Source organism: Furipterus horrens, unplaced genomic scaffold (genome assembly GCF_987537825.1).
Source record: "Furipterus horrens unplaced genomic scaffold, mFurHor1.1.pri manual_scaffold_12, whole genome shotgun sequence".
NCBI classification, from domain to species: domain Eukaryota; kingdom Metazoa; phylum Chordata; class Mammalia; order Chiroptera; family Furipteridae; genus Furipterus; species Furipterus horrens.
This window is the reverse complement of record NW_028327182.1, coordinates 13,275,055-13,419,233: the sequence shown is the minus strand read 5'-3', so window position 1 is coordinate 13,419,233 and position 144,179 is coordinate 13,275,055.

Here is a 144,179-nt window from a genome sequence, read left to right as displayed (position 1 = left end):
GACATGCAATATATTTCACTTATGAATTTGGCTTTCTATCCTAAATGACATTCAATTTCTTCTTCATTTTATACTGAAACAGGACTCGCCTAATGTGAAAACATATCCTATTTAGTGTCTATAACGTCTTATTTTAAAAATCTCCTTCAGAAACTGTTTTCTGTAAATTTTTTCCAGTTACCATATATTGGATACAGAAATCAAGGTGTTTTAGTTTATATCTTTTAAGAAAAATAATCTACCATTCTCAGGAATATGCCTCTTAGCCAAAAATAAAAGCAATGAGGGAATCTACCTACTATTAATCTTTACCCTAACTTTAATGACTTGTGAAATCTTACAGTATCATTTGCTCCAAGTTTTGATTCATTGTTTTATTTTGTTTATTTTTTTTGCATTTCTGGGTTGGAAATATGTGCAATGAATACCAGAATTTTATTGTGAATATATCTCAAAATTAAATTAAAAATTTTATGCTATCAATTGTGCCACATATCACTGTAATACATTTGACCTGGTTTCTAAACAGAGTAAAATTTATTATAAGAAATTTCTAAGTGTGTCTATGACCAAATGGATTTTTGTAAAACATCTTATCATTAAAATTTCAAAAATTTAGCTTTTTATGTGGCATTTAAATCTCTCTATTCAAGATGCCAGAGCTAGTTTATTAATTCCAATTATCAGTAATGACATGATTTTGCCAGAAAGATTCATCCATCAAAAAATATATAGAGCAAGACTTATTGAATGATCCCTAGCAAAATAATTAGTATACTTATGGCTGCTACATAAGAGTGAAATATATTAATTACCATCTACCAGTAATTTAATTTAGATAAATATGTAGAAGTCCTACTATATATAGAACATCGGCATGTACCACTTTTTAAAGTATATTTTATTTACTGGGAGTGGCGGCAGATGACATTATCGAATCCAATTGGCCACGTCTCCGCGACGCCATATACAACTCCGCCATTATTGCTTACGGGAAGAAAGAGCGGAAGAACGCTGACTGGTACGAGGCTCACTGGGAAGAAATGGAACCTGTGATCGAGGCTAAGAGGAAGGCCCTACTGGCTTACAAGGTCACGCCCACTCCCAGTACACTTCAAGCTCTACGGGCTGCCAGGAACAAAGTCCAGAAGACCGCCCGCCACTGTGCCAACACCTATTGGCTAAACCTGTGCAGAAGCATTCAGGAAGCCGCCGATATAGGCAACGCACGAGGAATGTATGAGGGTATCAAGAAGGCAACAGGCCCAATCCCCTCCAAGATCGCCCCCCTTAAGTCCAAGACAGGTGAGGTCATCACTGACCAGGAACAGCAAATGCGGCGGTGGACCGAGCACTACCTCGAGCTGTACGCAACGAGGAACACCGTAACAGACACTGCTCTTAACGCCATCCCAGACCTACCAGTCATGGAGGAGCTAGACACCCCACCTACTGCGGCAGAGCTCGGCAAAGCCATCGACCGCCTCGCTTGCGGGAAAGCACCAGGAAGCGACGGAATCCCTCCAGAAATCCTAAAGAGCGGGAAACCAGTCCTGCTACAGCCGCTCCACCATCTACTCTGTCTCTGCTGGAAGGAGGGTTACATCCCCCAGGATATGAGAGACGCCAACATTATCACCATGTACAAGAACAAAGGAGACCGCAGCGACTGCAACAACTACCGGGGCATCTCTCTCCTCAGCGTCGTCGGCAAAGTATTCGCCCGGGTCGCTCTTGCCCGCCTGCAGACCCTTGCTTCCCGCGTCTACCCAGAGTCCCAGTGTGGCTTCAGAGCTGGCCGATCAACAGTGGACATGATCTTCTCCCTACGCCAGCTGCAGGAGAAGTGTCACGAGCAGCATAAACCACTCTACCTCGCCTTTATTGACCTCACGAAGGCGTTTGATCTGGTCAGTCGAAGCGGACTCTTCAGCTTGCTACGGAAGATTGGCTGTCCACCACATCTGCTTGCTGTGGTCATGTCCTTTCACGACAACATGCACAGCACGGTGTCCTACAACGGCGCAACCTCTGAGGCCTTCCCAGTCAGCAGCGGAGTAAAGCAGGGCTGCGTCCTCGCGCCTACGCTGTTCGGAATCTTCTTCTCCATGCTCCTCCAATACGCCTTTAAGGACTGCAGCGAGGGTGTCTTCATTCACACCAGATCCGATGGCAAGCTCTACAACCTGGCCCGTCTACGAGCCAAGACCAAAGTCAAAGAGGTGCTCATCCGTGAGATGCTCTTCGCTGACGACGCAGCTTTGACATCACACTCCGAAGAGGGACTCCAGCAGCTAGTCACTTGCCTTTCCCACGCATGCAAGGAGTTCGGACTAGCCATCAGCCTGACGAAGACGAATGTTATGGCTCAAGGCACGGGGACTCCCCCATGCATCACCATCGACGGATACACCCTGGAGGTTGTCAACGACTTCACTTACCTCGGGTCCACCATCTCGAGCTCTCTGTCAGTCGACTTGGAGGTCAACCAGAGAATCGCCAGGGCAGCCACAGTTATGGCCAGACTGAACCGGCGAGCGTGGAACAATTCCAGCCTCACTGAGAAAACCAGACTGCGCATCTACCAAGCCTGCGTACTCAGCACTCTCCTCTATGGCAGCGAGACGTTGACCACCTACGCAAGGCACGAAAGGAAACTCAACAGCTTCCACATGAGGTGCCTGCGACGCGTCCTGCATGTCGCCTGGCAGGATAAGGTCCCCAACACCGAGGTGCTGAAGCGAGCCAATATGAGCAGTTTGCATGCAGTTCTTAGCGAGAGACGCCTCAGGTGGCTCGGCCATGTCAAAAGAATGGATGCAGGCCGTATCCCCAAAGACCTCCTCTACGGCGAGCTAGCAGAAGGCAAGAGGATGACAGGGCGCCCAAAACTGCGGTTCAAAGACATCTGCAAAAAGGACATGACACAATGCTCCATCAATCTCAACACATGGGAAGTTCAAGCAGACGACCGCCTAGCCTGGAGGCTCGCGGTCAGGCAAGGTACGTCACGCGCGGAGGCTGCGCGCAACGAGGAGGCGGCCCAGAAAAGATCGAGGCGGAAGCAGCGTCAACAGCAGCAACAACGGCCATCTGCCTTCACCTGTACCAAGTGCGGCAGGGATTGTCACTCCCGAGTCGGACTGCACAGCCATTCTCGGCGGTGCAGATAGACTCTCAGGAAGCTACGCCATCGTCTCTCGAGACGGACGGCTGCCGATGACGACGATTTTATTTATTATGTTGTTACAGCTGTCCCAATTTTTTTTCTCTTTACTCCCATTCCCCCAGTGTACACTTTTCCTCCAGGAATCCACCCCCCTTAGTTCATGTCCATGGGTCATGCATGTAAGTTCATTGCTTTCACCCTTTCCTATACTATTTTTAACATCACCCTGTCTATTTTGTGCTTACCAATTATGTTTCTTAATCCCTACTCCATTTCTCCATTTCTCCCTCTCCAAGCTGATAACCTTCCAAAATGATCCCCATACCTATGATTCTTTTTTAGATTCTGTTGTTGATAGTTGTGAATTTGTTGTCATTTTAATGTTCATAGTTTTGATCTTTTCTTTCCCTTAACAAAGTCCCTTTAACATTTCATAAAATAATGGCTTGGTGATGATGAATTCCTTTTTTTACATTGTCTGGGAAGCACTTTATCTGTCCTTCCCTTCTAAATAATAGCTTTGCTGGATAGAGTAATCTAGGCTGTAGGTCCTTGCTTTTCATCATTTTGAATACTTCTTGCCAGTCACTTTTTAATCTGCGAAAACTTTTTTGAGAAATCAGCTGATAGTCTTAGAGACATCCCTCTGTAGGTAACTCTTTTCTTTTTTCTTTCTGATTTTAAGATTCTCTCTTCATCGTTAACCTTTGGCATTTTAATTATGATGTGTCTTGGTGTGGTCCTCTTTGGGTCTAGCTTGTTTAGGACTCTCTGGGCTTCCTGGACTTGCATGTCAGTTTTCCCACTGGAACCTTGATCCACCGCTCCCTTTTTGGGCCATACTTCTCTGTCTCCTTAACTTGACAGCCTTCTGTGTTTGCCCCTGTGTCTTAGGTAGAGCTGCTGCACCTGTCTGAATGAGCACTTCTTCTTTATTTCTTTGTTAGACTTCCCTTCAGTTTGATTTTCTAGAGCTTCTGATTTTTTTTTTTATATAGTTTTGAGGTAACTATATTCCTTCTTAATTGTGAAGGGACACACAGTGTGTCTACCTATACCTCCATCTTGGCTGGAAGTGGCATGTACTTTTTAATTACTCTTGCTATTTTAGATTTTAAAAGCCATTGCAGAAATAAACATGAAATCTCAAATATGTTTATTCCTGCCATTCCAGGTAATAGTTACTAGGCAAAAACAATTACAACTGCTCTTGAATATGTCTCTACTGAAACCTTAGGTAGTAAATACAAGGAAGTGGTTAAAATTATCCGCTTCTTTCAGGTAATTTCATTAAAAATAATTAATAATATTTGGACATTATAATAAAAATAAAAAATAATATTCATATAAGCATTATAACTTTAATGAGAGAAAGAATAGTGCACATTTAGAACCAGAGTAATGATATTGACTTTGTCCTGTTTCTATTAAATTGTATTAAAGTTATTACATTTCATTGTATTTTTAACTATACATCAACTATATATTAATAATAAATTTTGATATAATTAGTAGGAGTAGTTTTTATTTATTATAAAAATTAACTTTTAAAATCAAAATGTTCTATATACTAATTGTTAAATTCTCATTAGACAAGTATATAAAACAAAGTGATCCACTAAAATAAATGTTAAGGAAAACCCTATCAACTTACATGAGATCATAATAATGGTGCGAGAAAAAATATTTAAGTCAGGTTGCCACTGAAATTTCCCCTTTATGTTATTGATAGTAATATTCTTTGTTTGTATTTCAATTTGCTTTTCCTTCTATTGTGAGAAAAGAAATCTACCAACACATTTCCATAGTAAGAGGGCATCAGGGAACATCTGCAGCATTTGAACATTAATCTCAACACCACTTGGTCTTTCAATATTATCTATATCTTTGCATTTTAACTTTAGGAAAGTATTCAGAAGCTGTATTAGAAAAATCAAAACCCCTGTTAAGATAAGACTTGCACTTGCAAAAGAACAATAATGTTATATTTAGTAAATGAACAAATACTTTTTGAAAAGCATGATGGAAAGGTTGTAAGTGGATACGAGAAGTCAGCCATCCATTAAATCGCAGCTGGTATAGCTTTATCCTATCTCTTTGGTGATAGACACCATTGAGAATTGCCAGGTACAATAAATAAATCCAAAAAGACTCAGCAATTTTGGCACCATTTACCCTTAAGGCAAGAGTATGGAACACATGGAAAATATGTGTATTTGATGAGAGTTTAGGTAAGGACAAATCATTTTTCCTCCAGGCCTCATAGTCAGATAGATGTTTTTTGTTTGTTTGTTTTTGCCCAAGTAGAATATAGGGAGAGCCTGTTTTGGGAAAGGAAACAAAACAGGCATTATACCCAAGAGCACCAAATACAGAGATGCAGGTGAATGTCATAACAAAAAGAAGAGAAAATAAATGAAAATTTACATGCTGAATTATATTATACAAAGCCATTTTTCCTAGCATAGATTGTAAACTAATTTCATTTTTGTGACCTCCTATTAATAGAAATATTCTCCATAAATAAATTGTTTAAGAAGGATAAAAACATGAGCTCATGAAACCAAACTATCTGACATGATATTAAAACCATTGTCATGTTTGGTAGTCACGACCGTCATGAGGTGTGTATTGTACAACCTTTGAAAAGCACAGATAACACCCACTGCTTGATTTAATCCTCTATTGGTGCCATCTCGAAAGTCTCAATAATTTTATTTTTGATATTTTGTAAGATTCAAACTACATAACATTCTGGAAAAGGCAAACCTGCAGAGAAAACACAAAGATCGGTCATTGCCGGGAATTGAAATGTGGGGAAAAGCATGAATTAGTGGTGCACAGATAACTGTTAGGCGAGTGAAACAACTTTTTATGATACTATATGGTAGGATCATAACCTCATATATGTGTTCAAACTATGTAATATAAAATACGAAAAGTGAACCCTAATGTAAGCTATAAACTCTGGGTGACAGTGAAGGTCCATCAATTGTAACCGAAGTACCACTCTGGTGGAGGATGTTGATAATGAGGTAGGTTATATATGTGGAGGGCAGAAGGGATATGAAAAATCTCAGTGCCTTTTTGCTCAATTTGGTTGTAAACCTAAACCTGCTCTAATAAAAGTTCATTAAAAAAAAGCTTTCTCTAAAAAAATAAGGGCTCTGTATATTCATATAATACTGAATCCCACAAATTATTAGCTCCTACAAATCTATTCTTTCATTATTAGTTAAGGGTGACCTGAAACTACAGATGAATCTGAAATAGAGATCAACCATTCTAAATCAGAGCAGGAGTACGGTACATAATCATGTGTCCTTTTCCTCAATGAGAAAAAAACAGATCTATTATTTAGTGTCTTTGACTACATAGGGAACGTTGAGTTCTAACAGAAAACAGAGGACTGAAGAAATGACACTTATTTATAAAAAAGAAAAGAAGAAAGTGGTAATGTTAACTGTAGTCAAAACTTACGTAGTAAATGAAAGGTAACCATGATTCTTGATATTCCTTCTACCAGGCTAGTGAAAGACCCACACATAATACTGGCGTTATTTGAGATATTTTTAGAAGTCCAGTATCTCCAGTCCTACCAGAGATCCACTGAGTCAGAATCTTCAAAAGTGCACCAGAAAAATTTTACTAAAATTTAGATGATGATTCAAAAATCTATGGGTATAACCTATATATACTAATTAAACTAAAATGCTGCCATCTGAGGCTGATACTGTCATTCTGCTGTTAGTGTTGATTAACATTTATCAGCTGTTAACCAGATGTTCATACATAGACACAGAAATATACACTTGATCTTAGCCAAAAGGCCGAGAAGCGATAGACACAGAAATATAAACACCAATCGTTGACTTAAATAAACTCTGTGACAAAATTGGTAGGGTAAATAGAAGAAAAGTGCATGTTTGGGTGTGGTGTAAGAGAGCTAATATTTTGCACAGCAGGATATCAAATTATTTCTAAAATAGAAATAGTGTCTATTTATATTACAACTTAATAGTGCATGAAATGTTAACAAAGCCATTTTAAACGATTTAGTGAATTTCCATATAGATATTTAAAGAACAACTTCCTCTGCATTTTGTTATTAAACATTAATTAAACAGAGGATTCTATGAAAATGTATGGCATTAAAACCTATGAAGAATACAGATTTGGAAATATAGTTTGGTTGCATATTCTAGGTAGAAGTATAAATATTGTGATAGAAAAAGAGTCAGATTAAAAATGCAATGTTAATTTACATACTTTTATTAACCAATGCCACCTCAACAAATTCAATATTAAAAAAAGGGACTAGGCAAAGAATGCATAGGCATAATGCATAGAAACAGACAGCAGTGAGGTGATGGCCAGAAAGAAGGGGGACAAGGACTAGGTGGAGGAAGGGAAAGGGGGGAACTAAGACATCTATAATAGTGACAACAATAAAAATAAAGTTAAAAATAAAATAAAATGAAATTGTTTTGTCTATTCAATAAAACAATAAAAAAGCCTTAAAAATAGAGTCTGACTTTCGAAGCCAATGTATTTAGAAAACAACTATTTGACAATATATAGTTAATACTAACATTTGATTTAACCAAAATTAACAAATTAAAACAGATTTATCTGACAGCTAATTAAAACAAGATGTAAGTGGTTGGATTCATCTGTCATAATAATAGAAATAAGAACTATGGGTTAAAAAAACATCAGCTCTTTATTTTGAATACAATGAGATCACACTGGCTTTGTGGTTATGTTTATTATCAAAATATTTTATCATCTTCTCTTTTGTTATTTTTATAAAGGGACAAAAATAAAGTTATTTGCATAAAAGGTATTTTCCTTTTTATTTTCAGTTCTCTAGCTTCCCCGGGGATATCAGACCACGTGTGACTTCTTTTGTTCGGCAATAAAATAAGCAGAATTATAATGTTTTAAGACAAAGTTTTGTGTTGGTACAGAGCCAAATTTTGAAAAGGTTCCAGACATTTCAAAGTAAGCATTTTTTAAAAAACAACAACAAAAATAAAAATAATAACAAGAGCAATCAAAATCCATATGGTCCAGAATGAAACAATAAAACCTTTCCGTTCAGCTCTGTCTGCTTTTCACATCCATTAACTAAAATCTCTTACCACACAAGAAGCAAAAAGTCTTTTTTTTGTCCCTTCTCTTTGTACTAAGCAAGAAAGTAAAACTGAATGATACACAATTTTAACACTACATTCTTTCTTTGACATTTTCTGCATTAAGCTGAGATGAATATAAACAAAGACAGATGTCCATAATCATAATGTCTAGATGTGTTTTCATTAATTCTTCTCAAAGGAAAATCATGTTGCACATCATAATGTAGGGATGATGAAAATTATACATTCCTTGAACATATCCTATCAAACTTGATGGGTTCCAATATTTTTTGAAGTAAAGGCTTTTTTAGAAACATAACTTCATAAAGAGTTCTGACATTTAAAAATTTCAAAATAAATGATGAGATAATTTTATAAATAAAAAAAAATTGACCTAGCCATTGGCTCTGCAGATAAACTGATAACAATTTAGGAACTCAAAGATTTCTGGGTAAAGATCATGCATCTATATAAATACTTTGCTATAAAGGCATTTGTAACATTATAGTCATTCTGCATCCCCCATTAAATTCTAGAGACTTTTAGATATGTCACCCTATCTTTTGTCTTTGACTATGTCATAGGTTTCTATGTATAATATAAATCTGTAATTAAAAAAAGATACTTTGCAATTTTGTAGTCATTGCTGTTAATTGTAGTTTTATTTTTCAATAAAGCATTGAAAAATTGGAAACCTGTTTATTGAGTATTATTTACTATAGTCTCAACCTTGCTTATATTATTTTCTAAATTATTTTAATTAATTAATTGCTTAGTTAACTGTAAATACTACCAAGAATGACCCAGATATCCTAATATTCACACCAATAACTAATTATCAAGTTTTTAATTCCTACTTGTGTGCTACATAACCTCATGCAGCTTAGTTATTCTGGAATCTATGAAACAAGTACTGTTATATAATCCCAATTTTACCTCATCTTAGAGCTGCATCACTTCGTTGCCAGTACTCCCCATGACCTCACAGATTTACCAGATGGCATCAAACTTCACTTATATCACCACAATTTCATACCTGTATCAGGTGTGGAACAAGGTTCTCTGAAGCCATCACATATGGCCTTAAGCAGCAACGTTTATTCCAAGACCAGCAAATGAAAAAAATCTAGCAAATTTTATGAGATACTGGAAATATCATTGGGGGATTAAAATAAAACTGCAATCCAATTGTAAATTAATGGATTATACTATTCATTTACTATTTCGTGGAAGCATGACTTCAAGGTACAAAATGGAGATGTACATTTTAATTATGAAAATACCATTTGTTCACAATTTGCATGTTTGAGTTAATAAATTATTTTTATCATCTACATAGAGTTGTCTTACTCAAATTGTTTTTGGAAAACTGAAAAAAGTGTTTTAAATAATGTTTATAGATAATAATAAAGAATTGTTATTTCTTTTCTGGGCTATGTCTTCCACAGTCTTGTTTCCTCCCAAAGCTCAAAAAAGAAAAGAATAGAAATTTCTGAAATGTCTTTCAGAATCAAGTGACAATAAAGGCAAAAATAAAATTCCCCTTTGAAATTTTAAAATAATAATTTTATTTTCTACCTTGGGAAATATTGTATTTGTTTCTTAAAACAAGTATGCGATAATTTAATTAAGAAATATAGCACTATAATATTTCCTCACTTATTGTGGATATTACGTTCTAGACACCCCCCCAGGATAGGTGAAAATCAAGCGAAGTAGGAACCTTACAGTTGTTTTAGTATTTATATATATAAAGCTTTATAAACCCTTTCTACACACTTATAAACCATTCCCAGTCCCTTATTAACCTTTCCAATTCCCTTATTAACCTTTTCCACACTTCTATAAACACTACTTACATTCTTAAACATATTCTACACTCTTAAACTTACATACCTTTCACAACATACATATACAGTACTGCAAAATCCCATGATATAGTGAAAAACCCATGATAGATATTTAAATATAATATTTTTAAAAATCCTGTGATATAGTGAGGTCGCGATAAATGAACCGCGATATAGAGAGGGGCTACTGTATTAACCATCAATTTAAACACTCACTGTCTTTTGTTCATAAAAAAAGCATGAATCACCCTGGCTGGTGTGTTTCAATTGATTTAGCATTGACCTGTGAACCAAAGGGGTTGCTGGTTCCATTCCCAGTCAGGGCTCATGCCTGCATTGCAGGCTGGGTCCCCAGTTTGTGATACATGAAAGGTAACCGCACACAGATATTTCTCTCCCTCTATCTCCCTCCTCCCCCATCTCTATAAATAAATAAATAAAACATTTTTCAAAAGGTGTGAATAAAAAATGTCTATAAGCTTCATTTCCTAGCAGCTCTTAGTCTAGCATAGCGTTACCAGTGGCTGGTGACAATGATGACAATGATGGTGGTAATGGTGGCGTGACTGATGCATGCCGTCAGATACAGTAGAGTTCATTGCTCATGAAAGACCTCTTTTTTTTTTTCTTACATATTTCCAACTGCCAAATAGTTGTTTAAAATTTCATGAACTTTTAAAAAAGATTAACAGTAATACAAATGAACAAATCACCTCTCAATTTCTACTGTGTCAATAAATACACAGTAAATCAAATATTTTAGAAAATACTTGTGAATGAGGTATTCAGAAATATGAACATTTGGGTGGTATAGTGGTTAGAAGATTTTGTCTAAGATTAGAATATTTGGACTCAAAAACAATTGCACTACTTATATACTTTGTAAATCCAGAGAAAGACTTAACATCTACAAAGTTAAATCTCATCATCTCTAAAAAGTGAGTGATAATATCTGCAACATGGGTTATATGGTATACTTAGTTAGAATGGGCTATGTAGAATGATCTAACCCACTCTAATACATATTAATGCTCCACTAGATATTAGCATAAGTGTTAATAGTATTACTACTGTATCATTTATGATAATGATGATGACTGACTTCTTATGTTAATTATTTTTCATTAATGTTGAAAGCCCATGAGAATACATATTTCCTTTGGGGGAAAATTTCAATAGGTCTAAAAAAATTTAAAGATATTCAGTATCTACTAAAACACCAGCAAGGATGCCTAAATATATAAAAATTGAAAAATATTTGTTGTTGTTCAGATTGAGCATAGACTGTGGAAATAGCATTACTATATTAATTCAGTAAAATAATAGGGTAATGATATTAGACTGTGTTTCTGGCTGACAGTTATTTACAAAAGACAATATGAAAAAATTGTGGAGAAAACAAGCAATATAGTAAGTAATATATTCATGACAAGCTTAATAACAAAATATGTCATAAATATGTCATAAAATTTGTGAGATTTACATAGTGCAGAACAAGCTAATAGATTGAATTTCCTATAATAGAAATACTATGTGTTGAATAAAAAATATAAGAAGCTTTACAGAGGTGATCAAGTTAAGTCCATCTACTTATTTCAATTTATTTTTATTAGAGGATATGCCAATACGAAAAAAAATAGAGCAAGAGCTTAAATGTAAACATTTTTCTCATTTTATTTTTCTTTTCAAATTTCTTGGGTAAATCGAAATTACACATTTTATAATTGGAGAAATAATGCCCCTGCCAAGACTATATATATTAGCCAAATTAGATAAACATTTTATAATATAAACATAGCCACAGTATAATATAACACTTAAATAAAATTTCATGAAGAGCAGAGGCTATAGAAAGTACAATTACATGTCTATTGTTTGAAGTCAATTTTATTATATATTTAATGAATAATGCCAAATCTCTACAATCTCTTTCAGAATATTAAAACAGAAAGAACACTTCTTAATTCATTCTAGAATGTGAATATTAGCCTAATACCAAGACCAAATAAAGACATTGCAAGGAAGAACAACTACAGACTAATGCTTCTTAAGCATGGTTATAAAAATCTTCTGCAAAATATTATAAAATTGAGTCCGACAATGTATAAAAATAATTAACATCACTGCTTGGTAGGATTACAACTTTTCTGGAATTGGACTTGTTCACAACATCCATGAGGACATTTGGTCCACACCCAAATGTTTTAGAAATTTAGTTCTATTAAAAATGTCTGTGAGCATATTTGGTCCATATCAAATGGTCCATGCTATTTGGTCCTATCTAAAATGTCCACATTTAAAAAGCATCCAGATAACCAATAACAATTATATATACTTTGGTTTACAGAAATAATACATAAAATACTATTATATTTTAGTGTTTTAATAACTGTGTTGTGGCTGTGCTGCCAATAATGACACTTTTGTCTCGTTAGCTTAGCTGGTAATGACACGGGGATTTGGGTAGATGAGTTGATTTGACTCAAATATTAAGGAACTTTTGGAATAACACAAATGTCTCCAGGGATGTTTTGGACAGAATCATATGTCTACTAATTCATTCTATGTATACAATGCTGATTCTGCATTCAAGAATCAGCTAATGAAATCCATCACATCAGTAGTCTACTTGGGAAAAATCATATGGTCACATCTACATATATATATATATATATTGTGTGTGTGTGTGTGTGTGTGTGTGTGTATGTATGTATGTATGTATATGGTGTTTGACAAAATCCAACACGTATTCACAATAAAATTTTTCATTAAATTAGAATCAGAGGAGAACTTAGTGGCACTTGCCACTTCGTCAATTTGTTAATATCTACAAAAAATTCTATAGCTATCATCATATTTAAATGTGAGAAACTCAAAGCTTTCTAATGATCAAGAACTGATCTATGTTCTTACCAGTAGGTTTGTTTTTTTAGTATAATATTGGATATTCTAGTTCATGTCATTATACAAAAAAAAATTAAAAATAGAACTTACACAGATTGAGAAGAAAGAGATCTGTTTTTGTCCATAGATGTCATATTTGCCTACATAAGACATTTCAAAGGATAAATAACAATAAAGCCTCTGAAACTGATAAGGAGTTATAACAAGATCACAAGGTACAAGGCATATATTTAGAAAGTTAATTGCTCTTATAGCTTATCAATAAATTAGTTAAATTTAAAATTAAAAACATAATACCACTCACATTTCCACAATTAAATACTTCTGTATAAATTCAGCAAAATCTGTACAATATATGAAAAAATCTATAAGTTCTATAGAAATAAATTTTTGAAGGCTTACAAAAATTTTAAAATAAAATAAAACAAATAACCTGTATACTTACTTTTCATGGAATAAATATTACATGAGAAAATGAAATAAAAAATTATGTGTCCTTTCTAGTATTATGTTAGAAAGCAGAAAATTATTATTCAAAATAAGACATACGAAATGTACATTTTATTATCACTACAAGTTTTAATTCATGGCATTAAGATATTTTATTTTTATGATAGAAATTACCATTAGAAAATCACTTTTCTTTAATGACTAAATAATGCCCCAGGTAAAAAGAATTACATTTCCTGTGGTAAGAGTTCAATGGAGAAAAAATATGCTTCAAGTACTTTCAGCCTTTAATTCAGAATGATATTACAGTCAGAATAAGTAATTTTAAAACTTAAGTAAAAAGATGAATCGTCATTAAAATCAGCAAATCTAATTACTTGCTTTAGAACTATAATTATGGTTTTTATATAAAAATATGTATTTGAATATTCAATTTGTTTCTTTTTCTCGCAAGTGTTTATACACCCTCCAAACTTAAAAAGCAAATCCAGTGCAACAGCCAACCTTTAAAGACTATTGCTTCTGGCTATTGCCAATGTGGCCTAGTTGGATGAAGTGTCATCTTGTACACCAAGGGGTTTGAATGCTGGTCAGGGCACATCTGTGAGCTGCAGATTCAATCCCTGATCAGGAGTGTACGGGAGACAACCAAATAATGTTTCTCTCTCACACAGATGTTTTTCTCTCTCTCCCTAAAATCAATGATTTTCTGTTTTAAGACTATCGCTTCTGATTTTATTTATAGAGAAATAACTCAAAAGCTAATGGCTATAACTGATTTCTGTGGGACTTTGAGATACTGCAAAATGCACCTCCATGAAAATATTACGTTAGGCCAATTTCTAACAAGATTTTCCAAATAACCCCCTTATATAGCAAGAAGTGCTAATACTGAAAGGAACTTGACTTAGACACTATAACATGGTATTCAGCACACACTTATCACATACTAATGATTTATGTATTAAAAAATAAATTCTAAGTGAATTGGCTTAGGGGAGTAGTTGACTAGCTGGCTATTCAAATGTTGTTTTTCTGTAAACTAAAATTCTTTTACAAGACATCATGGGAACTACGAAAGCTATTTAGGCCATATACCACTGGGGAAGAAGAAGAGAAAAACTAAAATAATACTAATAATACTACTAATAATAGTAGTAATATTTTCCCTTAGTTTCTCTAGATAGTGCCTTTTTTTTCCCACTGAAGGGTTTCATAAGATCACATTACTTGATAATTTCACCTGCAGAAGGAACAGACACCGTTTTTCCTATAGCAATAAATTTGATTGATTATGTTCCAAACATGATGCTGAATGCTGGAGATACATGGGTACAGGCTGGTAACAAACTTTCTAGCATCTTAAGAACTAAAGTAAAGTATAAACCCAAACAGTAAAACGTGAGCTAGTGGAAGTAATATACTATATTGTTTTAGAGGACAGAATATAGCACCGAAGTTTCTGAATTAGAATTCTGACTCTGCCACTTAATAGCTATGTGTCTTTAGACAAGTTTATGACAATTCTAGACCTCAGCGTCCTTATCACAATAATAGGAATAATAACTCAGTTCATAGAGATGTGAATTAATGGATTAACATTGTACATATAAGTTCTAAGAATAGTTCAGGGAACATTAAGTGTTTACAATTTATGATGCTTTGGCCTGAATATAACAAATAAAAATCTATTAAGGCAAAAATAAAAAGAGAGAGGTAAGATGGGCTTTAGAATTGAATTAACTAATAATTCAATGATACATAATGTGAAAATTATTGCTTTTTTTCTCTTTTCTCTGCCCAAAGTGATTTAATCTTACTCACCCCAGAAGTAACAAAGGCAAGAAAGATGGGGATTTATAATTATCTGGAACTCAGAATTGCTTTCATGATACTCAATGGGGGCAGGAATTCTATGATGATGATGATGATGATGATGATGATGGTGATAATAGTAATAATAATAATAGACATCCAATCAAAACATTCATTGTAGGAGATAGTATAAAATGGCAAAATACACAAGAACGAGAGAGTATTGCACTAGTGGCTTAGAGAATAAATTGCCAAAGTTTTCACAAAATATAAAGTGAACTTAGAACAAAGGTCTAAATATTTCCAAAGGGTGGCTAGGGTAAAGACATTCTAGTTAGAAATTTTAAACTATGAAAAGCCATGTAGACTTGTAAAGCAAGTATATTTTATTTTTAGGTCAACCTGAGATACTTTAAATTCATAAAAACTTAAGTGCAAAGTTGTGACCAATAATTTCCTTTTATATCTTGTCCTAAATAACAGTTAGAATCTATTCGCCTTACCATTACATACTGTTAAAACTGCCAGATTATGCAATGTCAATTTTTTTCTCATTCTGTTCATTTTTATTGTATAGTTCAACTCCTCTGTTTACTTAAATAGACATAATCACATTTTCAAGGTAATAGTAGCTAGATAATGTCAGTCTTTAACCATCTAATGGAAAAGGTACAAATATGTTGTAATTTCTCCTTCTCTCCTAGATTCCTTACTACTCTAATGTTTTTATACCTTCAATTCTATAAAGTCACAAAAGAAAAACAATTGTAAACCAAATGCTATTCATGAAGCTAAAATGGTAGATCAGTTTTTTATTAAATTAATGCATTTTAATTTGTTAATTTAAACCAATTCTAAGTTAATGGTATCCACACTTAGGCATGGGTTTATTGATTTTTCCAAATAATTATATTTATAGAAAAGTGATTTATCATAAGTTTTTAATTTATTTAATTTTTAATTCTTGCTTAGCAATGTACAAGAACATTGAACAAATAATCTGAGCTTCCTGGGTTAATTTTGTAATATAGCAATACATAATAAAACTTCTTTCTAACTACCTTTCAGAATTAAAGTAAGAATCAAATGAATTGAACTATATTAAAATGATTTTTATTATATCAATAAAAATTATTCGAAGTAATTTAAGTAATCTAATTTTAAAAGTTTAAGACAAATGTGAATGTATATTTCTTTACCAAATGGAAAATAAGGAAATCACATATCTTCAAGAAAGTAAGTAGAAGAAAGTGCTGATTTGATGCCAGGGACGGACACAGATTTTTGTGGCCACAAAAAAGCTGGGCCATCTGTGTGTCCTGCAGTTTTGTTGCTCTGTGACAACTCCCTGCTGAATGCAACAGAGCTAAACTAGAGCAAATTGAACAAGTATGTATTTATTTTCAAGCACGCTAGTCATTTATTTTGCTGTCAAATAATGTTTTTATTTGTGGTTGTTGAGTTTCACATTTCCTAGTAATGCCATTGCATATCTAGGCTAGAAATCATTAGCAACTCTCCTATATAGTTCAGTGCTTTGATGAACAGGCTCAAACTTAGAAATTATATCATATTTTTAAGCTGTATATTCTAAACTATTCCTAACCAAAGATATTAAAATGAGGGTTCAGTCATACACAGAATTTGATGTGGATAATTGTTCTTCAACCTATATATGTGAAAATCATAGTTTTTTTCTTAACTCGTTTGATTCTTTAAATAAATACTCACTGTAATAAAGGAATCTCAAAATACATCAAGAATATTTATGTATTTAGATGATAACATAGTTACTTTCTTGTGTCAATTTGACTGACCTAAGGGAATCCCAGATAGCTGGTAAAGCATCATTTCTGGGTGTGTCTGTGAGAGTGATTAGCATTTGAAGCAGTAGACTGTAAAGTGATCCACCCCAAATAATGTGGAGGGCATCATCTAATCCATTGAAGTTCAAAATAGAACAAAAAGGTGGGGGAAGGGCAAGTTCTCTCTTTCTGATGAGGGACATCCATCCTCTTCAGACCACTGACTTTGTAGCTTATGGTTCTCAGGCTGTTGAACTCCTTTGTATTTTGGATTTATATTAGCACTCCACCCCCCCCCCGCCCCCCCCCAACTACCAAATTCTCAGTCCCTTGAATGTGGACTGGATTATACCACCAGTTCTCCTTGTTCTCCAGCTTGCAGGCATCACACAGTGGGACTTCTCAATTTCCATGATAACAAATATAAATTCCCATAAGACATCTTCTCTTATCACCTATAACTACATCTATTTCCTATTATTTGTTTCTCTGAAGAAACCTAACTAATACAGAAGAGGTTGTTCCCAGACACAAAATTTGCATACTTCCCTTAGATTCAAATACTTCTTGTATATAACAATAACAGAACAGATGTCCTGTTACAACCATTTTCCTAAACTTCAGCATTTTATTTTATGAGAATTTCCCCTCCTAGAGGTGTGCCCTTCATAATCCCCTTTCTCTAGTTTAAGCAGAGTAAGATTTCCCAATCTTTGGGGAGATAAAAGTTTCCTTTATCTAGGAATATTCATCAATTGATAAAACTACAGTATTTTATTTTTAATGATTTTATTATATTTTATTCATATAAGTTGTCCAAAATATTATACTTAAATCTTATTCTCATCCTGTTAAAACAGCTATCAAATGGAGAATTAGTTTTAAACTCTAAAGCATCCTTTATATTTCAAAATTTATATGTGGCCATATTTCTGCTGAAAACACATACGCAAAAAGGACCCTCTTTTACACACATAGCTAAATTTATTTTCTAATTTAAGTAAATTTATTAGTTTTTTTTTTTAATCTCAAGGAACATGACACATGTGAATCACTTCAAATTGTGGCGACTCATTGTAAAAAAACTAGGAGTAAAGGTAATTAATTTAGTAGCTAAATAATCTCAAAGAAAACATTCTCAAGAGCTCAGATGTGTACTCAAAATGAAGAAAATTTTATTATAATGTATTAAAAATTGAAATTGTGATTTTCTGTCTTTACAGTGGCCTTAATCCTCATTTCTTCCTTATCATAGTAAATGACACTACCATCTATAAAATCAGTCAGGCTAGAGTCATGGAAGTTATTCCTGAAGTCTTCATCTTCCAAACCCCTCATATTACTCGGCTTGTTCTTGTCGATTCTACTGAAAACTCAATCCCAGGCCTGGGACCAATAACTGTACAATTTATCATTCATAGAACCATTTATTATATAATGAACAAAAAAGAAAACATACTAACAAAAATAGAAACAGAATCCAGAGGGCTTTAAATAATAGACCTGTCGGGTTAGACCATTACATATTTATATATAAAGTGCTTAAATATTTGTAAAAGCATTTAAAAATTAGCAGAAAATCAGAAGGCAAAAATAGAGACTTGAAAAGAATGCCACAGGGAACTAACAGAAATGAAAATGTTATCTTGAGAATTAAAAGTTATGGATGATTTCAACAGAAAATTGAAAAGAGCTGGAAATTTATTTAAGAAAAAATTTCATTAAAAATTATTCAGAAGGCATGGAGCACAGTAAAGACATGAAATATATAAATATTTTCCTTAAAATGCTCATCTCTGCCTCTCAATTTGTTTATAGTCTGTCAATTCCTTAGCAATGCTTGTGATAGTCACCTGACATACCTTGTTTTCACTTCTGTTTGGAAGGACACCTTTGGTCTAGTAGTCTTCATCAACAGTAACGCTGATGACAGAAAAGGAAAGAAAACAAAATAGTAATAGGCATACCAACTTTCAATAACACTCTCACTAGCACCAAATAAACAATCATGTGTGCTGTGCTGCCTACAGAAACAAGTAAAATCGATCATCTCGAACCATGCTTCATTCAAATATGTACAGTAGTCCCTCTCTATATCATGGTTCACTTATCACAGCCTCACTGTATCGCAGGTTTTTAAAAAATATTATATTTAATTATTTATCGTGAACTTTTTGCTATATCATGGAATTTTGTGGTACTGTATATGTATGTTGCTAAAGTTATGTATGTTTACAAGTGTAGAATAAATGTAAGGTTCCTACTTTGCTGGGGGGTCTAGAATGTAATACCCACGATAAGTGAGGGAATACTGTATACTTTTTAAATTAGAATTGAAAATAAAATTTTAAGCTTCCTTAAGCTTATTCTGGTGATCCAGAATGAAAACTATTTTTTGAAAGATTCTAATTATGTATGAAAAAAGTAAACATCTCAAAATAAAAATAAGATACTTCTGGCTGAATCTTCAAATATTATTTGTTAGTATTTTTAAAAGTTTTGTGATGATTTCATAATATTCCCATTTAGTATCTAATTTTCTTAAAACTCCCTGTAAACTAAGTAGTACTATCAAAATGTTTTGTTGTGGTAGACATTTACTTAATCATTTATTAAAAAGTGAAAAATAAGTTAATTTTATATCTATTTTTTCTTCATCAAACACTGGAATTATAGAAGTAACATTTATTTAGAACTTTTAAAAAATTCTACCATATCATGTATTCATATATCAATCGAACATCAAAAGAATTATTAGAGAACTGTATATTTCTCACTTTGGCAAGAAATAATAATTTTATATTTTTGCTTAAATATTTTTTCAGAGAAACACATGTATACATAGAACTAAGGATAGGAAGTACTTTGTAATTTCTGACTCTCTTAGGCCTGCCAAAATGTATTAACCTTGTTCTATAATTGCCAACTAAATTCCTGATATAGAAGGGCTTTAGATTTGTCGTTATCAACAATATGTAAATTCCAAAAATATTACTGTTAATTTTTCTCTAGATGAAACGTATAAGTCATTGTCAACCATATCTTCCTGATAAAAACTCATGTGCTCCTTTGCATTACTGTTATCGCATGGCTTCTGCTTTGCTCTCCTTATTAGCAATCTGTATCTTGGTATTGCTTGGGAAATTTCCTTAAATTCATGTCCAATTGGTTAAGTCTTTGACATGAGGATATATTTAGTCAGATCCTTCCCAAGAAATTTATTTGCCAACTTTTTCCTTTCACCTTCTCATTTAGACCGCTGACTGGGCCTCAGCTGGAATTGTTTCCTGGAACCACATCAACAAAAGTCCATTTTTTGTGTTCCCAAAACTTAAATATATTTCCGTGTCCAACCACTTCAACTGAATCTCTCCGAATAATTTTCTAACTGGAAATTGAAAGCTCAAGTTGCTATTAAATCTTTGGACACAATATACTAAACTCCTGATACATTTTTGGAGCCAACTCTATAAAAGTATTTAGTCCCATTAATATCAACCATCCTAGCAACTATATATAATATTTGTACTGAACAATGAATAGATTGATGAAGAGTGCCCAAGTACTGAGAAGGATATAAAAAGTTAGGAAGAGATGGGAATGTTAAAATGAATGTATTATTTAAGAAGAGAAAACCTACCACCTGATTATATTATTTTAGTGTGTCCAAAGAACACTTTTATTACTTAAAGTAGTAAAGAATTCATTGATAAGAAGGATACCAACATCTTTGAGAATCTTGATGGTGACTGTTCTCTGCAAGGCGTTTGTGTCAGTAAGAGGATAATGCCATGAACTGCCTGATAATAACTATGGGGGGATAGTGAAATGGTAGAGGCCTGGTGGCAGCACTTCCCCTTCAGAGACAAGGAGGGAAGCCCTTATATAATGGGTAGCATGATCTGAGCCTCTGTCACAATAACTTCATCTTCAGAGCCCTGTGATGATGACTAAATCAATTACAATTTTCCTAGAAGACAGATAGACAACCAACTATGATATGTTTTGATTGGTACAATAAAAAAAAAAAAAAAAAAAAGCTCAACATCTGGTGAGCCACTATGCTAATGAAAGATAAAGGTGTCATCTTTCCACTAATTTCCAGATCTAATAGAGTTCATAAATCTAAATCTGTTCACAAATACATAACCCATCATTTGTACTTGTTGCCACATTCCCTTGAAGAAGAACCCTGTAATCCAAAGGACATGCAGCCATTTACTAGCATGATTAATATAGAAAAAGAAAAACACCAAAGTTTTCAAAGAAATGTTTGATTGCCATCGCTGAAACTGACCCCCAGAAACAAGAAGGCCATCTAAGTTCTTCAGTTAGAGTAGCAGCTTACAGAAGCTAGATGATAAAGATTTTACCTAAATGTTGTTTCACAACTGAGAAGTAGAAGGCGTTAACACAACTCCGGTTAATTCTCCTTTAGCAATATTTCGTCGTCGGCAGCCGTCCGTCTCGAGAGACGATGGTGTAGCTTCTTCAGAGTCTATCTGCACCGCCAAGAATGGCTGTGCAGTCCGACTCGGGAGTGACATGGTATCTGTCTCCTCCCGTGTTGAATCGACATCTTGCGATGACGCTGAAGCTACAGAGCCTGGGCAGGGTAATATGGAGGGTCTGCTGTTGCCCATGCAGCAGACCCCCCCTCTCTTCGCAGCTGAAGGGTCCAAGGGAAAGACGGAGTCGATACAGCTTGGGTTCAGGTGCGCCGCAGGAGTTGCCGGTGTTGACTACAACGTCAAACCGCCTTAGGGACTCCGGCTCCGGATTTTCTGTCGGGGTTTACTCCCTTAGCCTTTCCCCTGAAGAGGTATGCCGCAAGGCAGCGGAGGTTTTTTGGAGTCAGAGTTTTCCTTCTCTGAGCAATATTTAATACATTGGAATTAATATACTAGCAACTTCCAAAATTCTGTTGATTCCATGTCCTGTAAATTAAGACCTATTAGGGTAAGTAGATCCACATAAACATCAAGAAACTTCTCTGTCTACTTCACCAACATAGAAATTCAGCAGCACTAACACAGCCCATGAGAGCTGTTAGTGATTAGTAACTCAACAAAGACTTGAAGGAATCTCGTGTGGTTATATTCATTCTACTTCCCATTCAATTGCCTGTCTGGTCACTCCAAAAGCCAGATGCATGAAGGTGGATATCTCTAACCAAATACCATCTCCAATTGCAACTGCCATTCCAAGTATGGTATCTTTTAGTAGAGGAAGACAATAAAAATTTGGGCACTTAACATGTGAGCAGTGAATCGGTGATTAAGTTTTGATATTCATTAGTACAATGGTTTTAATGTATATAACATGTTCACTAACTCTAAATGTACCCCTTTGGGTAGGGTAGATGAAACCCTCATTTAAATAAGTAAATACCTAAATACATAAAATTGTAAGTACAATTAAGTGAAATAAAAGGACTGACGTTTCTTCATCTACATCTGTGTTACGTGTTCCATTTGTAGTGCATCCCCTCACTTTTTTTTGTAACTATTCATGTCCTGTATTGATGACTGTTTCACTACTCTGTCCTCGTCACCTCAATTTGTGTTTCCTCTCATCTGGCATGAAGAGTTCCAGAGGTTGCTAATGTTATATTTTTTATTTAATGGTGGCAGTTTGACTTAATGGACACCATCTTAAAGTAACACAATAACTTATTAAAAGCTTCCATCCTATATTATTATTACTTTTAATGTTAGCAAAGGAAAGAAAAGAGCTGAACAGAACAACTACCCTTTCTCTTTCTGTATGCTTCCACATTTCTCCTCTATTTCTCTTTGTGCCCCAGGAGGCCAGTTTTACAGGCTGTATCACTGACTTCCAGATCACTGGGTTAATGGAAGGTCACAGGAAGGACCAGAAGGAGGGAGGAGGGACAGCCGCAATCCATCCTCCTTGCTATGCGCAGCACTCCCTGGCTGCGGTTCTGTGCACCCTCCTTCCACAGCCATTCCTCCCCGGTTCTGACTCTCACAGGTCTTTAGTGGCATACTTTTCTATTGTGCATTTCTCTAGTGGAAGGCTGGCAAGGTCATCTCAGTATCTGGGTACCTCAACACCCCTCATTAGTTCCCTTAACCCTGCCCTTACGTCTGTAAGCATTTTCTTTGATAAAGTCACCTGAAACAAATCTGAGTGGAAATCTGTTCCCTGATGGGATCTTGGCTGGTTCTGCACCTACCATTTTCAATAAGGCTTTTTTTCCCTTTTTTTTTTTTTTTTTTGAATTGTATAGAAAAAGGAGAAGCTGACAAGAATATAGAGATTTGTATGTTCTCTGTTTTGTAACCTTAACCTTGACCATGGGAGAATTTCTCATCCTTTGAGCTTTTCAATAGAATATATATAAATTCAAGGCTTCTCCTTATAATTCTTGTTTTCTTTGAACTTGCTAAGTTTAAATCCCTGCAGCACTGCTAAGCAGGGGGTTCCAAACAGACCTTTGCTGTTTTAATAAAAGGAACAGAAAAAAGACAGAAAAATAATGAAGTAAAGGGCCCTGAGAAGTGACTCAATCGTAAGATTCTGGGATGTTTGCACAAAAAATTTTTTCTTTTAAATAGTAGTCACTAAAAGCTTAGATTTCATTGTAAAACTATTTATTTAGATGTCATCTTTATTTTATTCATAGAAAATAGAATTTTTAGATATATTTTAATTTGCTATTAAGAATTTATATCATAAATATCATAACAGGGGTAACACTGTGCTTTAAACTTACACAAAGACAACCATAAAATAAGAGTGTTCTAATCTCTGTTGGAGCTGAAATCACAAGAGCTGTAGGAGAATCGTATCATTATATAAAACCGCAGAAATCCTGGCCTTATTATTTTTCAAACTTTCATCCATCTAACAAAATAGGTTAATAAAATAAGGGACTCAGGGTGCATTTCTCTTCCAGTAAAAATTTTAAAAACAGAGTACAGTTGGACAATTCTGAACCATTATAAGATTAAAGAGCCATCTGCAGCCTAAAGAAAAGTTTTATCCACATAAAGACCCAACAGGGCAGTAATGAATGCCTGGCTTACCATGTTACTGACATTTCTTGAAAGAACAGACTATGATTAGAATATCTTGGTTGGATACTATTGGGTAAGTGCATTTTTGGATAGTTTTGTTCACAAGAGCAAAGCTAATGATTTCTCATTGAAATTAACCAATGTAAAGGGTCAAACCAGTGTTTCCCACAGAACATGTCTTCAAATGGGTATCCACATTACTTTGTGAGGACCTATACGTTAGATACCATTCCATCATAATGCTAGGAAAGGTCTACTTAAACCCAGACTGAAGAATTGGAATCATTCACGCAATATAATATTCTATCACAAACTTTAATTTCGACTTCTGGCTTTTCTATATTGTCCTGTATAATGAAAATGACAACTTTGGGAAATTAATTTTGCTACCTATTCATAAGTTCAGAAGCATCAGGAAGAAGTGCCATGTGATATTAGGTTAATGATAGAGCACTGGTCATCTAATATTGTGATTTCTGAAGGTAAAAGACATTGTTAATGCAATATTCCATTCCATTCCTGGCTTGCATTGTATTTTTATTTTTAAATTTTTACCTGACTTATGCTTTTTTTCTTATTTTTATCAATTTATATTTATACTTAAAGTTTTATAATAATAAAGTGATTGTTGTTGTTCCATTTAATTAACCTGAGGTTTATGGATTCTAGTGGATGTCATGTAACATATATGTGAGTCAATTTCCACTGTTCTACATTCATGTTGGTTTTGTAGGTCAGAAAGTTAGACACCCTTTTACTTCTTTACTATTTCCTGTGATGTCATTGTGCCAAGAATAAGCTTTCCCCTGAGGAATTAGGAGTAATTGGAATGGTAAATAGAATAATTCAGGATTAATTAGTCATTACCATGTATTTTTATAGATATTGAATAGTCTTTAATATATATATATATCACTTTAAAGTATTGGCCAAAAATTAAGATCAAATTGTATGTAATTTATTGATTCATTATTTATAGGTACATACCCATTTTAATTCAAATAAGATATTATTATTGTTTTCACTTCTTATATGAGAAATAAAAAAAAATTACTTCCAAGATTCTCTCGCTACAGATTCTCTCACTAACTTTATTTGGGAGTGGGGGAAAGCAGCTGTATTTTTTGTAACAAATGTTTTATTTTCATGTTAGTGTTGTGAGTCTACCTTTAGAGTCTGACATAATTCTGCAGAAAACAATGATCTTCACATTGTTAAGAATACAGAGGGAGAACATAAAATGGAGGACAGGTTACACTGAGTCAAATGTTCAGGCTAAGGATGCTGATTCCTCTGGATTTAGTAAAATTGTTTATTTACCTGATTTACCACAACTTCTCTTCACTGCCTATAAAGTCCCTGAGTTCTGATCTTGACCTCAGCTTTCCAGAAACCTTGCGTATGTCCTCCTCCTGATCCAACAGCAGTCCCCAGTCATTTGATTTACAATAGTTTGATGGCATCTCATTTTTTTATTTCAAAAAGTTGTAAGAGTATTCTCCTCTTTGAGCGTATAGAATTGTAACATAGGTCAGGTATAGCCACTAACATGTCTCGTTTGAATTCTGCCAGGTTTAACTTTGACAGATTTTGAAACTCCACTGTAAATCATTTACATACTTTCTTTAAAGAATATAATGAGCCATAATGATAGGGTTGTTTCACTTGAATAAATTTTAAAATTAAGACATTCAGTAAAATTCACAAAATGTTACATCACAACTTATAGGATATCATGCCTTCTGAATACTTGTGGAGATATGGCATATATAATATATACTATATTATATATAATAATAAATAAATTATTACAGTAACGAAAATAAACAATATCAAATTAATCAACTATTTCAAATATTATCCATAATAACAGAAAAACCCTCAAATCAGTACTTCATAGCAGAAATGTAAATCGCATCTGCATCCATGAAAAAAAGGCAAAGAGGGTGATCTAACACATGAATTATTACTTTTTTAATTTCACAGAAATATACTGGCATCCAACACAGTGCCTGGCAGTAGCGATATGTTTTGCTGCTGTTGTTACTATTGCCATTGTCGCTAATTTCATCACTTACCAAAAATAATTTTGCATTGGGATCCTGTTCTTTACATTTTGGAAAATGAGTATAAGACAAAAACTAAAATCTCTAGAATCCTGGTTTGGCTCAGTGGATTGAGCGTCGGCCTGCGAGCTAAGTGTCGCTGGTTCGATCTTCCAGTCAGGGCACATCAGAGAAGGAAAACTCTGACTCCAAAAAACCTCCGCTGCCTTGCGGCATACCTCTTCAGGGGAAAGGCTAAGGGAGTAAACCCCGACAGAAAATCCGGAGCCGGAGTCCCTAAGGCGGTTTGATGTTGTAGTCAACACCGGCAACTCCTGCGGCGCACCTGAAGCCAAGCTGTATCGACTCCGTCTTTCCCTTGGACCCTTCAGCTGCCAAGAGAGGGGGGGTCTGCTGCATGGGCAACAGCAGACCCTCCATATCACCCTGCCCAGGCTCTGTAGCTTCAGCTTCACTGGAGAGGACACTCCAGCGTCATCGCAAGATGTCGATTCAACACGGGAGGAGACAGATACCGTGTCACTCCCGAGTCGGACTGCACAGCCATTCTCGGTGGTGCAGATAGACTCTTAAGAAGCTACACCATCGTCTCTCGAGACGGATGGCTGCCGACGACTTGGTTTACAAACTCTATGTTCCTTCATTGATAATAACCAAAAAATGTGATAAAATAGGAGAAATTTTTACCTACTAAGGTTTAAGAACTATTTAGGTTATACTGCTGATATTCTTTATTTTTCTTTATTTTCCAAGACTATTCAGTCTATTCTTTGACAGGGTTTAACTAATCTTATCAATATTACTGCTGAAGGTAAAATGTCCCTAATTTATCTCCATTAATCTCATCTTCATTTGGTTCATTTTTATTCCTCTTGTTTCTTCTATCATCTTCACATTACCTATGCTACTGTTTCCATTTCATAAAGGTTGAATATTTACCTATAATGTTAGCCACCAGAAAATTGTTTGCCAGCATAAATATCAGTAGAGCATTTCTCTATATTCTCCCTTCTCTATCCTCACCTCCTCAAAAGAAATGGAAACAAGTCACTATGGTTCTTTGTTTTCTACCCTTCTCTGACTTCAGTGAACAGTAGGCCTTTCAACCTCAAATGCTATCTAACAAAAGCTAACTGTCAACTTTATGTCCTAACATTTTTAATTCTCATATATACAAATCTATCTATAATGAACATTTTGTAACAACAGCACTCACTAATTTGAAACCCCAGTGTTTGGAATGTATTACACTTTGAGCATATGTAATATTTCAACATTCACTCTGTCTCTCTGTGTTCTCTCTCTCCTTCCTCTTTCTTTCTTCTTTCCTACCTCCCTTTCTTTTATTATTCTCCCTTCCCTCCCTTTCTTCCTTCCTTCCTTCCTCCCTCTTGCATTCTTTCTCCCTCCTTTAACCTCTCACTCCCTTCCTTTCTTCCACTCTGTTCCTTCTTTTCCTGTATCCTTTGTCTTTGATATAAATATCCTTTAAAATATGATAGATTTTCATTTTATTTTTATTCTAGAAACACCTCCCTTCTCCCCTCTGTTTTATATTAAAGGGATATATCAAGGATAAAAGGAAGGAAGGAATTGAAGACTCAATCTACTTCCCATCTCTAAGAATCGGGGTTGTTGGAGTGAAAAGGAAATTGATTACTGCCCCCTTATTAAAATACTGATAACTGCCCTAATCTGAAACAGATATAATTTTTGTAAGATTTTCTTTGGTTTACTACAAAAGGAAGGTTTATATGTTCTTCCCAAGAATATTTTCAAAGGCAATGGATATCAATAATGAAAACACTTTTGTGTAAAGAAAATCATATTTTATTAAATGCTTTCACTGCTTTTCAATCTTATAATAAGCTCTGATTTTATGTTCTGGGATATTTTGTGACCTAAATAAACTCTAAAAGTCATAATATTCTGTAAACATATGAAAATAGTTACATTGGTAGCAATATTTTTTGCATTTGTACCACATGAGAATAAGTATCAAGCAAAACAATTTTTTAAATTTTCTAGATGATTATTGCAAACAGAAGTATATATTTTAAACTTTACTTTTACAAACTATATATATATATATATACACATATATATATATAAACTATTTAAAGTATATGACTATATCACATAATTGAGAAGTTTCCTTTGAGCTTTTGAAAGAAAATATTTTTTATTAACTCTATCTAAAATGCAGAATTCTAACAATTTTAATGACTATTTTTCATTTTTGCTGCGGACAGACACAAGTTTGTGAACCTTCTTTAATAATTCATACAAAATGTTGTGTTCTGTCTTCTTGAACAATATATCAAAATAATTGGACACATTTCTGTTTATATGGCTACAGTGCCATTTTCTTTAAATATCTTTCACAGATATGACTTAAATATTACCCCCCTATACCTCACAAACTATAACAATTCAAACCATTTTCAATTTCAATAAAAACCATATTAAAACTCAGCTGTATGTTGTAGAATTCTCTGGCCTGAGTTCCTCCCTTATCTATAGGTCCCGTTATTGTACAAAATAAATAAAAAATTCCTCCAGGTAAATAATTTTAGTTAAAAGAAGTAAATCCCCATTATTTTCTTAATAACATCTCTTTTTGTAGCTTACTTTATAGTAAAACAATGTATAATAAAAATAACATACAAAATATGTGTTCATTGACCATTTATGTTATTGGTAAGGCTGTCAGTAGTTAAGTTTTGAATAGTCAAAGCTATCTGTGAACTTTGACTGTACAGGGGTTAGTATCCTTAAACCCTTACATTGATCAAGGGTCAACTGTAATGAGTTTTGAAAATGTTTTGTTCTCTATCTGGGCTAGTCACATTCCCAATGTTTGTGGGAATATTAGAATTTACTCTTCAAATTTACCCATGGACTTCATGTCTTCTCTTCTCACAATCTTTTTTGACAAACTTTATTATTTTACCTTGTGCCTCTTCTATGAAATTACCATGTAATCTACCCCATGGGTTTATAACCATGCACTTAAGTACTCTTATAAATAACATGATAGATATGTTTTCTTGTACATTTTGATACCAATATATTTTCTCTAAATTCCCAACTTCTAGAAAAGTCCCTCAAACACGATGTATTTAACATATGCATGTTGAAAGATAGCAAATCTTTTGAAAAATTCTGCTTTGAAACAAAACGTATACAGAAATAAATAATGCTTTATGTCACCCCTTAATTTTTCTTGAACTAGCATAATGATAGAATGCTCATACATTTTTATACCATTAAAAATAATTCCATATACCCCACAAATATAATAATGTTCACATTATTTTATTTGTGGGAGTTTCCCACTCATTTTATAATGTCACACATCTTCTCTTCTTATCTTCATAACATTCTTTTTTTTGGGGGGTCCCCTTCACTATGCCATTATCATACACCCTTTTTCTGAAGTTGCCGTGAATGAAGATTTCTTCTTTTCTTTTCTCTGGCCAAATATCTTTGCAGCAAACAATTATGATCTCTTTCAGTTTCTTGTTAAATTAGATTTTACATAAGAACTGTAAGCTTCTATATAACATACAACATTTCTCAAATGCCTATCAAGAGCCAGCGGTACAAAGATGATGACTAACTAAGTATATACAGAGAGTATATACATTTTTTTTTCATTTTCTATCCTGTAGGTAACTTTTGGGAGATTGACAATAATTTTCAATATCGTTTCTGTTTCTATGCAACCATAGGTGAATCCACTCCTGCAGCAGAATTTTGTGAGAAAATTACATTTGCTGCAGTAGTAAAACAACTGTTTTCAAGTTTTCAGGTCTCCAGTTGAGTGATTCCATATTAGAATTAGAGTTCGTCTAATTCTGATGCTTAAAAGGACAATTCAATTGCACGTATCTTTATAATAAGTAATCTTCTTCTTCTTCTCCTTATTAAATAACCTCTTTCAATGTTTTACCATTCAGCTGAATAATAAAATATCCATTTTCCTCCCCTCAGATATATTGAAATTCCTGAATTAAATTTTTCATTTATCACAAAAGTTGGGTAACCCTAATGTAGAAGAAGATCATTTCTAAGGTCTGTATTGATGCTGTAGTAACTGACAAACTAAAAAACAGCATGCTATTAATTTTTAGGATCTACACCATCATACAAGGTCATAATTCCAGTGTCTGGCTACTTCTGTTACACTATAGGAAGAGCACTTTTATATGTATAATGCATCACAGAACAAGTTTGATCTGTCCCTGAGTTAATCAGTAATCTACTCAAGCTAAATCTTTTACTTTATTTTGCTCTATCAATAATGAGGGTACATAAATTTATCTGGGTATTTGATAGATATCTATACAACTTTATTCAATAATACAGACTGTATGAGTTATATTTGGATTATATACTTTTTTCTAATTTTAACATTAACTATATTATAATATTGATCACTAATTTTACAACATTGAAAGTCAAAGAAATGTACATCTGTGCCATAAAGGAATTATATAAATATCAACACTTCAATAATGGATATTTAATATATTTTCCACTTTGCATTTTAACTTTTAAAAAGAAAACAGAAAACAATGTTTTGGTATAATCATTCTATATAATTATAAAAATTATTTGTTTTGATTAATTAATAACTAAGTCAAGTATCATCCATATCAAATTCTATCTTTTTACGTATTGCCAAAATTGGCCCCTTGATAAGCTGATCTTGACCCTTCTATGTTGACATTTTTATCAGTGCCTCCCTATCATATTTTGAATTGATTATAAATTACTTGTTAATATATTGTGAGCTTCTGCATGATCCATACTATGCCCACAAAGAAAGGTTCTCTCCTTGAACGAACTTCAGTCAGGCTCCTCTGAGCACTTTTTTCTACTACGTCTTGGTCCTGCCCCCCCACCGCCCCACCGCCCCTCTCCTGACTTCTAGCTGCCTAATCCGGTCTTATTCATTGAGGTTAGTGAGAAGCTCCTCACCTTTGCTATATGATCCAGTTTCTCATCCACCATCCTTGATACATATGGCCTTGACTTTCTTTTTCGCCAGAATCTTCTGAAGCACATTTAGAAAAAAAATCTTCCTATTCTTCTTTTTTTCCTCTTAGTAATCTTCCTTTCACTAAACCATCCCCACCTCTGCCCTTTGGCTGCAAATTCCCACTTGTTTTTATTCTATTGGGTCTTGAGTCCCTTATTGCAACATCTTCCCTATTGCAAGAGACTTGAAAAAATCTTCTTTGCCATTTTTAAGAAAGGTCAAGATTATTATTTTTCTTTAATACCATTTGCCCATTCAATGCTTATTCTACTTTTCTTTTTATTCACTATATTCTATCTAGAGGTCTACATGTAAGTTTTGGTAACATACAAAAGTGTTGCCACCTGAGATATATGCACATTTTTATTCTTTTTGTGTTGCTTTCTAACCACTCTTCAAGTGACTAGGTTGTTCTTGGTGTCCATCTGTCACCTTCGATCTCTGTTTCTTAAAGAGTCATTACTGACAACCTTTCACAAACTCCCCTTCCAGCCTATTCACCCCACCCTTACCTATGGTCTTATTTTCTTCTCAGATTTTTGTGTATTTTATTCATAACTTTAATAATAACATTTCATTAATGGGTATTTTCCTACTCACCATACTGTACTGTAATACCCATAATATATTTTCTTTGGTATATAGTATATTTAATATTACATATTAAGTGCTTCATAGGCATTGCCAAGAATTGTGATAGGTCCGATTTTCTTTTTCTGTTTAAAACATAACATGTTAATTTGCCATTGTTTCAAAGATGTTGTCTGAAGACAGAAACTGCTGAGGTAGAAACAAAAAGCTTATTACAGCCCAGCTAGTAGCACAAATTCATATTCACATCTGTTTCCCTTGTCATCCAAGTCCCACGGAGGAAACATAGACTTTTGAGAACTGATATTTTCTAGCATAAACATTTTTCCTATGTACTTGGATAAACTATTTTAAAAATAGATTTCATGTTTACATTTTTTTCCATGTCTGATATTTTAGCAAGAAAAATATGTTATTTTAGAAAAAAGTCATCTATAAAAATGTATCTATGTGAAGAAACAATCTGAATTTCTCTCTCTTTTATTTTTTTAATCTTAAGCTACTGGATACACAATGAGGTGAAATCAGAAACCAAGTCTATCGGCCAAGATCTATAAATATGGAGACCTTAAAGAAAGAATTAAGCTATCACACTACTTGAAATAAATGTACATTTTCAAACTCTGAATTGATTATCTTGAAGTATTTGAATCATAATCAAAGTTCCCTTGAAAAATAAAAGATCCATGTCCTTAACATTTTCCTACCTCTATTATATGGATGTCATCATGGGCATGCCTATGTTGGCATTCAATTACTGAACCTCCTTACATTCTTTTTTAAAAAGCACATTTTATTTCAGTCATTAACTATTTTAAAATGTGATTAGTTTTTGTCTTTAATTTTAGTAAAATATTATGAAATACATTTTAAAATAGTGGCTATGGGTTTGAAATATTGATGGCAGTTGGTAATTTATTGTGTTAAGAATATGTTCTAGGGAGGAAAAAACATGATAAAAAAACATGTTTTCTCATGGGGCTTTACTTTTCTTCATTTTTAATAAAATAAAACCCAAAAGAGGTTTTTCTGCAAAAGAAATGTTTTAATCATATTGAGACAAAGATAGCAAGAACTAGCAAAGTTTTGTTTTTTCTTGGTTTTAAGGCTATAAAATGCATAAAATCCACTTATAATGGAAACACTGTTGCTGCAATTTTATAAACACATATATCCAAGATTTTGATTTATATAATTAAAAAATATATTTATAGAATAAAAAACATCAGCAACTATAAAAATGACAACAATAACAGGAGCAACTAAATTTTAAAAATGAGCATCTTTCTCCTTTACTTTGAGGTCAATCTGACAAACAACATTTAGAGATTTGAGAGAGAAGAAAATAACTGGGAAAAATATAAGGTTAACTAAAATATCTTAAAAGAGAAAGTATGCTCAAGATGAGTACACTGTAAGTATGGTATGCCTCATGCCATCATCCCCCTTTAAAAATTTGGTTCTAAGAAAATGAGTCTGAAAGGATTGGAAAGATGTGTAATTTCATTGTCTTAGAGGTCAAATTCAGCAACTTTTAAAAGAAGACACTTAAGACTTCTTGCAATGTATCATCCTTCTTATACATCATAAATTACATAATTACTAGACATTCATAGGAGAAAAATATATTTTAAAAAATAAGTGGGAAAAACTTCAGTATAAGCCAAATTAGGTAACAGCAGACAAGATCATCAAACTGTATATTGTAAATATATTAATGGCCTTAGGCAAAAGGTTGATCTATAGTGAATATATATAAATTCATAATAGAGAAGTAGAAACTATGTGTAAGTTGTAGAGCTCAACATATAATACTTGATATAAAATTTTCATTAAGAAAACAATAACATAAATTGGAGATTCCATAAGAAATATTCAATATATTTGAACAGAAAACAAGATAAATTATGTACACTAAAGAAAAGAGAATGGATAAAGAAAGCAGCTTAAAAACAAAAATAAATAAATGAGCAGATTAATACTAGAAAAGAAACTATCAAGAGGTATAACATGTGTAACTGGAGTGTAAAAAGAGAGAAGAGAGAAAATAGTGCATGTGAGTGTAATTTGTGTTCATATTATACATATAAAATTTATAAATATTCATATATTATTGAGAGCTCACAAACTTAATGAAAATAACATCCTATTAATATATAAATTCAAGTAGGTCAGAAAAATTTAAGCAAATTCATATAAATAATGTCATTATTGTCAAAACAATTGAAAGTAACATACAAAGAGTAAAAGTCTAGATACAATCAGGATTAAAAAAATGAATTACTTGGAAAGATGTAGTACAATAGATGGCTGACTTGTAATCAGAAACAGCAGATATCAGAAGAAAGTAAAATGACATTTTAAAAATGCTGATACTATATCATGTCATCATCATTACTATTTTAAATGAGTGATTATCTATGAAGTGAAAATACATTCCAATAATTGGTAAAATAAGATTTTTTTGAAATAAGCACATGCTGAAAAATGTGTTACCAGTAGAACTGTACTATAAAAAAAAAAAAAAAAGTACTAAAGAGACATCTTTAGGCTGAAGGGAAATCACCAGCAAGAAACCAAGTTCACATGATGGATAAAAGAGAAACAGATATATACATATTATATTAAATAGTAATTTTGCAGTGTGGAGCAAATATTTTGGATAATAAAATGTAACCTTATTGCTATGTAAATTTAAATATATGATAACAATTACACAAAAAACAGTTAAGTGCTAAAATGTACTTTAGTATTGTAACTTTCTTAAATTTTATAAGTGGTATAATAATAACCCTACTCTGATAATTAAAATATGTGTATCATAACCCATAAAATAATCACTATTTTAAAACGTGACTGAGTTGTAGCAAAAAATAAAAAAGTGAAAAATTGCATGTGAGAATTTTATCATATGTAGATAATAATATTTTTCAGAAACAATCATTTGAGGACAATATTTTCTTATTTGACTTAATTTACAATCTCTCAGATTATTTGTCTTTGAACCAATGTTTAACTATAAACAGAAATATTCTTCTCACCCAAAGAAATGTCACACATCAATAAGTAGGTGAAGGGGTTGAAAGAGACTTAGTAGATAAAACACACTAATTTTATGACATTGCTGAATTCTATCATGTAGATAATGATTTGTTTTGCCAAAGCATACAGAAATTTTTAAAAACACATAAAACAGGTCATGGATTAGGATGAACTGATCTTGGAGCTGTGGTAGCAAAGAGAAGAAAAGTTAAAATATAATCTCTTCAATTTGACAAATGAATATAATTTAAACAAATAAGCAATTCTCTCCCTCTCTCCTTTTATTTATTTATTTTTTTTCTTAACAGTACAGAGGTCTTTTACTTTTTTACTTATCATTCCAGAATTCATAGGGAATAGGTTTCAGTAACTCAGGCTCCTTTCCATTGCTTCTCATAAATGTGCTTCTCTGGCTGGAGCACTGTGACTCAAGTACATTTCTCCTTTTCTCCTTTTTCCTTTTTTTTTTTTTTTTGTTCTTCTCATTTTCATTTACACTTGTTAAGAAGCTATATTGGCTCTTTGAGTGCTTAATATTTAAATATGTACATTAATCGTCTTAGCAAGAATATTTCCCTTAACTTGTTTGTATACCACAATGCCCACTCATGCTGGGCGACATTGTAGACTCTTCCAGTTTTGCCATGGGAACATTTGTGGGGCATTCCATTTGAAGAGTTCCCGTTCCCCTGGTATCTACAATATCACCTTTCTCGTAGATTCACATGCATGTGGCCAAAGGCGCAACTCTGCTTTCTAAAAGGCCTAAAGAATATATGGTGGTTGTCTCTCCTATTTCTCATTGTGTTGGTCATTTTGGCAAATTAGTGGAAGATGACTGCGCTGGCCACAACGCCAAATAAGTCATTCTTATTCTCATGCCACCCAGTTACTTGTGCTGTTTTCCTCTGTAATCTGGAAGCCAGCCTGTACTGGGTTCTTATTTATTTCGTTTCTGCAGTGTAAGTGTTTGTCTATGAGGTGTTCAGAATTACTTCTCTTGTGTTCATTGAAGCTCAGATGGTGAATTAGAATTCTCATTTGGATAAACCATTTTGAAAGAAAAATAATGAGTGGAAAACTCTAACTCTAAAGGCTTGTTATACTTACAATTTCCTAAAGTAGATAAACTTCTGAAACTGAAATTTTCAGGTATCATGAAAATGGTCTACAGAATTCAAAAATTTCACATTCATATATATATATATATATATATATATATATATATATACACACACACACACACACACACATGTATGTGAATATATATATGAATATACTCTGTACTATACAAATATGAGGATGAAATAATGAGAAATGAACTGATGAGCAAATTAGAAACCAAGGCATTGATACATGGAACAGACTGACAGCTGTTGGGGGTCGGGGAATGGATGAAAATAAGTGAAAGGATTCACCAGAGATATATATGCAAAGCCCGTCGACGCAGACAACAGTGTGACCAGAGGGAAGGGAGGCGGCGAGGGTAGGGGGCCATGAGCAAAGCAGGCAGAGGGCAATAGAGACATCGGTAGTAGTGTCACCAATAAAAATAAAGTAAAAAAAATAATGTTTACACAGAAGTTGAGAACAATCTGAATAAGAATTTTAACTACAAAACAATTTTTTTAAAAAAGAGAGACAATTAATTATATAATTCAGTAAAAATGTTTTAAACTTGATTTTTCTAAGTAACTTACCCAATTCTCTATTCACTGAGAATCTATAAACAAATTCCTGGAGATAAGAAAGCAGTTAGATATACAAGGTCATAGATTTGAGAGATTTATTTTTTTAACAAATACGAACCATTTGGTATTTAATTTCATGTGCAAGCGAAGTATAACTCCCTGGTTTTAATAAAATGACTATAAAGAGGGTCAAAATTTCTGTGGACATCAAATAGCCCTTAAAACACAGTATTTAATGAGCTGAGTGTAAATGAATCAAAACCATGTGGCAATCATTTCCTTTAAATGAAATGCACATGGTGAAAACACAGAGAAGAAAGTCCTGGGCAGAACTTACGTAAATGGAGCCTCTGGATTTCTGAAGTTAATGTCTTTTCCTGGTACTAGGAAATTATGGACCAACATGAAGGGCTGCTGCTATTCTTCCTAAGTTTAAGATCATCTTGCTTAAGATTGGCAAAGCAATGGGTGTCTTTTTCATTATTTCCATTTTATCAAAGCACTTTTCTTTATAGATTGTGTCTCTATAAAACAAGGGTTTCCAGCCATTGTCTTTCTGTATAGTGTAGCCATAATTGGGACATGAAAAGAAGTACGTGGTGTGAGCATGATTGGGAGTGAGTAAGACATTTAGAGTAGGAAATACCATCGATACTACAAGGAACAAAATTTAGAAGAAAATGCTATCTTAAAATTCTTCCTGTGGTAAGAAATTTTCCACTTTGCAAGCCCCTACACATACCTCCTCACTTATTTATTGCTAAAATGAATGTTTTTGAAAGTGTTATTGTAAAATCAAAAATATGCATAAGTTTTTGAGACTTTCTACGTGAAGTTCTTTCCCAAAGACATGGTAACCATTGATACATATTGTGTTCAAATTAACATATGAATGATGAAACAAAAATGATTAGTGATTAATAGTTTATAATTTCCATCAACATTATTTTCTTGAAAGGTGATTTAAAATGAACTGTCCTTTTAAGGCTGTCCTAGAAATTGTTGCTTTACCAAATTAGTGCTGTAGTCCCTTGGTATCCAAGGGGCATTGATGCTAGGACCCCCACAGACACCAAACATTGAGAATGTTCAAACCCTTTATATCAATGGTGCATCTGCAAATGCCCAACCATGGATTGAAAACACTGGTTTGGATCTGAGGTTGATTTAACCTGCTGACATAAACCTCAGCTATGGAGGAGTGACTGTATTTTAAACTACACATTTGAGAAGAAAGGAAGCAGGACTGATTATATAATTCGACAAAGTCATTGCAAGATGAAAATGTAGGCCTCATTTAAAAAGTTATCACCACTTCAAAGTGGGGACTACAGAGTATTATGACAAATGTGGCACCCCTAAAAAATGTGGAGTCCTGTGTAACAGGTTGGGTGCCCATGAAGCCAGAGAAATCAGAAAGAAGAGCAAGAGACTGATTTGAGGGAGAATTTCTTTAAGTTATCTGCATTATCCTTTGTAGTTTTATATATATTTTTTATTATAAAGGTGTTAGGAACTATAAAGAAGATTTTACTATCAATATATGATATGGGATTTTTACATAAAATATAATATTTTTATCTTTTATTTTTTCATATGGTAGCTAGAATGGGATCCTTGACCCAAAACATGTCTCTAGAACTGAAGAAGATAACACTTCATATTTTACAGCCACAATATCTTCTAAAGAAAATTCAGTACGTAGTGAATTTAATGCCAGAACATTCTCATATTGATCATGGCTTCATTTTACATTTAGTTGTGAAATGTTAAATTCAAATAAAACAAATATATAGTGAGGGATCTTTCTTCCCTCTCAGTTAAGTACGGAGCACATGGACCTTTAACTGTGATATAGTTTAAAGTTTAAACCCTGTTCACGTCCTTTATTTTGGGCGCCTTCAAGTATGCTTTTTCATGTTTACATCCTTTGCATCTTCTCACACTTGATACTCTTAAGGTAAAACTCTATTCGTGACTTCGTGACTTGAAAGCTGAATATACCCCATGTCATAAAAATTTCAACTTACTTTTGATTATTTTACATTTTATTTTTTGTGAATACTAGTTATTTAAAATCACGTGAGTTGTTACTTCACTCATATCTCAAAAAAAAAAAAAAAAGTAAATAAATTAAAGCCAGAAACATGAATAGTTTCTTCACCAAAGGAAGCCAGAATAAAATACAAACTTAAGAAGACAGAGCCACTTCTCTGGGTAACCATGAGTTTGTTCCTATTTTATTATTTTGTTCAGAGACACAGAATAGACGGGCAGCTATCAGAGGGGAGGGCACTGCAGAGCTGGGTGAAAAGATTAAGACACACAGAGAGAGAGAGACAAGGTATGGAGATTACCAGAAGGAAGGGGGAGAGGGAGAAGCAGGAGAGGGTAAAGGAGGGATGGATGGTGGTGGAAGGAGACTTGACATGAGATGGTGGACATACAAAACAATATACAGATGATGTATTATAGAATTGTACAACTAAAATCTATATAATTGTATTAAACAATGTCACCCTAATAAATTCAATAAAGAGGAAAAAGAATACAGAGACAAGGAGAGCAAGGATAAGAATTAGAGAGAGTGTGGAGAGGCTGGAGAAGATAGATGATAGATAACAGCGAACACCCCAGCTAATTATACTAGCTGATTATTTGTGGGTGATTATTGTATATAATTCTGAAACTACAGATATTCGAAGTTTCATAATGAAATGCAATGAAACTATTTTGAAAACACCATATTTCATGAAGTTACCATGGTATCCCATTTTCTATTATAAGTACTGTTTTTGCAACAAAATAGAGTTAGAAGGCCTAGAATAATTAGCTAAATATACAGCTAACTTCTGGAATTAAATCACTTGCTCTAGTGCTTTGTAAAATTCAGGCTCAGTTGATATTTGCTGCTAAGTACATTTCCAATAGTTGTGTTTTTTTTTTTTTTTTACATTTATTATTTTATTTATTTCTACTTACAACACAGAACTACCAGTAACCAAATTGTAATAGATTATAACCCTGAGGATCTTATAGGTTAAATGATAAAATTTACAGATTAAAGTCAATGGAAAACCAGGACTGAAACCCTGGTATTATTATTCTAAAACCAAAGTTTATTTAGGGCTGGCACCTTATAAAACATGCAAGGCAGTTTGTAGAGAAAAATTTAACTTTTTCGCTCTTTGAATTTTATTAAGTAAAATTTTCTTCATCAGATATTTAATTTTTTTGTAAATAATGTTTGTTTCAAAACACTAAAAATATAGTCCCGAAAACGTGTTAACCACAGACAACCAAACTAACTGTTTTAAATAAAAATGAAATACTAACACATTTTGAAAGTAAAATGTATAAACATTGGAAAAAAAACTTATTTTTAAAATGTATGTTAATGTGAGAAAGGAAAGGGAAGAGAGAGAAACATTGAAAGGTTGTTCTATTCAGTTGTCATTCACTGGTTTATTCTTGTATGTTCCCTGAGGGGGATGGAACCCACAACTTTGGCATAAGGATGATGCTCTAAGCAACTGAATTACCCAGCAAGGGCCAAAAAGACTTCTACTCCTAATGCCATTTTAAGTAACCTTGGAGAAAAAAATTCATAGGCTATTTTTTTTCCTCCTGAGGTCATGTTTTGCAAACCTTCTCCTTTTATTTTCTTATTCCACTTATCACACTTTGAAACTTATATTCATGGATAATTAGTTGTGGCTTAAAAATTGGGGACAGGAAAAATTTCTTGCAAGACAATCACATTTTAGAATCGGTTTTATGCAACAGAATTTTCTTTATATATCTAGTTATGTCTTTGTTTAAAGTATATTAGCTAGACATATGTTGAAGCATTCTTAATTAGTAAATTTAAAGTTATTTGCCTTTTCAAGCTGGTTTTGTTGGAATATTTTGTGTGTATCAATCATTTTATATCTGAATACTTCCTGTACTGCAAATTCCTTGTTAGAGAGCGGGCCTATAAATACATGATTTTACACTGAACAAAAATGGAACATGGTGCTCATGGTAGGAAATAAAATGTGAGTAAATAGAAAACATAAAAATAATACATTCCATAATAAGTGACAAATAAATGGACAAAAACAAAGTAACCCAAGAATTTCAAAAGGAGACAACTGTGTGCCAGCATTACCAGTAGAGCTCCATCGAGGTTTTGGGCCTAACACTAGTGGAGAGAAGGGCAACTAATGCTCCAGAGAGAAGAAACAATGTGATTGAAACTGAAGAACAGAGGACATGGGATTTCTGGGCATGGATGGGTGAATAACCCATATGTATTTAAAAGAGAATGCTATTCAGAAATAATGGGGAACTCATCTGGCACATATAAAAGACTTCTGTCAGACTAATTACTACAACATCTATTTTGTCGAGAAGACGAAGCCTTCAAATATGGTAAGATTATTATAGTTGTATTACTCACAAGTGGTGTTTATTTAAAAGTAATACCATGGAGGTAAGGGTGTAGAAGAAAAATTATGGTGGAAAAACTAGACACTGTGGCTCTTTCTTCTAGGAAGAATGGCTAAAGATGTTAAAAACTTAGATTGAGCTGTTGAGTATGATCAATAATGGGAAGAAAAGATACCAAAGGAAAAAAAAAAAAGACAATGATTAACAGAATTTTATTAGCCAGAAGTTTGATGAATATATTACCTTAATGATTAGAAAATTATGATAAAATTGACTGAACAAGAATACTCAGAATGACAAATTACACTTCATTCTCAATCTCATCTCTAATATCCAGAACATATTTTAAATTTAAAGTGATAATACTATAAATAACAAGGAGAATTCTCCAACAAACATTTGGAGAGGCAGAAAAAAGGATGAGCATGGGGAATGCTGAATGTAGAATCACTCCTGAATAAATTACACTGGAAGTAAAAGCAGGTGCACATTATGGTATAAGCTTACCTTTAATAAATGGGAACAGAAATCTGTGCTATGGTCCCAGAGCAGTGAAGCATGTCTAGCAAACCAAAAGAGTAAGAAAAACATATATAGAGGTTATGAGGCAGCCTTTGGTGGATTGTTGACTGGTTCCCAATACAAACTCCACCACCTCTTAGTATACGGCCTTGTAAACACTACTCAATATTTCAGTTTCATCCTCTGTAAAATGGGGAGAATATTAGTAACTGTATCATAAAGCTAAGATTGGATTTAAATGCTTAAATACATACATAGCACTCAGAATGGTGTCAAGCTCATGGAAATAAGGAATTTTCATTATATGGAAAAAGTAATTTCAAAAGGCAAGGTGTTGGCATCTAGGAAAAACATACATTATTGCATACTTGTGTGTATCTCTTCAGTCTTTTTTTCTAAATTAAGCTTCAAATTTCAGCCACACTTTTTACTTCTTTTTTGAAAAAGAAGCAAGAGGAACCAACCTAATTGGCAATGGCAAATAATGATAGGCTGGCAGGGTTGGATAGTAGTTTCATATTATGACGTAATAATGAACAGCATTTACAACAATCATTTTCTGTTTATTCCCATAACACTGTTTTCTCAACCACCTTCTGTTTAACACAATATAATCTAATTGTCTCTTTAGTTTGGTGCTTTCTTGAATATCGCCCCCCAAAATTTCCTGGTTTCAAGTTAGTGGACCTATTGCTCTGGCAAGATATACTTGATCCAGTAAAGATATTTGAACTTCTGAATATAAGGAATGAATATAAGACATTCTGTGTTTCTTCTCCTCCTGTTTATGACAATTGATTCATATAATAAAATTCATTGATCATCTTTCTCACAAAAATATCTAACAAATCAACATTACTTGCATAAACAGCATACATGGGACATTGAACTATTGCTATAAAAAGACATAGAATTTTGTATTTAATCACTGCCAAGAATGTATATTTCTGTGGGGAAGATAAAATAAACCATATACATATGAAATAACCATAAATATTTAGTTAAGAGCCTGACAATAATAAATCATCTCAAACATATACACAATTTACAAAGGAATTGTTAAATAATGGGGAAAAAAAGAAGAAAACATATCATGTTTTTGAAGTGTTTTTAATATAATTTTGACAGAGCAGATGGGTCTTAGTTTGGCATGAGAAGTAAGATTAGATTTTATTGGACAGTCAGTAGAAAAGGAAATGGTCCTAGTGATACTATAACATAAATACTATTGTTAGTCATGTATTTCTCAAAGAAAGATTTTGCCAAAACTCATATTATTTTATTAAAAATTTCACATGCACTTTGAAATTAGGATTCCACCCACTCTTCATCAAAATAAGAACATTTCATGTTTTTCACTAATCTACAATTATTATTATATTAAAATCAGGTACCTGTTTGGAAAACAATAACAAACAGATGCACACTTGTTTTTCTGCAAAATGTCAAAAAGTTAAAATAAAATAGGTTTCAGTATGTTGATTATTTAAACCCATTCATAGCCAAATCTCCACTTCTTGTGATCCTGACAAATCCTGGTTGTTGTCACCACCTTACTCTGGAGATTTTCATAGTGGCCGCAATAATGGAGTTTTCCTGACAAGTTTTCATAGACAAGTAAAATGAGTGAGTTGTGTTCATATCGTATTTGAACTTGCTATAAACCAGCGCTGGAAAAAAATGTTTCTATGGTAATTTAAACCTAATTAAAGATAAACTCACGTAGTCTTCTCAAAGTCTCATTATTTGCCTTGTTGGTGAAAAACCTGGTGATTACCGCTGAATATATTTGTATATTTTAATTGCTTTTTATCTCAAAAGTTATAACTGTGTATAGAAACAAAAGGAAGCAATTAAAATATCAGCAGAGGTTGCCAGAGCAGAGCAGATAGCTATTGTCAGCAACAAACTATCAAACACAATTAGTAATAAGAAAATGCACCATGGTCCAGTAATCATGTGACAAAGATATTAATAATAACTTTTCTCATTAACTAAGGTTGCAAAAAACTTCCAATACTGTTTTTTCAGTTTGTCTCGTATGCAACATGCATGTGTATGTAAATGTGCATTTGTACACATACATTCATATTTTAACTATGGCCCCTTAATATTTGTTGGTAGCTCATTTGAGATATTCATTTTTAATAGGAAACTTGTGCAAATTACAGAAACATATGAATAACTCCTTTTTTCTCTGCATACCTTCTCTAAAAGGCTATGTAATGTAACAATAGACAGTAATTGGAAGTCTGTCTCCAAGAAAAGAGCATCTCTTGATTTTTGACTTACATCGAGTAATTTATATATTGATTTATATTTCCAGAGCAAAGATTTGTAAGTGCCTTGGGGAACCAAAATCATTTTGATAATTTAATTTACTCCTCGTAGACCTCATCCTCCTATAAATATCTTACTTACTAGCAACTGTCAGGGACACATGGGAAGTTATGCTAAAAAAGTAATGGAACTTTGGCAGTTTCCCAGAAAACACTAGTGGATCTGAAAATATTGGGTTGGCCAAAATGTCTGTTTAGTTTTTTCTGTAAAATAAAAGGCATGTTTTTACATTTTTACCAATAACTTTATTGACTTGGATATTTTGAGTATGTTGGCTCTCTCCCATGTGGTGTAACATTGATTTTTCTCAAGTAATGTTTCAATTTGATCACTATCGACTTCAACTGCTCTGACCATGGAGCATTGTCCAGTGAGAAATCTCCAATAAGACTCTTTGCAAACCACTTTTGACACATTCAGGTGGTCACAGCACCTTCTCTATACACTGCACAAATCTTTCTTTTTCATTTCAGCTGCATTTTTACCTGTCTTGAAGTAATAAAGCATAATACGCTGATAATGGTACATACTTTCTTCCATCTTCAATATTAAAATGACTACAGAAAAATACACCAATTTTGATAAACAGACTTGTTGACCAACCTAATAGATTATTTTTCTTAAGGGAAACACCATTATGGATGGCCACCTTCCTTCATGCCACAAAGTTTAAGGTCGGTTAATGAAAAATTCTACCTGAATGTCTTGTGTGGTTTCATGGTTAGCCTGGTGGCCGGGGGATGCCAAGTATCTGCATATCTGTGATAACAAGATAAAGTGCAAATGTATTATAAAAATAATAATCTAGACTATAATGTCAATCTGTTTTCACATTAGCACTGTTTGCTCTGTACCTATTCAATTTTTGTGGTTTCTAGAGCACTTACTAGTTTTCGTTTAGAATTTTTATGCATGTTATAAACTATTGTGGCTTAAACTTTAAGGAGTAGATCAAAAAATCAGAATTAAGAAGATCGTTAAAGCTGATCTCTCCCATGACTTCTCCCATTTCTTGTGTTCTGTTTATCTGTTGTACTTGGGTAGTATTTTCAATTATTATTAGAATGACATTGGGTCCTGTGGCATGACAGGAAATATTAAACTGTTAAAACCACATACAATGATAAGGTCAGAGAAGGAGAATTATTTAAATCAAATGGATAAAACATTTCTAAATTCAGATTCCAGCTATAACACAGTGGTTATAGAATTAAGAAATCCTTCCTTATGGCAACACAGTAATGCTTATCAGTCGCCTCTAGAAACAGCTCAGAACATTTTACACGAATGCATATGTAACCACTGATGAATAAAATGAAAAATAAATAGGTGAGGAGACCGAGACTGAAGAATAACAGTAGAAAGAATGATTCAACCAGGTCAAGTCTAAAAATAAAAATGCATGTTGTAGCAAAAGTGAGGCACATTTTTTGTTGCAACTGTTACTTTATGCAAAATTATTACAGTGAGATATCACAAATGAATTTCTGATTTAAACATAATTTTGAATGGTGTTGAGAACAAATTCATATGCTTGTTTATTCATTAATTCATTCATTAAACAAAGATATGTTGAGAACCAAAGATAATTCTGTCACTGTAGGGGCAAAACAATGTATGACAAGAATATAACACAATATAATATTGGAAACAATATTAGAAAATTATTTTTAGTTTCAAATTAATAACTAGTTTTATAAAGTCTTCTATATAACTTTCATTAGTATAGAAAATAGTGATGCAGATATGGTTATGTACACACCAGTCCAGTGATCTTGTTAATTGCAGGCTTTAAATTGCCCATAAAAATGAATACTAGGATATTGGACCTCAGGGGCCAGAAACAATGAATGCTAATAATGGAGGGACATAATATGGTGGCTAATTGGGGACACAGAAATATCAAAACAAAATTTATACTCTATAATTATCACCATTGTTAGAGAAAGTAAAAATATCTTTATTATATTTTCTGTTATGCTTTATTTACTGACATTCTTTTTAATGCCATGCCCCTCCTTATTACACTTTCTAAATTTTATTGTGAATAATCTGTATTTAATTATGAAATCAGATTTTTCTTCTCATATGTAATTTTATGTAAATGTACTCTACATTTTTAACTTTTTTTACAAACACTGTGTTAAGATATTACCTATTTTTCTCTAAGAAAAAAATAATAACCTTAATGGATTTACTTCATTTTAATATGTTTACTTTAAAGAAAACACTTTAAAAAAAAATTTGCCTTGAATCAGTGGACACATTTTAATATATTAGCTCTGATTCATGTATGGTTGCTTAAAAAATATTGATTTTAAAATTAATTACTACATATCATTTAGTTCATTTTCCATAAATACATTTATCTTAGGTAAAGTTTAATCATTATTGACCAGACACAAATTTAAGAGTTGATAGCACTTGAAAAGAAACTGGAACCAACTAATTATGTTCCAAGGTTAGTATATCCATATAAAAAATAAAATAAAAGTCACTCAGCATTATCTTTAAAAGCTAAGAAGTTTATCAAGAAAAAATTTTTAGAGGTCACTGACCACTGCATAAATGTGGATTGTGATAACATCACAAGCAGAACTCAGATTAAGCTTGTAAAGTGATTTTGGATTCACTCTAGGACATATACTGTAAGATGAACAAAGCCCCAGACATATATATATATATAATATAATATAGTATACCTTAAAACATTTTTTAATTCAGACGTAATCCAACTCCTCTCATTCATTAAAAGAAAAATCTCAAATAATAGGAAAAAAACTAGGTAAAGTGCAATTGAACATTAAGCCTTGACCAATGTAACTAGCTGGTGTACAAATTCAAAAATAAGGAGATTGCAAAATGTACAGTTATATAACTGAAGAATTAACTATGATTTAAATGGTGGAAAAATCTTTAAATGGAGGCTTATCTAAGGATGTTTACAATGAGATACTTCCTTTTGATCTAGAATTGGTCTGACATTGGAATGTTAGGTAAGCGCCCCTCTTGCAAATATCTCAACTGCCAAATCTTTAGAGTGCTGGTGTTTATTTTAAGTTTTTCCTCCAGGCTTAAAGTCTGCAAAACACATGTTACACAGGCATATTGTGTTATTTGACCCAGGCATCTTTTTCTTCAGAAATTTAATTAGTCATGAAGAAAACTGCAAGTACTCAAACTGAATCTTCATAAAGAAAACCAAATCTGAATTAAAATTGAAAATGCAATCAAGTCCATTTCAACACAACTCCAAACAAAAGGCAATACATGGACATTACTGTTTTGCAACTGTAGGCACCTGGACTGACTGCCCACTATTGGGTGAATCATACTTTATAGCCTGAAGCTTGTCTAGGTACCTGTCTACTTGCATAATAGGCTTTCCATGCATAGTGTGTCTCAAAACAGAAGTACTTAACTCTAAACTTTAGTGAGTAATGGTGGTGCTTGCAGACATTCATGCAAGGATTATTGACAGATGTTCCTGTGATCAAAGCTTGCTACATCTACCACTGCTGTTAAAACTTGGTACTCTATCTAAGTGACCAGTTTCTATTATCTGAATCTTCATTCTTCTCTCTCCTGATTGCTTCGCATGGTATTATTCACCTACCTTATCTGTTTTCATTTTGTCTCTCCTTTGAAAGATGTGTAAATTGAGAAGTTATCCTAATATCTCCTTACATGCATATGACTTTTATATTTATGTTAACTGCCTTTTTTACATATTCTCTTATTTTTCTATAAACAAGATTTCTAAATAGTTGCAATTTTATCTGTTAAAGGTACATTTAATGTCTAATTTCACGTGTTAAAGACTATACAGACCTATACAAAAACAGGAAAGATTGAATTGCAATAGCTAACTTCTGCACATTTCTTTCTTTTCTTTTTTGGTTTTTCAATTACAGTTGTTCCATTTTTCCCCCATTGCTCCACCCCACCCAGCCCACTGCACACTTCTTATAAAAATTATTTTACCCTTTAATTCTGTGGGGACATCACATAAACACACACACACACACACACACACACACACACACACACACACCTATTCACTTATTACCAGTGATTCCATGGGAATGTTTATATCAGATGATTACATGCTTTAATCTTATGCCAGATTTACAAATGTAGACATGTTTGTTCTCTGAGGTAATAAACTTATTTGTGTATTAGTTAAACTATTGTGACTTGGATGGCAGTGCAGGTTAAAAAGCACATTAAGAAATGTTAACATAATTCCTTTTTTTGGGGGGGAGGGATTGATGTGTCAGGTATTTTGGTTTAATGTTGAATCATTGATGAATTCTCCATATGACTTGCATAGAGAAGATATCTTGGATTTCATAACTATATAGGTAGAATTTCTTGGATTTTATGATCTAGTTTCTCTCTGAGTATATATTGATGACAGTGTTGGTGTAACTATTATAGCCAGCCATTTTGAAGAAGTTTTTTTTCTTTTTTCTGTATATCTATTATTTGAAGAATGTATGTGTGCAATTCTTGAAAATATGAACATTCTGATGCACATATAAAAAATAAAAATTTAAAAGAATTAAAAATAAAAATATAAATTTGACTGTTTTCCTTCCACACCCTAGTGGATGTTCTTGCATATCACTTGGAGTGCCTGACGTCCACTTTGGAGATACTTGGCTTGGATGGTCATGACTACATTCATATATGACAAAAGGGGTGAACCTTGGAAGATGTTAGGATTCATGTGCTTGCCATTATGCATATCCAGACCTAAACTAACCTCTGTGTATATTTACATATTGAAGACTGTCTTCTTAACATTTCAGAATTTTTACTAATTTCCAGTTCTCTGCCATTTGGAAGGCCATATTGCACTGTCTGCTAGAATCTAGGACAGAGGGGGCAGCCTATGTTTGCAGATAGGTTTTGTTGGCTCATTATTCAAAGAAAAATAATTTTGAATGAGTGCCAAGGCTTGAAGGTTGGGGGGAATTTTGCACAAGATACTGAATTTTTAACTTGTCTTTAAAAAAAAAAAAGGGAGAAGTTACAAAACTTAGTTCTGCATTCTTCTTAGGGAGACAATTGTCTGGAGATAACTCCTTTAGAGAGGTATTTCCTCTGTGTCCTTACTAACTCCCATCCCCCCACTTCTCATTGTCTCACACCCAGCATGCTTCACCCTTCTGAGGAACTTAAGCTGTTTCCTTTGATCTAAATTCTGCAAATGATTAATGTTTAAAAAGATTTCTTGAAATTATATAGTATGCAGAAAACCTATTCAAGCCTTATTCTGTAAGGAATGCTGTTTGCCTGGTTTTTTCACTCAAGGCCCCAGAGTCTAGATTATGTAGGCGGGTTGGAGTTGGTTTATAGTCTAGTGGTTACAGCACAGCCTCTGGACCAAGATTGCCAGGGTTTAGATTCTGTCCGCAGTTTCCTAACTGGGACCTCAGGCATGTTACATAACCACTTCCTGCCTCAGTTTCCTCATCTGCAAAATGGAGATAATAACAAATGGATAGATGTAAAAATAACTGTCAAATAACACTGCTTAGCATGTAGCAAGCAAGTGTTGGCTGTTATATTATCTTTAATTTATCAATTTCTTTAATATGGTATTTAATGATGGTTATTTCACAATCTCTAACTGGTTAAGAAGAAACTAAACCCACAATGTGGAATGATATATATGCAGTATATTGAACATAAATATGTCTGCAATAGAGTCCCAATAGCATTTTGGTGTGTCTGATATTAAATCCAATACGTTTCCAATAAGGGATTAGCAAATTCCTTAGTGTGCAGCAGGCATGGGCTTTGTCTTTGTCCTGGTTCATCTGGATACTTCTCAACTCACCTGCTGACCATCTTCTTCGTGTCTGACTGGCCCACACCCTAAAGCTGATCGGAGTTCAAAGGGGCGCTTTTTCATCCCAAAAGTAGATATGCTCCTTAATGCAGTCATGCATTGATATTTTAAATAAAATTCTACAAAATCTTAATATTTTGAAATAGCATTTTTCATGTCCAATATGAAAATTCTGTCAAACATTTAGTTAGGGTACCTGTTCAAAACCTTTAAGCTTCTGTGGGAGCACATAATATGCTATAAACTAATTCACAATTAAGGATAAAGGCAAGCAATGAAAGTGCATAGTAAGCTTTGATTACACAGAATATTTTTCAAACAAATAAGTTAATGAAAACATATTTAATTGCTAATTTTTCTTCATAAAGAAATCGTTTTCCTTTAAGTTTTGCATCTATAGCTCTCTTATTTATCTATCCACACACATATTAGCCATTATTTGATTCCTCTTGCCCTCACCTAGAAAAGAATGTAAAACTTATTTACCTAAAACTTTTCATCTAAAAAGCCCTGGCTTAGTGGTTCAGTTGATTGGAGCATAGCCCCTAACACCAAAAAGTTGTGGGTTCAATTCCAAGTAGGGGAACGTATCTAAGTTTTGGGTTTGATCCTTGCTCAGGGCACACCAATCAGTGTCTCGCTCGAGGCAATCAGCCAGTGTTTCTCACTCACATAGGTGTCCCTCTCTCTCAGAGGTGTCTCTCTCTCTTCTCCTTCCGCTCTCTCTCAAGTAAATAAACATAAACCCAGGTGAGGATTCTTTTTTTTTTTTTTTTTTAATTTCAGCTAAAAAAAAAATGTAACTGATGCCAATTTATGCCCACATACTATTTTAGATGTTATTGTACCAAAGCCAGTATGGTAATTATATTTAATGAAATCAGATGTATGGCTGAATTTGCCCATGGGGAAAAGATTAATCCAGTGCTAAGGTTTTGGGATCTGAAAAAGGATCACTTTTCCATGAAATACATGAGCTCTACCATCTGTCTATCTACTGATAACTGATGTCATTTTACCAGGAGATAAAATCGTGATGGACATAATAAGTAGATTTCAAGTCATACTGGGGTAAAATTTATTAAAAAATGGACCTTTTCCTTGGAGCAAGTTTAACTTTGAGGAAGTAATATATCACATCATAGTATGGCTGCATGGTTCCAACAAAACAGAACAAAGGGATAAAGTAAGTCCCTTAAAAAAACAAAAACAAATTTAAAATCTGCTTCTATTAATTATTATCTAATATTTTGATTTATTTCAGATATAGAAGACATATCTATTTTCTCTCCTGGTTGACAACTTTTAGAATTTCCAAGACATTGATAGAAGCTATGTATTATTGGTAAAGAATTCCAAATAATGTCAAAGAATGTTGCTGTTAAAGATTTTTTCTCTTTCAATTTTTATTGCACACAGCCAACTTATAATGGGTAGAGATTTTTATGATAGATCAGCCTTTTATATTCTGCCCATATTTTTCTCATTAGCTTTTATAACCAGTTTTGTAGAGGAAAGCATTTTGTAAGATTTAATTTGTATTTCCTAAAGTTATATAATTTCTTCTTATATTTAATAATTGCTATGGATGTTTGCATCCTCTGGTAATTAAATGCCCCTAAGACACTAATTAAAGAATTGACAAATCATAAGCTTGCCCTTAAAAATAAGAAAGAAAAACACCAATTTCAGAACTTTTAATTTATTTGTGTTGGTAAACACGATGTATTATTGAAAACTTCATTTGATCTTATGCATTTTTTATTAAAGACTTTCACATTTAAAATAAGTCTCCCAGATCTCATTCTCCTGAAACCATATTTTATATCTGAGTTACAAAGTAACTGGAAATTTTATGTAAAACATCACAAAACATTTTTATATGATTATATGTCCAACTTAATCACTGACACAGCCAGTTTTATAAATGGCTTAATTACTGTCCTAGCTATAATAGCCAAGTTTGACACAGAATATCTAATAATAGATAAATGTTAATTAATTGTAATCCACATTATATCATTTTAATTATTTTTCTTTTTTTTTTTCATCATCCAACAACTTCTCATGATAAAATTCTGAGCATATCAGAAGAGCAAGAAACTTCTTCAATTCATAGAATAATTTATGAAAAATCTATGGCTACTATAATGTTTAATGACCTCTGAAATCGGAAATACATTAGTTTTCAAAAATATTGGAGCCTTTAAAAATATAATATGTGAAAAAATCTACAACTGAAGTTTTTACTTAGGTAGGTTGATTAAATATATAAACACAGGGGTAGGTGTTCGTGATTCTAGAGCTAAATGTAAAGAACTATAGAAATAGGCTTAGCTACGCTAATATTATGTTATTTCAAATGTATGAAAATGAGTGGAACTTCACCAGGTTTGACTTCATTTTCTTAAGATTTGATATCCAGGAGCCAAAGTACAGAAAGCATTTAAAAGAGTCTCAATTTCTGGATGACACACATTGGTGGTAGAGTTTGAAAGATCCTGCTAGAGGAACCAGGCAGTTTCTTAACCCTGGTTGTCCATTCGAATCATCTGAAAGCTTTTAACATCTATTAGGATCTGGCCTTAACGGAAATAAATTAATACAGAACATTGGGGCATGGGGCCAGGGCAAAGGTAGTTCTCAAAGCTCCCTGAATGATTCTAATTTTCAGTTAAGTTTAAACTATTAACTAATGCTGGATTGTAACTTTCTACTTTAACCTATGAACTTTCAACAGACTCAGAACTGACAGTATTAGAACAAAAATTCTAACAACTGATATGTCAGACCAAACCATAGGCAACTTCTAAAGCGAAAGCATCCTTAATGCCCCCACGGGAAGGGGTAAAGATGAAAAGAGCAAAGATATGGTACATCTGGGATGCGGACGTTCCTTCCAGCAGCGCCCTAACAGCTGGCTGCCATGTTCAAAACAGCAGAGGCAGAAGGCGACTGGAGCCAGAGGAAGCTTACTGTGGTGTGAGTCTTACTCACCTTTTCCTGCTGTCCCCAACTCAGCGATCCTTCGCTGTCCTGTTACTGTTTCCCAGCCTTGCAGAATGAAGATAAAATCGTGTCAGATATCATATATGGTCACTCTATATTTCCCTGAATTCCTGGCTAACTAGTGCCCACCAAGACTGAAAATAGCCTGGTGTATTATCCCCCAACAATTAGCCTGAGAGCCAGTGAAAAGGAGCATGGCTTCTCTCAGGTAAACAATACACGTGTAATTTAGTGAGTCTGTGATCCAACAAGGAGAAAAATGTCTGAAATAGACAAATATTTTAAGAGAGAATAATTGGTCTTATTAAGACTCCGAGCGACTGCGACAGAAACCCTGTATCTTAGCCCCCAATTTCTCCTAATCACTTATAATGCTTTTCTAACATCTAAGCGTCAGACCGTTCCGCCAGCACCATTTTATTTGAGGTGTTTTGTATAAATTGACATTATTAATAAGATATTATTAAATTTAGCATCCTCATTTTTCCCACTCCAGGAAAAACATTGACAATAAACAGCTAAATATATACTTAATTTAATGTAAGCTAAGGAACCGGATTTTATCCTCCTTAAATATAAAATACACAGCTAAATTGCTCCCGTGTTTCTTAGTCTAACATAGCAATGTTCTCAAGGTGCAAACAAAGAGAGGGAAATAGCCTCTGCTGAAGGTCTGCTCTAGCAAAATAAAGCAGTATGTCCCAGGGATACGACTAGGATAAAGGGAATAAAGAATTCAGTGCTAAACTTAACGAAGGGGCAGTGGTGGTGCACACGGCCTCATTAGAGACTAGTGGCTGGAAGAAACTCCATTTGAGATAAATAATTTTACCCAATTAATGACCATGGTTTTTAAAACGTACTTCCAAATATTGAGTCCGCAAGACTCTTGGGAAATGTAATGGATTTTGATGGTAGGAAGTCCATCATCCAACTCATTTCATCTCTCCACAAATGTGCTGTGGCTTTGAGGTTCTTAACTATGAAATGAAGATATAATATTAATTGCTTGATAGGAATTTTGAGAGTTTTACACAGGCAATGAATGAAGCTCATCTCGATATTTGGCATATACTAAAAACTCAATAGTGACTACTCTTTACGTTCACATTTTACTACCTAACTTAAGTACATTTTGTTTTCTCTGATGCTAAAACCCAGTTTAAACCAGCAAACATTATTTCACCAAACTATTTTCCAAGCCTACTAAAATTGTTCCTTATATTCCCCAAACACATAATCATTTTCACCCTATACTTTAGAGGGAGAACGTTTATTTTGAATTTGGAAATCCGGTCCTCTCACTTCTCTGTTTAAAATCTATACACACTGGACAGCATTTACCTGAGCACCTGAAGACATCACCAGAGACACTCGAACTGCAGACAAGGAGGATCTATCAGACTGTTGCCACTAGCTTTCATTTTATCAAAAGAAACTTAGTGTCTTACATCTAAAAATCTTCTCTACTGACAGACTTATTGACTCAGAAACTGGTTTATAATTTGTTCTGCTCATTAGCCTTTGTTTTTTACTTCTTCTGTTTTCATAGGCATACCTGATTATTGAATATCTGATTGCTTGTTGACACAATATAGGCCTCAGTTTGGCAGCCTGTCTGCATCACTTTCGCCTGTAATGAGACTCAGCAATTGAACTGAACTAACTTTTTTCAGGACTAAATGAGTGGTTCAGTGAAATATGGAGCAATCTATCAACTTCACTTCTGGAATATAAAACTTTATTATTTAAAAGGCAGGACTGTAGGGACCAAAGTTATACCACTGTGAAACCACTCTTTGGGATATTGATTTTAAGGTGTTCCTTAGGAAACAAAAGAATTGTTGGGGGAAAGCTTTGACCCTCCCCTTTGCCTTCCCAAGAGATTCAGACAGAAAAAAGAAAAACAAAACAAACAAACAAACCAAAAACTTCAGGAATGAGATCTTTGTACCCTTAGTCTACTTTGAATCAAGTATGGGAAACAGGAGGGCTTTAGGCCGCTGACACACCTTTGCCCAGAGAAGCCCCTCCTTCAACTTAACCTGAGACACTGTAATGTCAGCCCCTCTATCACCTGATTTTTACCTCTCATCAGACCCTCAGTTGGTATAATTCCCTTTCTTATTTTTGGACCATGCCTTTTTAACCTTGTCAAATGTGTCACCTCTAGGATACAGCAATTCCATATCAGAATGTTCAGGGATTCTGACCCACTCCTATTTTACAAGAATCAGTTAATGATCTCTCTGTTCCAGACTTTGATCTGATTCCCTTGTCGTTAGATTAGGCAGAAATGACTTCCCTTCCCTCTATAGGCAGGTACCGTGGCACTGATCAACTGGAAGCAGTTACTGAAGACAGATTTCACTCCCTCATCACCCCTAAAAGATTTCAGGAATGGAGGTCTCTCAGGGGGAAATGAGGCAAGATGGTAAGAAGCTAGGAAAATTCTTTGGCAAATAGAGTGAGAGACACTGACACCAAGTTATTAAACAAGGATGAGCAATTAACAGCCTGCTAATAAATTGGAAGCTCTTATTTTCCCTAACCAAGTATATTTTGGAGCAGATGGTTTATACCTCTCCTCCCCAGGCAGAACGTGAGTAGCTTAAATCACCCTAGTCAAGAAGACAAATAACAGAGACCCATTATTGCCAGCCAACCCCCAAAATGAATAAGGGGAATAAATAACAAAAACCCTTGTAAGCTAACAAGGGCCCAGAAAACTTGAGGGGGGATGTTAGGGTAGGCAGTTAGTTACATAATAACAAAAGAGGAGAGAAAACTGAAACAGGTATCTGATTAAGCCTGACTGACGAAGAAAAAAACAGCTTTTCAGTCACTTTAGGAATTATCTGACATCGGTCTACCAAACAGAACAAAAAAGTGTCCACTAAGCAGGAAGAATAGCTTTTCAGTCACCCCTGAGGAGTCCACCTGACTAACTTGGGTGGAGGAGGGAAAAACAGCACAGAGGGATCCATTTCACTAAGAAAGCACATGCTCAGTAGAGGCCAAATGATGAAGCAAAACTATGAGGCATGGGGCGTAGAAGCCAAAACGGCAGCCATAAAAGGGGAGCCATTAGCCTGGGAAAAACTGGGGATATGATTGGATTCAGGGGAGGCACAAGCCCTGGAAGAGCCACAGAGAGATTAGACAGAGGGGAAGGGGGCACAAGCACAAGCTTGGGGAAAATCCAGAAAGAGATTGGATAGTTTGAGAGAAAGCTGGCTCTTTCCCAAACCCAAGGGAAATGTAAGAAAGCTTAACAAAGACCTCAGGGCAGCCGCTGCCCATTCTCTTCCTCTCTGAGAGTGTGCTGTCACTTGTCACTTTAATAAAACTTACCATCATTGCTTAAAACTCCACCTACGTGAGTGTCCCTGAAATTATTTTCCCATGACATTGCAGACGGACCTATTTCCTCTGCTAACACAAGCTGAACAGGGGCAGGTTATTAATAAATGAATGTTTATTGTGGTATGCCAATGAGTTATTGTGTGTTTTGGTGTGCAAAAATTATATAGGAGGTCTGTCCAGAAGGTATCCAGCCATGCAATATGAAAAATAGAGACAATTATTAAAGAAGATATAAGATATAAGAAACACTGCACACAGGATGACGATGCCTGTCTCCTTCCAAGTAGGCACCTTGGAACCTCACACAGTTTTCCCAGCCACCATCAGCTACCCCCATTGTATTTTCCTGAATCTCATCCCTGGCCTTGACTCTCTTCTTTTTCAAAGGTGATTTTAGTTTTGAGAAAAGCCAGAAGTCTCAGGTGGCAAATGTGGGCTGTAGGGGAGCTGAGTCACCTGGGTGATTTGATGTTTCCAAAAAACCTCTGCAAGAGACGTGATGCATGAGCGGGCAGGTTGTCATTATGAAGCTGCCAATCACCAGTTGCCCACAGCTGCGGCCGTCTGAATCATCTGAATACTTTTTGCGGAGGGATGTTCAAGCTTAACACAAAATTTGATGCAGATTTGTTGCTCTTCTCGCTCAGTCATTTTGAATGTGATGATCAGACAGTACATGTGCTCACTCAAGTGCATCTACTGCCCCCAGTGACTAGTACAGTAAAGTTGCCATTGTTCATGCATATACATTCTAGTGCACTCTCCTTGGCTGCCAGGTTACACTGATGTTATGAAAACCATTCTCATTACATTAACAATGGCTGGACTTTTTCCAGATAAATCTCATATGTGAAGCGATGGCACTATGGATACAATAGCAAGCAAGAGTAGAATGGTCCTTGTGATTATGAAGCTTATATTCCTATGGAGAGAAATAAGCAACAGAGAAAAAAAAAAAACCAATGAAATAACTTCAGAGAAAAATTAATTCTGTAAAGAAAAACAAAACTGGGTTAGAGAGTAACTAGGTGGGGTAGTTTGTTAAGTAATAATCATCTGAAGTGTATCAGTTGTAATAAAATGGGGACGTGCACCAAGGTATCTCTAGAGGGGTGAATACTTTCCAAATAGTCATTCCAGATGCCGAGAAAAGATGACTCACCCCTGACTTCTTCTTTTAATTCTCAATTCACCTCTAGTAACTGAATTAATTTGAAACAGCTTTAAAAATTACTTGCTATTAATATAGGCAGTAGAAACTTTCTTGTAAATGATATTGAGCACTCCAGTCTTTGGGATTTTCACTTTGCATATAGCTCCTACCCTGTTTCAGCAACTGATCCAAATGTTGGATTAATAATGGTTAGACTTCTTCCGGACAAATCTTATGTGTGTGTGTGTGTGTGTGTGTGTGTGTATGAGTATACACAGGTGCATATATATGTATTTATGCATATATGTACATATTGGTGTGTATACATGTAAATGTATGTATGTCATTTAAAATAGTACAACTAAATTGTATCGATGACAACTAAGATTGAAAATATATTTAATTTGATAGGAAAGTCTCCAAAGGAAATCATATATCCTGAGAAAACTTATTTTGTAAAAACTATGTGAACTCGACTATGCCTGGTAGCTAGTGTCTTAGTTATGCAAATGACTTTGGTTCTTCCAAAGCCCCAGGGATAGAGAGGGGTTTTGACCAAAGAGTGGTTGGGAAAGAGCATATAGGGCCTGCTCAAGGTGCTGCAAATGGTCAGAATTGGTTACCACGCCCACTGAGTCACAGGCCATGGCCAGGGATTTAAAAATAAGGCGGCAGCCATATGCAGGGAGAGAACCATGTGGTTTTGAAAGGGAAAAGGAGCACCATGCAGTTTTGAAAGGCTGTGGAGCCATGCAATCCAAAAGAAGGAAAGGGAGGCCGTGTGCCTGGGCTCGTAAGAGAGTCAGCCTGCTGCTGCTGCATTAATTGTGCTGACCTCAGCGAACTCCAAAGCCTGGACTTCTGGACTCTTGGAAATCGGGACAGGCAGAAAGGACTCCGTTAAAACCTGGACTTCACTGTGATCCAGTGCAACATGGCACATGTTTTCTTGGACTGTTATATGGAGGTTGATGACATTGTACCCAAGATCCAGAAGGAGAAAGCTGACAGATAAGGGCTGGGGAACTACTGGGCTTGGCTTTGGTTTATAGCCTTTTGGGGAGCAAGAGAAGTGCTGGGTCCCGTGGGAGAACAAGGGTCTGAGTTGAAGTGCTCACGGTCCTCCCCAGGTTGGAATCTGTAAATAAAGGCCTGTTTTCTTCAACACCAGTTGTCGAGTTTTACACCAAAGCGCCATGTGAAAGAACCCCCTTTTCACTCGATAACACTAATATGCTTGTTTCCCCAGCCCAACCTCAGAATTTAGAATTAAAGATAAAATGACCAAGACAGCAGTGCTGGCAGTGTAGTTACAATTCTAGTCCTATTAGAGTTGGGATGCTGTCTGGATCTTCTTAAATCTTGGTAAACTTAGTACTGTCTGGACTTCTTCCTTTGTTGCAGATTTATTCATGATGTGATTTTATACAACAAAGACCAGGGATACGATTTTCCATCTTCATTAAAACAAGACTGGCATTGATCCAAGTGAAAGAACTAACCGTTATAAAACACCTATTTCAGATAAAGAATTTTAGTTTATATTACCTCGATAGTTCCATAATAGTCCCAAGTCTTCATGTGTTATTATTTAATGTATTAAGCCCAATCTCCCACTTACTATACCCAAGTGGACTTATTTTTGATGCTTACCTTTTTCTTGGTGAGAGCTGGGCCCATGGGCTAAGTATATAAAGTTTTTTCAAGTGAACATTGCATTGCTCTATTTATCTCATTATTTTAGACAGGTTTATCCTCTGTGATGTCTGTGTGTGCAGGGGTCAGGGGGATTGTCTTAATACAGATTCTATCACACATTTTTTTCTAACTTTAAATGTTCCAATATTTCATATAAATATTTGATCAGCATGAAACCAACGGTCCTTATTAGAGTCTTTCAGAAAACACTGGACTGGATAAATCTAAACATGAAGCCCTTCAATGCATATCAGCAGCTTAGGAATTATTAGATATTATTAGGTTTAAACTGATTAGATAATTAATTGCACATTTACTTCTACTTTCCTGCAGTAGTCTATGGGCCGAGCTTGAGTGTTTAGAGATATTTGCCAGTGTATATTTTTATGCGATCAGTCTACATACAATGAAAAAACTGAGAATCCAATTTGCATTATAATACAAATGAAATGGATAATTTCCAGAAGATTCATAGTGTAGATTATGTCATTTAGTCCTTGATCATCAAGCTAAAGTCTAAAAGACCTGCAAATTTAATAATAGATACTGGTTTCTCACAGTTTAGTTTATTGCTACACATTTCATAAAAGTACTCTGTTTAAATATATATTCTCTGTGAAAATGAAAAGACAATGCTTCTCACATTAATTACAAGTATTTTAGGAAGAAGCCAAGAAATATACCATGGTACAGCAACTACCAGTAAACGTGAAACATAACGCAAATAAAAACATCTTGTACTCTATACAAATGTGACAGACTTGTGGATTGGGAAACTTTTTATGTTCATAGATTGTTTCTCCAGTTTCTGTTTAAATAAAGCTGTTACTGACATCAAGGAATTGGTTTAAATTTTAATGGAACTTACAAGACATATGTGAAATTCTTTAACATTTATTTCATAAGGCAAAGAGAATTAAAGGATACCAAGAAACAAGGTGGTGGTCTTGGAAAGAAAGGTTGCACACCGGGAACTTAGATTCCTGCAACACATAGTGGTGAGCTAGCTAGATCCACTTAAAGCGAGGCTATGAATACAAATTAACTCAGCCTCAAAGGAACAGCATGCTCTATGGAATTATAGTTAAAAAAAAAAAAAAAAAAACAGAAAAATTAGAAAATACGTAAATTATTAAGATATATATAAAAATAAATAATTTGAGTAGTTTAAAATATAATTTATTTTTAAATCATTGTTTGTGATTAGTAATCAAGTTCTAATTCCTCATAAGTTATTTGAAATATTTAACGCATCAAAAATGCAAATGTATGACAGGATGCTGAGCAGTGTGACAGTTGATTAAAATGTGATGGCATTGTAGAAAGTCACACACAGTTAGTTCTCTAAAGAGTATATACACCAATAAGTAAATAAATACGTAAGAAAATAAAACAGAAAATTTTACACTTGCATTAGAAAACCAATGCCCCTGTAAGGGTTATAGCATGCTAAGAAAAATAAATTTTCATAAAAGCCTATATTCTGGGGGAGATTAGTAATGTCACAGTACAGCAACCCTGACAGTATTGCCTTCATTTTCTTCATTTGTGTCCCACTTAAATGCATTAAAATGGATATGTGTATGATTAAATCTTTGCATAGAATGTATCACATGTCTTTTATTAAACTAATTTTCACTAAAATGCCAACTGGAAACAATAAACTGCCAAGAAAGCATATATAAAAAACAATTTTCAGGCTATTTCCCACAGCAAGGGAATGGTAGAGGTTGTATTTATTTCCTATTCCTAATACAAGATTTTTTTAAATACAAGATTTTTGCCAATGAAAATCCAAAGGAACCAGAATTTGCCACCCCGAAATACACCTTTGGGATATTGATTATTTTAACTTGACTATTTAAAGTGGGGGGGGGGGGGCTCAAAAAGAAACTTTAATCCTCCCCCTTTACCTGCCTAAGGAATTCAGATAGAAAAACCTGCTCAGAACAAGAATCTCAGCATATTCACCTTAGCTATACGAATTAAGTATGGAGGACAAGAACCATCCAAGAAAGTCTGTTTGTTAGATTCCCCTTTCTGTTGCATTGTTTCTGGGTGGCCTGACATGAATTCTTTACCACATGTTTGCTCTTTCCCATCTATCTCTGAATTACTTTCTTTCTTTTTGAAATCCCAGACCCCCCTGCCTTCCTTTCCTTAGTCCAAATGACATAGAAACCTCAACATTTCAATGTATCCTTGAGGGTCTCATATTCATATGGAACCTCTGTATATACCCACATAATAAATTTGGTTATTTTTCCTGTTAATCTGTTTCATGTTAATTTGATTATCGGTTCAGCCATAAGAATTTAGAAGCGTTGGAGGAAAGTCATTTTTCCACACTCACTCTAACAATGTTAGCCATTTATATAATGTTATATAGAATATTTCAGAAAAAATATAAATATTAACAATAAATGATGCTTCATTGTACATTTTGCATTGAGAATTTGAATTGGAAGAAAATTAAGACATATATAATTATATAACTTTAACAGGACTTATGCAAAGCACTAAAAGCAAAAACTATATTTTCTAATAATTAAAAAATCTTGCAACATACAATTGTTTATAAAATTTCACTAAACTTATGCTACATGGTTATAAGACATCATTTAGTGTTCTCAGTTAATTTAGAAAGTACAAAATACACACATTTTTGAGACATAATTGTTATTTTGATTATGATAATGAAGGGAAGTAGAGTTCTGCACACCAAAATATGAATTTTGGGGACATTGATTATATTAATCTTGACATATTTGAAAAATACTCACAAAGAACTATTGACCCTCCCCCTTACCTAAATAAGCTCAGATAGAAAAACCTGTATCAAGGAACAGAGCTCTCACCTTAGCATAATGTACACTAGGTGTGGCAGACAGAAAGGAACCTAGCAAAATCTGTTAGACTTTCCTCTGTATCCCATTGTTTACCCGTGGTTCAGCAAGAAGTTGTTTACCAATTTTTTGTTCCTCCTCATTTATATGCAAATTGCAATATCCCTTTTGAAGTCCAGAGTGCTACTGTCTTTTCTCCTTTGCTCAAGATGACTTATAAGCTTCAACAGCCCTATTTTTCCAGTAAGGCATAGTCTCAGGGAACCCCCATTTATACATACAGTATAAATTTAGTTATTTTTTTTATTGTTAATCTGTCTCTTGTCCATTTTATTTTAGGCAAAATAGAAAATTTTCTATAAACATACAAACTTCTAAAACTGAATCAAGAAAGCCTGAATAGACTAATAACAACTAGGGAAATTATAGCAGTAATAAAAAAAAAAAAAAAACTCCCAGCACAGAAAAGCCTTTGACAAGATGGCTTTACAGGTGACATTTACCAAATATTTACGGAAGAGCTAACTCCTATGATTCTCAAACTATTCCAAAAAATTCAAGAAGCAGTAAGACTCCCAAAGTTTTTATGAGGCCAGTATTATCCTAAATCCAAAAGCAGGGGGGGATGTGGCTCTGTGGTGAAATGTATCAATTATGTAAAACTAAAGGTGTTCCCTTCCTGATTTCCCAGTGTCCCATATCTATCCATCCCGCCATGGAAAAGGTACAATTTTATCTTCAGCAAAACCAAGACAAAAGCCAGTGTCCAGAGTTTCTGCTCAATATTAAAGTACAGTATAGTTCAGCATTATCAGGGCCTGGGGCAGAGAGAGAGAGAGACAGAGAGACAGAGGAGAGAGAGACAGAGAGAGACAGAGAGGATCTTTGTGTGCCTGGGATTATGTTAGTTTAGGTTTGGGATGGACCAAGTACTTTTCCAAAATGACCAATAAACTTCCAAAACTTTGGATGGCTTTGGATAAGGTCCATCCCTCAGTTAAACTGGCAGGCCTCCATGGTACTGGAGGCTGGCAGGGAGGAGTGCCAAGCCCCTCGACAGAGCACAGTGCTGTGGGCCCCTGGAGTGTGAAGAGCTGTAGCATCCTGGTGAAACAGACAGGCTCATGCTTCCCAGTGTATTAAGCCCAAAGTCTAAGTCCTTTTTGCCCCCTTTCTCAATATCTAGCTACTCACCATGGTAACAAATACAATTATATAATGTGTAACCTTTTGAGTCTGAATTATTTTCATGCAGCACAAGTCATTTAAGATTCACCCATGCTGGTAGAAGTATCAGTAATTTTTCCTTCGTATGGCTGGATATCATTCCATTGTATATAGGTATCAGGGTTTGTTTAACCATTTCCCAGTTGAGGGACATTCAATTATTTTCACTTTGAGGTGATTATAAATAATCCACCATTAATATTTCTTTTCAAAATTTTGTGTAAATACAGAATTTTTATTTCACTTGGCTAAATTCCAAGCAGTGGGATTACTGAGTGTATGCCATCCTGTTTCTAAAAGTTGCTGTCTTATTTGATATTTGTATCAACAGTGAAAGAAAAAAGTTCCAGTTTTTGTACATCTTCTATAATATTTGGTACAATTATTTCTTTTAGATGTCCTAATAGATGATAGGTGTATAGTAATATCTTCTTTTTTAATTTACATTAGTGACTAAGAACATTGAATGATTTTTCCTGCATTTATTTGCCATCTCTGGATCACATTTGGTAAAGTGTCTCTTCTACTTATTTGCCCATTTTTACAATTAGGTTGTTTTGTTTCTTATTATTTAGTTTTGAAAGTTTTTTTTTTTTTTTTAAGTATAGTCTGGATATAAGTTCTTTATCAGAATCATGATTTGCAAATCATTTCTCTGAGTCCCTGGCTTCTCCTTGAATTCTCTTAACAGATTTCACAAAGCAAACATTTCTAATCTGGATGAAATGCAATTTATTATTTATGAGCTATGCTTTTAATGTCCCATCTAAAGGTTTTGTCTGACTCAAGACCACAGATTCCTCCAATGCTTAATTCAGGAAAATTTATAGTTTTAAGTTTTAGACTTTGGTCAATGATCTAGTTTGAGTTAATTTTTGTATGTGGTAAAAAGTTTAGATTGAGTATCACTTTTTTGTATGTGGAAATCTCATTGTTCCAGCCCCATGTGTTAGCACCATCTATAATTTATCCTCACGGTTGCTCTTGCAGTCTTTCCAAATATTAGTTAAATATATTGGGTTTGTTTCTAGACTAAAGTTTGAACCATTCCTCTGTAAGTCTATCCTTTCTTCATGGTGACGGTGTCATTATTACAGTAGCTATATTATACACACAAATGCACACAACAGAATATTATTCATCAATAAAAAAAATCTTACCATATGCCACAATGTACATAGATCTAGAAGGTATTATGCTAAGCAAAATAAGTTAGAGCAAGACAAATACCATATGATTTCACTTATATGTGGATTGGAAAAATCAAAACAAGTGAAAAAACAAAATAAAATTCAAACAGATTCATAGCAACAAAGAACAAAAATTGATGGTTGACATAAGGCAGAGGGTGGAGGGAGCATGAAGGAGAGTATAACCAATCGGTGATAATTTTGCACAGTGACAGATGGTTATTAGACTTCGTGTAATGAGTACATTGTAAGATATATAAATGTCAAATAACAATGTTGTACACCTGAGATTAATATACGATTGTATGCTTACTATACTTTAATAGAAAAAAAAACTTTCTAGACCAAGGTACATTCCTGAGCATATCAATGAGGCATCTGTGCCATCTTTGTCCATCTTTCCAAACAGGACTCTATCTTTTAAGAATAAACTATCATATGGTAATTATTATTTGCAATCATGAAATTTATATCTAGAGTAGATAAATTTGTCTGTGCCTTTCCTTTTGAAGCCTCGAGTAAAGGCAGACCAGTAAAAGAAAATATACTAAGTGGGGCAAAAGTAGGTTTACAGTTGTTCATATAAAAAATAATACAATTGATAAATAATATAAGAGTAAACTGTGTTTCATGTACCCACAACTGTAAACCTACTTTTGACCCACATTGTATATTGATTGTGTCTTTTTTTGCCTTATTATTCAGAAATTTGTGTTTTTATTTTGGGATTTTTCATCTATAACTTAGTTGATTATGAATGTGTGTATAATATGCACAATATGTAAGTTAAGTGTTAAAAAAAAAAACACTCATTTCCAAAAATGTGTTGTTTTGCCTCTGGACATTAGCAAACTATATTGTGTATTAGTAAATCTCATAACTTGATTTAGTCAATAAATCACAAGCAGAATAGATGGGAGAACATTGTTGATAAGTAGCTGTCTAATCTGTTTCTAAGTAATTGGCACTCTGTCAACCTTTCTGTTATAAAAAGCGTTAGAAGTAAAATCACATTAGTATAAAACTGTTTTATTTCTATTGTTAGGAAAAAAAAAAAAGCAAAAACCTTGTTTTCTTGGGGCAACAATGAAATGAACAAATCTGTGTCCTTCTCAGGATTCAACACAAGGCTGGTCCTTAAATATAATTTATAGTACCAGAAAGAGGTGTTTGGAAGCATGTACTAGCATTAATCTTTAATATGTCATGTTTATTCATTTTCTTAATTTTAAAAGTTTTTCTTAAAAGTATTGGGCTGACATTGGTTAATAAAATTATATGTTTTAGGTGTGTGTTCACCACCCAAACTCTTATATTTAAATATAAATGGTTTTATTTATTTTAAAAGGTCTGAGGTTTTTGAGAGTTGAAGATAAGATTTCTTGTCTCTACTAAGCTCAGGATGTGTGTATCTTATTGAATCTTAAACCTTCATGAGACTTTAGATTTTAAGATACAGAACTAGCAGTCCATATTAAATTTGATTTAAAAATTAGTTACATAAATTCCCATGATTTTTCCTGGGAAGTTAAGAGGTTCAGTGATATTTTACTCTTGCCCTCTTTTTTGATATCCTCTTGTTACAAGTAAGGAAGGAACTTTTTTCTTATATGTTATATGATAATTTCAGACTGCTAAAATTTTAAAATTCTATAGTTCATGTAAAATTAAGTGGTTATTAATAAAATTAGCATTTATGGAAAAGAAAAACTGAGTATTAAGATTTGGCTAAACAACCTATATTGTACTCTCTGATTATAAAATAATGACTAATTCTGTTCTGGGGCCTTACACACCACAGCTCACTTAATTTGTCTCATTGTTTCATGGGACAGAGTCAGTAGCATGCCCTTTGGAATGTCGTGCCCAGATCTACAGGCCGAGGAGGACGAAGGAAGAAATGGTCAGGTGGTAACAAACCAGGTGCTCCCCCATTTACAATCTGAATATGTTGATGTGCAAAGCTAACAATTTTACTTTTTAAATTCAAGGTAAATCCTATTTAGTAAAACTGAAGTTGTAAGCAGCCTTCTAAACTAATTATCCAGTTTTTTAATAGTTTTTTTCTCCATAATAAAAGTAGAGGAGCTATCCAAATTTACTGAATACTTTTCATGGCCTAAATTAAGTCATGATTTTAACTAGAGATGAGTAAGCAATAATTTAATTTATTTTTATATTCTTTCATAAACCCAATTATTGTTGTTGGGATAAGGGCCACATAACTTCCTCAATAAAAGGCAACTCTTAAGTTTTATAATTGCCTACTGTAAATTCTTTCTATTAAAAAGAAAATTTTATTCAAAAGCTTTAAAACCAAAAATTAAAGAGTTATAATATTGTTTAAGACTGTATAATATCAAGATAATTTAATTTCAATCCAAAAGTCACTTAATGTGTCTAATTAAATTAAATTCCTTAGCAAATTATATTTTAATGGTCTTTAATTTAAATGTGATTACATACTTTATTTCTACTGCAATGGTGAAGTTAATACAGAGCAAAATGTGTATTATTAGATATAACACAAATACTGAAATGAATAAAGCTTTTAAAAATGTCATGTATTTATTCTGTAGACCAAGTAAGTGGTTACTTAAGCACATACTTGGGAGAAAGGTAAATATGTTTTCATATCCAAATTATTATAATTAAAATAATGAATATATTATAAATGAGTTCTTGCAAAACTAAGCTAATACTAAAAATTATGTGCTTGTGTTACTGAACAAAAAAGAACAAGTTTTAGGTGTCTGCGGCCACTAAAGCCACTCTTGTGAGACAGATGCTGATGTGAAAGCAAAGAGGTTTTATTCAGGTGCTGCATGATCTGGGACAGTGGCGGATTCTTGTCCCAAAGCCCATCTCCTTAGCAAGGCCAACACAAAAGCCAGTGCCCAGAGTTCCCACTCCAATTCCGAGTACAGCCCTTTGGAGACCCAATGCAACTACTGAGCAGTCATGGTACACATCCAGGTAGCTAACTTGTCCCTGGCCTCTGTACATTCCAGTCTCCGTCCTAGATTCTATGCGTGGATCCCATGCAGTCATGGGCCATGAGGCTGCGAGGGCCTCAAGGTTGCATGCCCCTGTGAGAGAGTGCACAAGTTCACCAGCAAATGCATCACCACGTCTGAGAAAGAGAGAGAGAGAGGATCCCTCCCGGAGGCTCTGGGCCAAGGTTACTTGGTCCATGGAGAGAACAGGCGAGTCTACCATGTGAGTCCAGATCACAAGCCAGACAAGTAAGAGAGAGAGAGAGACAGAGAGAGAGACACACACACAGAGAGACACACACAGAGAGAAAACTTTGTTCCCCATGGATTATATTAGCTCGAGTGTGGGAAAATCTATGGGTTTTCTCAAGATGATCAATCTCCTTCCTAAATTTTCATGTATTTTGGTTAAATCCACCTCTCAATCACTCTCTCTTTGCCTCTGCTAGATGGACAGGCCTCTTTGATCCTGTAACTCCCCCTGGGCCATTTTGACTTCTATGGTGCATGTGCCTGTCTTCTCCTGGTCTCACCCCCAATTTGATAATAGGGGAGGGTTTTATCCTCTATCTTATTTTCCTGCTAGCTTTTTGGTGCTCTGTATAAGAACCCCTGCACCACCATCTCAGCCAGTGGGGGAGGAAGACTCCTAGATTGTCTACCTTTAACACTTTTACATTGTTCTATTGAAACGATTAAACATCTGGATCTTTCTTTAGAATACTTTAGTTACCTCTTCAAGCTAAAACGCCCATATATTCCCATGAGAGTATACTTTTGTGACTCAAGCTACATACTACAAAGAAATTTTAAGATATAGGCAAACAAGCTCAGATATATATTCCAACTTTATAGATAGTTATTTTACACACACATTTGCTGGGTTCTTCTTTTAACTGTCATCAAACTTCTAGGGATGAAGTAAGAACTTTTTAAATCTCCCATTCTCAATATTTCTGTGATCCTACTATCTGGACTATTTAAGGTCTATAGACTTCGTCATTTTCAAGTTTCAAGATCTATTGTGGCTTTAGTTAGAATGAGATATAAGCTATTTTATGCTATGATTTATTTTCATATATATATATATATATATATAGTCAATGTATTCTCAAAGATGATATGGAAGGTTTATAAAAAAATAACTAAAAATTAGCAACAAACAAAGGAGCATTCGAACATAAATAATGTCAAATATAAAACAATAGATAACATTTGCTTATTAAAAATCAAAATTAGCTATGCAATTATTTGAAGAAAAAAGAACATAAACATATGGATGTTGTGGGTAAGGGTAATTTGTGTTTTTTAGATTTTCTTCATTTTTCATAAAACATTAGTCTTTGTTTTTTTGTTTGTTGTTTCTTTTGCTGAGCCAGACGATTTCCATACCAGAAAGCATGGAACAGCAAAACTTTACTTATAAAACATTTTAAGAGCAGATGTTACTAGATACTTAATCATAAAAATATGGGACCTCCTGAACCTTTGATGAGGATTCATATTTTGGTTACTTACTGAGTTGCATTTTATATTTCATAATTCCACAAATATAAATAATTTTGGTTAATAATATGCAAAATTGTAAACTCATAAGTTGGAACAGTTAAGTCCAGTTGTTTATTGGAATATATAGTAAAATTGTGAAAATATATGCATAATTATATATTATTAGATCTTTTCATATAAGATTTACATAAAATGCTATCTCAGTAGTGCCTTATAAATTTGGTTGGCCTTTTTGAGGATATCTAAGGAAACAAACTGCTTAAAAATAAATGGAAAAGTAGGCATTGAGGGCCACAATATAAGGTCAATAGAAGTTGTTTCTTTCCTGGCATGCCATTTGAAAAGAAAGAAATCATCTTTCCCCCACATGAAACTCAAATAGAGATCTAGAGATTATTTCTATTTTATATTAGAGAGGTCATCACTCTTTATCACTTTTGAAGTTCTTAATTATTCTTATGAGTTTAGAAACCTATTCACTCAACCTAAATCAGCATAATTTGGAAGTAAAACTAATCCCTTGTAAAATATATAGACAGACAGATATTACACACAGATAAATAATTAGATACCCAATTTTTGTGAATCACTATTTAAAAATAAAAAGTAAATTTCTTCAGCATGTGGTTACCAGGAGGTAAGGAAGTTAGAAAAATAAATTTAAAAAGTAAATTGAATCAACTATATGGTGATGGAAGGAGACTAGACTTTGGGTGTTGAGTACAAATACAATATACAGATGATTATATAATCATGCACCTGAATCTTATATAAAGTATTTACATTTTTAAAAATTTGTTTTAATTTAGGTATCTTGGTAATATATAGCTCTAAGATATTTGAAGGAAAAGCAAGTAGGGGGTTGGTTATATTCATTAGTACACACCCATTCAGAGCTACCAGAAATTTATCTCTGAGAAAAATAATAGATTTTACAAGTAATATTTCTTCTAATTCTAGTTACCAAATGTTAACTGAAATAATGGATTTTTAAATACAGTTTATCAAGTTATAATATCTGTAAATTAACTAACATGAAATACAGCTATTGCAGTGATAATAAAATGTAAAAGATAGCAAAGCGTCTTTAGGAAGCATTGGTCTAAACTTTGAGTTCAGTGTGCTGGATGTGGGAGGGGGCACCATTCCTAGGATGTTTCAGAGAGAGTTGGTTGGGTGCTGTTTGCATTGCCTGAGGTCCTGATTTAAGCTGAGATAGATATCTCTGTCATAAATTATATAACTGAGAGGCAGAAGGCAAATTTGAGTCCTTCAGTGAAAGTCAGCAGAGGCCTCAGCCAAACCAGCATGTACAAATTAATAAGTGATATGAGCACGGCATGACAAAAATAGGAATAAAAACAATGGAAATTAAAAATTATATACATTTTTAAAACTTTTTTTTTATTGTATTTACTTTCCATTACCATTTAGTTCCCTTATACCCCCTCCCCTGCCTCTGCAATCACCACACGGTTGTCCATGTCCATGAGTCCTTTTTCTTTTTTGCTCAATTGCAAAAATATAAATAAATAAAAAAGAAAATAATTGTTTCTTTATGTCCATTTGAGCTAGAGCCTTGTTCTTTTATAATAAGTTTCAACACATAGTGATGGAATGTGTTAAAAAGCAGTGGAGTTAAGAAGAAAAAATAAGGTGAACCAAGAGCATATATAATAATGCTGTAATTTCAGTTACTGTTTGACAATGGTTTTATAACTCTGCCTTGAGTTAAATTAATCATATTCCAGTCTTTCAAAAGCAAGTTGGTTCTGTAACAGGTTTCAGTGCCCTAAAAATTTCAGAATAATATCTACATCTACAACTATATCTACTTCTAAATTTTATGTATTTATAGCAATATGTATCTCCCAATGTATATGTATATAAAACTTCTACGAATGCAAAAATGCATCTTTTTTTTCAGAAATAAACAACTTATTAACAAGTGTAAAACCAGCATAATTATTCATACTTTTTGATATGGGAAAAAATCAATGCATTGTTTTACTAAAACTATATTTTAATTCTTTGCTCTTACAATCCCTATTATACTTTAGTCTACTTCAAATAGCTTTTGTTATTTGAGAAAAAATGAATATATTTAACATGAATCCTTCTAAATTTTAAAAAATATTTCACTGTGGTTGCATCCAGGGAATTTGAGTTACACTATAGAGCATACAATTTGGCAATTACTTTTGATGAATGGATAAAAGTAATTGCATAATGTCACATGACAGGCAAACTAGCAGGTTGCCCCCCCATCATTCCTGTCTCTTGTTATTCAAACCTTTATATAATCCCCCTACTTTAATATGGGTTGGGTCTGCAACTTGCTTCTAACCAATAGACTCTGTCAAAGATAATGTGATGTCATTTTTATCATGATATGACATTGTATAACACTTCATTTGCTGGTGACCTTGCCTTGGTGACTCTTTTTAATGGCTTAATCAACTATGTGTCCATGTTAAGAATGCCATGAATTAAAGAACTGAGACTATCCTCTAAAAACAAAGGATAGCATCCCACAAGAAGTCTGGAAATTTATTCTGTCCCACAGTAGCAAGGGAATAAATTCTGCCAAGCACCTGAATGATCATTGCAGCAACCGTCCAGATGAGAGCACGGTCCAGCCCACTCTTTGATTATATCCTTGTAAAACCTTAAATACACAACCCAGTGGAACCATGCCTATACTTCTAAGCTACAGAAACTTTGAAATAATAAATGTGTGTTGTTTTAAACTACTAAGTTCGTGATAATTCTATAGCAATATAAAACACATGTATGTCTCAATGAAGACATTTTCAAATTTAGTCATTGAACAAACATGCTTTATACATCTAATCTATGGCAATGCAACATTAATGAATAAATATAACCCCTAACCTTGAAGAGCTCCAATCACTGAGAACAGAATATATAAATAAATAAATCATATGCTAAGTGTTAAGTGCTGTAAAAAAATAAAATAATAGGGATAATATAAGTATAGAAGTAAGGTTTCATAGGAAGGTTTTAGTCAACACTGTATTTGTTTATTGTTCTCTTAAATTTATTCTAATCAAAAGAATAATCCCCTCACTTTTTTATAAATATCATTGCTTGTTTGAAAAAACTGGTTGGTTTTGCTATGTGTCTGTTCACTTACTTATTCATTATACTATTTAATTTGTTCCTTTATCTTCTGTATTTCCTACAAATTAGATTTATCTCTAAAATCTTGATTAAAGTCCTTTTTTGTTTGTTTTTGTAAAAACACAGCTTTAGTGGTGCTGTGCACAAGGGGGGTCACAGAACATGGAATTATCTTCTGGAGCATGGGCCCCTTGTAGTGCAGGCTTTCCCTGCAAGGCTGCATGTTCTAGGAACCCACATGTATCAGGTACCAGCTGGTGTTGTTGTGAGAGGCTGAGTTCGGCTTCAGTGAATTTTTTTTGAAGATTCTTTCAACATGTTTGCCCATTTCATGACGGGTGATTTACAAGTTCACCTGCCCACACCACTCTGAATATTGAACGGTTTCTGACCAAAAACAACATGACCCCTGTGCTCCACCCTCCTTATTCAGCCAATCTTACCCTGAGCAACTTTCTTTTGTTTCCCTCATGAAAAATATCCTCAAAGAGAAACAGTTTGCCAATGTGGAAGGGGTGAAACAAAAAAAAAGCAGAAGCACTAAAAGGCATCGAAATTGACAAGTTCAAAACCTTTTTGGAGCAGTGGAAAAAATGTCTTGATAGGTGTAATTGGATCAAATGGAAAGTACTTTGAAAGTGACTGACATTTAAACATGTAAGAATGAATGCACAACTTTTTATAAGTAAATTCTGTTGGTTTTGAGTTCACTCTCATAGTTCATGTACATCATATCAAAAAACAGGTAATGTCTGGTTGTCTTCTACAAGGTCTGCGTGAATTAGTTGGTAAAAAACTCTTCCTTTTGTAGTAAAATTTCTCTTAAGACTGCCGTCTTTTTAAATCTATTGATAACATTGCCTTATTTATTTCATCAGTGGTTGTAGATGATGAATCTAAAATTGTCATTTTCCTTCCACATTTATTAGTTGAATTCCTTTTTGTAAAGCAAACTTTCAACAGCTAAAGTTGTTTAATTGCCTTGAGCTAAAATGTATCCAAGAAAAGTAGAATAAATGCTTTATTTTTCCCTATAGTTGCTGAATTTTAGAATAAGTAGTTAATGCTTAAATCATCATTTTTGTTTGTGTCATCTTTTTCTTTTTTTATAATATTATAAGTGTTATGGATTATATATATATTCACACATTCAGTTTGTTTCAGTAACTGTTCCATTATTTTTAATTAATTTAATTTTTTCCCTTTAAGGCCAACTGTATACTATATGTTAATGCCTTTCTTTTTCAACATGCTTCTTAACTCTGTCAGCTTCATTCCTTTTGACAGAAGTTGTCCTAGGTTCACCATTCTTTCTTAAGAGCACTATCTCTTTTTGAGGATATCATAGTTAGAGTCCACAGATGGGGCTCTTGTGATTGATGTTATTGAAAGGTAATTGCCTCTTGTCCAAGTAGGCAGGGGTAAGAAATACACATTTTCAAAAAAAAAATTATATTGATTTTAGTTTTGACATTTCAGGGCTTTTATTTATTTATTTTTATTTATTCTTAAAAGCAAAACTTTGTTCATAAATCTCTGTTAAAAGATAAACTGAGGCATATAAAATTTTAAGCATTTACTTGAACAGAAACTTATTAGAATCGGGCAGCACCAGACTGAAGGTGGTTAGGAGCCCTCTGCTAACTGTAATCAGGGGAAAAACTTATCTAGAGAAAGTATGAACGCAAAGTAAGAAACGTATATGATTAGCTACAGCTTCAAATCAATTTGGCTGTTTGTGACTGGTTGTCCATAGTGTTTTGTTCTTTGAAAATATTCACTATAAATGTACAATCAAAATAGTCTGTTATTATATCAATTAAAATATTTTCTCTATTTGATTGTATTACCAATTTAAAACACTGGTTTATTCATTTCAGAAAGTTTTTTTTTCATAATGTTTTTGTTTTAATTTTTGACTATACAAAATATTTCTCTGGTTGCAAAACCCAACTAAACAATAAACTACAGTCCGGGATGGCTCATTTGCATTCCTGCCTCTTCAGCCTGATTTCCGTCATTCACAGCTGATCCTGATCCCAATAAATACATTTACTGATGGGTTGTCCCCAGCTCTCACATGCCACAAGGCTTCATCTCTTTTTGACATACATAAACAAAGAAATAGTTTCACTTATAAACATTGTTGATGTCATATTTTTTAATGTTTTAATTATTTTTTATTACTATATTCTGTATATGTTCTCTGTTTAGGATTTTTGGGTTGTTATAAGGAATTCTTTTTCATGATTCTGAACATCCATAATACTTAAGATAAATATTAAGGATACTAGTTTTATATAATCTTTTTATTAAAGATAATTATTGAAAAGCAGTGAAATCTCTGTTTGAAATGCCCTTTTTTCATATAATTTGACAAGTCTCTCTTTCTGATTTGACCACCATAATAACTAACAGAGGTCCAATATCAAGAAATTAGTCAAATTGTGATATCAGAGATCAATAAAAGTGAAGAAACTTGGTGTTTATTAGTTGACTCAAGAAAATCACAAGAGAAAATATTTTAAGGGCATATTGCCATTAATGGGTAAAATGTACTGACTATTTTGGAATTATATCATAGAAATAGCAATTTTTCTTTTGATAAACCAAAAAGCAAAATGCTTAAGGCAAATTAATCAGTTCTAGCAGTAATATATAAGGGAGAAAATTAGTAAGTCTAGAAAAACATAAGGCATAAAATATTTGAAAAATAATACTCATTTTGGGGAATTAGACAATGCCTAAATAGATATAATGATACATTCATGGTTTTATTTTTAATCAAAATCATTGGAGTGACCTTTATTAATAAGATTATATGGGTTCAGGCACACAATTCTATAATGCATCCTTTGTATATTGAACTGTGTGTTTACCACTTCAAGTCTTCTTCCATCGCTATTTATTCCCCCTTTTCTACCTGTCTCACTCCCCCCTTTCCCTCTAGTAATCACCATACTGTTGTCTGAAACTATGAGATTTCTTTTTGTTTGTTTGCTTTATCCCTTCACCTTTTGCCATCCAGTCCCTCAACCTCTTTCCCCTCTGACAGCTGTCAGTGTGTTTTCTGTACCTATGAGTCTGTCTCTGTTTTGTTTGTTAGTCTATTTTGTTCATTAGATTTCATATCATCGTCGGCAGCCGTCCGTCTCGAGAGACGATGGTGTAGCTTCTTAAGAGTCTATCTGCACCACCGAGAATGGCTGTGCAGTCCGACTCGGGAGTGACTCGGTATCTGTCTCCTCCCGTGTTGAATCGACATCTTGCGATGACGCTGGAGTGTCCTCTCCAGTGAAGCTGAAGCTACAGAGCCTGGGCAGGGTAATATGGAGGGTCTGCTGTTGCCCATGCAGCAGACCCCCCTCTCTTCGCAGCTGAAGGGTCCAAGGGAAAGACGGAGTCAATACAGCTTGGCTTCAGGTGCGCCGCAGGAGTTGCCGGTGTTGACTACAACGTCAAACCGCCTTAGGGACTCCGGCTCCGGATTTTCTGTCGGGGTTTACTCCCTTAGCCTTTCCCCTGAAGAGGTATGCCGCAAGGCAGCAGAGGTTTTTTGGAGTCAGAGTTTTCCTTCTCTGATGTGCCCTGACTGGAAGATTGAACCAGCGACACTTAGCTCGCAGGACGACGCTCAATCCACTGAGCCAAACCAGCCAGGGTCCTTAGATTTCATATATAAGTAAAATAATACGGCACTTTTTTCTCACTGGCTTATTTCACTTAGCATAATTTAAAAATGCTGTCAGTATGTTTTCTTCTTATTAGGAGTCATAATTATTAATTTGGAAGTAACCAAGACATGGAGGAACTCTAAATGCATATTACTAAGTGAAAGAAGCCAACCTGAAAAGGTTATATGCTATATGATTCCAAATATGTGACATTGTAGAAAAAGCAAAACTCGGAGACAACAGAAAGATCAGTGATGGTGGGGAACAGGAGAAAGATGAATAGGCAGGACGCAGAGGATTTTTAGGATAATGAAAATACTATAATGATGAATACATGTCATTATACATTAATCTAATCCCATAGAATGTACAACACCAGGAGTGAACCTTAAGGTAAACAATGGACTTTGTGTGATTATGAGACATCAATGTAGGTTCATCCATAGTAAAATATGTACCATTCTGGTGAGTGGTGTTGTTAATGGGGGAAGCTATGCATGTGTGGGAGCAGGGGTGTATGGGAAATCTTTGTACATTTCATTCCATTTTACTATGGACCAAAGAGTGCTTGAAAAGTAAAGTTTATTAATTAGAAATAATTAAATTCATAAAAAACTTTAAAATTAATACTTTTAAAACTAAGCAAATACAAAATAGTATTTATACAAATAGGAAGGGCATAAAAATCATGATACAACAAATACCTTATACTTACCAACAAGTCTGAAATACAGAATATTTTCATTATTTTAAAACCTTGTATATTTCTACTTATTTTATTGTATTTCTTCTTTTTTCAGATTTTCTCAGACTGTTTTTTATTTTATTTTATTGTATAGATTTTTATCAATAAAACTGTTTTTTAATTTTAAATGTTTTCAAATACTGAATAAAAAAATCAAAGTATACATGTCTTTTTCTCATTTTGCCTCTGATAGAAACAATACAATACCTGGTGCATCATATACATATATATATTAAATATGCGAGTGAAACATAGCCCTTTTTTATATGCTTGTATTATAAGACAATCATAACAAGTCCATTATTGGACATGTTTCAGTGCTAATGTTCTTCCCATTTTAATTTGAATGGGAGTGAAGTTTGCCTTCATTTAGAATGAGAGCGAGAGAATGATTCCTTTTCTTTACTGAAATTCAAGGTAGATTGTTGCCTCTAAGAATAAATATCCTGAGTTCTCTCTTCTCTGTAATGTTAGACTGTGAAAAAAACTGACACCATCCTGCCTAGGGAAGGGCTCAAAAATTAATGTATGCCTAAGTTGTTTTATTTTTTTAAATACAAATTTAACCAGAAATGTTAAGATACCTACCATGGCCTTTCTGTGGAACACACGGCTACCTCTGTTTTCAGAGGAATATACTTCCGTGGCATGCCGATCTGTGTCTATTAAGCACGGCAGAGCAGATCCTGAAAAAAAAGCAACACTTAAAAATGATTTAATAACTTAATTGTTACCAAACAACTTTCATATAACAAGCATCTTTTAAAATTCTTCATTCAAAAGGAAAACAAAAAGTGGTCTAATGTTTTGTTTTAGTGATGTTTAGATTGCAAGTGACAAATCATTCACTTCCAACTGACATAGATAAAATAGGCAATGTTTCATCACTAGGTCAATCCTTTAACCCACACATATTTATTACTGCAAACCCCTAAAATATTTTCCCAAAAGACAGCCTACTGGATTTAAAATTCTCCACTGCACTTATGTCGTTGGAATCAGAGAAATAATTTCTAAAAGAAGAGGAATTTCTTCTGGATTGTTGGATTGTCCTGGTTTAGAGACTCAGGATTGAGGCTGTTACTTTCATTAAGATTAAACAGCTGTCCCTGTCCTATAACATGACTCCATGATGGACAATATTCACCCACGGCAGGTAAGGAATGTGAGCCATTGTATCTGAATCTTACCAATTTATATAGTTTTGCTTTGTAAGTTTGGTTCTGGCCGTCTCTAACAACATCCTTTGTTAGAATCTATTTCCAGTTCGAGGTGCTCTGGGCATCTCTGTAATGTGAGGCCAGTACTAGGCTCTTTCTGGTCTTCTCACACCCTTATCCTTTCTGTTACTCGTCACCCTGGAATATTATCCCATGGATTCTCTATGCTGAAGTTATTATTGGTCAAAGCCCATTCCTAGATGCCACATAAAAACAATGGGATTAACCTGAGCAGTGTAATGTTAAGAAAACTCAATTTTAAACTGACCTTCTCAAACCCTTTAAGTCAATGCGATGGAGAACTCTTAGTTCCTAAGTCCCAGTGCACGGCAGATAAACATACCACGGGCAGGAGTCAGAGCTCTTTTCCCATTTGAAAGTGAATATATTAGTACCTGTCTCTCTTTTCTTACCTACAGAATATTGTCTGGAGATACATAGAAATACACTCACAATGATGCAGCCTTAATAAAATGAGAAAGAGTCTCATAAACAAGTGGTTCAATGCTGACTGCTTGTTGTTAATTAGCTTGGGGAAATGGGCTATGTTGACATTGTTGTTACTGACCTTTTAAAATAGTTTTGTGGTCACTGGCTTGTTTAACTAAAAGTATTTTTTACCGACTTGGTGCCTGACCTTCCCAGACTATTAATAATTATGTCATATATATGATTTAGGTCTAACATCTTTATACAAGTTAACTGCTTAATGTTTAGCAATTAAAATTTTTCATCACTTTTTAGTATCGTCTTTAACTTTTATTTGCAGACTTCATTAGACTTTATTATAGTCTTTAGTAGAATTGTCGCAATGTTCTCTATATTCTTCAGAAAAATATTAGAATGGAACATTTCAGGAAGAACTCAGATAGGACAAAATATTGTGGGTCTCTCTCTGTGTCTCTGCACACACACACACACACACACACACACACACACACACAAAGATTTCAAAATATACATCCCATTCGTGAAGGAAACTCTCAACAGCTCAGAATTTTCAATATAAAGAATATAGACTTAGGTATAAAAGGTTTTCCCTTTCCAGTAGTTAGTGGCTTTAGGCTTATTTTTATACCACTCTTAAAGCATTTTTGTTTCTCTGTTCTAAAGTCATGAGCTAGTCAAGTTTATTTCCTTATTGTTCAGTATTCTCTAAAAAGTACTCAGAAATTTTGCCAGTTATCCTTTCAATGTGAAGCCTAAATTTTGTGGACACAATGATGACGTGTTCACATTTTATATAACCTAGTTTCCATTACTCTAATAAAAACAAATGCACTCACATGCAAGCTTTTAATTACCAGTTACTGTCAGTTCTTTTTCTTGAAAGGATAGACTCACCTTATCCATTACTGAGAAACTTGAAAATACCCAAGTTAGGTAAGTCACATCTTAACTGTCAGTTGCTGGTTCAAGTAAAATTGATGTTTCATGAAAACTCTGTGGTTTAGCTCACAATTTAAACAATCATACAAGTTTTTTTTTTTTCTTCTTTGTAATAGAACTGCTTCGTACAGACTTCTCATTTCTTTCAGAGGCTATTAAAATAATGTGTACTAAGGACAAGGAATAAATGAAATTAAATAAATGTTAATAGTTCATAAATTTTATGCTTAATACATTTTCACCCAGACCATTTTTAGGTGAAACTGGCATATTCCCCCGGGAACTCCTTAGGAGGAAGAATACAGTGGCTACTATAACTGTTGGGTTTCACTGCTTTAATACCTGCTAAGCTGCCAGGAATTTTACCCACCACTATTGATGCATCACCAGTTAAAATGTCAACAGGGAAAACAAAACTATTGTCTTACTAATATGAGGAAAAAGTTTTGACCTTGCAGCCCCTAAAAGTACCCACTTGACATTTGGTGATTTGCATACCACATGTTACGACTAACTAGTCTAGGGAACTTGGCTCTGTCCCTTGTTCTGCAGACCCACAATACTGAATGTTGAGCAGCTTTTGTCCCTGAAGTGTTCTTTCCTTTCGAGCATCTCAGCATAATAAAACAGAAGTTTATTCTTTCTAAATCCAAGTCTCATGCGATAGGGGAGAGACTCCAGAGGAGTCCTGCTCTATTTGGCAGCAATTCTGGCTGCTTTGTTTATGTTGTATCTCCTCCCAATACAGACTTTCAAGTTTGTGGGGACAAGGGAAAAAGAGTACAGAGCAATAGCAGTTCAAAGTCTTGGCCCAGAAACAACGCACATTATTTATTCTAATTACCCATTGGCTAGAATTGATCATATGACCCAAGAGAACTTCAAAGTCATTGGAAATGTAATGTTCTCAGTTCCCAGACATCATGGAGAATCAGATAAGAGCACTAAACAGCTCTATTACACTTCACCATTGTTAAATGTTTTTGGAATTCCAGTCTGTAGCAGGAACTTTCCTGGACATTTTTGATAAGAGATTTAAAGAGGCAATTGTTGCTTTCCTCCAGGGAAATGGAGAGAAATAAATGATCAAATGTGATAAATGCTCTAATAAGGTAGAATATGCAGGACTTCACATGCTATTGAGAAGTGATGTGAGAGGAGCACAGAGAGACCCATTGACTTTGACTACCTGGTGAGGCTGTTAACAGCAGAAGCAATTTCTGAGGACACATGGTGATTACATGGGATTCCAGTAAAATTTTTTTAAAAAGAGAGAGAGTGCACATGAGAGACAAATTTCTAAACAGGACATATTCATAGATATATTTAAAACGAATATACAGGATAATTTGACAAATTGCCTCAAAGACAATGTTGCACCAATGATAAAGCCACTGTGTTTGGGAAAGTCATGAGAGAGAAAGAACGACAGAAAGTAATTAACGTGGGCCCAAATAAAGCCTGCTTTTTACATTCTTGGACACTACAGTTTGTGGTGAAATGTCAATTTCCAGAGTCTAATCAAATTATTTCTTTAGAATTCTTTTTTTTTTTTTTATTTCAATGTCTGCTATAGATGCTAAACATGAACTTGAATGTCAAATCCCTGCTTTACTTTGATCATGAATGGGGCAAAGAGGCTTGAAGTTTAAACTCTCAACAGAGGCTTTCTGCTGAAAGAGGAGATGTATGCACTCCATCAGGCTAACAACAGAGGGGGTTTTGTGCAAGGCCACATAAGCATAAAAATGGCAGATCCCCTCACTTTCAGCAGCTTTAAGTGATCCGTTGGAACAAAGTGCTCATCATCAGGCATACAGTGAAGACTTCTAGATGTCAAAGGAAGAGATGGTTGGATGATTAGAGTGCCATTTCCCCAAACAATAGACTAGTTTCATTCACTTGCAGTGTAATTGTCCTTTTTTCTTAAATTTCCTGACACTATCTCTATCTGCACTTTCAACAAGACAAAGAACAAAGCTTTTGATTGTAAGCACTATTTTTAATCAGTGTCCAAACAGGAAAAAAATAAATTAATGATTAGTTAAGGAAAATGATATCAATAAATTGTTTGCTTTGCTACTCAAGTGAATTTTTTTAAAAAGAGCATTATTATTTTTATAAGAAATATGTGTAAACATTTTAAATATGAAGTTGCCTTTTGTTATCATGGTTTATTTCTCTGTGACTTTGAAAAATATGTTAAAACTTAAAATAAAGCATAAAACTGCAATGATTACATTATAATGTCATGATACCTGAACTCAGTAAGAATGAGACATTTATTTTCATGTGTATATATGTTTGTGTGTTTCAGTGTTTACAGATTTTTATTTATATTGAGGGATAATTTCTGTATTTCTATTTTCTTGATGAATCATCTGCTAAATCAAATTATTAGAGAGACTAAAATTTTACTGTTTCAGGAAAATAATAATAATGACTGGTGATTTTAAAATTTACATTTTATATCAACTCACACTCAACTCATTCTTTATTCCAATATTTTTTATCTTGAACTCTTACATATTTATCTAATAATCTGTTTTCTGTTGACAGTGAAAAATGTTTTTTTAACACCTGATGAATCGAAGTATGTCAATATGTCTGTGTGCAATTTTTAAGAGAAAATACCAAAAAATAAAGTAAAATAAAAGTTAATTTAGTCATTGCTTACAGAACGTATCCCTCTGGCACTATACGATTACCATTGGTGTTGTTTTCAGTAATTCCAACATATGGCAAAGACTGAGAATTTTGGAATCAGATAGATTTGTATTTATATTCTCAATCCTATATTTACTAAAGCTTTAAACTTGAATAAGTTATCTCTGATACATATGTGTGTATATATGTTTGTGTGTGTGTGTGTATAAATGATATCCAGCCATGTAATACGGAAAATAGAGATATTTATTGAAGATGATAGAATAGAAGAAACATTGTACATTGGACAATGATGCCTTAGTCTCCTTCAAAATAAGCACCGTGGATCTCACACAGTTCTCCCAGTAGCCATCAGCTACCCCGTTGTATTTTCCTGAATCTCATTGATGTTCTGAAATCTCTTGCCTTTCAAAGGTGATTTTAGTTTTTGGAAAAGCCAGAAGTTGCAGGGCACCAAATCCTGGCTGTAGGGGGACTGAGTCACCTGGGTGATTTGCCATTTCACCAAAACACTCTGCACAAGATATAATGCATGAACAGGTGTGTTGTGATGAAGCTGCCAATCACCAATTGCCATAGCTGCAGCCTTCTGAATCATCCAAATAGTTTCTGTGGAGAAACATTCAAACATAACACAAAATACGATGCAGGTTCATTGTTCCACTAGCTCAAACATTTTGAATGTGATGGCCACACACTACACATGCTCACTCAGTGGCATCCACTGCCCCCACCTAATAGTACAGTGAAGTCATCATTGTTCACACATGCACATACCAGTCCACTCCCCTTTGTTATCAGGTTACATTGATGTCACACAAACCATTCTCATTATATTAATAATGGCTGGACTTTTATGAATATATATATATATATATATATATACATATATATATATATATATATATATATATATATATATATATAATCATCATCATCATCATCGGCAGCCGTCCGTCTCGAGAGACGATGGCGTAGCTTCTTGAGAGTCTATCTGCACCGCCGAGAATGGCTGTGCAGTCCGACTCGGGAGTGACAATCCCTGCCGCACTTGTTACAGGTGAAGGCAGATGGCTGTTGTTGCTGCTGTTGACGCTGCTTCTGCCTCGATCTTTTCTGGGCCGCCTCCTCGTTGCACGCAGCCTCCGCGCGTGACGTACCTTGCCTGACCGCGAGCCTCCAGGCTAGGCGGTCGTCTGCTTGAACTTCCCATGTGTTGAGATTGATGGAGCATTGTGTCATGTCCTTTTTGCAGATGTGTTTGAACCGCAGTTTTGGGCGCCCTGTCATCCTCTGGCCTTCTGCCAGCTCGCCGTAGAGGAGGTCTTTGGGGATACGGCCTGCATCCATTCTTTTGACATGGCCAAGCCACCTGAGGCGTCTCTCGCTAAGAACTGCATGCAAACTGCTCATATTGGCTCGCTTCAGCACCTCGGTGTTGGGGACCTTATCCTGCCAGGCGACATGCAGGACGCGTCGCAGGCACCTCATGTGGAAGCTGTTGAGTTTCCTTTCGTGCCTTGCGTAGGTGGTCCACGTCTCGCTGCCATAGAGGAGAGTGCTGAGTACGCAGGCTTGGTAGATGCGCAGTCTGGTTTTCTCAGTGAGGCTGGAATTGTTCCACACTCGCCGGTTCAGTTTGGCCATAACTGTGGCTGCCCTGGCGATTCTCCGGTTGACCTCCAAGTCAACTGACAGAGAGCTCGAGATGGTGGACCCGAGGTAAGTGAAGTCGTTGACAACCTCCAGGGTGTATCCGTCGATGGTGATGCATGGGGGAGTCCCCGTGCCTTGAGCCATAACGTTCGTCTTCGTCAGGCTGATGGCTAGTCCGAACTCCGTGCATGCGTGGGAAAGGCAAGTGACTAGCTGCTGGAGTCCCTCTTCGGAGTGTGATGTCAAGGCTGCGTCGTCGGCGAAGAGCATCTCACGGATGAGCACCTCTTTGACTTTGGTCTTGGCTCGTAGACGGGCCAGGTTGTAGAGCTTGCCATCGGATCTGGTGTGAATGAAGACACCCTCGCTGCAGTCCTTAAAGGCGTATTGGAGGAGCATGGAGAAGAAGATTCCGAACAGCGTAGGCGCGAGGACGCAGCTCTGCTTTGCTCCACTGCTGACTGGGAAGGCCTCAGAGGTTGCGCCGTTGTAGGACACCGTGCTGTGCATGTTGTCGTGAAAGGACATGACCACAGCAAGCAGATGTGGTGGACAGCCAATCTTCTGTAGCAAGCTGAAGAGTCCGCTTCGACTGACCAGATCAAACGCCTTCGTGAGGTCAATAAAGGCGAGGTAGAGTGGTCTATGCTGCTCGTGACACTTCTCCTGCAGCTGGTGTAGGGAGAAGATCATGTCCACTGTTGATCGGCCAGCTCTGAAGCCACACTGGGACTCTGGGTAGACGCGGGAAGCAAGGGTCTGCAGGCGGGCAAGAGCGACCCGGGCGAATACTATATATATATATATATATATATATATATATATATATATATATATATATATATTATATATATATATATATATAACAAAATGTCTTCCTGGATAGAAACAGATTACTTAATGTATTGAATGCAAAATATTTCAAAAAGCACAGCCATGCATTAAGCAGTCAGTAAATCATAGTTATTATTATCATCTTTAAAACTTGGAGAATAGTTGTACCTAGGATAACACCATGAGAGTTTAAAGATATATAAAAGGAATGCTTTGAAAATTTAAAATTAAAATATATTTGCTTGAATGTGATCATTTATCATGTTTCTTTCTGAAGTATTTTTAACAAGTTAGGGAAATAATAATAATGATATATATTATAATATATCATGCAAACTCATATAAGAAAGAGGATAAAAATAATTAACAACAGAGAGACACAGTGAGTGTTCTGATAAAGAAGATAAAAATGCCTTGAGCAGTTTGGCTCAGTTGGTTGGGGATTGTCCCTCAAAGCCAAGGGTTATCAGTTTGATTCCTGGTCAGGGCATATGCCTGGAGTTAGTAGGAGAGGTAACTGTCAATGCTTATTCTTTCACATCAGTGTTTCTGTCCCACTCTTTCTCCCCTCTGTTTTCTCTCTCAAAATAAATAAATAAAAATTTTTAAAAAATATAAAAATGAAAGCTAGGTGCTTGCACAGAACAACAATAAAACAAGACAATTTTGCAAAAACCTCACAATGCCTTGAAAACATGATATATTGAAAATTATAAAGATTGAGGTAAATTTGATTGAAATTATTCATGTGGAGAAGTTAATCTTCTAAATTAAGTCCTTAATCAATTCAGCTATTTCACTCTTCTCAAATCCACAGATTAGATATTCAATCTGTAGAACACGTAAACCTTTGAGAAACTAGGTTATGTACATGTAATTGAAATGGTGAGTTGATGTGCTAAACTGAAACCCGCTCCACCACAGTGAGAAGCATAGCTGTCTTCCCAAATTCCAACCAGAACACTGACAATAAATTTTATAAATCCAAAGATATGACATTTTTTTCTAAAACCTGATATTTCCCAGATAAATAAATGAATATGGATATTTAGAGATCTCAAAATGGGGAAACAAATTTATCCTACTTCCTCTAAAGCACATGCCTGAAATATATAACTAAGAATAAATTGTTAAATTATTTTAAAACCATAATCAGAAAACCAAAGCTTGCTAAACTTTCAGGAAATGCTTCCAAAGTAAAGACAGACACTAAACATAAACAAAAAAATAAAAATACTGAAAGGTAGCAGAGACAATGTAGAGTATAACTAAATTTAAACTAACAGAAATAAATCCTCAGTGCGATAATAAACTATTGAATTTGAATCATTTAGGAGAGAATAAATCACATGGTGGAAGGAAAAAAAAAAAAAAAACCTCAGTGGCTTAAGAAAGTAAACATACCCTTGTATATTTATTACATATTATTATCATTATTTAGTATTGCTGTGGTGTTGGTAGTAGTACTGAGTAAATGTTCACTCTGGGTACAGATGACTCAGAGAAACACAATATCCCAAATGGTAGAGGTTCCAGCATACTACAAGTGTACCACCTGTACACACATGTTTTCTTTTTTTTTTTTCCATCAACTGGGTGGAGAATGACATTACTAAGAAATATTGGTATCAGTATTTAAATGCTCAGAAAGAAAGGGAAAACCCATTAGTGTTCACCAAGCCCATTGAACAGAACTGGTCACATGATGTCATCCATCTTCAAAGGGAATAAGAAAGTAGAATCCTCCTATTGACTTGGAAAGTAAGCATTTAAGTTTTTAACTTAGAATTTTAAATATAAATATGATGTTAGCAACTAAGATATCAAAAATACAAGATATAGTTCTTACATATTGTAATTGTGACAAAAAACTGTGAAAATAAGATGTAAAAGTGTAGAGGACTCCAAGATTGCAGAAAAATACTAAAGAGATTACTTTAACATAAGATAAATAGGAAATTAGAAGTTTCAGGAAAAAATAGCAAAAAGAGTAGATGGATTTATCAAAGAAGAACTGATGGACACAGACCGCGGTGTGGTGGTTGCGGTGGGGACGGTGATGGATGGAGGTGGGTGAGGGTACAGGGAGATAATTGGTAATGTAAAAAATACAATAAACGTAATACATGGAAATAGTATCTGTGAATTGTAGAGGCTCATTCTCCATTAATGAATGATGACTAGAAAGACACACTCTAAAATATTTCATTGTAAAATGTTAGAACAGTTACTTCTATAGATGAAAATATTATTTTCAAAATAATTGAAAACAAAATGTCATCAGAATTCTCAAATGTTCCATTGGATTGCAGAAGATAATTGATTAATTTCTTTAAATTTCTGAGAAAGTACTGATTTTGAAATTATATACTATTATTACTCTCCTTTGAAAAGATAATTAAGACATTTATAGAATGATGACAAAGAAGTGAAAATTGTTCACCTATCTCCTTTCCTAGGAAGCCACCAGATCTTGAACTTTAATGGAGCAGGAAATTAATTTTTGTAAAGAAGGAGATATATGAACTAGAAAGAAAAAAACCTATAGGGTATAAAGGAATTCTCACAGTCAGATTCTATGTGCAAAGTAATGAAAAACCAGTCTGGCTGGGAACAGGCAACTGTTGTGGTGAAGAAGGAAAGACCCATCAAAAACAACAATAACAACAGAAAAGAACAGCAACAAAAATAATTCGGGGAAAAACACAGGGAAATTGATATTGAATATTTAAAACTGTTTTGATCATGGAGGAAAAAAACAAGTATAGAAAACATATGAATATACTTTATATAATAATATAAGCATCAAATATTTATTTTACTAAAGTTGTTTTAAACATAGATATAGAGAAGTTAAGCTAGTTAAGAAGTTAAAACATCAAAAAAAGATAAATTGGTAAGGTCAGTATAAATATATTATTCAGATATGTTGAAGTGAAATAACAGAAATAGCTAAAAGAGTTCAATCTAAGCTGTAGAAATGTGGGGCAGGATATTGCTATGTTTCATTATAATATTTGAATTGTGGTTAGATGGCTTAACAGTTTGGAAAGAAATAACATTATTTAAAAAGGCAAAAGAATATAAACTTAACACCTATTTTTTGGCAATTGCCTTCAATGTTTCATAAAAATATAAGCTGCTTTCTTTTTATATATCTACATGGTAAATCTTAAACAAAATGGGGATGATGTACCAAATTAAAAGGCACTTTGGGGTGGTATTCTGGAAAGGATAATGAATATGGTAATTGATTATGCTAAATCTTGGGTAACTAAGTAAACTGCAAAGAACATTCAGAGAGACCAATAATTGTGTTTTATTAAAAAATACGTTATGCTTAACTTTCTGCGGTGTTTTTTTTTTTTTTTTTTTTTTTTTTTTTAATGAGCATGGAATAAATTGAGAGGAAGAGGATATAATTATCAATTGAAACAAATTTAACTTAGTAACTAAAATCCATGATGTATTATTTCTTAATCAGTATCTTCATACAGGAGTTGGTTAAATACTGCTACAAGCCAAATCTGTCTCTTATTCTTCATAATAAAGCTTTGCTGGAACTGAGCCAGTTATTATGTATTGTCTATGGCTGCTTTCATGTTACACATAACAAGTTGATTACTTCATACAGAGAATGTATGACTGACAGAACATAAAGTATTTACTATCCTGTGCTTAACAGAAAAGTTTACCAATTCCTAAACTGGTTTATTGATGATTACTTTTGTTCTATTTTGTATATTTTGCTGAATATTCAGATAAATAAAAAATAAACGTATCTTGAAGAAGAGATTGCCATAATTATACTAACATTTCAATTCAAGAGCACAGTTTACTTGAATTTGTATATGATGACTGGAACTACTATTTCTTACTAAACTCTCAAAATCACAGTTGTAAAGTATTTTCTTTGTTTTTGTTTTTGACAAGAACGTGTTAGAGTTTTGTTTGTTTGTTCGTTTTTACCTTGACCTTATTTCTTCAGGAGCAGAATAATAAAATGTTAACACGTTAAACTTGAAAGAAGAAAATCAGCACTACTTTATTTCAAGTTTAATTATCTAAATGCTTTCAAGTAAATTAAAAAGATGGTAATGCAAAGAGAAGAAAATATATAGTGACTATCTACTCATTAGTAAGCATGAATTCTAATTCTATACAAAGTGTTTACAGTGGCATTTTCTTGAAAATATTCTAGTTCTATATACTTGTCCAGCAGGCATGCATTCAGAATTACAAATTATGAATATAATTACCACCTCTAAATTATTTATGATGTACATTTGTTGAACATCTATTTTTTTTCCATCTATAGGTAACCAAGTTGAAATGTTTCTGAACACTCATAGCATCAAAGTTATTCCTATTCTGCTTTGAACAACAAAATTGATGAGCTTGGCGGGGGGGATTATCGATTTTAACTGGTTGACTGTGTGCATGGCTAGTCACTCTCCAGTTTCTCAAGTGCAGTTAAAAATGGCCCAACTGATTCTGTGTTATCAAGAAGCAAAATCTAAGATCTACTTATTCTTAGTAAAAATGACAAGCATTGCAATGATTAGCAAAACCAGTCCTCAAACTGCATTAAAAAATTACAATATTTTAGAAAATTCTGTGCGTACTGGATCTCTTCTCTTAGTGTGGAAACATAATAGACTTGAATGGGTTTCTAGGAGAAATGACATAATGATATTTCCTGGGTAGAGATCCACCATGACTAATATGGGAGGGGCCACAGTTAGCCTTGGCATTGCTAAAATACACTCACCCTGTGTGCTATAGAGCCCTGGAAATAAGGCATTCCTTGTTAGCTTTATTGTTGTTTTTTTTTAATTAGCATGCTATTGCCTTCCACTCTGTGTACTCATGAATTAAGATTTTAAAAATGTTTTAATCATACCAGATATATATGTCTTTTACTTACCCAAGAAAGCTGTTACTTATGACTGAAAAACTTGTTGGGATGAACTGTTGCTTATTTTATAGAAGTCATTTCTCTAATATTTTACTATGGGAAGGATGTTAAATTGTTAGCAAAGCAAATAAGTTAAGAAAAATGGAGTGTTTTATTTTAAATATACACGATTGGTAAAGCATGAAAAGGGCATATAAATACACAATTTGATATGCAAAACTGGTGTTTTGATTTTATTCCAGAAGAACATATTATGAAAAATAAAAAAGTGCAAAATAGTGAAATGTTTCACTTCAAATTTATAATTCAATATGATATAAATTATCTAATAAAATAAATTAAAGATCATGTACTATATAAGAAAATAAGTTAATTATTCCCTAATATACTATAAATATTTGCATGATGTCCAAAGAGTAATTGTTGTTTTATTAGATTTTAAGATAAACTCAAAACATTTAGCTTAAATTCTACAAATAAATTATGAATTTTTTTTGAAAAATATAGTTTGAGAAGAAATGTGTATTACTTTCATTATTTTTGCTAAAAATGTAACCTGTATGTATCTCTTGAAAGAAGATACATTTTTTTTCAAATTTAAATGTGGTTAGTCTATTAAAAAATGAAAGAAATGTTTACCTAGGGAAGGAATACAATTCTCCTACTTTTTGGAAATGTTACTGCACTTTTAATATATTTAGTTTGCATTTAATTGGCTGATTTTTCTTAACTGTGTTGTAATTTTTTTGGAAATGTTATTGCGCATTTAAAGTAGTCTAAATGTTTAAAGGTATTATTTGCATTGTAATCATAATTATTTATAAAAGATATATAAGTGCTATTTTAAAATAAAAACAAACTGTTTTTCATATTATGAAAAATAATAATACAATACTTAATAAACAATAATACAAGAATAAAAATAAAAACAAATTATTGTTTATTTAAAACTTCTAAGAGAATTTGCATTCCTATAAATGACAAACTTTCATAGTCTTTGAACAAAACTGATCTTAAATTTATATTCATTTTAGAATGTATTCATTACATACTAGAAAGGGTATTTTTGACCTGTATTCTTCTTAGTTCAATTCTTCATGGCATCATTTTACAGAAATAAAATACATTTTTTTCAGTAAGTGTTTATGGCATTGATATTTATACCAAAACGTACTTTCTTAATTTTCTTTTCCTGTTACAACTCAGACTTGTTTTGACAAAAAGCTGTGATCAAATGCTAAGACTATAATAATATCATATTATCTGAGTTATCAGGAAGGAAAAAATTCTTTCAGAAATGTAATGAATTAGAATTTCAGATCTTACCTGGATCCATTTTTGGAGAAAATTATCCCACTGTATTTTTCAATGTAAAGCCTTGTGATGTAACATTTATCACTAAACTCCTTCAGTCTATAAAATATTCTTTCATCTAAGGCCTTAGCATCTCTAGAAATGTGAATAGTTAAAAGCTATAGCTCTTGATTTTAAATCATAAGATTCCATTTTTTTAAACTAACATTTCAACAATGCTGATAAATACAAGTAGGCAGAATGTGAGTACTATGTGTAAATTTAAAGACATGCAAAATAATTCTTAAAAAGACCTGATCTACTAACTATTTCAAGCATACAGGATATATTTAAATCTTCTATATAATGGATACTAATATCAGGATGTAGGATGTCATAAATAATCTTAATATAAATAGTCTTGGTACTGCTAATCCATTAGTAGCTTTCACTAGGTTGAGGTAACACATTGCCATGAGGTTACGGTCCTACTGAAAGTATGTTGTAGAATAGAACATCATCTGCCTGACCCTGTATCATTTTAAATTTATTACAATAGCCATCCTGTTGCACTTGATGTTTGGAACTGGTTTTGTCTACAATTGATGCAGAGCACAATAAGCAGGTTATAATCATAATATATAAAGAAAACAGAATGGACCACTGTTGTCATAGAACAGGGTGCTTCTCAATGCAAAAAGTATCTATTTTAATAAATACAAATTTGAAATAATTGCTTTTTATTGGCACAGGATAGCCCAAAACAAAATTGAGTTTTTTGGTTAACATTTTCAACTGTATATGTATCTGAGGCTTAGAGGAGAGAAATAAATTCAAATAGTATTTGACTGTAGAATTCAATGTCAAGTTAAAGATGCTCTTTGACGTATGTGATACTTTACTTGATATTTTGAACAGAGTCTCTCATGACTCCATCTTCCAGTTCAGAGTAAGCCAGCATTTCCTATAATTCTAATTGCAGTGACTGCTTTTCCTCATTTATTTTTATTTGAACCCATTTTAAAAGGAATTAAAAGTTATTATTGGTAATTAGCAATTGCATTAGAGTAAAAATAGATCTTCTCAAGTCATTATTTCAAGTTACATCCACAAATTTTCCATTACATTCAGAACTAATTTGATCTCATATGTGAATGATTATTCTCTTTTCATTTTTAAACCCGAACATAAGAGCTTAAATTAGGTACAACTCTAAAACAACCAAATTTTACTACCATCTACCAGACCAAGCTTCCAACAAAAATCTGGCTATTACCAATATTAATTTTTAAGAATTTTATTGAGTCTAAGCAATTTTTAGTTACTTCCAAAAAGTTATCACTTGAAATAAAAAATATATAATAGAGGATAACATCAGTATTTTTAAAGAATATAAAAATATTTCATACTTTTTGTCCTTTCTCTTTTTGTAGTTCTGTTTTTGTAACAAGATGTGTTTATCCATCTACTGTATAACAATTTAATTTACTTGTGAATGCAAATATGTATAATAATTTTCAAAAGAAAGTTACAGAAAATATATATAATGTATTTCATATATATGAAATATGCACTGTAAAACATCTTTTATGTTTCTGTATATGGATTTATATGTATATTATCAGACATAAAATGGATTGATAGGAGTTATTGGCCTTAAAGTTCAGATTACTTCTGAATGAAAAACGTAATTTTTTAAAATTATTAAGATAATTTACTCTGTTCATTATTGATTGAAAATTTTCAGAATATGAACAAAATAAACCTAATGAACAAAACAAATGAGCAAAATAGAACCACAGGCATGAAAACATTGAACAGACTGACACTGACCAGAGGGTAGGGGAGGATAATGGTGGAAAGAAAAGGAAGGGACTAGACAAAGAACATGTATGAATGACCCATGGACATGGGCAACAGGATGGGAATTGATGTGAGAGCAAGGGTGGGATGGGTGGAGGAAGGCAAAGGGGGAAATACTGGGATTACTATAAAAGAATAATAATAAAACTCATTTAAAAAACATTATGAGAATAACTCATACAATTTTAAACCAAACAGTACAATTAAAAAACTATAGATAGATAGATAGATAGATAGATAGATAGATAGATAGATAGAAAGAAGACCTATATAGATACTTTTCCAAAAACCCATACAAATGGCTATCAGATAAATGAAAAGATGTTAACCTCACTAGCTATTAGAGAAATACAAATCAAAACTATAGTGAGATACCACCTCACACCTGTTAGCATGCCTATTACCACAAGACAAGTGATGAGAAGTGTGGGAGAGGTTGTGAGGAAAAAGAACCCCATTCACTGCTGGTGGGAATGGAAACTGTGCAGACACTGTGGAAAAAAGTATGAAGGTTCATCAAAAAATTAACCAATGACACCCTAATAAATTTAATGAAAAAATAATATATCCATGTTTTCAATTTAATGTGTTTAAAAAATTAAATATAATTTATCCTAATGATTTGTTATTAAAAATAAATTAATTCTTGATATATATACACAGATTTTATAGTTTATAATATTTTAATGCATTCATGTTATGGATAGACATGTAGAACTATTTATATTGTAACTCAACAACTCTCTCTGATAATCGTCCAACCCAATATGGTTCTGTGGGCTTCATTCATTGAAGCCAATTTTATTTCAAGATATCCCCAAGACTGTTTCTATTAAATTCCAAGACATTATTGTGCTAAAATTAAATTAATCACTTGTTACATTAATCCTAAAGTCCCACTGTGTGTCAAATGAGATCACACAATCCTTTTGGGATAACTGCATTTACCCCAAAATAATGAATATGAAAGTTCACATCAGTTCAGAATCAATTATTCATTGTTTTCAATGATGAGAACACTTTTTGAATAATATATAGCTCATTGTTAATTGTGAGAAATTGCTCACTAATTTTTTTAATACTTGGCTTATTATCAAAGAATAAAATATAGAGTTTAAAATAATAAATATAATTTATCTGCCATTTGATTATATTATTTATTCTATTTTATTGAATGTGACAAGTATATTTTCTTAAAAATTATCTTACTCTAAAATTAAATATTCCCAGGAACAAAAAATAAGATAGGTTTTATATATATATATATATATATATATATATATAATTTTATTTATATATATATATATAAATTTATTCATATAAATATATAAATATATATATATATATATTATATACACATTTATCTTTGTGTTCTATAGTCTAAGTACCTATGCATGTGTTTTCTTTTTTAACTACTGTAAGCTTTAAATGTGGTCTTTTAAGCATGTTTATTATAATGGCTAAATTTAAAAGTATTTTTCTTTTCTGATACAGTTATTGCATGAACACCTGGTAATACAATTAAGTGTCCCTGGCCTGTAAAGAAAATATACTAAAGACTAATTTTGAGTTGAATTATTCAATCACCAAAGACATGCATTTGCCTGTAGTAATGAAAAGAATATGTCACGACAGTGAAATTACAGGCGAAAAAGAGACCAAAAATATCTAAATTAGATACTTGCACAATCTTCAGCTGCACCATCCTCCTTATTTTGTGACATTTGAGAGAAATGAGGAGAGAGGTTTGTTGATTAGCTACAGATGCAAAATGTGGTGAAAAACATGAAGTTGTAAATTAATACTGAACTTTTAAACAGTGAAATCTATTAATCAATGGCATGAGATTCTCTGTTAGCAATAACTGAACTTCTCTGGGAATATACAACCAGAGCTCTAGATAAAGGTGAAATGAATGTGAGGAGCGCCTTCTTGCATGAGGCAAATATTTGTCATAGGTGACCTCAAATACCCCTCTAGCACAAATGACATTGTATCTGGAGTACAGTTGAAGAAGCTCTATCATCAAGAAAAGTTGAACTAAGAAATTTTAAAGTTCACTTGGATGTCATAGACACCCCACCCATTACACGTGTTCCAGAAAGAAGGTTTTCCAAAAAAATTGCTGGATGGAATGTTAGTCCATTTGCCATTTAGAAGATTTTAAATTATGCCAGGATAAGCTTTGCAGGACTTGCTTTTCTTCAACTAACTATGTTAATATCTTAAAGATTTTATTTTTATTTATTTTAGAGTGAGGAGAAAGGAGTAATAAAGAAAAGGAGAGAAACATCAATGTATGGTTGCCTCTCACGTGCCCACAACTGGGGACCTGGCCTGCAACCCAGGCCTGTGCCTTGACTGGGAGTTGAACCAGTGACCTTTCAGTTGGCAGGCTGGTGCTCAGTCCACTGAGCCACACCAGCCAGGGCTATACATACTAATATTTTAATTGTCAATATCAAAGAATGATATCCAGCCTTGTGAAGGCAGATGATATCATTACAATCACAGCAAGTAAACTGGAATCTAAATAAGGCTTGCATGTGAATGGTATGCTGGTACATGTTTAATAATAAGCTCTTTAGAAAAAAAAAAAGTTGAGCCAAAATTGAAAGTGAAATGTGGTGTCACAATAACTAATTAATTGTGGTAAATTTTTAACATTATTTGCCAATCCACCTGTATTCTTATTTTTGTAATTTTAAGTTAGAAAACATGATATAAGAAAACATGTTAAATACGATCAGGTAACATGGAGGTAATATGGGATGTTTTAGAAACTCTAAGATTGGAAATATGGCATGATGATGGTAAACCAGAGCGCCCAAGAAAGACATTATGGAGGATGTAGGCTTGAGCTGAACTAGAATCTTGAATAGGAGGAGGCCTAAAAAGACGATTGTAATAATATCTATTTGAGTATTGAGGGACAATGGGAAGATCAGCTTGTTGAAAGAGATTCTCATATGAAATATGGATGACACATTAAACATAAAATTAATTAATGTTTGTGCAATTCTGTTGTTGAGAATATTAAATGTCAAAGTTAAAGAGTGCCAGCTGGGTCCGTTATACATTTTGCAAAGGAGGAAAGACGTTCTCTTCTTGAGGAAAATTTATCTGGTAAGCCAAATCACTCAGAAAGTCCTTGGGTGAGCAATCGATGTGCCTTTTTATTCTGGAGTGGTACTCGCAGTTTAACCAATCCCGTCTAGACTTCACTAACCATTGCTTAAAGCCATGTACGAACATTGTACACTGGGCACTATGTTTAAAGAATTACCAGATTGCATGCACTGAGGAGCTACCTTAGGGTCTTTTCCCACATGTACACTTTCTCCACATCACCCAGTGTATTACCTTCTATATTTCGGCTGAAACAACATCAATATATCCCTTCAAGTACTGCATCCTTGCCGAGACCAATGGTAGGTAATGTTCTCTTACTTCTAATTACTGAATACACAACAATGGTGACACTGTCGAATGTACATAAAAAACTACCTAGAGAGTTTCTCCAAACATTTATATCTTCACCCCACACTCAAACATTCTGATTCAGGAGGTTTGGACTGAGGTCCCAGATTATTGTAATTCAGTTTGCTTATAAAATTTATAAAATAGATTTTTTTTGGTGAATAAGCATTATTTAGTATATTTTAATTTAAATATTTTAAATTTTATGTTTAGTTTGCTCTAAAAATATATTTCAGAAAAAAATACATAATTATCTCAGAATGTCTGAGTTTGAGATATATTTAGTAGTTCAGCAATTAAGTGACCAAATGAAGAAAAGTTTGTTGCACATACACATAATGAGAAGATTAAGGGGGAAAAATCTGGAGACATTCCAAGTTGCGTTTTGTAAAATATGGCTTGCTTTATGAGTAAAGCATTAAACTCATATCATGCTACCTCCCTGAAATTTTCACGGTAAATTCTACTTTCAAAGTTGACTTTAAGAAACTGACAAAGCCAAGAGCCTAAAGCAAAAGCAGAGTGCCGCTTCATGAACGCTGAAATAATAGATAAAGCACATCTGTTCAGAAATTTTTTTCAAAAAGCATTACTTCAAAAGTCATTCTTACCTTTGCTCAGACAGTCAGAATATCAACTGCTGCAGGGTCCAATTAAAATTTGTGCATGATTTCAGGGACTCTTTTTAAAAATTCTTTTTTCTCTACACCATTAATTACTAGCCACCTCGTGGACAAATGGGCATCTCTGGTTTAATATAAGAAAAAAATAACAAAAATGGCTTCAGCATTCAAGAAATAAGTGAAGTTAATTAAAGGAAAAACATGTTATCTTTATTTAAAGATAACTTTACAGTGAGGCACAGATAGGTAATTGTTTCTAAAAATATTATATTAATTGCATTTCTCCATTGTTATCTATCCTTGTTGCATAGTGTTCAACTGACTAGAAGAGGATCAAAATAGAATGGTTGGGGTACATTTTTAAATGAGTTACAAAAATGTCTGCTTTGATCTTTCAAGCACATTCTTCTCAATTCCTAGATGTCCTGAATGTCAATATCACACCATTTCAGTAGGTAGGAATTCTGAGAGAGGTGGACATGGAAGGAAGGACAAAGAAAGCCTAGAGATGGGAATAAACTACAAAAGAAAAAAAAATTATTACACACACACACACACACACACATACACACACACACCTATACCCATATACCTACATTGAGTTTTACTACTTATCTACCTTTCATTTGTATGAATACTCACATATATGTTTTATATGATGCACAAACATATATTTTTGGATTTCACTATAAACCCTAGTTTTTTAGATACCCATATAAATGCTTTTATATGAATTTCAAAAAGGGGAGTTATTTTAGACTGACTAGTTCACAATGCATTAGGACCAATATCTCTGAATTCAAGAGAGTTCCTTAGTGTAAGCTGTGGTGATGAATTTTAGGTATGGAAATAAAAAGTGGTACTACTTCATGTTACTAAAAAATAATTTGAACAGAAAATGTAATCACAAAGTATTAAAGAGAGTTTGTTGATAGTTCTTCAATTTTGCACACTTCTGTTGGTGTACAAATGCATCATATTTAATTATCAGCATGTGTGTTAAATTTATGTTATCTTGTTTCTAAGTTGTTTATTTGCCACAAGACTGTTAAATTAACTTAAATAGCATGAAGTAAACTCAAAAAATAGGCAAAAAGCTTAATCTGATTGGAGCTGATCTAAGAAAAACATTGTTTGGGCTAGTCACAATGCTCTGGAGAATTTTAAACATGTTTAAATATTGATACCGCTCTTGGGGGATATGTTTAAATGCTGTAAAATGTTTAAAATACTGAATAATTTTCTTGGTTGACTCTACTTCTCTGAACATATCCGTGTTCATCACCTATTTCTAATAATCAGTAACAAAGGAACATCAATAAATGGTCCAAACACTCATTATGTCACTTTAATTTATGTATTTATTATGGATCCTTCTAAACAGCTGTCAAGCTTCTTTGAACTGTGCTAGCATCTTTCAGTGATACAGATCCTGCTAGAATTCAATGTAAACTATTCTAGCTTAACATTTTAAATACTTATTTTTTATTTTTTGTCTTTTTATATTAATTTTAATATTTTCCCATAGCTTTTTCATTTGAAAGTAGGTGAACTATTTTGTATTTAGTACTTGCATAGTTCAGGATTCCTCAAGACCACTGCCATTTATGATGCAAAGTGCAAGTTCAGAAGTCCCTAAGATTACCCCAGGTTTATTCTTTCTATGAGTACTCATAGAACTCTTCAAAGCTGTCATTTGTGGGATGGTTTAATCCAACGAAAGGATACGGTTTAAAACCGGCTAAGGGGAGATGTGCATAGGACAGGGTCCAGGAGAATCCCAAACATGAGCTTTTAGAGCATCGGAGCTCCGGTGCAGTCATACAAACAGTGCCTGATTCTCTCCGCAGAGATGTGGGATAACAAGCTTGGTTTATTGCCACCCAGGGGAAAGCACCTGAGCCTGGAGTCTAGGGTTTTTATTGGTGTTCAGTCATTAAGACATGGTAGACCGCCCGCATAACTGATCTGAGTCTCCAGCTGCTCCAGAGATCAAGGCGATACCTCAGGGTCCAAAGCCCCGACCACACTCCAAGTTAGCAGAGAACATTCAGTTTGCCCCAAGGCTCCCAGGTAAATAAAAGCACGCATCAGGCAGGACATTCTTCAGCTTAGGTATCACTTTCTAAGTGCTGAGGGAAATGCGTAGAACTCTTTTTGGTAAGATCTATTCTTTACTGCGCAGAACTTTCAACTTAAGTTATGAAATCCTACATTTGAATGCATAGCTGGAGAGCTATATGAAAAAAACATATGTAGTCACAAGTTTTCATTAAAACAAAAACATCATTATTTTTTCATAGCAGTGGTAAATAAGAAAATCTATAGAGAATTTTGTTGCTATAACATTAATTCTACTTCTTTCTCACAAGTTTATATAAATAAAATAGATAACTATAATTAAAAAATATCTTGGACTAACACACATCAAATGTTATGTCTAAGCACAAGGAATTTTACTCTGAACTCTTAGCATATAAAAAATTACATAAAGATAAAAGCAAACAAGAAAATACAATTTTAATTTTAAAATTATGCTCTAAGAATTAGGAAGTCTTAGTCTGACTGTGTGAATAATTTGTTATATGATTCGGGCAAATAACTTTTCTAAAAATCAATTTGCTCTTCTGTAATTAGTGAGTAAATTAAATAAGATTGATTTTAAGTCCTTTCACCACCTTCAAAATTCTGCATATTTATACTTCTCACAAAATAATCAGGTCCATTAAGATCTAACAAAAAACAAAGATAAAGTCATTAAAAGTAACATTTTTAATGTATTAAAAGGACCCAGAGAAATATCAGAGATGAGACATTTTTACATTCTCATCACCATTGTTGAACTGATTCTTATTTAAAAATCTTCCTGATATGACCCAGATAAATTAAAACGTATTTCAGACAATTTTAGGATCAAAATATAGTCCTTTGTTTACAATGCTTGAGGATTATTAATTTGCCTTAATTTTTAGGTTTATATGATTTACACATTCATTTATAATTAATGTGAACAAGTTGAAATAGTGTAATACAAACATAACTTATTATTTTATTATTCAAGTTAACTTTTCCTTAATTTTAATAAACTGCTGAATTATCAATCATAAGATGATAAATACTGAAAGGTATGCATACACTTGTGTGTGTGTATATATATGATTATATATATTACAATAAGGGTTTCTTTTTAAATTTACCTTGAAATGGCATATTTACCCTGAAAAGGATCTCTTAAGTAAAAATTTACCTCTTAAGAAAATGTTTTATTTGAATATTTCCTGATAGCCCCAACATTAGCTCCAGTACCAAACACTTCTTCCAGAGAACGCTTCTAAGATGGACTATTGTTTTCAAGGGTTTCGGCAACTGTGTAGTATGCGCAGTAGGTTTAGCCAAATGTCTTTCAATCTGCTACTCCTGCCTCCCTGCAGTATTTTTCCATATTAACCAGAAACACTTCAGAGATCCCAGTAGATTCTTTTAAAAATGCATATTTATAGCATTTGTTATAAATCAAACGTTTATATCAATCTACACTCAGTGAATTCCTACAAAGAGATATGACACATTGCTTGAATTATGTTAAATTAGTGAACTTCCTGTAACATTTTATTTTCAAGTAAATATGTACTCTTTAAAAAAACAATGTTAAAATAACAATTTCATAGAAAATTAGTTATTTATATATCTAATTTTAAATTAGTAATAGAATTTTAAAGTTAAAAACTTTCTGATAAAATTTCCTAATAAAAAATCTAGAATAGTTTGTATTTACTAACCTAAATATATAAATATACATTTACATTATTTATAAATACAAATATTTATCTAGGTTTTAAATTACAAAGTAGGGAATAAAAAGTATGTCTTTTTAAGATTATATCAGTTTTAAACCACTTTGAAATATAAATTTTATTATTTATATCTGTTATTTTATATAATTTTACTTGAATGTCTTATTTGATTGGATTTATGTATAAATTAGTGTTAAATTAATTTAACAAAATTATTCAATCAGTTTTTTAGGTCTTGATAATTATATAGGTAAAGTATGGGAAAAGAATACATAGGATACATTACATAATTTGCATGTCCATTATAGGAAGAGTGTGGCAAGTGCTGAGTGGAAGTAAAATTGTTATCCACTTATTTTTATGGTCTTTTAAAACACACTTTAGCTACTGTCTTTGCCTCAAGCATGTCCACAAGACTAGTCTTTTCTCTGAACCGATGTCATGTTGCTTCTCACTTGCGAATTCCTGATGTCTTCCTCCATTGGATTCCAATTTGTACACCACAGATCTCCTTTGGCTTTCTTCTTCATGCAGCCTCTCTTCACCAACTTGACTGAATTAAAAAATCAGCCTCCAAGCTCCAAACCCTAACTAGGTGTGCTGTCTTACTAGGTGCCTGACATGTTTGATGAAGAGAATTTTGATTTTGATTTTGATTTTTTCTTATTTTTTTTCTTTTTTTCTATTTTGGATGCTAGTGTATAAATTCTATGTAGAAGAATTGGTAATATAATTTAGATTTCCATGTTTTAGATGGTTTATAGAGATGTCATGCCCTTGCTCAATAGTATGAAATACATATTCTCTTAATAAGGTTTTAAGAGCTCAAGGTATATGACACTTCTTCCCCATCTGGGCTGTGAATCAGTTGAGAAATAAAATAATAGAATCAGTCAATGGAACATAAAGCGTTATTACAATCACTAATAAATCTAGATTAAACTTAGGACATAGTGTAGATTAATTCCTTCCCCATTTCAGTCAGATCTGGAATAGAAAAAAAGGTAAATTTTATTTCTATAGAGTAGATGCCCTTACCTACCTACTGCCTCTTACTAGTTCAGTAGACAAAGAGACAAGTTCTCACAGTTGCATTTTTTTTAACTTTACTTTTTGTTTTGTTGACAATATTACAGATGTCCCCCATTGTCCTCCCTTTGCCCTCTTCTACCTAGCCCTATCCTTCCCTCCCCTGGCCTTTACTCTTATCATCTGTGTCCATGTATTATGCATAGAGGTCCTTTGGCTAATCTCTTCACCTTCTTTTATCCTGTCCTCCCAGCGTCCTCTCCTCTGAGATCTGTCATTCTGTCCCATGTGTCCATACCTCCATTTATATTTTGTTCATGAGTTTGTTTTTTTATTAGATCCTATATATAAGTGAGATCATAGGCACTGCCTTTCTCTGACTGGCTTATTCCACTTAGCATAATAATCTCTAGGCCCATCTGTGCTGTCACAAAAAAGTAAGAGCTTCTTTGTTTTCACAGCCATGTAATATTTCAGTGTTTAATTACACCACAGTTTTTTTATCCTCTCATCAACTGATGGGCATTTGGGCTGTATCCAGATCTTGGCTATCGTAAATAAGGCTGCTATGAACATAGAGGTGCATATTCTTTCTGATTGGTGTTTTGGAATTCATAAGGAATATTCCCAGAAGTGACTATACTACAAAGCCATTGTCATCAAAACAGCCTGGTAATGGCATAAGAACAGACATAAATATGAATTAAACAGAACAGAGATCCCAGAAATAAACCCACATTTTTATGGTCAGTTAAAATAGAACAATGGAGGGATGAACATATAATGAAGGAAAGAAAGTCTCTTCAATAAGTGGTGTTTGGAGAACTGGATTGGTGTATGAAAAAAAGAAAAAATTAAACTAGACCACCAACTTATATCATACACCAACATAAATTCAAAATGTATCAAACACTTAAATATAAGCAATACCATAAGTTTGGCATCTGGGTCAATGAACATCATAGAAGAAAACACAGACAATAACATTTCAGATATCTCCCGTAGCAATATTTTTGCTGATATAGCTCTGACATCAGGGAAACAAAGGAATAAAATAAACAAATGAGACTATGTTATTTTAAAATTTTTCTGCACAACTATAGAAACCATCATCAAAACGAAAAGGGAATCCACTTTATGGGAGAACATATTTTCCAATGATACATCTGATAAGGGTTTGATATCCAAAAAAATATAAAAACCTTATATAACTCAACACCAGGGAAACAGACAATCTAATTACAAAATGGATAAAGGATGTGAATAGACATTTCTCTGAGGAAGACATACAGATGGCCAATAGATATATGAAAAAAAATGTGTAACGTCACTAATATCTGACTTTTCTTTTTACTTGTGCTGACGGTCATTAGGTATTAAACACTTTTGCTGAGTTAATACATTAATTAACGCCAATAGTAGTGCCAGTAATGTCATAGTGACAGGACTAGAAGAACATGTGGGCTCATGGGCATAAAACATAACACATGCACAAAGACAGAGGTACACGCATTTCACACTGAAAAACACAGACCCACACACACATACCCCACATTATATATCTTTGAGGATGAGAGAGAAGCCCTGCCCAAATTAGATTTCTTTTGATTGCAACATATACAAGAAAAACAAAAGGAAAACTTATTAGAAAACTACTGGTATATTGAAGGATTTATGGAACAAACAATCTTAAAAAACAACATAAGTAAAGTTGGGCTTCTGGGTCAATTATAAATAAAGATTTGAATAAATCTGCCTTTTGTTTGTTTTCGTTTCGGTTCAGCATGTAGATTTCATTTTCTTTTCTCAGAACAGATGGAGTCCAAACTATTGTCAATTTAAAGGTTTGTTATGTCAGTATTTCTCAATTCCAGTTGAAGCATTCTGAGGAACTATTCTGAGAGTCTATGTTACTGTTCGTGGCTTATCCACACAGCACCAGGAAAAGTGGGTCATGTGAAAGTGTGGGATTGCCATTACAACCAGAGAAGGCACTGATATTAAGAGGAAGATAACATGATGTTCTCCCCAACAAAGTTTCTAAAATAGTTGTTTGCCAAGATGATCTCTAACGAAACTGTAAATCACGTGGTTTTTAAAAACAGCCATGCTTTTACTCTTTCCCACTCTGTATTCTCTACAGGTTTAGCAAAAAATGGTAAACTTGAGATAGCCAAAATTTTCATCTTTAAACTATTTACTGATACTAATTTTAATTTTATACAGAAAAAAGTATTTTTTTAAAAACATTTAGGCTCTAACTGAATACTAAGTGGTTGGCTCATAAACAACATAAATTTATTTCTCACGTTCCAAAGACTGGAAACTAAAATACAGGTGATGACAGGTTTGGTGCCTGGCAAGAGCAACTTCCTGATTCATACACTGCTGTCATCATGCTGTGTCCTCACATGGCAAAAGGGTGAGAGAGATCTCTGGGGTCTCTTCTGCAAGAGTATCACTCCCATTCATGAGCTTCCATCTGACGACCTAATCAGCTGGGAAACCTCACCTCCTGATACCATCATACTGAGGGTTAAGATTTCTACACATGAATTTAAGGGAGACACAAACATTCAGTCTATGGTATGTGCATTAATTATATGGGCATCATTTTTATAAAGGATTATAAGACATAACATTAAAATTAAAATGCATTGTTAAAACATGATATCGATTTTGGTAGTAATAATGCAAAGGTTTTATAATAACCTATTGGTAAACTTTTATTTAAGATATTATCTATTTAAGTGAAAGAAGAAACCATCCTCACTCTTGATCGTACATTAAATAATTTAGTTCTGTAATGAAAGCTATTTTTGCTAGGCTTAATTTGACTTAGCATATTTTATAATTAATTTATCTTACTAAAATTTAGATCTGCATTTTACATGGCGATTTGAGAACAGCACACCTCCTATGGTCCACTGTTTTGGTGAAAAATGTATCATAAAATGATTATGTGATGAAAAATAGCTTATACTGTTAGACTTCTGCCCAAATGGAACTTCACTTTAATATGAGTTTTAACTTTGATTAATGTTCCATCAAAGTGGAAGTCACATTGTTTATGACTTCTGTGCTTGATAATATGAATCATGTTCAAAATAAATGTTAACTTTCAGAACAATGTATATTTGTTATGCCCGGTCAACTGAGGAAACACTAAGGTGTTTAACTGTGGCATAAATCTTTTCTCTATTTAGTACAAAACCACCTTGAAATAAAGCTGTGATGATAATAGATGATGAAAAAATATAAGTAGTATAATTTACCATTCCAGTTATTTAGATCTCTTTATTTCAAGAACAGTTTTTATTTATCAGTAAAACATCGTATGAGAGTTTTCTTGGTTCCAGTATTTTGTTGTCAGAGAGTTTTTTCAAAGTTAACCTAAACACTCTATGTTTATTTTGATTTAAGATTATATTTTATTTGATTTTTTTCTACATATAAAAGATGATTATACTGTCTAATAATAGTGTGTTATATTCGATTCCTAAGGAAGAGATGGAAAAACAGAAGTCAAAAGCTATGAGATAGTCACACTGATGACTTACTGATAGTTTATAGTTGCTCAGCAACACAGGTTTAAACTGCACAGGTGCACTTACACACAGATTATTTTTTTCAATAAATATGTACCATACTGTAAATATATTTTCTCTTCATTATGATTTTTTGTTATGAGTTTCTTAATATCTTTCTTCAGCTTATTTTTTCATAAAAATATAGTATACGTGGTTTGTCCAGAAAATATCCAGCCGAGCACTATAAAAAATGGAGACATTTACGGAAGAAGATAAAAGAAACTTGTACATGGGACAGTGAGACCTCAGTCCCCTTCAAAGTTGGCACCTTGGGACCTCACACAGTTCTGCCAAAACCATCAGCTGTTCTGTCATATTTTCCTGAATCTCATCGACAGTCTGAAATCTCTTCCCTTTCAAAGGTCATTTTATTTTGGGGAAAAGCCAGAAGTCACAGGGCATCGAATCTGGGCTGTAGTGGGCCTGAGTCACTTGGGTGACTTTATATTTTGCCGAAAAACTCAGCACGAGATGTGAGGCATGAGTGAGCACATTGTCATGATGAAGATGCCAGTCACCAGTTACCCATAGTTACAACCTTCTGAATCATCTGAACAGTTTCCATGGAGGAATGTTGAAGCTTAATGCAAAATTTGATGCAGATCCATTCCTCTATCAGCTCAGTCATTTTGAATGTGACAGCCACACAGTACACAGGCTCACTCAGTGGTGTCTACCACCCCCCACTGACTAGTACAGTGAAGACACCATTGTTCGCACATGCACATTTCAGTCAATTCTCCTTGACTGCCATTTACATCCAGTTTACTTTGATGTCATGCAAACTTTTCTCACTATATTAACAACGGCTGGGCTTTTTTCCGGACAGACCTTGTACAGTGCATATAATATATAAAATGTGTGTTTATCAAGTGTTATCAGTAAGTTCTCTGGTCAACAGTAGGTGAATAGTAGTCGGTTTCTGGGTAGTCAAAAATTACATTTTGACTTTTCAAATTTTGACTGAACAGGGGATTAACACCGTATATAAAATATGTGATAATAGAATGAGTTATTACTGGAGGACAGTTATGCATCTACTTGTTTACTTGCTGTGGACTTTACCAAAGCCATAATATATGACCTCATGGATTATTTACTGCATAGTTCCATGGATGGCACTCCCTGGTTTGTGCAATGTACAACTTGTACAGTTGCACGCAAATACAGGGAGCATAACTCATGGCAATTTCAGGGAAGCATCAGTCTCTTCTTTCTGCATTTCCTGTTACAATATGGCAGTGTCCTAGGTCCCCTTCCCTTGACAATAAAAACTGTAAATGTTGTAATACCCAAGTTGACTGTTTTTGAAAATATATCAAAGAAAGCCACAACCTCAAATAATTGTCTAAGTGTCTGGTCCCTCTGAAGCTGACATAAATTTGGGTAGATAGAACATAATTTCTGTACCTATAGGCTTTCTAGTCTACTGTTTATCTTCTCCGTTACCTTTGTCTCATTTGATATCAGTATAAAAGTTTCCACTACAAGTTATTTCTTAAAAATTACTCTCCAGTATGAATTTTCTAAGATTATTTAGCTTAAGATTTATAAAAGATTTATAATTTAATGTGCTACATAAGAGGAAAGTGTAAGTATTGGGGAAAAAACATATTTCTATAAAAAGCTGTTCAGATTGCAACTAAAATACATTTTTATTCCAGAATAAAAATCAATAATTTAATTAAATCAATGATATTGGATAAATACTATATTTAATTTTTTTAAAAAGTGAAGATCAAGGAATGCACATGTGTAAAGTATGTGATGAACTTGTTGGGAAGTAATATTACCTAACTTAGAATTCCACACCTTAGTCCTGGCCAGGTAACTCAGTTGGTTCGAGTGTTGTACCAATATACCAAAGTTAGGGGTTTGATCGTAGGTCAAGACACATACAAGAATCAACCAATCAATGCATAAATAAATGAAACTGTTAGGTAGCAGCTAAGAATGAGCAGCCAGAGGGGAAATAAAGGCAGGGCCCTCGCCATTACAATTAACAAAGAGCTTAATACAGGAGGCAGGAAGCAAAAGGATGACCTGTCTCACCAATTAACTCAGCAGTCCTGAGCTCGGTTTGATAAGATCACCAGTGTCCTGAGCACTGCAGGCAACATAGCGCAGGAGGAGGGGGGAGTCCTTGAGACGGTGCTGAGGAAAGGGCCTTCTGTAACCATCTCACTAAGATTGCCTGATGTTCTGAACACCACAAGTGGGAATTGCACAGGAAGAAGAAGGGGCCCTATGCTGGGAAATGGGGTCTCTGTAACAATTTCACTAAGACAAGGAGCCTTTACTAACTGAGAAAGAAAGCCTTTGTAGCTGTGCATTATTCCCAAGGGGAAGAAGGAGGGAACCTAGAAGCCAGTTGAGGTATATAACCCCTAAACCCCCAGAGTTGGCATATGTAGATTAGCTGAGCACCCGCTTTTAGCCTCAGCTCACGTGTATAGAACAAACTCACTAATAAACTTACTAACAACCTTCTTTCCTCCATATGTGGGGCATTTAGACTAGTCAGGTGCCTGCATGCAGCTTTGTGCTCCTATGTATCTCATCTCCTCTGTATGTGTCGTCTCTCACTTCAGTTCATCTCACGGTGAGACAAGAACTGGGGCGGCAAACAAAGGCCTCCTGACTCGGGTCTTTTTGTCCCCATGTAACAATGTAACAGAGCAACAAATCAATCTCTCTCTCTCCGATCTCTCTCTCTCTCCCTCCCTCCCACCCTTTCTAATATATCCAGTCATTCAGCATTAAAGCATCAAAATATTATTAATTTTTAAAGAAAAAAATTATTTCAGTCAAAATTAAATTTCTAATTTTTAATTCTGGAGAATTTTGTTTCTGCATCCATAATTCTTAAAATGTGCTAATTTAGTAATTGAAAGTGAACATAAACAACCAATTCTCTAAACATAAATTTCTTCATAAATTTTTATAACTGTGAGAAGTATATTAGTAGTGCCTATGCCACATTCTAGCCACATGACCCAGAAGAAGTGACTGAAATTGTCAAGAGATTTCTAAATGTTTAATCTTTAGTTCTTCAGGAGATATCACTTTCTGTTAATGTATTTTTAATAATCAAGAGAAGATATACTAATTTAAACTATATATATATAGATAGATATAGATATAGATTATAGTGAACTGGGTTTCAGAATAATTACTTTAAACCTTTCATAAGTTTTTTCATATCAGAAAACATTTATTGCTTAAGCTTTCATTTATTATGCAGCATAAAATGTTTACCACACCATAGATAATGTCTGAAATATAAAATATTTATGTTAATGTTTACATAATTTAATTGTATGCATTATTTTTAAGCTCTCTCCTTTATAAATAAGTACTGTGAGTTGCAGAAAAACTTATTATTCTTCTGAAAAGTTTAACTATGAGAAAAGTGAAAACTTTATGTCAAAATTTTTAGAACTGCCATGCCTGGGAGAAAATTTGATTCAATTAACATCAACACTAGCATTTCTGTTGTATAAGCCAAGAAATAGGTATAACAGACTAGACGTGTCAGCTATACTTTTTTTAAGGACATCCTTATATTTTCTTGAATAATTATATAATTTACTGAATGTTAGTGAAGGAAATCTTAATGTTCATCTCTACTGGGACGTGTGCTAACCTAATTAAAAGTCTAACTAAGCATAATAACACCGGAATTTGAAGTTATATTGCCCTCCAGACAAATATCAATTTTGAAGGAAAACATCCATCATAAAGGTAAAGAAATGTTCTCTGAAGAGTTAATTTAGGGAAAATATGTAATGTATCATATTGTGATGAACTCAGGGGAGATAGGAAGACTAGCACTTGTGGATAGAAATAATACACAAAGTTTTTCTTGGTTTTCATTTTCCAATTATTTTATATAGACTTATTCAGCAGTAAATTAATGTGTAACTGTAAACTCGTGCATGTTGTTTGGGACATAGAGAGGAGGTAATAATACTGCTATGTTTTGAAAATGCCACTATTTTTTATAAACACAGTAAGCTGGTTTTTTGGTCATATGAAATAGAAAGTGTATATAAAGCTACTTGAATGAAAGATCAAGGTTATATAAATGATGATACATTATAGCTCTTCCTCACTTAATTAGTCATGATCCAACTTTTTCTATACATCCTTTATAATGTTGTATTTATATTTATAAATACTGAGAGGAGCATTAAATACACAGGCCCCCCCTGAACTTGGATTACTGCTTTAAATGGAAAGAGCAATATTCTTAGTCAGTGTATGCAGGTTTTAGTACTGCCTATGCTGCACTCTAACTATGTAATCTTAAGAAAATGACTGATATTGGGATACAATTTAAAAATTTGAATAAATCTTACCTTCACAATAGCATGAATGGACCTAGAGGATATGATATTAAGTGCAATAAGCCAGTCAGAAAAAAGGCAAATGCCATATGATTTCAATTATATGTGGAATCTGATGAACAAAATAAGCAAACAAAATAGAAACAGACTCATAGATACAGAGAACAATCTGACAGCTGTCAGAGAAAAGGGGAGCTGGGGTGCTGGGAAAGGTTGGTAAAATGATTAAGCAACAAACAAACAAACAAACAAACAAAAAACACAAACTCTCATGAACACACACAACAGTATTGTGATTCCCAGATGCCAGAGCAAAGAGAGCGTAGACAAGAGCAAGGGAAGGCACAGCAGGTAGTAGAGGGTAAATGGGATACATGGTGACAGAAGGAAACTAGACACTTCAATTGGTGAGCACACGATGCCATGTGCAGAAGACATATTGTATAATTATACTGTGGAAACCGATATAACTTCATTGAACAATGTAACCTGTGCAAATTCAATAAAACACCTTAAAGGAAATTTTAAAACATTGAAATAAAATATAAAAACAAACACAAAATGATACTACTGCAACCAACAGATTTTATTAGAAATAACATTTTTTTGAATCAAGTTGCTTTTTACACTTATGTTTTTCATATTTTAAGATCCTGGCCACCAAAGCAGAGTTTTTAAAAAGATCTTTATGAGGATCAGTTTATATCAATAACTATACATACTTTTAGTGTGCAGATTTGTAGTTTTGACACACATCCATATATGTATACCCAGGAGACCACCACCACAATTAAAATTATGAATACATCTACCACTCCCAAAATTTTCTTGTGCTTTTTTGCAATCTCTCCTTCTCATTACCAAACACCAATGCTATAGGGTAGTATGCATTTTCTAGAATTTTATATAAATGAAGTCATACAATATATGGTCTTTTTGTCTGACTTCTTTCACTCAACATGATTACTTTGAGATTCAACCACAGTGTTCCATGTATTTTATTCCTGAAGAGCACTCCACTGTATATCTACAAATTGATCTATTTATCCATCATCTGCAATGGACATTTGTGTTGTTTCCTCTGTGTTACTATAACAAATAGAGATCCTATGATCTTAGCTATTTCTGTGGGGACGTAGTAATATCTCATTGTGGTCCATCTGCACATTTCTAATGACTAATGAAGTTAAGCATCTTCTCATTTGCCTGTTTCTGGTCTGTGTATCTTCTTGGGAGGGGCTGCTTTTTATTATCCTTATACACTCTGAAGATTTTTCCTAGTGTCTTCAACATTGTAAACGGAGGTAAAATGGTGTTAAGATGAATCTTCTGGATCCTGAAAAATAATGGGTTTCTCATATATGATGAGTTTACATTTTGATACCCAAGGGAGTTTTGGTAAATGATATCTAATATAATTTAAAATTTGTTGGATTGATATTCCTTATAATTTCAAATAATTTTTAAAAGACACCTTTTTCTAAATATTCTTCGCTGGGTTTTAATCATGGCAGTTAGTCTACAAGAGGACCCTCCAAACCCAGTGAACCACACTTCCTGGGATTCTGGTCCTGTGTGATCCTCTCACTCTATTAAGCTGCACTGACCCCGTATGAGCAACACAGAGCAGCGAGAGCGGCTTTTATCTTTCTGACTATCAGAAACAGTGTTGCTTCTGCCTTACTCTCTTGGAAGCATTACTTTTGGGAAAACATGACACCCCAATGAGAAGTTCAACTACCTTGAGATTGCCCTGTTATGGGGAGGCCCGTGTAGAAAAGAAATAATGAGTTTTTCATATATGATGAGTTTACATTTTGATACCTATGAAGAAAAAAATGCTTCGTCAGTTACTTACAAGTCATATATGCTGTCTTTTCACATCCAGTCTATAAGTGTTGCATAATATTCAGTTATATTGCTGACATCAAGATAGGAAATTGAATGTGCCTCATAGCAGTTCGTATAAGAATTCTATTTTTTAATCCTACTAAGCCTGCATGTCTAAAACTTTAATTCATTAGTCAGACCTATATAAAACTAAATATAGGAATAGAATATCTGAGTTTCAGTGAAGATGAACAAATACTTGGATTTGAAATTACTTGGGATAATTATTTTATTTTTCAAATATGCTATGGAAATATGGGAGCTTCATATACTTGGGATAGAGGAGAATATTTATGTTTATATACATAGAAGAAGTAAAAAACACAGAAAAGGAATTGAATTAGCCCTGGCTGGTGTGATTCAGCTCATTGAAACATTGTCCTATAAACCAAAAGATCACAGGTTTGATTATCAGTCAGGACACAGGCCTAGGTTGTGGGTTCAGTCCCCTTTCAAGGCATGTAAGGAGAAGCAATGGATCAATAATTCTCTCTCTCTCTTCCTTCCTTCCTCTCTCCTTAAATAAATATAAATAAATAAATAAATAGATTAAATCCCTTCCTAATGTTTGGAAAAAGTCACACAAACATAAGAATTTTTCAAATATTTTAATTGATGAATCTTTATATAATTTGAAAACATAAATATCATCTGATATGGTTTAAAGACATATAAAGACACATTATTAAATATACATATACTCACATATATATGCATATACATTCTTGTGTATGCAAATCAACTATAAGAAGCCTAAATAGATTTTTCAAATTTTAAATAGAATGATTTAAAAATCAGATAGAAATATAAAAATATTTGTTTAAATATTATAAGCATGACAAAGAGTGACACATACATGTCAAAGAACATAAACCTTTTTATAAGATGTAACAGAAATAGTCATGAAATGCTACAAGTTTCTGAAGGAAATGCATACTGAGAAACTAAAATTGAGCCTGTTGGGCATTCTCAATTTTCTTCGTTTATTTCAAGCTTAAATATGAGCTTACTGTCACACAACAGAAACGACAGAAGGGGATCGGGTAAAGGTTAGGTCGTTCCCAGGCATCATGTTCTGAATTCCTTTTTTGTTTTAGTGCCATCACTGGTTTCTCTTTTTCATTTATTCTCTTATTTTTAATCATCTCAGTATTTCCAGTGAATGGGGTTTTCCACTCTGCATTACTAATTTAATAAAAAAGGAATTAAAGACTCAGCTCATATAAATATCTGCTGAATATCCTCTCAGAAAAGTCCTCTCAAAAATAGTTAGTTGGATTTAGAACTGAATATCATTTAGATACAAATAAATATCTCATGAAACTATATTACAATATTCCATTTTTCTAAATCGCCTCATTTTTATATTCAAGTCAGTACTAGCAAATGAACAAAACAAAAATATCAATTCAAGTAAAATAACAATAAATTTACAAAATTGAAGTTGACAGAATTAAAAAGACTTTGATCATATTTAAACTCTTACATTGGCTTTAGAAAACAGTATCATAGATGAGCAGAAAAGAAAATAACTAAGGATTTTTAACTTACATCACCATTGTCTGACATAAAAATTTTATTTGAGCATTGCATGGCCATGAATATATTATTGATTCTTATCCTAAATAAAACATTTTCACCAAGACAAAGTTAAATATATCAATTTTCCTCAATAAAATAAAAGTGATATGATTTTAAAATTCACAAAACTTAAAAAGAGAAAATTCTTGATATCTTTTCGATTACACAAAATTATTTAACTGAACAATAAGAAATTTGAGTGGTGTTATTTAGCCAGGGGCAGGAAAGCAAAAGCAATGGTATCCAGTAGCATTTTTCTCATGATTCATGTTGGTTGGGCGTTTTGAGCTGAAAAAGAGCCGCATGGGTATAAAGCACCTGACTACACGTTGGAATATTTAGATCTAAACATTTATAAAAGCAATGGCTAATCCTTTCCTATTACTTATTCAGTCTTAACATTTATTGAGTATGCCACACGCATTGTTACAAGTAGTGCCGTAATGAGAACGTTCGTTACTGTCATCAAGGGACTTACTTTTCCAGCGTTCAAAGAACTTAAAATTAATAAAACGAAATACTTGTTTGAATGAAGAAATACAAATTATGGGTGTATAATATGACAAATAAATAAATCAAAGGATGGTGAAGCGGAAGGCACATGGTCCATGCAGTCAAATATGCACTAATCTGATTTTTAGCCACACGACTTATAATGTCTGACACTTGATAACTTTTGATCTCTTTGATCCTCATACTGAAATTAGGTGTAATAACATGACCCATTCAGGAATAATTGGGAGGACTAGATTTAATGAGGTGTCTAGCACAGTTTATATGACACATATAAAATGTTAATAAATTGCATTTATACATGTGTGTATATATGTACATATACACATATTTTATGTTTTATGGTTTTATTGTGTATATGCATATACATATATACTTTGTTAGTGTATATATATTCTACTACATAGTAGAAAATACAAAAATATGTACAGATATTTCATACATGCAACCATTCTAAAAATATGACCATAATACAATATTCTAATTATCTCAAAATTTTAAGCATTGTGAGTTTATATTTCAAGGAGTAGTTTAATAAAAGGAATTAATTAAATCAATTAAGCAACACTATTAAAACCGATGAACATAATTTTCAACATGTAAAAATTTAATAACACTGTTCATGCCTAATGAAGTTGCTACTAAAAGTACCTCCTTGTTTACAGTTAGTCTAGTGATTAAATTAGTGTGAAACAGGAAAATAGGAAAGAAGAAAGAAAGCAGGAGTCAGGAAAGCAATTAGCAGAATCTGATAGAGTATTATTAACTTCATAAAAACATGTCTGTTTCTTTGATTGTAAAAGAAAAATCAGAAAGTGATTCACTGCTGAAAATTATATCTGAGAATACAGTGTTCTGTCAGAGTTTATTAATCAATAATCTACTTTTGTTATAATTTTGAATGAAATGTGTAATCATGGTGCCTAGTATTGTGAATTTCATTCTTACCTTTAGAGTAGATAGAACCTGTCTCCTAAGTTACTTAATACCCAGGAATACTTTGCACAGTTATGTGTGCATCACCCAATCTAATATGTATGTACACTATGTAGTACATGTCATGTATAATTGGGAATTAAATTTTGGAATTACATTTCCTTCTTTAATCACTATAAATCATGTAAGCTAAACATGTAGACAGATCACATTTATTGTAAAGTAATATAACATCTTTCCCCAGTTCCTTTGTTCTTGTTGATCATAAATTATTATTTTTAAAGTAATCCTTATAAAAAATGAGATGCCTATTAAATGGCATGTCTTTTATAAAGTTAGTAGTTCTGAATATAGCAGAATTAAAAAAAGAAAAACAGAACAGGAAATTTCCATTAGATGGGAGAGCTAGAAGAGTAATCTTGATGTTTGAAATCAGTGGACAAGATTGTCTAGTGAGAATGTTTGTCAAACAGACAATGATAAATAGTCAAAACAAAGTTCTAAAGACTTCACAACATGTCTATGACCAGTCATTTGTGAAGCAAATTAATGCATAGCACTGTGTTTCCACTCATCCTGAGGGACAGATCCATTTCGGTATTTTTCTATAGTTGTTTATACTTACAGGGATTTTTCTTATTTTTAGTATAGAAACTTTTGTGAAGTTTTAATCTTCATTTAATTTAATTTTATCTTCCTGGCTTGGGACGTAAACAAGAAGCAGATGTCCTCAGAGTTAGGGGAGGCTGCAAGGGTCTAGAGAAGCTGTGTTCGCCTCTGCGCTGCATTCCACATTCAGGCGCAACGGTCCTGTAACGGCATAATACTGTCAATACCAAATCATCTGAGGGTTCTATCCTGAATTCCCACAGTCCAGAGAAAGTATTAGAAGTGTCAACAAATGGACACAGGCCCCAGTAATGAGGCAATAGCTCCTGAAAAGTTTTTAGATCAACACAGGTCTGGGAATGAAACGAAAATTCAAGTAAGTCAAAAACTTTAAGAACAGAAGAAAATTCTGGGATCCACATACTCAGCCAGCATGGTAGATTCGATGGCTTGTTTGGACCAGCTGCGGCTTGTGTTAAAGCGCTGAACAGACTGGGTCACCTAGCAGCTGACCTCAAAAAGAGCATAAGACTCTGCACATGTGTGTATTCAAAAACAAACCTCACCTCTTTCCAAAAGGTATCATTAGACCATCTTCAAACATGCATCAGATATGTCATCAGGGTCAGAGTGGCAGAAGAGAAAAATCTTCAGAACTGAGCATGGATCCAAGAAAAACCGGTTCATTGAACAATAAGGTGCTAATTAAAGATTAGTAAAAAGGTGTTAATTCACAAAATTATGTCTCCCTGAACTTGATAATTTAGATCAATAATAAAATTCAAGGAGTTTTTGTTTTTTGCGTATTGGAGTTATACCATTACTAAGCTGGTTTGTTGTTCTGCTGTCCTAGCAAAGATAATATAATTATTGAATTAAAAAATTGTTTTTTATGAGATTAAGAAAAGTTAGTGAAAAGAGCCTTTAAACGGGAAATGTAATTTTTTTTTTCTGATTCATAATTAAACCTGTGAAAAAGGACAACAATCCTCTATTAAATTAAAGGGTTTGGGTAAAAATTAGAAATTAATATTTACTGTCTAATAACTCAAAATAAAATTAGTAAATAAAGAACGAGGGTAGTACCCATACATGCATTTTATGTCTACTTATAATGACATGTTGATGAATTGCCTGTACTTTCAGAATCGTTAATCACATACTACATTTGTAATGTATTAATTGGAGGGATACAATATTTAATACCTATTATCATATGCAAATATCTAATATTATCTGCAAAATACTTTCAATTATCAACGTTGTCTTGGTTAACTTTTTTTCTTTAAGGTCAAGGAGAATTAGCATATAACATAGCTTACTCCACAAAGAACAGAAACCATAGGAAGTAGTTTCCCTCAAGGACATTTATTTCTATTTTATTAACTCCCATTCACATAAAATAAATAATTATTTATTTTTTAACAACTTTACTTTATTTAATTTAATTTTAATTTAATTTTATTTATCTGTTTTTAGAGAGGGGAAAGGAGAAAGAGAGGGATAGAAACATCAATGTGCAGTTGCCTCTCACGTGCCTCCAACTGGGAACCTGGCATGCAACCTAGTCATGTGCCCTGACTGGGAATTGAACCAGCGACACTTGGTTCTCAGACCATTCACTTTTTAATTAACTGTAACTGAGCTTTTACATTTCCTACTCCAGTGAAAGTACCTGAAAGTGTATTTTAAAATATTGTCAAAACCCCAACGTCTTACATATTTCTCCCTGGCTTTTGGCTATATCAGTCATTTTTTCCCCCTGCCTTGTTCTTGAGACAATATACTTTTTGACCTTCACACTTTAAAATATACACTTTTGTTAGTTTTCTCTTATAAAATTTCCCCTTCTTCTCCTTTTGTTCCTAGTTGTGAGTGAAATTCCATGATTTAATTCTGCATCTATATGTGATGAATTTTTAATTTACTTTTCCAAACTTCCTCCTTCTCCTATAAATATGCATGATGGCTCCTAAACAACTCTGTATAATAGCCTCTTTTTTCCATCCCCGCTCTTCTCTCACCAATTTGGTACTTGATATTACTAATTATGATAACTGATAATGATGATGATGATGATGAACATAGCCATACATGATTGTGAAACAACCTTTCCCCAATATACCCAATGTATTGTGTCTCTTTATACCTTTTTTTAATTTAAAATCCTATTTTTTTCATTGAATTTCACTTTGCCTCCTTCCCCCGTCTCTAATAGGATGACTCCCACTTACCATTCAAAATCAAGTTAAATGTGATCCTTATCATATTTATATATTTGTAATTAATTTGTTTGTTCAACAGTGTAAATTTAGTCTGCCATAATATTGCACTGAAGATACAACTGAAAAATCCCTGTCCTCCCAGATTTCACAATCTAACAACGTCCTGTTGTTTTGTAGTGCTTAAAATATAACAGATATTGTCATGCATTCTTTAAACATATCACTTACCATTCCAGACAAGCCCATGAAAAAGGTACAATCATTAATGATTATTATTTTTTCTTTGGGAATTAAAAAACTGAGGCATATGAACAGTAAGCCACAAACTCTGAACTGTAACTAAATCCTTCCTTTTTAATTACTAAATTAAAACTATTTAAAAAAAGACATTACAGAAATTGTTAATTACCACATATAAATTAAGCCTCAAGATGAGGATTTTTAGAGGTGGCATTTACAAAAGACTCAGAAAATTTTGTACATGGATTTTTATACAAAATGATATATGAGATAGCATGAGGCAATCCCTGATTTTCATAGGAGTCAATTCAGTAAACGTTATTGAGTATCAAACATCTGGACCTTTTTTTACACAAAGAAGCCCACACAGCCTAATGAAGGAGATATTCGTGTCAAAAAAGAAGAAATCAAATAAATTGCAAAATTTAATGACCATCAAACTGCTTCTAATAATGTATGGTGGAAACAAAGAAGGTAAAATAAATTCTTACCATTGAGTCAGGAAACATTCTATAGGGAAAGTGTCTTTAGATACTCATCCTGAAGGTAAATGGGGGCTGTACAAGAAGTTAAAAATATTTCGCACTGAGTAAAACATATAAATGTAAAAATGAAAATGTTATGTTCAGAAATAGCAAGTAAACATATGTATTTAGGATAGAATGGGGTTGCTGGTATTGTGTTATGAAGCAAAAAATGGGCTGGCACTCAGCAGGGAAGGTCCTTGCATGCTAGAATAAGAAATTTGAATGTCATTCTGCAAGCACTGGGTGGTTTCTCGACACCATGTGAGAAAATGGTATGTTTTTCAAATGTTCTTAAATATAACCCTGACCACCCTGGAGCTCCCAAAGAAAGAAATCATGCGCAGGCTGAAGATCCTACCCAAAAAACTGATAAAGCCCTGTATATTGCCAGCACTTCAGGCAGCAAATAGAATGCATTAAATTCTGCCTCAAGGGTTGTTGAAACTGTGTCTAAAGATGTTAAAGAAACACAGCATTCTCAGGCAAATGATGAATTCAGTTTTATTCAATGTCATTCAAATTTTTAAAATGTCAAAATGCTATTAAATTAGATGAGAAATATACAGTTGTACTAAATTACAGAAATTACACTATAGTGATAATAATAACGATGATAAAGGTATAGTGATTATATGCACAGGTCATTCTACCTTCTCCCTGTGTGAATGTGGGCAAATTCTCTTAAACTCTGGAAGCTATCTATAAAATGGGTGGAATGTTCTTTTGTACGTACCTTAAAATATTGTTTTTAACCATTAAATGGAATAAGTATATATAGTACTGACTACAGTGTTAGGTTCAGAACATTATTTCATTAATAAAAAGAAAAGCAAGCATATTTAGTACTATAGCAACTAACAATGTACATGTACTCTGTGACTAGTTTTAATTGATTATTCTAAAATGATGTTTATAATTGTTTTCTTCTTGGGGAAAGAATAATGAGTAAGGAGGTAGATGGAACTGGGAGATCAGGGCCCCAAGCTTGGAGGAAAGAGCTCAGGAAAAGAACACCTGTGGTTAGTACACGGCCATGTCATTTAGAGTACTGCCAGGTCCGCACATCCAGTGTGGAAACGTCTTATGGAAGTGTTCTTTTTAAAGTCATACACTTCTTGATAGTTCCGCTTTATATGATCTAGGTTGTTAATGTACTTCGCAAAGTCTAACTCCAGAGCCATAGAAAGAATAATTTACCTGAAAAGAACAACTTAATTACTCAGAGTTCACGTACATGCATAAACTCAGAGTATAGTTTTTCCTGCATTATAGTCTAAAACTATGTATTATTGTTCAAAATATAAGTAAAACTAACATTCGCTTGATTGGACAAAACCTAAATGTCTCATTTTCCACAACTGCTATATAAATAAGGATACATAGTTTGCAATGACATTACATAAAAGTGTGACGTGCTGTAAATGTGACGTTCTCTCCGCCCCTCATGTCAGAAACACGGCACTTTCTCTTAATGATCACTACGGCAAACGTTTGGGAATTTTTCCTTAGACTCAGTTTTATCTGTTACATGCTAATCCCAGATATAACCTATTCGCGTAGGATCCATTTCCCCCACAAAAGCTTGCTTGTTGCTGTATAGTGGTAAGAGACTGTGAGTTATTGAGTAAACTATATAAGTGCCGAAAATGAGCTTTGTAGGTAACGTTATATCTGAAAAACAATACAAAATGCTTTCCGATTATGCACAACTAAAACCAGCGTTGTTGGAATGGAGCTTACTCCTGTAACGTCAGGCACGGATGGGGGAGATGTTCAGGTGGGCTTTCAGTCCTTCACGTGTCCTTTCTACCCTACTTACCAGTTACGCCCCACTTGCCCGTGTGCAGAGTGTCACAAGCATCATTAGCACACGTTCCAAGGTGCCTCTTCCTCATGCTGCACCTTCTCCAGGGGCCACCTGCTACATTTTTTGTAGCTGGCGGATGCCCTGCACTGTACCTGACATGTCTGGGGAGAGCATTCTCTCCATCCTTGCCCAAATCCGTGGTCTGCGATATTTCCTCTGCGTGCCCTCTCTTCCACACAGCCGACCACCATCGGCAAGGTTTCTCGTGACACTTCTGTTCGAAATGACAGATGGCATAACTGTTTCTCCCACAGAAAAGAAGAGAGAAAGAAGTAAGATGAATACGTTTAATTTAAAAAAGGCCCCTCTGGAGAGTCTCATACCCTGTGTAACAACTTAGCTCCTTGTGAGAATTATTGCTTACTATTTTTAATGTAGCAACCATCGAAATTTACTCTGCTTTGAAACTGTTTGAAAAAAAAGAGAGAGAAAGAGAGGATGCAAGAAAAATAACTTTGACTTTTTCCTACTGTCTTTCACTTTTTATCTTCTGAGACCTCCCTTTCTAAAATCAAACAGTCCCAGAAGGACAGATTCATGGAGCTTGGCAGAAACTTCCGAAATCATTTCTGCATCTCCCTGCCTTTAGGAAGCACGTGTCGAAACCAACTAGAATGGTTCGTTTTCTTTGCTTCTCTACAGTAGCTCAGCATACAGACAGCATAATCCACATTAAACTTTCACACCCCGACTTCCCAGAAAAGTCTCAGTTACCCAACAAAAACTTGTTGCGTTTGAACAGAATTTTAATCCATTATTTTTCTTTAAAAAATTTCAAACCTGCAAAGAATACACCCCCCGCACTCTAACACCCCCCCCATGAGTTTAGTGTAAATTATTAGAAAATATCAATCATTTCCACAAGGGAATAATTATTCAGGTCACTAGAATACTTTTAGATAACTGCATAATAGAATAAGATTTTTATTTATAATCTTAATGTTTCAATGCTATAGCTTGTCTTTTTAAATATCTTGAAATTGGCCGTGTTTGAATTATTGAGTCTTTAAATTTCAGTCTTTGCATATATTCTTAATCCACTTTGGTGGATCTTTATTTAGCATTTTATTGAATATTAAGCATTCTATTTAACATGGTTAAGAAAAATATAATTTTAAGCAGTTGTATAAGAGAATACTTTATTGCATATACACTGTTTCATAAAGTTCCACGAAATTAGTTGGAATCCTTTGGTTTTTTAATTAATTTATTGAACCAAGACAATAGCTTCTGTTTATGATGTGAGAAAGATATTCTCAGTAGGGTTATTTCTCTGGAAAAATTGCAATGGGCAAACAAGAAATTCATTGTTCAGCTGTTACCTTTGCTTTGGCAATCTGGATAATTTGCTTCTAATCTATAAAAAGACTTTGAATTGTCCATCTGGCAGCATCTCTGGTACTTTAGAAGTAGATAATAGTAGCCTAAAATATATATTTTGTTTTCTGCTCTGCTGTTTATTATTCACTTTTTGAGGCCAGGTATCTCTATGACCATGTATAACTGGTACTAAACAACAGTTGCTGGTTAGACAAATTGATCTGAGAGAAATGAAAATAGCATTCAGTCAGCCTTGCAAATAACTACCAAAAATTTACCAGTACCCAAAAAGTTGCAGTCTTTTCCCTTCTACAGAGAAATAAAATTGTAAAATAAAAAGCATCTGCATGTGCAAACTAATTGGTCTGTATGGATTATTTAATGTATGAATTTCTAGAAAATGTCAAAATTAATTTGATTATAAAATTTATTTAAAAATTATTTTGAGATGGGGAGGGTTTATAAGGGGACTAAATAGTAATGAAAAATATAATCAAGATTAAATCAAAAAACAAAAAATAAAATTATTCTGAGATTAATAATCTGAGTATCAGTGTAATAAAATCCTTTACTGAATGGGAGTCACACACACACACACACACACACACACACACAGTAAATACTAAGTTTTTATTTTGTCTGATCATAAAATAATAAAATTAAAAATGTCCAGTTTCAATGTGATGTTTAGATTACAAATGAGGTTAAATATCCTTACAAAACTTGTTAAAATAAAATAGTTCTCAGGAAAACTGTTATATTGCCTTTGAAGATATTTTAAGATTCCTGGTGGACTGGATTTCACACATGTCCTATATTCTAGAAAAGTCTCCCACTTTTCTTTCTTTCTTTCCTATTACTGAACATTTTCCCTAACTTTTTAGGTCTCTCAATACCATATATATGTATGTGACCCCATCATTATTATAAAATTTAAATACAATATTAAATATTTAGAATATGATTTAAATACAACTAGTGCAGTACTATGTGAATTTGTTTTCATATCTAGTTACTTATTAGGAGGATGGATTATTATATATAAAAGGAACCTGCAAGACCATCTACGCAAGAGTTTCTTTATATGTGTTCTATGAACCATTTATATTAAAATTACCTGGTATGATTGTCTAAAAGATACCTACTTATGTATAATTGATCAGCAACTTTGGATGTAGATCTTATGAATTACATTTTTGGAAATAACTACTCCAGCTGAACTACATTCTTGTTAACTCCAATGACAATTTATGGGTCACTGACATATTACTGAGATTCTAGATGTCACAGAGTAGATTCTGATGATACAAAGATGAATAAGGCACCTAAATAAAAAACAATCGCTTGTTTTCTTACATAAACACATGCAATAATAGATACATAAACCCAAGAATATAAAGGAAATATCTCTAACACAATCTGTATTGGATGGGGAGGCACCACACAATACGTCAAAGTAAATCTCTGTGGGAGAACTGATAACAGTGCAAGGCAGCAGCATCCCAGGAAAATCATTAAGGAAGGTGAATGGAACAAGAAAAAGTATTCACATAGAGCCTATAAAGGTGTGTGTGGGAAATTTAAGACAGTACTATATTGTTGAATCCTAAAATTTGGGGAATAAGTGGCAAAGAGAACAAAATCAAGCAGGCACAAAGCCAAGAGGCACAAATTTATTTTATAGTTCCTGAATGTATCTACATAGGTAATGGGGATTTAAGCAATACAGTGATGTTGTCAGATGTTGAGATAGATTGCTCTGGAATCTCTGTAAGGAAAATATTTGTATGGAAAAGTAATGTTAAAACGTAAACTGAACCACATTAGAATTTCCATTAGTTCATTTGAGCTTACATCGATTTGAATCAGGCAGAACCAAAGCAAAAATAGTTAAGAGAACTCTACTGACAGGAGAAAGGGAAGGATTTTATAGAGATAACATGCATGAAATCGCATGCACCAGCTTTTATAAAGAAAACATGGAAGCAAAGCAACTGAATTTTTGACTGGCTTTAACTTGCATGTTGCCTTATTTAAAAAAGGCTAATGACAGTTTGTTTGTAACTTTCATTTTTTTCATATCTGAGTCCATTGACTCTGGCGTAGATTTTGGTTTGCTTGCATAGGCTAACAAGGCCTGTTAAGGCTCGTGGCCTCTGGTTCAGTGACTTTAACAGACTATAGATTTGGAAACTTGTTAAGTATAGCTGTAGTAGCTCAAATGAGAAATGATGAAGTCACAATTTGAAAGGACAGAAATTAAAGGATAAAATTGAACATAATAAAGCCATAAAACTCGAGAACTTTACAATTGCCAGAATGTGTAAAGGGAGAAATAGGATATGTGTTTAACATTTTCCCTTCTTGCTGCTGTCTTTGTTACAGAAATAGGTCAACATTTCCATTTCCTTTTTACAATTTTAGTTGTCAGGTTGAAAAATCTTATCTTTAAATGGCCTATATAGCAAAAATTAGCTATATAGTAAACTTTTTATATTATAAATTTGCTTTTCTCAGGATTACTTGAGAAAAGTAAAAATTAACAATAGGCATTGAAAATTTAATCAAATCAATAAGGAAAATGTTAAAATAATTACGATACAGAATTGTTTAGTGTCATGAAAGTGACTACTGCCATTTTTATATCTCATTTCCTAGATTATAAATAACAAATGGCTGCATGAGTGGAGATACTGATTTATGTGCTTTCCCTTTCATGGACACATATTAGTAAATTATGAGTAAAAGAAATCATTGCTTCTCTCTTCTTGGAAGTCATTGTTCACTAGTCAACCTAGACTAGTTAGAAATATTTTAAATTATTAACAACTCCCAAATGTGTTATCTAGATAGTGACTCTAGAAAGAGTAAACAAAATAGGGACTCTTATCCAAACCTCCTACGTAGCCTTCCAAGAATAAAGCACTAAATATCTAGATGGCTCGCTTAACAATCCTACTTTATACTCTCTCTCTCCTCACCTTCTAAAACCATAACAGAATTAACTGAGAGGGATGCACTATTGTCCTTAATGGAAGTCATTACAGATGTCTGCATTTTATTATTAACATGTCACTTCTGACCACATACACTACATAACAAATATAAGAACATGTTCAGACCTCAAAAATTTACAATTGCCAGCATTATTATTTGCTCTTTCTCTTTTCTATGGAATAATATAAAGAAAATTTTGAAACATTAGAGCAATTAAAATGGGAATTGTATGCAACTTCCAGGCTTAGTCTTGTTTTTACTTCTTCCAGGATGCCAACATTTCAAGTGCCTTCAGAGTGCTTGTATTAAAATGCATCTGAAAGTTAAGACCATGATTACAATCATCCTTGTTAGAGTAATGAGCTATCAATTATTTTGCAAATCGTGTCTTAGAAAAATTTGGCAATGAGAGCATACCCATTAGCTAAATATCCATTGAATAAAAAAATATGAAATTCTCTGGGAAATTGTTTTTATGCATATTTCAAAAAAATTAAAGTTTTGTGAATATGCAGCATTTAATAACCAGGGATTACAGCAAATATTTAGAGTCATGAAGAGTCATATAGCATATGCATTCTATAAATAAATACACATTTTAAACAGAATTAAGCCATAATAAATTGAATAAAACCACAGCCTGCTTATTGATATAGTCATGACACCAAAAATGTTGCTAAAGTATCAAAAATATAGTGAGTGAAAGAAATTAATCTATAATTTTTAATTCAATTTTATATTCTCTAATAAGTAATACAAGAATGAAAGATAGACCCATAGTCCTCATACTCAAAGCTTTCTCTCTAGCTGGGTGGAGCAGCCATGGAGAGGCACTGGTCAGGTCCTTCATCAAGAAATAACTGCTAGCTAATCAGCTGTAAGGAGTACAGCTATCAGCCTGCCCATGGTCATGTCATCAGCATCCACCTCAGAGTTGGTTCTGAAACCACGTTTTTGCTGCTCTTGCCAATCACGCTCTGTCCAGTGAGTGAGCACTACTGACAAGTAGCAGGCAAACCAAAACATTCCCAAAAAGGAAATTGATGGAGAGCTGAAATTTAGCACAATAATAAGGAGATATTGCTGTTGTCAAAATGTTTATAATTTACTCCAAAATATTGCCAAATTGTGATCTGATGCTCATTTTGCGAAAGCTATGTGGTGCAACACAAGGAAAAATCAATTGCCCTAATTGAAAATTACCACTGCAGGGTGGTCAGTGGGAAATATTTCGTAAGTCCAAACAGAAACATATCACAAGCTGAAGCACCCTAGAACCATTCTGAATTCCCTTTACATATCTGCATCTCAATTAACACTTAAGGTTCTATTCTTTAGCATATAAAACATAAAAAAAAGGTTTTATAAATAAAAATAGAAACTTGTTATTTTAATAGGTGAATGGGCTCTTCGTTGGTAAAATTAAATATTTCAAACAATAGATTGGATAAAATAGTTTAGGAAACACTGCTCATTGTCATTTATGCATACGGCATTAAGATCTAGAATGGCTGGCACTCTATTTCTTAAGAGATGGTTCCAAAATCATCATTCGTTAAGGACATCTTTGTCTAGAAGTATTTTTGATTGCTGAATATACAGGGGATGAGAACTGCAGACTTTCCATAAAATATAATGAGAGTCTCTAAACAACAAAGAGATGGCACTTCACAGTAACTGCAGAATAGATCATATAACTGTTCCTGTGCTTCTTGCTAAAGTATATCTGATTCATGAATGCATGCATGTGTGGAGAAATGTGCTCCAAAACTTAGTTTCACATAACCTTGAGAAAGTTAAAAATAGCCCTGATATCTAGGGAGTACCCTGGAATGGCCTCGATATTTGTATCCTCCCATATCCATATGTTGAAATATTAATTTTTAATATTATAGTAATAGAAGGCTGGACTTTTGGGAGGTGATTAAAATAGGAAGCTAGAGCCCTCGTGAATGGATTGTGTCCTCACAAAAGGGCCTCGAGAGCATTTCTCACCCTTTCTCCCATGTGATGACGCAATGAGAAAATATCGGTCGGCTACCCAGAAAAGAGCTCTCTTCAGACCCTGATCATCTTTTAACCCTGATCTCAGACCTCCAGCCTCCAGAACTGTGAGAAATGCATTTCTGTTCTTTACAAGCCATCTAGTCTATGGTAGTTTGTTATAGCAGCCCGAGTAGACTAAGGCAGCAGCCAATCCAAACAAATCCTATAACAATGCCTCTCTCACATCCTCTTACAGAGACATCCTTGGTTACAAATGGCACATGACCTCCCCCTCCCTGCGCTGAGAACCATCAGCACAAATTGTTCAACTTCAAGTGTGTTTTGTGGGGTCTTTTCTGGAGGGCATTTATTTCTAATAATTTATTAGACATTATTTATTTCTAATTCCAGGTCTTATACCCATCTGCCTTGTTCTGTTGTAGAAACACTAAACTTTTAGCTACTAAAAGCTAAGATGAGGTTCTCTACAGTGTGTTCGAACACAGTTTCTGACTTGAAATTAAACAGCGCCTAGTCATTAAGAGTGCTTAGAAATATCCTGCTCTAATAGCTTAGGATCTTAATATTACAACATGGGAACACATGATTTTTCTTCCTTGCTCCACTACCACTAATCCTTTACTCTACAGTCCTACTCAGTCACAAGAAAGGTTTAGAGTGGTCTTAAATTTGTCAATGTGTTGAGAGTATTTGAATTCAGATAGTATAATAAATGGTATTTTTATTAACTTACAGTTCATTTTATTTATTTATTTTGATGCGTATTCTTTTTTTTTAAATCTTGTATTCTTTCCTTCCCAATGACGTCGACAAGCGAAATCCTGTGTTTGCGTATGTGCAAAGTTGAACTTTCATAAAGTAGACCTACGTATCTCAACTCCTTCTTGAGTTTGGTGCATTTCAATTTTTTACTGTTTTTATTCTATATTGTATCACCTATAAAGGACCTGGAATTGAATTTTTAAATTTGTTTAGTTCAGAAAAGTATCTGTCCCTTCTTGCTGCTAACACAGGGCATGAAAGGAAGCCTCACTCAGGGCGCCGGCTGATTGGAAACACAGCAGCGACTAAGTGAGCTCAGTTGGCAGCTCATGGAACAGACAGATGTTGCTCAGCTGAGCACACAGTCCAGGCGGTGGAAGCAATTAACTCCCTTAGAAAAATGACATGAACATCACCACCACTGTATCCCAGAGGCCTAGAACACAATAAAGTTTTCTTCTAATGAATTAAGAAATTAATAATATGACATGAAAGGAGAGTTTGGGGCTTCAGGAATTCAGAACAGAATCAAGGAAGGAACGCTACTGGGAAATAAAATGATTCCCTTTATATGGAGAAGGAAGCAGCTTTAAAACATGAACAGACTCTACGGAACGTAGCCCTGTCCTTATGACACTTGACACAAAATAAGTACTTTTGTCTCATAACGTAATACATGATGTCATATATGCGTGCTTCCTTAGCAACCACATTGACGTTCACTGGTAAAGATTAAAATATACTAATAGTAACCCCTCTCAACTCTTTCAAGACACAGAACCAATGTCACCCGCACCACGAAGCCTGTCCTGACTTCACCAGCCAGTGTCAGGTCCGGGCTTCCCAGTCTTCCCACAGCACTCGGTTCGGTGTGTTTTCCATTTAAGACCTGTCACCCACTACTCAAACCGTCCACTTCCACACCAGTCTCCTGCACCAGACGGGGAGTTCACTGAAGGCCATTTTCTCTTTGCCACAGTGTCTATACGAACTTAATGCTTATGAAGAAGGAGATACATTCTTTAGTGAAAAAAAGATGGGAGGAGGAGATGCAGGAAAAACTGGGCTGCAGTGCCAGTTTGCCTCTTAACACACAACGAGGCCTTGAGTGCATCACTAATCTTTCTGAAGCTGAAACAAAACAAACAAAACAAAACAAACAAAACAGAAACTTCTCCTAATCACTTCCCTAATGAGAGAGGGAAGGTGGACATATTCCTGAAACCCTTCCATGTTCTAGAAGAGCTGTGCACTGTTATAATAGCGTAACTAGCCTTGCTTCCGGTCGCATCTGTCCTCCAAGATCTCTTTTATTTCAATTTCTATTCTAAGTTACATAAGGAGGTGATTTCTAGCTTTTCTTCTGCAAATCAGCAGACTAAAGTGATTTATACAAGTACTCAGGCTTCAATTAGCAGGAACAACTGAAGTCAGTTTCACTCTTCTTAAGGAAAACTTTTCTCATTAGAATGAAAATAGAATTATGTACTTCCCTAAGATTAAGCTAAGAAGTTTGGTAAGCAGAATGTTATTTTAAGACTTTTAAGTCAGTTTCATAATCAGAAAAAAAAGTAAATGTGTTTTGGTTCAAAACAGGAAAAAAAAAGGTGATTCAATTCAAACGAAAAGATGTGTTACACAGTTTCTCTTTTATTATCATAACATGTTATTTTTGCTTTCATTTATTTGCATAGCTATTCCCTAGCATCCGGTCCTGTTTTTATTCAAGATATTTTACCTAAGTGCCCAAAAACAAGCTGGATGCTCTATTCAGACCTGCACATAGATTGATGAAAGACACAGTGGTTTTCCTAAGGAAGGTTAAAAAACGAACGTATAATGTATTATAACTTAAGACAGTTATGTGTACAATGAAGAAAATTAAAGCAGATGGGATAAGGTCTTAGAAAGTGATGGTTCTGGGAGGAGTTGGACACATTTTATTTAACTGTCAAGGACGTTTTCTCTGAGGAGGTGACATTTACCAAGATATTTGAATTAAGTGAGAAACATTTATAGATTTAAGTAAGATAAATGCTGTCAAGAAAAACAACAACATTTGCAAAGGTGCTGACATAGAAAGATTGGGATATGGCACAAGAACCCCCAAAAGAAGGAATTATGTGGAATAAACTTGAGACATCTATTAAGACATATGTAAAGACAATTGAGTATAATTACTAAATTGCTTATAACTCACTTTACTTTGCCATGATATATTTGTAGTATACACACATGCTATTATACAATGTTGTGCAATGTTGTGTTTTCACATAGTGCTGATAGTGTTTAAAGTCCTTTTTAAAAGTAATTAATTTATATTGGGAGTAAATGTCAATATATCCTTCCCTATTTCTTATCTGTACTCACATCTGAATTTGATTGCTTAAAAAAAAGAGTAAATCAGAGGTAAAAATGCCAACTTAATTATTCTCAAGAGCTTGAGCTGAAGATTATATTATAAATGTAAACCAATGAGTTTGTTAATCTGACAGCCTTGAATTAAGCAGATTTATTCATTTAGTCATTGGCAAAGAAGAAAAATTCAAAGTAGCTTCTACTATAGGGCAGAGGGCAGGCCAGGGTATTTCATGCTCCCTACTGATGTGCCTAAAACCAAAATCAAAGCCCAGAGGAGTTTTATGTCCGGAAGAACCTCCCTCAGGTCCAATTGCCTTCCATCAAAGTCTGAGATTGTTACTCTAAGAAAAGAAAAGAAAACATGAAGCGTGGGGTAAAAAGGTGACTATATCTATCTCACTTATCTGAGGACAAACCCAGTCAGCACTGGATATTCCAACAAAAAGTGCTCCTACTGCCCACTTCCAAAACCTAAACTGCTTTGGTTACTCTGGGAACACATGTATGTCCCTCCTAGTATATTAATGTTTTCTTTTTGGTTTTAAAAAGATTTTTTTTATTCCATTTTTCTTAAATGTATAAAGAAACACTTAAAATCACATAAGAAACACAGAACACCAATGCTCACATTCAAAATCATCTCTTAAAAATGTACTACTTTTCAAAGGCAAGAAAAATCCTCACCAAGGGGACCAGCCCATTGAAATAACACCTCAGTTCTCTTTTCTTTCTCCTTCTTCTCAGGAGCCAAGTTTCTTTCTTCCCAGTTTGTGAACTAAACTAGGAAGGAAAGCTATGTGGGTTGATAACTAACCCCCTCTAAAAAGTTCAAATCATATATTTGTATTGCCCATCTTTTCAGGGTCACCTATCATGTCCTCTGAAAATTTCAGATGCCCATCAATTACCATACAACTCAAACTGAGTCTCGCTGAGTAGTGTGTGGAGTCCGGAGTTCTGCTGTGATGCCCACGTAGTAGATTCTATCATAACAGAATTTGAACACAAAAAAAACATGATTAAAGACAGAACTGAACTGAACTCATTGTGCTGGCCTGTATTACAGCAGACAGACAACAACAAAGCAATACAATAAGAGTAAATATCAAGTAAGTTTACATGCTTGCAACACTTATTTATGGGAATACTCTATATCCACTTATACCTGTAGTCATAAGCCACTTAACCACAGGGATATGTGGAGATAGAGAATTCCATATATTCTCTGCAAAAGAAGCAAAGTTTTAATCTTCAAAATAGTGCTGAACAGAGGCGATGGATAGAGAAATATTTGTTTGCAATCTTTTCTGACGTACAACACTTTTATGCCTCAATTAAATAATATACATAATCACAATAATAATAATATTATATAAAAGTTTTACTTGGAACAACTCATTTAATCCAGCCAACACCATCATGAGAGAAGAATTGTCATTATCCCCTGGTTTCAAACAGGAAACCTAACATCAATATTTATGCAGTTTTCCCAAAGGCATTCATGAATTCAAATGTCAAGCAGTAGACCCTTGGACCAGAGATCTTAGATAACAGATTATATTAGTGTCTAAAACATTAATACTTTCTTTTTCAAGACAAGTAAATTGTCATTAACCATGTCATAATTAATTTGTCTTTTAAAACCATTGGCATCATATTTCAATGAAATAAGCTTATCTTTAAGGTAATGAAATACTGATACGCTTTCTAGGATACCTTCATTCTATTCCAACCTTCAGACAATTCCTCACACATTCCAACTGATTTTATATCAAAACTGTATGGTTAATCACTTCATACTAAGTAATTTTTTTTTTCTTGTATGCTCACATCTTGGTCCTAGACATTCAAGACTGAAATCTTTTTCTCGTTCTGTGTGGCCAGTGCCTCCTACTCCCTATCACTGGCAACAGGAGCATGCATCTGTTGGGCCAATCACACTCTATTCTGCTGTGTTTCCTGAAATGTATTATGTGCTGGTTGCCCTGGCTGGTTTAGCTCAGTGGATTGAGCGTCGGCCTGCGAGCTAAGTGTCGCTGGTTCGATCTTCCAGTCAGGGTACATCAGAGAAGGAAAACTCTGACTCCAAAAAACCTCCGCTGCCTTGCGGCATACCTCTTCAGGGGAAAGGCTAAGGGAGTAAACCCCGACAGAAAATCCGGAGCCGGAGTCCCTAAGGCGGTTTGACGTTGTAGTCAACACCGGCAACTCCTGCGGCGCACCTGAACCCAAGCTGTATCGACTCCGTCTTTCCCTTGGACCCTTCAGCTGCGAAGAGAGGGGGGGTCTGCTGCATGGGCAACAGCAGACCCTCCATATTACCCTGCCCAGGCTCTGTAGCTTCAGCTTCACTGGAGAGGACACTCCAGCGTCATCGCAAGATGTCGATTCAACACGGGAGGAGACAGATCCCGTGTCACTCCCGAGTCGGACTGCACAGCCATTCTCGGCGGTGCAGATAGACTCTTAAGAAGCTACACCATCGTCTCTCGAGACGGACGGCTGCCGACGACGACGACGACGACGACGACGACGACGATTATGTGCTGGGGGTTGGGGGGGGGCTCTTATCTATAAAGGACCATATTGTAAATATTTGTGGCTTTGTAGTTCAATGAGGTAGTGCTAAAGTAGCCATAGGCAATAAGTAAACAATAAGCAAGCTAATGAGTAAGCAAATGAGTGTGTCTGCGTGTGACCGTATACCTGCATTTACCAAAACACACAATAGTCCAGATTTGGCCAATGCACCAGATTTTGTTAACCCATGTTCATGTATTTCATGACTTAAAGGCTGTTAATATTCATGAATTCTTATTAAAATGTCCTGGTCATTTCTAATTTCCAAAACTAAATTACTTCTCCCTGAGAACTCTGTAGGTCTCCTCTAGGTCTACTCTGCCATATTAGTCCTTCCCCTACCCTATGTAAATGTGTGTTTTTAATATAACAAATTACCATAAGCCAATAATGTTTGTTATTTGCGCAAGTGTGTGATGCTTTCCTTATTATTTTCAACTATTGTATTTACTCAGCATGATATCCCTTATAGTACCAAACATAATGCATTATTCATGTGAAGAATTTAATACCCCCCCACACACATATTACATTTAAGTGAATTATTTTTAAATGTATCTATTATTGTGTAGATCTGGGAATTTTGCACAGAAAGTCACATTGAGTTGTATCTATAAAATGCCAAAACATCTAGATTAAAAGTAAAACATTTGGTCAACCATGACACTGTTTTCAACTATCTACATGCTTGGCATTGGGAAAGGAAAATGTTTAGATGATGGATGTTACTTTTCATTTTCCATCTGGCTGCTTTGGCTTCATGTAGACAGAGCCTCTGACAGTCAACATTGATGACAAAACAATTTCAGGTTTTAAATTTGCTTTTAAGCCCACCCACATGGAAGTAAACAGATTAGTTTTGAAGAAGAGAAACTGTTAAATGTCTAATTATATCTACACTTTCAGCCAAAGAAAATCACTAAGGAATGATGATCTGCATTTACATCTCCCCAGACTGTAATTCTACCCTGTTTCATAGACGAGAGTTTGCCTGGAAAAATCCCCAGGTCAATTACCCAGTCACACCAAGAAATCTCCAGTAAGACTCATGTCAGACTGCAACCCCACATTCAGTGGGCAGGAGAGAGCCATTCTAAACACTATGGTGAAAAAACAAAACTGGCTGTAAGTCTCTGAATTTTTAAATGAGATCTTTAGAGTTTAATTGCAAGGAACATGGTAATAATAAAATATAAGGAGATATGTTTTTTTGATTTGTTTTAAAAGAGATTTAAACTCCGCTTTGTGTAGAATCCAATAAAGATAAGTAAAATGTCAAGGGTACTACATATTAATTATAAAACAAATCCACCTAAAACCTCTAAGAAACTATGAAACAAAGTTGGGTTTGGCTTTAGTCACTATAAATAACAAAGAATCACCAGAGTACAAATATTTGTGAACTGTGATTCAATTATGCAGCATTTTTAAGGGTTAGATAGAATAACCCCTCCCCACACACAAACACATACAAGACGGTAAAAGGCAACCATACCAGAATATTTGCATATATACACATACACAAATCTAATTCTCATACATAGATCTATATACTACAGTTGGGTTATTATAAATGAGAGAAAATTTAATCTTCTCTGTTGATGCTTGCTTACAGTCTTCTATCAAATAGAAGAAACATATTTGGCAGGATATTGAACTTAAAACTATATTTATATTTAAACAATAATTTAACAATAAATTACTTTGAAATTATTGATTGTATTATTTGTTCAGGATATAGAAAATCTGCAGTTTTCATCCCTGCTGATAGAAATATAGGAGTCAGCTATTTTTAGCTTTTCTAATAGTCATTAAGACTATTAGAAATATTTCATTTGATACCTCCAAAGAGTCATAAACAAGAGGTTCTCATCTTGATTTGTGTATCCACACCTACTATCTTATTGAATAATAGGTGTGGTTGACTTCACATTGTAAAAACACTAATAATATATTACAGTTTGAGTATGTGAAATTGGGCCTAATAGACAGTAATAAATTGTTCATTTTAATGTAGATAATCTGGACTATAAAAATACAAGTGAACGTTATATAGAAGAGTTCTAAAACTTTATTTATTCATATTATTTATGTGTTATTTTATATAGATAAATAATAATGATAAATAGATATGAGGTTATGATTATATTGGTATATCACAAGTAATACAGTTACTCAAAAAACATAAATACTTATAACTACTTAAAAACTCAGAGTTGACTCTAAAACTTTATTATCTCTTATAGGTCCAATGCCCAAATTCAGAACAATATTAAAGCACTTGGTTTATAAGGTAACTTACAAGTCTGAACTTTAATAGCTCATAATATATTAAATAGTTAACTATACTTAGTTATCTTTTTTTTTTTGCACAGTATAGGACTGGATGATATATTTTCCTTATATAAATGTGTGCTTGTGGTAGCAAATAACAGAGAACACAACTCTTAGTGACTTGGTTTCTACAGGAATTCATTATTTCATTTAACAAAAGGATTTGAGATAGGAACACCAATTAATCCAGCAGCCTGCAGACGTTCAAGGACATTGGTTTCTCACAAGCTCCTCATGTCTCTGAGTTATCCATGCTCATATTTGCTAGTTCTGCTTATGAGCTACAAACTCTAGATATCACTTCCTCACACATCTATACCCAGAGTTTATAAAGCTTATACAGAGTTAGACAATGGCAAGGTATCTTCAATTGGATATTAATATGGAAAACATAATTACCTTATCACTACTCTTTTATCCCTATTGTGGAGTCACACTCAGAAAATCTAACACATTTTAAATTAAATGTTATTTATTTACCTATTTGTTTAATAAACCAAAAATGTAATAACAGTCCTTCTAGATAGGCCGTCTCTCTATATCCTGGAATTATACTGATTTCCACAATCCAGAACCCACAAAACAACATCTTCATCAGGGCTGGTTTTCATTTCTCTCAGAGTTTGACCTCATTTCAGCAGACAGCAGTTATAAGAACCCAACAGGAAATTCATCTAGTTCTTCTCAGTGAAGCTACTTTTTTTTAGTTACAGTGTGAGAATGAATGCCCAGGCCACACAGATTGACCATACTATTGTTTTCAGATTGTTATTATTTTTTTTTTTTACTTTTCACAGATATAATACAAATAATTCATGTCTGGGAACTTCCATATTTTCTTTCCCACATTTTCTTGAATGTGTCCATCTTTTGTTCTTTTTATTTTTATCTCAGCTTATCACTGTGTTTTTTCCTTTTGCTATTCTTTCTAAGGAATTGTTTTTATAGTAGATCCCTGCCAAATTCTTTTGATATTAAATAGACTGTCACTAATAATATTTTAATTGGCACTCTTTGGTTTTATTGGTTATTGTCTCACATTTATGGATGCATTTTTTCCAAACTATTTGTACTGCACAGCTCTTAGAATCAATCAAGAAAGCTAGACATGTTTGCATGGGTCAGGAATAGGTATGCCCATGAGAGGGGACCCCTGGAACTGTTGGCCTCCTTTATATAAGACACTCCTGGTCCTACCTAATCACCTCAGGTCAACTGCAGGGCCTCTGGTGTCACTTTCCTACAGTCACTTCTTGAAGTCAGGTAGTACCTCTGGTGAATAAGATTCTAGTGCTAAGTGTTGGTCAAGAGGGAGTTCTTTGCAGGGCTTATGGAAATACCTAATATGTATAAAATAGAATAATCACTTATACTTAAAAGATGTTTTTGCACTGATGGAAAGAGCCATAAGGTGGGGGTAAGAAGGACAGTGAATCTCAGGGACAAGGCTAAGACCTTTGGAGTGGCTTTTCCTAAGTTGCCCATTTCAGGCATAAAACTTTAATTCTGAGAATTTTAAATTTGAACCTAACCTCCCATGACACTACAAGGTATGTTTGTTAAGATTATAGGCTAAAACAAGTTTTCTTAAGTATTTTGTTACCTTAGTTTACAACTCTTAAATATTGAGGTGGTAATATGTAGGTCTGTCTTTGTATAGTTCTTTGGGCTCAAAAGTGAGAAATGGGCCTGCTTGTATGCTCTGATTCCACTTGTGTATAAGGATTTGTAAATTGTAACGAGTGTGCCCTTCTATTGTCTGTGCTGAGCACAGTCTCCTTCCCATGAGGCATCATCGTGTCATTTTGAAAAGCAAGAGCACTATAGCCAGACTTCCTGTATTCCAACCCAATTCTGTGAAGAATGCAAATCCCCTAAACATTCTGTGTATCATTTTCTCATCTATAAAGTTGATTATAACTGTACCTATAAAATCCTTTCAAGAAATAAGTGAGATAACATGGATTACTTATTTAATACAGTACTTGGGAAATGGCAAACTCTCTATGAATTTTAGTTATTCTCATTGGGTGATTTAAATGAATGCCTTTAAAGAAATGTCAAAGGGCATTATTTACTGAATTTTATATTTACAGCTGTTTGGCCTGGTTTTATTTTCCTATTTTCTTCTTTTGTTGAGAAAATTAAAAATAGTGCATTTTACAGGGTGTAGGGAAAAAGTTAAGATTTTCTTTGTCTCTAGGAAGATTAAAATGTCAGACAGATAGAAGTGATACTCGTGGAAATACAGTAACTATGAAAGAAAGTAAACAAAATGTAAAGGGTATTTAATGCAAGCTCTAGGAACTAGAATTAAGAGAAAAACGAGGGCTCAGAAGATATATCTATGCATTTCTTCGTAAGATATGTGTTGGGAAGACCAGACAAATAAAAGAAAGAAAAACCAGAGATAAGGAAAGGAAAATAAAATGAAAAAGGATTTGCTCCATTTTTAAACCAGATTCAACCCCATTACTGGAATCTTACTTCATATTTTATATTTTTATTATTCAATTTATTCATCATAGCCCAAGATTCCCTTTACCTCTTCATTACTCTGCCATATTCAATTGCATTTCCTACGAAAAGATAATCTTTTCAGGTCTACCTCATCCTTTTTTCCAGTGAGATGGACATAAGACTTTAAATTTGGTTAAAAGTTCCATCAGGCCTTAGTTGTTACTAGTTGAGAGAGTATAGGAATTACTGATCAAGTATGGTAGTATGGAAAGAGGATATGCTGAAAGGCAGCAATATCTTTTACCTCAGATAAATGAATGTTTAATGCTGGCATATTAATTTTGTTCTGGGAACCATCATAAATCATATAAGGGAAATTAAATTACATAGTAGCTTCCTAATCTATTACTACATAAAAGCAAACCATGGAGAGATGGGTTTGTTCTACATTTAACTGTATTTTGGTAGATCTAGTGAAGAAGCCCCCCGTTCTGGAAGGAAATAATCTTTGTTAATGTGGATGTATATATCTTGCTTGGAAACATAGGTTGAACAATTTAAGTTATTTTTTTTTTTTAAGTCACAGCACTGAGCTCTATCAGTAAAGTAGGTAGATATGAGGAGATGAAAGAAATTTCCTATAAGACTAAATAGTACAACTTAAAACATCACAACTCAAAATCAGGAACATCAAATCAAATGTAAGATTATTTTTATGCACTGGCACTTTAAAAGTGTTTATTACACTTAATGTTCTCTAGTTTGTGTGTTTGAGGTTTGCGGTTCATGGCCTTGGATCCCAAACAGCTGTCATCCTCATTTTACGTTAAAAATACAACATTATAAAATATGCTTAAATATCTTCAAGTTAATCTTACATATTATTTTCAGTAAGAAATGTTGCATGCCTAAAGGGCATAGAGATTTTATATTTACTTAAGTTTAAAGCGAAGTTTGTTTAACCTGCCCTGGAAAAGTATTTGGTTAAGTTTTGTTTTATTTGGTTTTTACTAAATTACCCAGGAATACAAGTATTAGGAAGACGAAATGCTAAGCATGTAGACATTAAAGTACGTGAATTAGACTGATGCATAATCAATCTGAATTGATAGATAAGTACTTTCTGGAAATGAATTGTATAGTTGGTAATCTTTAAATCTTTCTACATTTCTCCCAAATAAATCCTTCTTGGATCTTCTGTTCTCTTTCTGATGAGTGAAATGTATACACAATAACTACAAAGCAGTGTCTAAAGTTAAATACCTACTAGGACATTCAGGTAACCCAAAGGAGTTAAGTATGTGAATTGGAGATTGTGTGAATCAGAGGAAACATACCTTTGTTGAAAGTAGAACGTTATTCAGCTCCAGGTGGGCTTTGACTTTGAAAATGCAATGTAGGAATGCCAAATATTTCTGGTTTTTAAACTGAAACCAAAATATAGAGTGACCCTCAAGTGTGAGAATATTTCTTAAGACTGTTAAAAAAATTCACTCACACAAAATAAAATGTATGGTGTTTATGAAACTTCTTTCTCTCCATTATAGCCTTTTCTATAAGCTCAAGTGCTTCCTATTCTATCCAAGGAAAGAGTTAAAGATTTGCGTGTCCCCATAGTGTACAGAACTCTCTTAAAATCTGCTGAGTTTCTGTGGTACCTTTTTAACTACAAGCCTCACAAACACTATTTTTGCATTGCAGAATATTTAGAAGTATATTTGACTCATTCTTTTTCCCAAACTGAGGCCTATTTAAAGACATATGCTATATTCAATACATATACTACATCCTGATGTTTCCCAAATACATCTGATCATGAGAATCATGTGTTGTTTATTAAAAATCTTTATTCAAAGGGCCCCTGGGAAGATTCAGTTGGTCTAGAACAGGGTTGGCAAAGTGTAGCTCTCCAGTTAAGTCCAGAAGACAACCTGTTTTGTAGGTGAAGTTTTATTGAAACACAACCACACCCGCTTTCCCTATTGTCTGTGGTTGCTTTCCTATTACAATGGTAGTGTGCAAAGTTTGTGAAGGAGGTCATATTTTTTACATTGAAAATATTATCTGGCTTTTTTTTTTCAGAAAACCTTTGCTTAACAAGACCTAGAAATCTAAATATCTTAAGAAAGCTTCTTCTAAGTGACTGTAATAATCAAACTAGGCCCTGGTTGTAGTGGCTCAGTGGATTGAGCATTGGCTTACCAGCCAAGTGTCGCTGGTTCGATTCTCAGTCAGGGCACATTACTAGGTTGCACATCAGGCCCCCAGTTGGCAGCAACAGTGAGAGGCAACCACACAGTGATGTTTCTTTCCCTCTCTTTCTCCTTTCCCCTTTTTCTAAAAATAAATAAACAAATAAATAAATTATTTTTAAAAAATGATCAAACTAGTTTGGCTCTTTCTGTTTATTTTGTACACCTAGCTATCATAGTGTTTTGTAAACACTAAACCATTATGCTATCGAATAAGTATGATTTATTAAATTTCAGAATATTTACCAAGTCCATGACCCTCTTTTAAGAAACTGATCCCTGCCCATGATCTTTTAATAAAGAGAAGTTTATTAAAATGCTATAAAATTCTTAAATTCACTCATATCATTTACATAAAATAAAACCTTATTTTTAATTATTTAGCTTTTATTTATTCTCTATTTAGATCTATAATTATTATATGAGAAATAATGGTACAACATGGACAATACACTATGTACATAAATGTGCAAAAGTTCAATAGCAAATTTTTATGCATAACTCCAAGTTTCCATTATAGGCTTTAAAATGATTTAGTGTTCAAGCTCCCATTCAATGAAAAGCATACATTCTATTATATTTATTTTTATAATTTTGTAGTTGGTTTTTAATATCTTTACTAAAATATGGTTTCAGAAGCATTTATCTCAATTCTATTTAATTTTACTTTTTCACAGGTACAACATATAATAATAATGGCTAGCATGTGCGAAGGCTGTATTGTGTGCCTGGCAATCTTGTAATTTTTTTCTCATAAAACAATCAATTTTTTAAACAATAATCCTACTAGAAAGATTTTGTTATTACACTAATTTCACAGATGTGGCAATTGAAACTTAGAATTATATTGCTTGCCCAGAATCCCAGAAATGAAGTTTGTATGAAGAAAAGCTGATTTCAGAATGTTAGTTTGTAGATACTTTTCATAAGTATTCCCTGAATGAAAAAACTTCAATTGAATCACTCTTTCTATTTTTGTTGTTGTTGTTGTTGTTGTTTATTTTGTTTTTATCAGAGTAGAACTTGGACATCTTCTTAATAGTATCTATATATTCTATTTTCTGGTCTGTCTTTATTCATATTCCTACTTACAGAATTAAATTGGTAGGTTGTAAGTCTACCTCACTAAAACAGTTGTTCCTCAGTCCTCCATGTTTCTGTGAATTTAAGATAGCAGAGAAAGCTAATTTTCTAAAGAATTGGGGGACCTCTAATATTAACAAAACAAGCTGCTTCCTAATTTTATCATTTTATATTTCTAAGTTGCAGGGGTTTTACCTGTCTTATGTTATATGTTTAAGAACAATATTCTTTCTTTATGAGCAAAAGATCTTTCAGCTTACTAAATCCTTCAATGTGCTTATTTTAAATTCCTTTTAAACTTTTATTTAAGTTATTTAGCTTTAAACAAACCAATCCTAAACAAATAAACTGAAAGGAATGACTTAAAATCAATCAGTATAATAATTCCATTTAGGCATTACTTTGGCAGAGAGTCTTTTCATGAGTCATGTCAATCAGTCTGAAAACTGGTAAGAGCTTACTTGGCAGGTAACTATTTTAGGATTATTTATGAACCAACCAGTACTATTAGATGAAGTGGTATGCTCTGCAAAGGTAATGAAATTGCAGGAAAATCTATCACACCCAGTCTTAATGGAAAATTCTTTTACTTTTCTCACAACCATTTGAGAATGGAACACCTGTACATATCTTTGAAGTATAGCCTGTCCAAGGGATTATACTTTTATCTTTATTTATATGCCACACAAAGATTTAAGTATTAAGAAATGAAATTATTTAAACAATGTATTCACTTAGGAAGTACCTGAAGCCATAATTTATTTTGGTGCTCAAAACAATTTCATCTGCATATTTTCCTCAAAACATTTAATATATAACAATATGACTATTATTAAAATTCATATAATCTGAATCATACTCAGTTATTATTACTGACTCATTAAAGACTCAAAGTAGGAGATAATTATTGAACAAATGTTGCTCATAAAACATTGAATCTTCTTATAATCATACTAACATCTGTTAACTTACCTCCTAAAAATTATATGTATATCTCTACTAAAATGATATACACAAGGGCCATACTACTGAGAGTAAAAGTATCTCTGAAAAGAATGCTGTTCACCTAATATGCAGAAACAAACACAAGGAGGTGTCCAAATTGATGATACAAAGAAATATGGCCTAAATGAAAAAAACAGAACAAAACTCCAGAAAAGAACTAAATAAATGGAGATAACCAACCTATCAGATGCAGAGTTAAAAACACTTGTGATAAGGTTGCTCAAAGAACTCATAGAGAACAGCAAAAATATAAATAAAGAAATGAAGTTTACAGACAGTGAAATAAAGAAAAATATACAAGAAACCAACAGTGAAGGGAAGGAAGCCCAGATTCAAATCAGGTTACAGAAAGAAGAAACAAAAATGCAAAAAAAAAAAAAAGAAAGAAAGAAAAAGACATGAGGCTTAGGAAACTCTAGAGCAACTTAAAACATACCAACATCTAAATCATAGGTATGCCAGAAGAACAACAAGAAATTAAAAACTTATTTGAAAATGTAATGAAAGAAAACTCCCCTAATTTTGCAAAGGAAATAGACATACAAGTCTATTGGATCCAAAGATGACCACACCAAGACACATCATAATTCAAATGACAAAAGTTAATTATAAAGAGACAATCTTAAAAGTAGCAAGAGAAAAGCAGAGAGTTGCCTAGAAAGGTATTTTTATAAGACTATTAGCTGATTTTTCAAAAGAAACTTTGCAGGCAAGAAAGGACTGGCAAGGATTATTCAAAGTAATCAAAAGCAAGGACCTACAACCAAGATTACTCTATTCAGCAAAACTATCATTTAGAATGGAAGGGCAGATAAAGTGCTTCCCAGACAAGGTAAAGCTAAAGGAGTTTATTGTCACTAAGCCCTTATTATATGAAATGTTAAAGGGACTTAGGTAAGAGAAAGATAATACAAAAATTATGAACATTAAAATGACAACAAACACAACTATCAACAACTTAATCTAAAAAAAAAAAACACAAAAAACAAACAAACAAACTAAGCCAACTAGAACAGGAACAGAATCATAGGTATGGAGATCATTTGAAGGGTATTCAACTGGGTGAGGGAAGAGGGAGAATGGGGGAAATGGTGCAGGGATTAAGAAGCATATCTGGTAGGTACAAAATAGACAGGAGGACATTAAGAATAGCATAGGAAAGGGAGAAGCCAGAGAACTTACAACACACAACCCATGGACGTGAACTATGGGAGAGGGGATTGCTGGAGGCAAGGGTGGTGTCAGGCACAGGGTGACAAAAGGGGGAAATAGAGGCAACTGTAACAGCATGATTGATACATGTACTTTAAAAATAAAACATAGCAATATTGGTGTTGGGGGAAGATACCTTTTAGGGCAATCCTTCATCGATCATATTTACCACAGAAAGTCTTAGAATTAAATGGAATGACATCTTCAAAGGAATTTGTTCTTGGAAAACTCCAAGATTAGACAATGTTTGTCTCTGGCCTCTCCATTTTTAAGGCACTTTTTTTCCCCATAAACTACTGATAATTAACTTCCATTGCTATTCTAGTACAGCATATTTTAGATGGCATCTCTCCCTCAGTAAAATTGATTCCAAGACTTAATGTCTAAAACGTATTTAGCACTTACTATACGCCAAGAAGCGTACTATGCTTCTCACAACAGCCAACTTGGCCGATCATCTCTTCACTTCTTTGTACTCATCTCCTTGAAACTTTTTACCTTATTTATTTCTAGTCCAATACATTGGACTTTTTGAGAATTCAAGAATGTACAGCTTACTTGTGGTCTTGGCATTTCTATTCTCCCTGCTGGGACATTTTCACATCAGAGTTCAGTCCATGTATCTCTGTATAAAGTGGGCCCTTTCCAACTGTGCATATTTGCTCTCCTGTTACCCCAGTTAATATTTCAGTTTTAAATTACATATAATAATATATTATATATACATTCTTATTTATTATCCATCCCGTCATTTTACTCACTTGAATTAAAGCACACACACATACACACATGGGTAGGATATTGTTTACTATTCTTTTCCAAATCCCTAGCCAAGAAGAGAAATGGAAACCATGGTATCAATAAAGAAATTGTGATATAGAGGAGATATTAATTTTTTCAATTCATGTAACAATTAAGTGACAAAACTAAGAATTAGAGCCTAGTATGAAGCCAAGTTGCTATTTGTAATTACTCTTGGCTGCAGGTTAACCCAGTACCCTAAATAATAGGCTAGGAAATCATACACACACACACACACACATACACATTATTCTTAACAGAGAAATGTGTGAGAAGACAGTCCTTATTCATGAGCTATCATCATATTTCCCTAGGATCATAATTTATTGAATTCTGTCTTTAATATATGTTCTCCTAGTTCTTAGAATACAAATTTACTTTAACATGTTCTAGGATGCATAATGTTTAATTATGTGTGTGCTTTTTATTTTTTTTTAATTTTATTTTTTGGTTATTCAATTACAGTTGTCCCATTTTTCCTCCATTGCTCCCCCCTCCCAGCCCATCCCTTCTCCCACAGTTAAATTTTTTGTGTGTGTGTGTGCTTTTTAGGTTAACTTGTATAATAGTCAGTGGTGAGCTGCTGGCATTATATTAGAATGTTTACATTCCAGAGTCAGCCACTACAAGTGGTTCTGCTATGATCATCTTTATCAACGTATGTTTACTAAGTCACTTAATACATTTGGAAGTGTTTTTATAGAAAAAATAGTAGCTTTTATCTGGCATGATGAATATTATTTATGAATATTACTGGGAACTTTAAAAATACACAAAGATGTGAATTGGCTAAAATATTTTAAAGACTTTCCATCCTCCCCCTCAGAATAAACCCCTGACAGAATCTTACCTGTCATGCACTGGAAGCTTTCATTTGCCAGATGTTGGCTATCATGGTTATAGGATCCAACATGTGATCTGTTGTCTACTATCATCTCAGTTAAACTTTCTAAGAAAAGTTGAGGTGAAAGACATGGAACTTACTCAAGCCTACAGATTAGGTAGTATAGTGTTTTTGTTTGCACACAAATTCTCAGTGAATACATGTCTGTATTGTTTTGAGACTAGTTTTTATTATAAATTCATAGGAAAATTATGGGCCTAGAAAACAACTGTGATCAAATTTAAAATATTTTCAGTGTCTATGATTACCTATCCCAAAAAGTTAAGAAGTTGTACATGATTTATATTAGTTCAAAATGTCATGGCATCCTAATTGCAATATATATTTTATGTAATTCTCCACATCCTAAATAATTTACATTTATTTATTAAAGGAATCAGGATGCGGCTCAAATTATGGTCATTTTCTACACATTTATTTATTTTTATTTTATTTCACAGTAGACATCCAATACTATTTTTATTTTGCATTAGTTTCAGGTGTACAGCATAGTGGTTGTTAGACAATCATATACTTTACATGGTGGTCTTCCCAGATATTTCCAGGACCCATATGACATCATAAATAGTTATTATAACATTATTGACTCGATCCACTATGCTGTACTTTTACATTCCCATGACTGTTTTGTAACTTCCAATTTATACTTAAACCTCTTCACATTTTTCACATGATCCTCCAACC